The sequence below is a fragment of the Xiphophorus hellerii genome, chromosome 21 (assembly GCF_003331165.1).
Source record: "Xiphophorus hellerii strain 12219 chromosome 21, Xiphophorus_hellerii-4.1, whole genome shotgun sequence".
NCBI lineage: Eukaryota > Metazoa > Chordata > Actinopteri > Cyprinodontiformes > Poeciliidae > Xiphophorus > Xiphophorus hellerii.
Genome location: NC_045692.1, coordinates 18,277,326 through 18,383,629, shown reverse-complemented (window position 1 = coordinate 18,383,629; position 106,304 = coordinate 18,277,326). Strand labels below are relative to the sequence as shown.

The 106,304-nt window shown below is 38.9% G+C and overlaps 4 protein-coding genes across 16 annotated transcripts; all 4 read left to right on the top strand.

The window, feature by feature from the left end:
• Nucleotides 1–7,060: 7,060 nt before the first annotated feature.
• On the top strand, nucleotides 7,061–40,342 carry dnajc13 (DnaJ heat shock protein family (Hsp40) member C13). Of its 7 annotated transcripts, XM_032551331.1 has the most exons (57): nucleotides 7,061–7,152; nucleotides 10,174–10,254; nucleotides 17,875–17,950; nucleotides 18,672–18,821; nucleotides 19,051–19,092; nucleotides 19,520–19,720; nucleotides 19,829–20,035; nucleotides 20,675–20,770; nucleotides 20,934–21,025; nucleotides 21,172–21,341; nucleotides 22,205–22,284; nucleotides 22,358–22,527; nucleotides 23,267–23,366; nucleotides 23,992–24,099; nucleotides 24,202–24,357; nucleotides 24,452–24,508; nucleotides 24,597–24,718; nucleotides 24,861–24,936; nucleotides 25,064–25,159; nucleotides 25,716–25,856; nucleotides 26,664–26,681; nucleotides 27,877–27,959; nucleotides 28,145–28,298; nucleotides 28,388–28,491; nucleotides 28,583–28,742; nucleotides 28,825–28,887; nucleotides 28,971–29,072; nucleotides 29,386–29,490; nucleotides 29,632–29,834; nucleotides 29,931–30,015; nucleotides 30,103–30,257; nucleotides 30,876–30,921; nucleotides 31,009–31,163; nucleotides 31,271–31,472; nucleotides 31,552–31,667; nucleotides 32,168–32,246; nucleotides 32,322–32,457; nucleotides 32,552–32,736; nucleotides 32,836–32,910; nucleotides 33,116–33,235; nucleotides 34,078–34,473; nucleotides 34,564–34,677; nucleotides 34,761–34,877; nucleotides 34,946–35,123; nucleotides 35,208–35,299; nucleotides 35,541–35,640; nucleotides 35,728–35,802; nucleotides 35,894–36,006; nucleotides 36,099–36,268; nucleotides 36,355–36,397; nucleotides 36,484–36,657; nucleotides 36,738–36,917; nucleotides 37,509–37,649; nucleotides 37,720–37,863; nucleotides 37,945–38,044; nucleotides 38,283–38,387; nucleotides 39,338–39,487. In XM_032551331.1, the coding sequence occupies exons 2-56, from the start codon at nucleotides 10,187–10,189 to the stop codon at nucleotides 38,336–38,338; spliced, it is 6,747 nt and encodes a 2,248-aa protein (XP_032407222.1). In that variant the 5' UTR covers nucleotides 7,061–7,152; nucleotides 10,174–10,186; the 3' UTR covers nucleotides 38,339–38,387; nucleotides 39,338–39,487. The 7 variants fall into 7 exon arrangements, with proteins under 7 accessions (XP_032407222.1, XP_032407220.1, XP_032407217.1 ...); XM_032551329.1 differs by lacking the exon at nucleotides 38,283–38,387 and having other exon boundaries at nucleotides 26,667–26,681; nucleotides 39,338–40,342; XM_032551326.1 differs by lacking the exon at nucleotides 38,283–38,387 and having other exon boundaries at nucleotides 39,338–39,435.
• Nucleotides 40,343–41,597: 1,255 nt separating this feature from the next.
• Nucleotides 41,598–53,905, top strand: topbp1 (DNA topoisomerase II binding protein 1). 5 transcript variants are annotated; one of them, XM_032551759.1, is made up of 28 exons: nucleotides 41,598–41,657; nucleotides 42,014–42,185; nucleotides 42,289–42,423; nucleotides 42,724–42,867; nucleotides 42,995–43,176; nucleotides 43,650–43,843; nucleotides 43,975–44,151; nucleotides 44,721–44,887; nucleotides 44,972–45,135; nucleotides 45,732–45,982; nucleotides 46,057–46,373; nucleotides 46,456–46,628; nucleotides 47,182–47,393; nucleotides 47,611–47,927; nucleotides 48,004–48,189; nucleotides 48,317–48,432; nucleotides 49,040–49,163; nucleotides 50,002–50,160; nucleotides 50,263–50,359; nucleotides 50,434–50,626; nucleotides 51,146–51,375; nucleotides 51,485–51,627; nucleotides 51,703–51,799; nucleotides 52,068–52,231; nucleotides 52,449–52,577; nucleotides 52,700–52,789; nucleotides 53,389–53,550; nucleotides 53,662–53,905. In XM_032551759.1, exons 2-28 carry the CDS (start codon nucleotides 42,099–42,101, stop codon nucleotides 53,788–53,790), a joined length of 4,539 nt encoding a protein of 1,512 aa, XP_032407650.1. In that variant the 5' UTR covers nucleotides 41,598–41,657; nucleotides 42,014–42,098; the 3' UTR covers nucleotides 53,791–53,905. The 5 variants fall into 5 exon arrangements, with proteins under 5 accessions (XP_032407650.1, XP_032407651.1, XP_032407647.1 ...); XM_032551760.1 differs by having other exon boundaries at nucleotides 41,608–41,799; nucleotides 48,326–48,432; XM_032551756.1 differs by having other exon boundaries at nucleotides 41,608–41,799.
• Nucleotides 53,906–56,595: 2,690 nt separating this feature from the next.
• On the top strand, nucleotides 56,596–97,285 carry tmem108 (transmembrane protein 108). The gene is made up of 5 exons (XM_032551571.1): nucleotides 56,596–57,197; nucleotides 80,512–80,595; nucleotides 91,541–92,602; nucleotides 92,733–92,884; nucleotides 94,958–97,285. Exons 2-5 carry the CDS (start codon nucleotides 80,556–80,558, stop codon nucleotides 95,072–95,074), a joined length of 1,371 nt encoding a protein of 456 aa, XP_032407462.1. The 5' UTR covers nucleotides 56,596–57,197; nucleotides 80,512–80,555; the 3' UTR covers nucleotides 95,075–97,285.
• Nucleotides 97,286–99,342: 2,057 nt separating this feature from the next.
• On the top strand, nucleotides 99,343–105,630 carry cdv3 (carnitine deficiency-associated gene expressed in ventricle 3). Of its 3 annotated transcripts, none has more exons than XM_032551357.1 (5): nucleotides 99,343–99,783; nucleotides 101,373–101,446; nucleotides 102,444–102,580; nucleotides 102,721–102,883; nucleotides 103,803–105,630. In XM_032551357.1, exons 1-5 carry the CDS (start codon nucleotides 99,598–99,600, stop codon nucleotides 103,927–103,929), a joined length of 687 nt encoding a protein of 228 aa, XP_032407248.1. In that variant the 5' UTR covers nucleotides 99,343–99,597; the 3' UTR covers nucleotides 103,930–105,630. The 3 variants fall into 3 exon arrangements, with proteins under 3 accessions (XP_032407248.1, XP_032407247.1, XP_032407246.1); XM_032551356.1 differs by having other exon boundaries at nucleotides 101,370–101,446; XM_032551355.1 differs by having other exon boundaries at nucleotides 101,352–101,446.
• The last annotated feature ends 674 nt before the right edge of the window (nucleotides 105,631–106,304 follow it).

The window sequence follows — 106,304 nt, the reverse complement described above, 5'->3', positions numbered from 1 at the left end:
CTCCAAATAGACTCAGCAAATTGAACATTACATTAAGGTCGAGTACAACACAGGAAATCTCACTTTAATATACGTGTGTTCCTGTGTCTCGTATATTTTTTGTTTCAAAAACGTTTGCTATTCATTCAGTGACGTTGCTTGCAGTGGGTACAGTAGCCAGAAATTTTACTCAAGAGTTGCGATACCTCATAAGTAAATGTAAAGTGTGGTGAAGTAGAACTACTCATAGAAGTACATTTTTCCTAAACGTTACTCAAGTAAATGTAACTGGGTAAATGTAACAATTACAATCCGCCTGTGGTTTTAACATCTCATAATCTTTTAAAAGAGGCCCATATAAAAATTCTGGTTTACCCCTTTAAAAACGCTGCGTTTTGACAGAATCGCAAAAAAAACTAGAAAATTTCGGAAGAAATTTAGCCGGGGCCTGCCAAGGCGCGCCCGTCGGGCATGGGCCCGGCGTCGTCACGCTACAAATCGGCGTCGACGCTAAAGAACGCCGCAACGTAATCAGTGGCACGCGGAGAATCGCAAGAACGTTAAGTAAGGCGGACGTGCACCATTCAGTATTATAAAGTAAGTATATCAGCTAAAATCAGCAGAAACGCTAATGTTAGCGTCATTGCTTTCATCAGTATGTGGGAAATCACTAGGATATTTTCTGTAATTGATTTACTCCATTCAGTATACTAAACATTGCTAAAAAGTAAAATAAATAGCTAATAGCTTATTGAAGCTAAAATGCTAACGCTAATGAACCTTGCATTGAACTGTTTAGTAACAGTTCAATGCTCATAAACTGCAGGAAGGCAGTTCATTAGCATTTACCTAATGATTGTCACAAATATAAATTTTCAATAACGCACACACACAACATATCACAGTTTAAAAATATATATTGACCTTATGTTAAAGATTTCTACAAACTTTTTACAGGTAAAGTTTACAATGAACCAAAATTACAACATTTAAAGAATACCATAAATTTAAGAATCTAATGTCTCTGCAATAAAAAGAAATTGCTATCTTTTTTATTTTTAAACAACACCTCATATTGTTAAATAACTGATTTTATGTATTCAAGTTTTAAATATTACATTTGAGTTTGCATGGATGTAAAATTACTGCTCAGTTTAAAAATTACAGTATTTTTAAACTGAGCAGTTTAAAAATATGCTCAGTATTTTTAAACTGCTCAGCTAAACTTCGCTCTTTAGCTTGTTAGCTTGTCGATGTTTCAGTTTTATTCGCTGGGAAAATTATTCTTTGTCTGCTTTGAAGATAAGCAGACAAATAATAAAAAACAAGTTTTGATATTAACTCTCAACTTCATTCACAAAACTTTTTCGTTATTTATTACACAACGAACATGCATTTCACATAAGAACAAAACAATGAGGTGACGTTGCCTGTCCTTGAACACAACGCTGATCCCTCTTCACCCTGTCACCAACTCACACACATCCTCATTGTGTTGTGTTCTGTAAATAAACAAAACACAAGCAAAATCAATAAACTATATGCATATTCCAGTATACTGAGTTTTGGTTTTACATTCATTCTATTTAAATGTAGTTTGTTCGTGCTTACCAATGTTTTCTGGCCGGATGTCAGGCACCGTTTTCCCCTGGTCAGTTCGTCGATGTCTGGTTTGAGTTCTATTCTGTGGCAATCCGCAAAACGGCGTGTAGGTTTTCGTCAGTAATGCGCGATCTGTGCTTGGTCTTGTTTAAAGTCATTATTGAAAACATCTGTTCGCACAGATAGGTGCTTCCAAACGTGGACAAAACACGAGCTGCATGGAGTCGAAGCTGTGGCATCAAATCAGGGGGCAGGAGACGGTAAAAGTCCTCGATTGAAACATCACGGGACTTCGCTCTTTAGCTTGTTAGCTTGTCGATGTTTCAGTTTTATTCGCTGGGAAAATTAATAATCAGCTTGAGGTGACTCTGCTGCACTCTAGTGGCGAGAAGCCGTAATGTTGGTTGGTAAGAATCGGAAGGCATTATGGGATATGTAGTTTGTAGTCAATTCGTGCTCAAAACCTATTTTAAGTCAATCAATGGGGCTGTAAAACGGTGGTAGGGGGGAGAGGGCCACATAAAATGACGTAGCGGGCCACATGTGGCCCGCGGGCCTTGAGTTTGACACATGTGCAATAGAGGATCTATCTGCTGCTCATGCAAAACAGTCTATTTTAATCCCATGTGTAATAGTCATTGGGTTAAATCAGTTATATAATGCTGAAAATGCAAGTAGTTGATGTAAAAATATTCAAGGCTTTTATTTTGAAATTTTCAGTATGCTTCATTTCAAAGGGCCAAACTAATACCATGTGTAACAGTGCTTTGGATGAAAAAGTCAAATAAAGCCAAAAAGAGCAATTACATGATGTAAAAATATTCAAGGCTTTTATTTTGAAATTTTTGTTAAGCTTCATTTCAAAGGGCCAAACTAATACCATGTGTAACAGTGCTTTGGATGAAAAAGTCAAATAAAGCCAAAAACAGCAATTACCTGATGTAAAAATATTCAAGGCTTTTATTTTGAAATTTTCATCAAGCTTAATTTTAAATTGCCACACTAATCCCATGTGTAACAATTGCTGGGTTAAATCAGTTATATACAGCTCAAAAGAGCAATTTTCTGATGTAAAAATATTCAAGGCTTTTATTGTGAAATTTTTGTTAAGCTTCATTTTAAAGTTCAAAACTAATCCCATGTGTAACAGTTACTGAGTTAAATCAGTTATATACAGCCCATAGCAGCAATTAGTTCTAAAGGCCAGTTAAGTCCTGATCTGTTTCAACTGAGGGTTTCACTATAGATAGAACTACAATGATGCGTATTTGTAGTCCAAATCAGCAGCCAATAGCCTCTTGAGATCCGTTGCTATGTTAAATAAGTTTCACACCAAGGTGTGAAATGTCAGTGAGACAGCCTGAGAGCCTCAGAAAATCTTGTCGCATGACTTTGCTCTGAAGCACCGTGACAGAAAACCGTACGGTCTAGATAAATTTCGAAAACATTTTACCGGAGCAGACAGGCGTATCAATGTCAGGACCGATTTTGATACTAATCGTGCGATATTTGTGGGCGTGATGGCGATTTCAAAAATGATTTGGGTTGAAAAAGTTGTCTTCATCTCTCACTCTAATCAGCGAGAGAAGCACTGTAATTTTCGGAAAAATGAGAAACTTTGGGTCGCTTAGAGGCAAATTGTGGACAAACCGTAACTGGTATCGACGAGCCGTCTTCACTTTCGAAGAGATCACAGACGTATCTACAAAATGAAATTTGAATGGCATTTCTAGGTGAATTTGTGACGACACAGAAAATCCTCAAAAATAGGGTATTTCCAGGATTTTTCCCATTGACTTATAATGGGGTTTTTTTCGTAGTTTTTTGCGAATTATGTCGCCACGTTAACCCCAAATCCCACCAAAAATAATAGCTCCAATGGCGTGAATTTTCTGCACGTTTTGATACCTCATTTGTAGGTGTGCACCCAGCGGTATGAGCCGCATTAACGGTGACGGAAGAAAAATAAAGAATTATAATAATAAAGAGACGCTTGTTGGGTGTAGAGTAATAGGTTCCTGCCATTGCTTTGCATGGCAGGCCCCAACTAGAAAATTTCGGAAGAAATTTAGCCGGGGCCTGCCAAGGCGCGCCCGTCGGGCATGGGCCCGGCGTCGTCACGCCACAAATCGGCGTCGACGCTAAAGAACGCCGCGACGTAATCAGTGGCACGCGGAGAATCGCAAGAACGTTAAGCGAGGCGGACGTGCACCGTTCAGTATTATAAAGTAAGTATATCAGCTAAAATCAGCAGAAACGCTAATGTTAGCGTCATTGCTTTCATCAGTATGTGGGAAATCACTAGGATATTTTCTGTAATTGATTTACTCCATTCAGTATACTAAACATTGCTAAAAAGTAAAATAAATAGCTAATAGCTTATTGAAGCTAAAATGCTAACGCTAATGAACCTTGCATTGAACTGTTTAGTAACAGTTCAATGCTCATAAACTGCAGGAAGGCAGTTCATTAGCATTTACCTAATGATTGTCACAAATATAAATTTTCAATAACGCACACACACACAACATATTACAGTTTAAAAATATATATTGACCTTATGTTAAAGATTTCTACAAACGTTTTACAGGTAAAGTTTACAATGAACCAAAATTACAACATTTAAAGAATACCATAAATTTAAGAATCTAATGTCTCTGCAATAAAAAGAAATTGCTATCTTTTTTATTTTTAAACAACACCTCATATTGTTAAATAACTGATTTTATGTATTCAAGTTTTAAATATTACATTTGAGTTTGCATGGATGTAAAATTACTGCTCAGTTTAAAAATTACAGTATTTTTAAACTGAGCAGTTTAAAAATATGCTCAGTATTTTTAAACTGCTCAGCTAAACTTTGCTGTTTAGCTCGTTAGCTTGTCGATGTTTCAGTTTTATTCGCTGGGAAAATTATTCTTTGTCTGCTTTGAAGATAAGCAGACAAATAATAAAAAACAAGTTTTGATATTAACTCTCAACTTCATTCACAAAACTTTTTCGTTATTTATTACGCAACGAACATGCATTTCACATAAGAACAAAACAATGAGGTGACGTTGCCTGTCCTTGAACACAACGCTGATCCCTCTTCACCCTGTCACCAACTCACACACATCCTCATTGTGTTGTGTTCTGTAAATAAACAAAACACAAGCAAAATCAATAATCTATATGCATATTCCAGTATACTGAGTTTTGGTTTTACATTCATTCTATTTAAATGTAGTTTGTTTGTGCTTACCAATGTTTTCTGGCCGGATGTCAGGCACCGTTTTCCCCTGGTCAGTTTGTCGATGTCTGGTTTTAGTTCTATTCTGTGGCAATCCGCAAAACGGCGTGTAGGTTTTCGTCAGTAATGCGCGATCTGTGCTTGGTCTTGTTTAAAGTCATTATTGAAAACATCTGTTCGCACAGATAGGTGCTTCCAAACGTGGACAAAACACGAGCTGCGTGGAGTCGAAGCTGTGGCATCAAATCAGGGGGCAGTAGACGGTAAAAGTAAAAGTCCTCGATTGAAACATCACGGAACTTCGCTCTTTAGCTTCTTAGCTTGTCGATGTTTCAGTTTTATTCGCTGGGAAAATTAATAATCAGCTTGAGGTGACTCTGCTGCACTCTAGTGGCGAGAAGCCGTAATGTTGGTTGGTAAGAATCGGAAGGCATTATGGGATATGTAGTTTGTAGTCAATTCGTGCTCAAAACCTATTTTAAGTCAATCAATGGGGCTGTAAAACGGTGGTAGGGGGGAGAGGGCCACATAAAATGACGTAGCGGGCCACATGTGGCCCGCGGGCCTTGAGTTTGACACATGTGCAATAGAGGATCTATCTGCTGCTCATGCAAAACAGTCTATTTTAATCCCATGTGTAATAGTCATTGGGTTAAATCAGTTATATAATGCTGAAAATGCAAGTAGTTGATGTAAAAATATTCAAGGCTTTTATTTTGAAATTTTCAGTATGCTTCATTTCAAAGGGCCAAACTAATACCATGTGTAACAGTGCTTTGGATGAAAAAGTCAAATAAAGCCAAAAAGAGCAATTACATGATGTAAAAATATTCAAGGCTTTTATTTTGAAATTTTTGTTAAGCTTCATTTCAAAGGGCCAAACTAATACCATGTGTAACAGTGCTTTGGATGAAAAAGTCAAATAAAGCCAAAAACAGCAATTACCTGATGTAAAAATATTCAAGGCTTTTATTTTGAAATTTTCATCAAGCTTAATTTTAAATTGCCACACTAATCCCATGTGTAACAATTGCTGGGTTAAATCAGTTATATACAGCTCAAAAGAGCAATTTTCTGATGTAAAAATATTCAAGGCTTTTATTGTGAAATTTTTGTTAAGCTTCATTTTAAAGTTCAAAACTAATCCCATGTGTAACAGTTACTGAGTTAAATCAGTTATATACAGCCCATAGCAGCAATTAGTTCTAAAGGCCAGTTAAGTCCTGATCTGTTTCAACTGAGGGTTTCACTATAGATAGAACTACAATGATGCGTATTTGTAGTCCAAATCAGCAGCCAATAGCCTCTTGAGATCCGTTGCTATGTTAAATAAGTTTCACACCAAGGTGTGAAATGTCAGTGAGACAGCCTGAGAGCCTCAGAAAATCTTGTCGCATGACTTTGCTCTGAAGCACCGTGACAGAAAACCGTACGGTCTAGATAAATTTCGAAAACATTTTACCGGAGCAGACAGGCGTATCAATGTCAGGACCGATTTTGATACTAATCGTGCGATATTTGTGGCCGTGATGGCGATTTCAAAAATGATTTGGGTTGAAAAAGTTGTCTTGATCTCTCACTCTAATCAGCGAGAGAAGCCCTCTAACTTTAGGAAAAATGAGAAACTTTGGGTCGCTTAGAGGCAAATTGTGGACAAACCGTAACTGGTATCGACGAGCCGTCTTCACTTTCGAAGAGATCACAGACGTATCTACAAAATGAAATTTGAATGGCATTTCTAGGTGAATTTGTGACGACACAGAAAATCCTCAAAAATAGGGTATTTCCAGGATTTTTCCCATTGACTTATAATGGGTTTTTTTTCGCAGTTTTTTGCGAATTATGTCGCCACGTTAAGCCCAAATCCCACCAAAAATAATAGCTCCAATGGCGTGAATTTTCTGCACGTTTTGATACCTCATTTGTAGGTGTGCACCCAGCGGTATGAGCCGCATTAACGGTTACGGAAGAAAAATAAAGAATAAAGAGACACCTTGTTGGGTGTAGAGTAATAGGTTCCTGCCATTGCTTTGCATGGCAGGCCCCAATTAAAGAGACGCTTCTCTCCGACAATAGTAATAGGTTCCTGCCATTGCTTTGCATGGCAGGCCCCAAAAAAAAACTGCTTTAAGATCGGCTTTGGTAGTGTCCCTCCATTCAAACGTCAAATGAAAACCAAATGAAAACTGTTCTAAGATCAGCTTAACGCTTCCGCACTCACCAATCAGCTGACAGCCGCATGACAGGGCAGGCCCCGCGCCTGCGCAGTTTATTGCCTTTTGGTCTCAGGAATATGGCAGCGTCCTGAGTCTTGTTGGGGGGAAACACAGCGGAACTGAGTAGGTACCTGCCTTCAGCGTCAGTGGGAAAACTGAGGAGCACTGGCCGCGGTCAGAGGAGGGAGGGGGGCTGAGGGACGGCTACATTTAACACGTATTAGTGATTTGACAGGTAAATGCTATCGTTAGCACGTGCCACTACTGTCTTCGTGTTTTCTTGATTGAGCTCCAGTGCTAGGATCTAATTGATGCGCTAGTTAGCCGCTAACCTGTAGCTAGCCCAATCTTAGCCTACCGCTGCCTCCACCTATTTCAATGCAACAAACGCTCATTTAAATGTATTTATAGTGTGGCTATTGTCCCGGTTAGATGAAGCACTAGCGTCAACATACCAAAAGAGAGTTGCTGTGTTTGTTTTTGATCGTCGAGGCCTGCTGCAATGAAGTAGCTTCCTGGGAGACAGGTAACGTTAATTCTGTCTGTCATGGATTTACTGCAGCTCACGCACACACTGGGGCTTAAACAAGTGACATTATCTTGCAAACGCTCTTATGGCAATTATATTTTGGCTTTGTTGTTAAAAGATTCAACATGTACATTATTTATCGCTCAGAATATTCATTGAGCCCCCCAAAAATAAAGTGAGGGCAAGTTCCTGGCCTTTATGTTCCTGTGTTGGAAGAGTAATTGCTTCATGTAATTTGCAAATACAGGGGGGTGTTGCAACGCTTGGTCAAATGAAAATACTAGAAAGGCTTCACACACTGATATTTCTGTAATGTTTTACTTGGTTGTTGTCATTCTAAATGTCTAAATCAACTCTTCATAACCCAGGTGTCATGAGTTTAACAGTAGTAGCTGGACATAAAAGCAGCAGATAGAACTGAACTGATGTCATGGCACATGACATTTTGAACCTTGAACCTCACACTGATGCTAAAGTAGTTTTCCAGTGATGATCTCTGAAATAAAATCCTTTCCAAACAGCTCTGAAAACTGAAACTGTAACCTGAACATCTCTTTGATTTGAAAGAATTGTTTTAAAAGAAATTGTAAAAGTTTTCAGACAAACTAAATCCGTAGCTTGTGTTGATTGTTCTGAATGGTCCTGCGTTGTATTGGGTCACGTACAGTGACGGCATCTGTCCCATCTTTTTATTATCAGTTATTGTTTATTTGTAGAGTTAATTATACCCCAGAGTTGTGGCTATAATTTGTGAGATAAATACAAACAAGCTTAATTTTGATACAAAGCTAGTAGTCACCAACGCATAAAAAGCAGAGTTGTTCAAGCACTTTGTTTTTAAACTTCATATTGAATTGTGCTGTGGGGAAAAACATGGGACAACAGTGAAGTAGGAATTAACAGCCAGTGGATTCTTATGCTTTGGTCATTTTACCTCTGATATGGGAATAGGATCACACTCAACTTTACAGTATTCCATATAACTGTGAACATTAGTCTTACCACAGATTATCAATGGGATTTAGGGAATTTCCTAATTAATACCCTTAATGATCAGACTAATTATCAATCCCACACCTTGGGATTGTCCCAGAGGAAGTGATCCAAGTGGCTGGAGCAAGGGAAGACTAAGACTCTCTGCTTTGGCTGCTGTCCTCGCGACATGAATTGGATATCTACCATTAGGTGTAATTGGCCATATTAGATTATCTTAGTCAGAAATCTCAGACCTTTTAAATTGGGATTCCCACCTGAGGAAACTATGGGGTTTTTTCTAACTTTAAACTTGGAAATTGAGTGTATAAATGAATTGAAACCTTTAACAAATTCCAGTTTCTTTTTTTATGACATAATACACTGAACCAATAAGTCAAGTTCATGTCTATTACTGTCTTGTAAAATGTTTGTTGAAATACTACAACAGAAATTTATCTACTTAGTTGGCACATGTTATAAACGGTGAAAAATAAATGCTGTTCAGCATTTGGAGTCTAAACTCATTTGCAATCTTCTTGTCACAGTAAAAGTATTAGATATGCTTTGTTTTGAGCTATGATCCACACAAAATTTGCTCCTCTGTTCTCTAGTTATTGTATGTTTTTAAAAAATATATATTTTTTTTAACAACAGCCTGAGAGTAATCTAGAAGAAGTGGGAAGGGCAATCACATGACCCAGTCCTGATAACTGTACACAGTAACAGTAAATTTATGGCAGCCAACTACCTCTATGTAGAGCAAACCTCCCAGTAGTGCATGTAGGCAGTTCATAGATGTGCATTTGAATAAAACTTTGTGTAATTTCCATAACAAAGGGGATACCTGAATGATTTTCTTTTCTCTTTTTTTTTTTTTTTTTTTTTTGCCAATTCTTATCCAAGAAATGACACTTCTAAAACTCACCTCACAGCACTCTAGGAATCCCTCACCATTCAGTCAATAATGCGGCTTCATTTCCACACTGGAATGAAGAGGAAGGAAAACTGTAGTTGGATTTTTCCAGGATCCTGACTGAGTGCTGACACAGGTTTCCCTTGTCACAGTTCAGCTAACAGAAGCAAGTGACTGTACTCAGAATAAGAAGGGCAGCTATTTCCTCCTCTTGCTCAACTATATTATGGTTTCTTTGAAAGGTTAATCTTTCAGATGTTCCCATTCAGTTTCCTAGTTTGAAAGCTTAACAAAATCATGTAGCTTCTGAATTATTTCCAAATACTTGTACTTTATTCTTTCATTGAACACACAGACAAACATATTTTTATCTTGAACTAATCAGCAAATATCACTGACTGGATTGACATGTATTCCTCTGGTTCACTGTTATAATTTTTCAGGTAATAGACAGATCCAATGGCTTCTAACTGTGGAATCAGACAGCAATCGTGGATGGCTCTCTCTCTGTTATTTAATAGCTGTTTACAGTTTTTCATCTCTGACTTGAGATTCTCCCTCTGAGCTAAAAAATGTTGAATGATGCTGTGTTGGAGTGTGTCTTGTAAATAAATAGTAATGACTTGCAAAGGCCCCCCTGGACCAAATTCTGTGGCGTAATAAACAATTTAATCCCCGCTTGCATAAAAGGGTCGTACTAAAAACATTTTTTCTGCCTATGTTTTAGGTCTCGGGAAAAGATGAATATCCTGAAAGACAACAAAGACCTGGCCTGTTTCTACACCACTAAACACTCTTGGAGAGGAAAGTAAGACACACATTTTTGTGTTCTTTTTAAACATAACCAGTTTGTATTATAAACTAACCAAAATCTCAGCTCTGATTAATGTGGTTAGGGAGAAAATCCTGACTCAGTGCTTCTATTGTGTCATCTTTGTTGAGGATAATGGGTCCTCAGACCTCAGTCTGCAGGCATATGATTGATCTGTTTTGCTTCACTTTCGGGTGAAACCGATAGTGCACTGAGGAAAAATATAGTCTTTTGCAAGATATTGGTATGTTGATATGCAGTTGTTTTCTGCAAGGTAAATTATATACATCCCCTTTTCTGAAACAACAAATTGTAGTTACACTGATTTAATCTTTGGATAGCAACACTTTTCTGCTGGAAAGGCTACACAGGTGATGGAACTGCATGTGATGCCTTGCAGAAGTGTTCCTACTCTTAAATATTTTTAGTTTTTTTTTTCAGCTTAAAACCACAAACATGAGCAGCTTGCTTTATTGGTTTAGGTGACAGATCTTCTGGGCTGGGTCTCTTCACACATCTGAAGTCTTGGCTTACTCTTATTGACCAGATATTTTAGTACTTCATCCATTTTCAGACAGCAGATTGAATCTCTGTGAGATGTTCTTTAGATTTTTAAAAAATCCTAATACACAACATTAAAGTTTGTGGTTATAATGTACTGTATTGCTCTGCATGGGTTACTGTGCACTTTTAGGCCAATGTATAATAGTGTCCGATCTTTTAGAAAGTCTGGTTTATTTGGGGAGGTGCTGTTGAATCTGATACTGTCTATAAAAGCGAACTTGGGTCTCAGTTCCGTTGAAGTGAACTGTTGCAGTGAAGAGACTGCTCCAAAAGTAGGAAGTAAAGCCCACGGTATTCTGCTTAAATGGAACCAAAACAAAAACATGAGTCTGGTGCTAGCAGGAGAAATGGCTTGTAATCTTTTACCAAAGACAAAAGAGAAATTCTACAACCTCTGAAACCTCATTCATCCATTTTTGTTTACATTTTGTGAAGAAAGAAGTTGCGATCATATCATCTTCAGAGGTTTTTGTGTCCTTAACTAGTTATTAGTGCACCACAGGTGAGAGGGGGACACATTTTTTGAAGGATTGGTTTGTTTGACACAATGCAGTGGGAAACGAACCGCAGCAGCTGAAAGTGTAAGAAATGTTGCAGTTTTGGTCCCCAATCCAACAGAGTTTATCAGGTGTGAAAACACACTATATGCTATGGTGTATGAATTCTAGAAATGGATAAAATGTTTAAGAACGGTCTTTTAGAGATGGTGGATAATGCAGGCCCTCTGTGATGATATAATGCATGCTGCAGTTCAAGTCGTGTGCTGGTCATATCACATTACCAATACATGCTTTCTAAATGTTTTTGTCCTGTTAAGGCCTCTCATTGACTTGAGTAATTTAAGCAGGGCTGCAGGGCATCACTCACTCAGCTTCCTAATGCTTCCTTGTGAGTTCGGTAGAAGCCAGTGTTGATGCAGCGAAACAGTGTTTATCTAAGGCTCTTGTTTATCTAAATTGGTCTATGTGTACTGACTTGTCATCAGTATAACATATCTAACAGAGTTTTGGTGAAATGCTCTTACTAAGTGAAATCAGATGACATTGCTTTTTCTGAAGAAAGACAAAAGTTGAAAGATGTACAATTTAAGTGGGCAAGTCAGAAAGCTGAAAGAAATGAAACCTGACTTGGTGTGTGTGTAATGCAGATATTTGGGATTAGCAAAGCTATGTAGTTGTATTCACTGACATAAAAGTGTGACTGCTGGCAGATCAAGCACAGCTGGGGTGGAGCAGGCTTTTATGAATAGGGTCAAGCACAATACATTGGATCCATATGACTTTCATTAGCTCAATAGAAGAAGAAATAGTTTGGATGTTTTCTTTTCATCTGACTTCATAATGATGTTTGCTTTCTTAAGACAGTCCTGTATGGGTTATGTAATATGAAAGTGGTTTTCTGTGATTTTTTTTTTTTAGTTAAAAATATGAATTTACTTCTGCTTTCTTTTTATTTTGCTCAGGTTGAAGTTTAATACTGTTTTCTGCTCCAAGTTTAAAAAAAAAAATGTTTTAAAGACATGAGGCTGACTAATAAAGAGTATTTTGTTGCTTTGATGGTTTTAATTAGTTTTTTTTGTTTCAAAAGTTGTTTTGGGGATATAAATTGGTAAACATTGCTGCATGTCTGAAAGACCTAATTATGACCTCTTTGTGCTCGTGATCATAGATTACTAAAAGTCTTGTGACTGTCTTGGAAGTTACTGGATCTTTATGTTTGTATCCTCTGAATGGAAGGATTTTCCTTTCTGTAAAAATGAATTCTCCATGGACTCTTGGTCACATTTAAGAGTCTATCAAACATCTATCCATTCATCTTTTTGTGCAACCATCCTTTGTTCCACTCATCCATCTTTGCATTTATCCATTCCTCTATTCCTCTATCTTTCAACCCATAAATCCACCTGTATTGGCCCACTAGTGTCTACTCAGTGCGCCTGCAGCTTGATTCAGCCTTACTGTTATAAGAATTTTCCACCAGTGACAGTTCTGTGCTACCAACCACCATTTTATACCCTCCTCTCCTGGGGTTCAAAGCATGCAGAGTCGACCTTTAAAAAACACCACCTAAGAAGACTGTCACTGATTAGTTAGGGGGCGGTGTCACTGGTTGCACCACAAGTGATTCCATTATAAAACTAACAGTAACTGAGTCGGACAATAAGTCATAAACTGAATGTTCAACAACGCTTTCATGTCCTCCCATTTGTCTCTGTCCATTCATTCATTCATTGTCAGTTTGTCTTCCTTCCTGTTTCCCTCCCTCTGGGTCTTGCAAATTTCCCCATTTAAAGGCTCATAGTGATTCAAGCATCTGCCATAAAATCCAAGTTAATGTTCAGTCTTTTTATACCTTAAACAATATCTAGTAACCACTGAAAATTATGGGAATATTATTTTGAAAAATTATTCAATTTTGACCTGAAATATGCTTAGAAGCCTGGCTTACAGTAATCTTTTATATATATGTATATATATCATCATAACTTCTCCTTTTTGTGCATGCATATGTAAACCACAGCCTGTATTCACTCGTCTCTGAATGCTGTCGTAACTTTAGTGTTACTGGAAAAACTACTTTATTATGTTGGTGTGTTGACTGATTGTTGCTTCATGGGCTGTTTGTCCTGTGGATAAAATGACGTTTTGATTGTATATTCATATGTGGAGTGGTTACTGGGCTCTTTTTCAGTTATCGTTTGATTCTCTCTTTGTGAACATTGTTTGTTCAGTATAAAATGGAGTTGTACTTATCTGTGCTTCTCAGTCTGTGTTATTTGTGCAAAATAGGTGATAATTTGCTTATAGATGGGAGGCAGTAGTGAGGAGTCCTCTACAGGAAGTTGCCTAATATGATTTATTATGAAACTTTGGAAGGAAAGAAAAGCTTTAAAACATGCGGTTTTGTCACACCATATTAAGAATAATGCACTCTAAACAAAGCTTGTTGTATGATGTACTTAAATGAAGTATATAGGAAAACTATACTAGGACACTCATCACAGGAGCTCTTTGTGCTTTGGTATCTCTTAATTGAGGGATGGAAAATTGGGTTCTAAATCGATTGATCTCTCTATTCCCTGTAGCGGGAGCAGAGGTAGTAATATGGCCGAAAAGAAGATTCGACTCCATGCAAATCCTATTCTTATCATCTTACAGTTTTCAGTCTATGTAATCAAATTACAGCATGGTGCTGATGAATGGGATATCGTTATTTTTATGCAGATACAGTGCAATAAGGCTTGTAAAAGGGCTCATGATATTTCAGGTTCCTCCAGGTTGATTTACGCGTCTTACAGGGAATGTAAATCCCCTGCATTTACGTGTCTTACAGGGAATGCAAATCTGAGATTTATTTGTGAAATCAAACACCAGTGTCTCTTTTGCCTGACTGGTTGCAGAATCACTGAGTTAACTGAATAAATCCTAAGCTGTGGTGAGATGTCATAAGCAGTTTTCTGAGTATTTTAGTGCTATTATTGCTGCTATATCACATTTTTAAAAAATCCAACAAATTTTGGGCACAGTGTGGACATGAACTCAGCTTCTCAAAGGAATTAGTCGAGGATATTTAGATTTTGTCACTGTGCTAAAATAGAAAGTCAGCCCACAGTCTATGAATAATTAACTAACTTTGTGCTGATACTCGGCTCGAACCAGTCTGAACCAAGGTCAAGACAGAAGAGGAGATGCGTGGCCCCAAAATATCTAAACCAGAAGCGCCCCAATGAGTGCAGGTGCATTTTTTAAAAGCAGATTGATTGGATGTTAATTAGTTTTCTGCTTGGTTTTTTTTCTTCTTTTTTTTCCCCATAAGCAGTTTTGCGAAGCCACTTGCTTTATGATATCTACAAATTTGATGCTGTGGTGTTTAAACCCTGAAATGGAAATATGCCAAAGTGCATGCACTCACATTACCTAAACTTACCCATGTCAAACAGAGATGTCTGGTTAGCCAAAATGGCAGATTTGTAATAAACATGGGATTTCTGGCTTGCTTACAATATTCTCATGAAATGATTACCTACACTATGAATACCTTGTTGCATGGTGCGTAGACATGCATTTATAACAAACTTGCATTAATATAATCTTTTTGCTTTTATTTAAAGCAGAAAAAACATCAATTGCTGCAATTAGCATAATGTTATGTATGTCTCAGATTTTTTTTGTTACTGTCATTTTGATATAGTTAAATAGCAGTATAGAATAAACACCTGCTAAATGTTGTAGTTTTCAAGTGCCTGTAGTGCAGAATACCTTTTTTTTCATGTAACGATGCAAACTAATTGCTTAGCTCCTTTCATTTTCACAGAATGCCTGTCGTTCTTTTTTTCACTACTGTAAATATTTCCAAATCAAGGTGAACGTAGTTGGAGAAACCTCCTAGGCCTGGAGGCCACACAGTCATTTGCTATAGATTCCTCTTACTTTGATCCTCCTGTCACTTTAATTCACCAAACAGATGAATCACTTAGCCTCTTATCTTTATCATCATTTCAGTGTTGATGGTACTTTGGAGTAATTTTACAGGGCGTATGATACCAATCCTAATGCTCTACTTTAGCCTCGCCTCAGGTCACTGCCTGTCCTGTCTGTTTGTATTTGTCAAGTACTTCAGCCTCAGCTGCAAATGCATTATGTAGAAGTAGCCTCTCAATTATACCCCCCACCCCCAACCTGCTCCCTGGTAGTTGGACAGCTGCAGAAACAGTCTCTGCACCACACCTCCTGTTGTCTTGCCATATGAGGATGTGCAGAAAGGAAAGATGTCAAGTCAGCATGTTCTGCGAACAGTAGCAATATAAGGAAAACAGCATGAATGTTGGACTGACTGTCATGTTTCTTATATTTGAACTTTAAAATCTCTATTTTACACTATGAAAGATATCAAATAATTATTAATCTTCTTCAAATTCATCAACAGAATGCGATGAATTACTCGAGCATGCCAAGTGAAACTATTGCCAAACCGCAACGAGACACACTTCGATTTGGCTGTTGGTTCGCGCACATTCCCACAAGTATTCACTGTTTGGCACACACACATATCTTTCACACTTCCTTCCTACTGTGCGAGAAAGACCAACTATTATAACGGTTAATGAACTAGTGTTTGTTGCCTTTGTGTCAGTGACTCAATTCATAGGATCCAAAGTCGCCAACATCAAACTGTTACCTTTCTCAGTCATTAAAAGAATGGAGAAAACAGCAAATCTCAATAGTGATTAAAGCTTATGCTGCCTTTACTGCAGTCTGTGACTAGTGATGTATTGATGGAAGCAGTTGGTGAGATGTTAGTCATCTTATCTGTATCATATTTCATATTGACTCATAAACATGCCTGGAAATGAACAAAGCAATGATGGATTTGATAGCGGAGTGCTGTTTGACATTTTTCTGTCTTTCCAAGAGCTATACCTTCAAATGTCATTACTTTGGGCTAATGAGTCACTAGAACTGTTGGTTTTTTTTTTAAAGGGAAATATTAACACATTATTAAATTTGTAAAACTACGAGCCAGGTTCTCAAATCTTAATTTGTCTCCGATTAATACAAAATTATTTATAAAGACTAAAGTATAATATAAATACATCCCACTAATGCACTCCCTGGCCAAAAGAGAAGTTGCATCCAGGACTTGACTAAGCAAATAGGTATAATGCTCCCATTGGATAATTACTGTATAGGCCATTACCTTTCAACTGACAAGTTATTTAACCCTAGCTGATGCAATGTGTAGCTTCTCATTTCTTAAACAACCATGTTGAAAGACACATCCTGCGGTCGTGGAAAATATGCAAGTCTGTTTCAGAAGTGTTGAATCATTGGCACTAAGCAGAGAAAACTTCTATAGAGATTGCAGAAACTTCTGAGTTTGGGTTGAGAACTGTCCAACGTATTATTAAAAAGTGGAAGGAAAGTGGTGAACCATCGTCTGAGAGGAAGAAATGTGGTTGGAAAAAATCTGGAATGATCGTGATTGGTGATCAGTTAAACATTAGATGACACCAAAGTGAAGAAAAACAACAGTAGAACTCAGGGCTATGTTTAATAGGGACAGTAAGAGCATTTCCATGTGTAAAATGTGAAGGGAAGTCGATAGAATTGGATTGAACAGCTGTGAGGCCATAAGAAAACCACTAATCAGTGAGACTAACCAGAGAAAAAGGCTTTAGTTTGCAAGGGAGCATAAAGATTGGACTCTGGACGACTGGGAGGTCATGTGCTCTGAGTCCAAATTTACCCTCTTCCAAAGTATTGGGTGCATCAGGATAAGAAAAGAGGCAGATGAAGTGATGCACCCGTCATATACCTAGTGTCTATTGTACAAACCTGTTCTTGTACAATAGAACAGGCTTGTTCTGAGACAAAGACTGGACTCCTGAATCAGGAGCCCAGTCTTTGTCTCATCTGACCATTGAACATTCATCTAAAAGGGATTGTCTACCAGCTGCAAATTTCAGTCCATTTGAAGGTTTTTGTGGTAGAGTAGGAATTTCTCTCCTGATCAGCACATTCTCAGTTCATGGTGATGTAATACTAGCTTCAGAGTGCACACTGATAGCTGTTTTCCTGTTCATTTGATCCTTGATTGTTCATAAATGTCCTAACTAATCTCCTTTCATCGAAGGCTGTCAATTGGGGTCCGATGGTTAAAGCTTTAGATCATAAATATTCTTCAAAACTGGTTTTGTAACGGGTAAAGCAAGCTAAGATAAAGTGTCAATGATGGCCTTATCAAATCCCAACCTCAGTTTTGTAGTGTATCCTATATTTGAATGAATGTTGCAAATTCTGCCACAAAAATGGGCAAAACGTCAGAAGCTTATTGATTCTTGCAAAGCGTGTTGCTTCTTAAGGGGCATTTTGCCAAGAAATTAAGGGAGTATTAATATATTTTACCTTGTTTTAATGTCTAAAGTACAGAAAATGTACAAAGTATATAAAAATAAATGTTTTTAGGTATTCAAAGTCATCATAAATCATTACAGAACAAAAAACTGGGTCACAGGAACTGTACATTCTGACTTGTCTCCTCTTTATGTTGCAGATACAAGCGAGTCTTTTCAGTGGGTACGCATGGCATTACCACTTATAACCCGACCACGCTAGAAGTAACAAATCAGGTCAGTACCTACAAATCAGGCTTTACAGAAACCCACTGGTCTTGCAGGAACCCCAGTCAGTCTGCTGTTGCTGACTGAGATTTTGTGATGCACTTCAAATAGATTTTTAACTATTAAAAATCGACTTGAAGTGCATTACTTCAAGCTGTGGTCTGCCTTCACATATCGTAAGGTTTTAGTATGCTGCAGCCTGCAGGCAAAGATATGTTTCAGGTCAGGATATGAACTATATTTCATAATCAATAACCATTAAGAAACTCCTCATTGAAACCTCTCATTCTAACAGAAGATTGCATCACTTTAATTTTCATCAAATACTCTAGAGAGTGCTGTAAAACAGGATTTTAAGTGACAAAATGATAAATGAATCCTGAGTATTGGTGAGAAATTGTAATTTTTTTTCTGTTTATATATTTGTATTAGAGGTGCACTGAGAATGTGAAGAGAATGAGATGGTGAACAACTGGTCTGAAACCCAGAAATCAAATGCTTTTCAAATCAATAAACTAACATTACCAAAGCTATCAGTTTCTGATAACTAAAAGTGTGGCTGTTGTTACTGAGTAAATAAGGCTTGCGTTGTTGTTTTGAGGATATCATTTGCTGGTTCGATTAAAATGGAGATGAGAAATCAGCCACAAAATTCTAACAAGGGCGCTCCTACTTTGTATTTTGTTATAAATCAGTTAAGTGTTGATTTAATTGCTTTATCTGTTGCCAGTGGCCTTATGGAGACATTTGTGGCATCGGTCCAGTCGGAAAAGGCCAAGGGACAGAGTTCAGCCTCACATTCCGCAAAGGCAGCGGCAAAAAGTCAGAAACACTCAAGTTCTCAACGGAGCACCGGACAGAGCTACTCACAGAAGCACTGGTCAGGAAAAATACTCATGCAAAATATTTTGTCTAATGTTTTTGTCTGTGCCGAATTCAGTCAGGTTTTCCAAATATTTTTATGAATGACCAAATGATTCTCTAGTTTTGAAACACAAACGTGAATCAGCAGATGAGGTGGTTTCAAATTGTAGATTAGTGAGTTTAGCATTGGAAAACGCCAACAAAAATTAATTTTGTTTTTGTGTCTTTCTATTTTTGATTTGCAGAGATTCAGAACTGAGTTTTCAGAAGGGAAGATCACTGGTAGGGTAAGTACTGATATCTAATAAAGAAACTAAAAATATCGGCAAATGAAACTCACTACACTCTTGGTTTAGTGAGTTTTGCTAAGTAAATAAACACACCCACTTTCAATGAAGGTTTTAAAAAATCTCAAATGATCTGGTCCTTAGAAGATCTTAACATTGTGAAGATGAGATGAAAAATGTGCATAAATGCATGTTGATAGCAACATTTAGTTTGCTGAAATTTCTTGACAATCCCAGGAACTGAGAGAAAATGTATACTTCTGGAAAAACGGGTTCACATAACCAGTTGAATCAGAACTAATGGTCAGAAATATAATTTGTTGTTCTTTTATCTTAGGTTTTCTAAGAGATAAAGTCTTGACCTGAATGTTTGCCATATTAATGACTATTGTTGTTTTATAACATACGTGTGATTAACATTTCACAGCGTTACAACTGCTACAAGCATCATTGGAGCGACATGCGGAAGCCGGTTAATTTAGAGGTGACCCCTGGTGGCATCGACCAAATCGACCCTCACACTAACCGAGTGGTGTGTAGCTACGACTACAGAAACATAGAGGGCTTTGTCGAGATTTCTGATTACCAGGGAGGATTTTGCATCCTTTACGGTGGCTTCAGCAGACTGGTATGCATCATTAAAAAGTACATAGAAAAGTTTAATTATGTGCTCAGCTGTCTGTTTTTATCTTCATGTACTGCAAATTCAGGATTCTCAGTCACTTGTTTCTTTTAGCATCTGTTTGCCTCTGAGCATCGAGATGAAATCATCCGGAGCGCCATCGAACATGCTGGAAACTACATCGGCATCATGCTACGCCTGAGGAAGGAGGCTCTGACCTTTGAGGGTTTCGTGACAGACAGGTTGGGAAAGTACAGCTCAGACGAGAGCATCACTTCTCTGGCTGAGTTCGTGGTGCAGAAGATCACAACACGGCACTCGGTAGGAACTATAAAAAATATTTAATAAATTAAAGATGCATCTGACTTATTCTATTTAAAAATGCACAATAAATTGATTTACTGGATAGTTTGGATGATTTTTTTGTCAGCTTCATTGCTATAATATAGATAACTGTTTTAGCCATTATCTAATGCAGAAACCAAAGGACAAGTTATCATATTCTTACTTGTATGATGAAACCATCTCCACTGTGGAAATGTAGGTTTTAGTCTGATCTTGTGTTACCTTGTACCCATTTGCTTTTAATGGTCGAACACTTTGTTGTTAATTTACCAATATGTACAGAGAGAGCTTTCAAAATGATATTGACAAATTGAAAACGTCTCCAAACAGCAAAAGTTTCTGTTGGCACAAGAAAATAAATTCTCTGCAGAGATTTATAATTGATCTTTCCAGACAAATTTGTTTTACTTCATTTCTGTTCATTTCACCACTTCTACTTGGTGTAAAAGTTTATACACCAAATTTAAGTTTTTAGATCATAATGTCACTTCCATCTTTGTTTAATTGGGTCCGTTTGTCTTAGCAGGATGAAATATTTAATTCAGTGTCAGCTGCTTGCTTCAGCAGCTAATGTTTATTGGTATTATAATCTTGGTGTGTTGTTCTGCTTTCCAGGAGCCGGTTAAGCGAATCCTTGCCCTCACAGAAACATGTCTAGTGGAGCGCGATCCTGCTTCCTATAACATAGTCACACTCAAACCCTTTGGAGAGGTGAGACGTAACACAAACATCATAAAGTCCTAAAAATGTTACTGCTCAGTTTTACTCTGACAAATCTAAATGTCGAATAATATTTGTTTCATTGCGATTAACTGCAAGTAAACATCTAGAATTGTGAAGTTTTTCCTCCAACTCTGTGTTGCTGTACCCTCAGGTGTTTGCACTCATCTGTGATGTAGATAACCCTCAGGTGTTTACAGTGGAATTCATCCGAGGCCAGATTAGGAAGTACTCCTCCACTGAAAGGTCTGCAAACACAAATCTCTTTCTATGTTTGCTTTAGCTTTACAACCCTGAGTGTTTTTAACTTTGCACAAATGTGACTGTGCTTCACAGCCTTTAATTTGCTTTGCACCCAATAACACAGACTTGTTTTTCAATTGTGTGTCCAGGGACTCCCTTCTAGCCAGCCTCCTGGATGGAGTCAGAGCATCGGGCAACAGGGACGTGTGTGTCAAGATGGCCCCCACGCAGAGAGGGCAGAGATGGGGTTTGCTCAGCATGCCGGTGGAGGAGGAGGTGGAGAGTTTACATCTCAGATTCCTGGCAGCGCCGCCTCCTGGTGAGTTAAAGCTCTTCTTCTGAGTGGGGTTTCATTTCAGACAGAAACACTGAGCTTTCTATGTCTATATTTCCATCCAATTGTCATGTGTATTTTGAGCAAAATTTTAAAATGTCTCGAAAATGCAATTAGAAGTGTTTTTATCTACTGGTCTGGAGCGAATCAACCAGACTACGGAAAGCATAATTGTTCATCACCCAGGTGTTATTTATGAGTTCATCACCTGTCTTCACCCAGGTGATGAACAATCATCGGGGTGATGTTTCCGGTGGTCCATGTTTCAAACTATCATGGGCCACATGTCACAGAAAACTGGAAAGAGTCCTCCCCCGCTGTTCTGGAAGTTTGGACTGGGAGAGTTCACTACATCAGAACTTTTTTTGACAAATGTGTTTCCATCTCGGCTTTGGGGCATAAACTCTTTTTGAATAAGCCAAAAACCACCTCAAATGACCCAAAACATTTTTTTTGAAATTGAGAAAATTATTTAAAATTGTGCTGTTCCCATTAACCTTTTCTACTGCGATACTCCAAAATGCACATAAATATTTTTATAGAAATATGACTATAATGAGTAGAGAGACAGATTTATGTTCATAAAGAAGATAATAAAGAATGATGCTGTTATATTTAGACTTCTAAATCTTTCAGGAGCAGATGTCAGAGTTTAAAAGCATTTATTTCTTTCTTTGAGGTTTTCAATAAGTTAGTTGTATGTTAAAAAAAAAAAGATTACTGTAAAAACATGTGTTGGTAATATTGGTATACATTCCGAAAGTCTTGAAAATGTAATTCTGCAAAAGTTTTAATTTTTTCAGAAAGTCTATCTCTTTTTATATTTAAACCTTTTCTGCTTTTCTCAGGCGGAACCTTTGCAGATGCAGTGTTCAGATTCAATGCCAATATATCATACAGTGGAGTTCTCCATGCAGTTACCCAAGATGTGAGTTTGATCAGTTTTTGTTTCTCTGTCCAGCTTGGACTCGGACTGAAACCTTTGTCTTTTTTCGGTCCAGGGTCTTTTTTCTGAGAACAAGGAGAAGCTCATCAACAATGCCATCCTGGCCCTGCTAGCCCAGGAAGTGGAGCTGCCGACTCTGAACTCGGAGCTGGAAAGCCATTTCCAGGCCATCCGACGCTTGGTAGCCTCCAAGGCCGGCTTCCAGGCCTTCACCCAGCTGCCTAAGTAAGACGGCAGCACTTTGTTCTTCATTTATTAAAATCTTGCCATGCTGAGCTGCTGGTGGTAACAGGCATGCTCTGTTATTCCAAGGTCTGGTCAAGGGTCTGGACTCACAGATGCAACGTAAATATGAATCCATGCATCTCAGTCTGCCCTTTTTGTCTGTATTTTATGTCTTTCCCCTCTTTTTCCACTGTCATCCATCACTTTTTATTGAAGCCTTTAGACAAGCAAGTCAGAAATTAGATCCTTTTCAGCCTGACAGTCTGTCTTAATACATCTTGGCCTCCTGTCTTCAGCATTTTATCATTTTTGTTTTTACGCTTCCATATCACTTTTCATTATTTGCTGTTACCCATTCTGTTTTCTGCTCCTTTTTATTTATTTTGGCATTCTTCTTGGGTCACTGAGATGTATGAGAGGAACTGTAATTGACCATTTTTCCTTGTAGCTTGTGAGGCTGAGGAGCCAGAATAGGCTTCCCTGAGAGATTCATTGCTGTTGTAGCTTGCTGTTTCCTCTCAGACTCATAAAAATACTCAAACATTTCAGAAATGTTGATTTTATTTAAGCAAAAGAAACAACAAGTCACTTAAGAAGCAATGAATTATTCGTGTATCCAGCCCCAGACCGGCATTTATATTAATTTGTTGGTTATTCTCATTAACAGTGATGAATTTATTGGAGCAAGGTCATTCTTTTGTGTTTTATTTAAGTTTCTATATGTGTTTGTATGTTGCAGGTTCAGGGAAAAGTTGGGAGTAAAAACGGTCAAAGCTTTAAAAAGGAACAACAATGGTGTGACTCATGCTGCTATTGACATGCTCTGTGCTCTTATGTGTGTAAGTGTATTTTAAATATTATTTCTACTGTCTTGTATTTACAGGATCCTCCATGATTACTGAAATCTGTAAAGATGTGCAAGAAATAGGCTAATTCAGTACCTTTATACAAATTATTTAAAAATGGAAAAAATATCCTAATTTTTAATTTCAGCGCTTTTCCAGAGTTTGGAAAAAACTTCCACTTTAACTATTTAACTGACACACCTAAAGGTTCCTTGAAATTGCGTATGAGCATTTATTATTTACATTTTGTTGATAACTTGATCAGTGTCTTTTCTTGGAAAATAAGTAGATCCTTCCAAACCATAGTTCTTTCGGAGACTTGTCCTACCTTTACAAACGTGAGCATGTTATCTCCGCCCTTTGGGAGTTACAGCCAGTCAGCGCTGAGGAAAATAAATGTCACTTCTGGGCTGGCTGCTTTCCAAACACCAACCAATAGCATGTCAAGTAGTGCTGCACCTTGGTGTTTGAGTTTCCTAAGCTGCATTCCCACAGAAAAAGCCACAGAAACTGAATTAGGCAGGGATCCACTATATTGCAATGAAAGATGGATAGAAGTAATTGTGGAGGGGATTGCATCATAGTTTACCATGGTTGAGATTATTCTGTCTTTTTGTAGCCCATGCACGATGACTATGACCTGAGACAAGAACAGCTAAATAAGGCCTCTCTTCTGTCCTCCAAGAAGTTTCTGGAAAACCTTCTTGAAAAATTTATCACCAATGTGGTAACTATCCTTCCAGTTGTCAGGAGCTTTGCTGAAGCTTAAACTTAAATGCAGTTTGGTGTTCAGTTATGTTTTTTTCCCTCTTTCAATTGTTTTTGACAGGACCATGGAACTGGAGCTTTGGTCATCAGCTCCTTATTGGACTTCTTAACGTTTGCGCTTTGCGCCCCCTACAGTGAAACCACTGAAGGGCAGCAGTTTGACATGCTGCTTGAGATGGTTGCCTCTGACGGGCGAACACTATTCAAACTATTCCAGGCAAGAAGGCTAAGGCTGCAAATAATTCACATTCTTTGTTGCAATAAATGTTTTGCAATTTAAGTGACTTAAATCAAACTAATCCTATCTCCAGCATCCTTCCATGGCAATCGTAAAAGGAGCTGGTCTTGTGATGAAAGCTATAATTGAGGCAAGTGTTTTGTTAAATGAACTTATTCTCTAAATCCTTGGTCATTTTTATCAGGTATTGATCTGTGTTTCTAAATGTTTATATTTAGGAAGGAGACAAGGAAATTGCCACCAAGATGCAAGAGCTGGCTCTGAGTGAAGGGGCCTTACCAAGACACCTGCACACGTCTTTATTCACAGTCAGCACAGACCAGCGAATGCTCACCAACAGGTCAGCCTTCAATAAATGCACACATTATGTGCTTCTTTAGAGTAAAATAATTATTTTGAACTAACTTAGATTTTTTTTGTTATTACTTGTGAGAAGCATGTAACTTAACATAAATGCCATACGTCTAATCTGTCTGTTTCAGGCAGCTGAGTCGTCACCTGGTGGGACTGTGGACAGCGGAGAACCCTGTGGCTATGAACCTCCTCAAGAGAATCCTGGTACACTTCTGAACTCTTACATTGACGCTGAATGTGAAGAATGTCCTCCAATGTTTATCTGGCCTGCCTGTCATTTGTTTTGGTATTCTTGTACACTAAAGTTACTAATTTGCTTTTATGTCTGCAGCCAACCGGCCTGCTGGCTTACTTGGACAGTCCTGACCCAGTTCCAGAGAAAGACGTGGACAGAATGCACATCCGGGACAACTTAAAAATCGCTTCGGTATGCGTTTTTTTTTTTCTTCCCAACTTTTCTTTTTTTTCCCAATGTTTGGGACATGTAGGTGATGACTGTCATATTCATTCCTATATCTGAGGTTAAGAAATGTTTTTAAAAAGCCGTATTGTCCTCACTACTTCTTTTCTCATCAATCATTATGATGCTAAAGCATTTTCCGAATGTTATGCACTATGTCCTTGAGCAAGAAGTCCTGGCCAGCTAGTTTTACAAGTTTTCTAGTGCAAGCACAGGTACTGCAAAGATGGCCAATCACACCTTGTTTGGTCCTAGTGCTTGACCAGTATGAATTTAATGTAGTGTAATGTTGTCATTAAATGGTAAGAACCATTTAAGGAGTTCCTTCTGAAACAATCCAGGGGACATGTCCCACCTGACCCCCCCAAATCCTGTCGGTTGTATAAAACTTATGCACACTAAGGAGTTTAGTAATTCAGTTATGTCACAAATTTTAGGTTTTCTGTCCCCAACATATTTTCATTGTAATTGCAGTAGACTATAAAATAAATTCCTGTTACTCTTCTGCTCTTCCTTCCTGTAGGATCAGTTAAATCGCAACAAGGTGCCTGAGTGGCAGAGAATTGCAGGTAAAGCAGCCAAAGAGGTGGAGAAGTTTGCCAAGGAGAAAGCTGACCTGGTGCTGATGCATTGGAGGGATAAAATGGGCATTGCCCAGAAGGAGGTGAACATGTATTCTTTTAGTAGAGCTCTTGTAGCTTTTGCCTTGAGACAGATTATTACTTCTGTTGCTGGCTGCTAAGATGTTGCTCCTGCTGCTGATGTGGACCGCTGCTGCAGATCGCAGAGCCAAACTCATTCCTGCTGTTATTTTGCATGAAAGCAGTGTCTGCTGTGGTGCTGGATTTTACAGGGTATCTTAGTAAATATTTAATTTTTTATCTAAAGCATGTGGTCTCTTTTAGAGAGGCATTGCTGGGAAGTTTTATGAGGTTAACTTTAAATGCAATCTAAGTGTTTATAAAAACTGCTTTGCTATTTGGCCTTAATACTTGTTTGGCAGGAAATAAGTGGGTGTGTGTTGTCATTGAAACTGGTTCATAAAACCTTGGTTCACTTTTGCTTGTTCGTTTATGTCTCGGTTGCTTAAATCCATTCCTCTTTCAGGTTTTCTGTTACAATCTGACATCTTTTGCATCTTTACTTTTCAGTGCTCGAAATCATCAGTTAACACTTAGTATTTGAAATGCTTGCTCTCTTCACTGTTCCTCAACCACATGCATCCATTTCTTAACTTTTAACCTGTTGATTTGTTTTGCTGTGATTAAAAACACAGAAATCTACTCACCCTTTGAATATTAAAGATTTAGCTACTGCTTTGCATGTCAGGCTCTTTAATATTCACAAAGTAATGACCTATGACCCTTGTTGTGATTGATCTGTTTGATCTGAGGAACAATAACCTCTCTGTGTCTCTATCCCCAACCCTCCCCTCTGTCACATCTGGTTTCTGTGCTGTCAAACAATGCAGCAGGACAGAAACAACTTGGTAAGTAGGGCTAACCAATGGGTTTCACGTGTTCCTTTTCATTTTATTTTCTCACAGTTCATAAATAACCATTTTCCAGTTTTCATCTCACATTCTGAGGCCTTTTCTTTCCTGTTACCAGTTACTATCCTAACAAAATGAAAAACAAACAAAAAACAGTTGAACATACAGTCGAGTAAATAATAAATCATATTCTACTTATATTACATGCAGCTTCCAGAGATTAACACTCAGTGAATTAAGTATTTGTAGCTTCTAGTAACTTACTGAAGGTTTGGGTCAAAAATAAAAAAAACTTGTCTAAAACAGGAGAACAACTTACCTAGTAGAATTTCCCATCCAGCACTGTTTTGCTACACTTGCGGCATCATTTTTTATTTGTTTTCCTGTGTGCTACTATATGGAAAAGCAGATTCTGTGGTGGGTGATTTGTGTGTTTAAGTAATATCTCAGCCACCTGAACAACTCATTGTAGCACTGCTACAGTAGACATGATGGGTGCATCACTTCATTTACCTCTCTTCTTACCCTGAAGTGCCCATCACTCTGGAAGAGGGTAACTCTGGACTTACCTGACCACATGAGCTTCTTCCTTTGCTCCAAAGTCCAATCAAATTAATGCGTTTTTCTCTGGTTAGTGGTTTTCTTATGGCCACACTGCTGTATTTAACAAGTTAACATTAGGTAATTAGTTGGGCTGTCAGGTCACTAAGACTGACGCTATTTTTAGTCTTCACACCTTGATTGTACAGATTTTGTTTTACATCTAAGTTATATCTAAGAAATATAACATATAAGTTATATTTACAAATAACTTAGATGTTTATGTCATCAGTGAGGAAAAAGTGTAGCAATCTTTCAGTCAGCTGACCAGCAATGCACAGCAACAGTTGGGAAAGTGGGTAGCACCCTTTAAGTCTCAGCTTTGTGGCACTTAAAGCACCCTTTAAGTGCAGATCAGGTTAACTAGATGAATAATTTATTTACAGGGTCAAAATAAAAGTTGGGCAAAATGAGGTGAATTGATGAAGTGGCAAATTGACCCTTGAAGTGTTTTAATTTCCATCATCTTTTCTAAAAGTCTACTCATGTTGTTTCCGTTTCATCTTCAGTTTTACTGAAATCTTGGAGATCTGATGCTATGATACTAAGCAACTAAAACGAGCATTAAAAGGTTTGTTTTTTTTGTTTTCAGAATCCAAACCAAAAGCCTGTCATCCTGAGGAAGAGAAGACAGAGAATTAAGATTGAATCAAACTGGGAACTGTTTTATTACAGGTAGCTCATTTTAATCACAAATAAAATTTAATATGTGACGCATAACTTACTTTTGTCATATTTCCACAGCAAACTTTTGTAGCTGAAGTGCTGTTTGTTTTATTTTAAACATCCCTAAACTGTTTGGTTGAAATTATGCATTAGTAGCGTTCCAGTTTGCAAGAATAAAACCATTGTTATTAAAGATTCCAGCTGGACCATGCGCGCTCCAACCTCATCTGGAACCTTAAAACGAGGGAGGAGCTGCGTGACGCTCTGGAGGGAGAGATGCGTGCTTTCAGTGTGGACCGTGAGCTCGGCAACGTCACCGTCATCTCCTGGAATCACCAGGAGTTTGAGGTTTGGACACACTTCCACCCTGGATGTGTTTTTTCTTCTTGTTCAGAAATCTGTGGGATCACAGAAAATTTGCATGTAAATCTGTGCAGGTGAAATACGAGTGCCTTTCTGATGAGATAAAAATAGGAGATTATTACCTGCGTCTGCTGCTGGAAGAAGATGAAAATGAAGAATCGAGTGCCATCAAGAGATCGTAAGATTCCAGTTACCCCATTTGTCCACAGTGATTGTTGAACACCAGCTCCTTAAAGTATGATTCACGTCATGCCTCTTTTTATTTGCAGATATGAGTTTTTTAATGAGCTCTACCATCGCTTTTTACTCACACCCAAAGTCATGATGAAGTGCTTGTGCCTACAGGCGCTTGCAATTGTGTACGGCAAGTGCTTTGAGGAGATTGGTCCTTTCACTGACACAAAATACATTGTTGGCATGCTGGACCGGGTATGTGCTGGCTAACAGTGCAGGTGATATTTTTTTTGTGTACTATCCACAAGTAAATTCTGAAATCTTGTTATTTTCATAGTGTACAGACAAACTAGAGAGGGACAGGTTGATCCTCTTCCTCAACAAGCTCATTCTACATAAGGTAACCTGGAAAAAGGGAACAAATTTGCACAAGTGTGTTATCTTACTCACATTTTTATGATTCCTTTTTATTTTTTTGTGCAGAAAAATGTGAAGGATGTGATGGATTCAAACGGAGTTCGTATCATGGTGGACTTGCTTACTTTAGCCCACCTGCACACCAGTAGAGCTACCGTTCCACTTCAGGTAAAAACTGTAAAGTTGTGTGGTCCTGCACTGAGTTTGGTTAGAAATCATTTAAGACCATAATAAATAATTCCAGTAGTTTTTTTTAATTTTTACTAAAATAACACAATAAAACTCAATTTAAAAACTGAAATAATAAGAATGCAAGAAAATAAACATTTTAACACACTTTTAGGTTTCACACCAGGTTTTGAAATCACTATGGTTTATAACCTTGACCAGTAGCCACTGGGTGCCAAAACCCCAATTTTGGAACCTATAATTTAAAAATTGTCTCTTTAGTCTTAAACATGATTCTTGTGTTTTTCCACAGAGCAACGTTCTGGAGGCATCACCAGACATGAAGAGGGAGGGTGAGAAAGAGTGGTACTTTGGGAATGCAGATAAAGAAAGAAGAGGACCTTTTAGTTTTGAGGAGGTGAGCAGTAGTCACATTGGCTTTTGGATCATCTTTTTTTTTCTTTTTATGCAGTTACTTTATTTTTTTACTACTTGTATATATGTTTTCTTCCTTGTTCAGATTCTAGTTCTGATGCAGTCTTTTCTTTCTTCTTTCCAGATGCAGGAGTTTTGGAACACGGGTGTCCTGACAGCAAAGACGCGCTGCTGGGCTCAAGGGATGGACGGTTGGCGCCCCCTACAGGCCATCCCTCAGCTGAAGTGGTGCCTCTTGGCCACAGGCCAGCCAGTGATGAACGAGTCCGACTTGGCTACAATGATCCTCAACATGCTCATCACCATGTGCTCGTATTACCCAAGCAGGTGATTGTTGCTTCTTTTCTGTTTTTTTTCCTCCAGTTTCAAGAAAAAGCTCATGAAGACTAATAATCTGGGCAACTGCTTTTATTTCTTGTGCAGGGACCAGGATAACGCCATCATCCGACCTTTACCTAAAATCAAGAGGATGATTAGCGACAATGCCTGTCTCCCACATATTGTCCAGGTATGTCTACAGTTTGGGTGATACAGGTGTATTATACCTGGGCAGAAATTTATTTGTTGGTTTTTCTTGTTTTCCTGTTCCTCTCAGTTGCTGCTGACATTTGACCCCATTCTGGTGGAAAAAGTTGCCAACCTGTTGTACTTGGTGATGCAGGACAACCCAAATCTACAGCGCCTCTATTTAACAGGGGTTTTCTTCTTCATCATGATGTACACTGGCTCCAACGTGCTTCCTGTTGCAAGGTAATAACGCATCACAAGGATTATTATTAGGGGCATGCATCATCTTGGAATATTGCTCTTTTCAGCCTGCATGCCTACTTGTAGATGAAACTCGGGGTTGAGTTTTAATCTTGCTAAAAACATATTAAACATTTGGACTTGGGCTTAGTTTTAGAACAGGTGTGAAATATGACTTAAGTTGTTTTCCAGATCTGCAAAAGTATGGAAGAAGGAAATGGAGTCTGGGAAAACATTTCCATTTTCTATAAATTACGTCATTTCATCCATCTGGGCTTTCCATTATATCACAGAAATATCCCAAGTGTCAGAAAATCACACCATTCGGCTATTTTTTCTTTGTGTCTTTCTTTCTTTTTGTTTTTCCTTGTCTGCCTTTGTGTCTTTCTCTTTCTTTTCTTTCCTTCCTCCTTCCCTCTATTTTTGACTCATAATGGTTGAAACATCATGGATTTTAAAGGGTAAAAAATCAGTTTTCACCCTTTGAACGTTGGCTAAAAAGCAATAAGAATATTAGATATTAGTCTGGAATAGCCTGTAATTTTCTCACCTAGGTGCTTAGAAATCCTGGTGTGTAGGATGCATGAAATAAAATCTGTGAAATTCCTCTTTTCTTTTTAGGTTCCTGAAGTACACTCATTTAAAACAAGCCTTCAAATCAGAGGAGGTGATTATCATGACACTGACATTGTAATTCAAGATTCTGTGACAGAAATGAGATTAAAATGTTATTTCATTTATGTTGCTTGTGCAGTCCAAAGGTCAGGACATCGTACAGCGCAGCGTTCTGGGACCAGCTTTACCAGAAGCCATGGTGTGTTACCTGGAGAACTACGAAGCTGAGCGCTTCTCTGAGATATTCCTTGGCGAATTTGACACACCTGAGGCCATTTGGAGCAGTGAGATGAGGTGAGAAGTGACCTCTGCTTTGTAAAACGAGTTTATTTGTAACGTTATTGTCGCAGCAATGAATGCTTCTGTTATTTGATCTATGCCTGCTTCTTATTTCGTTTCAGGCGAATGATGATTGAGAAGATTGCTGCCCATATTGCTGATTTTAGCCCCAGGCTGCAGAGCAACACTCGAGCTCTCTACCAGTACTGCCCCATCCCTGTGATCAGCTTCCCTCAGCTAGACAACGAACTCTTCTGCAACATTTACTACCTCAGGCATCTGTGCGACACCATCCGCTTCCCCAACTGGCCTATAAGAGACGCTGTGAGTTTTCTTTACCTTTTGTGGTCTAAGACTCTTATTATTTAAGTATTATAATCAATTTCTGTCATTACTAATGAAGGTGAAGCTGCTGAAAGACACTCTTGAAGCCTGGAAGCGGGAGGTGGAGAAGAAGCCGCCCTCAATGTCTGTGGACGACGCGTACGATGTTCTCAACCTCCCCAAAGGACAGGGCCAGTGAGTGGAAGAAATTTACTGCTGTAGTTTTCAAAGTACACTGCAAACAAGTTAAACTGACTCAAATATTTTCATTCAGCCCCTTTTCATCAATATTACCTTTTTGGTGCGACTGCATCTACAAGAGATTTGGGTGGTGTCAGCTTAAACACACCTAGAGATTGGATTTTTGCCCATTTTTCTTTGCAAAATAGTTAAGACTCAATCAGATTGGATAGAGAGCTTCTGTGCACTTTCATTTTCAATCCGTGCCACATATTTTGAACGAAATTTAGGTCTGGATTTTGAGTTTATCATTTTAACACATCAACAAGTTTTGATCTATCACATAACAATCAACCTTTGAGGCCCTTAGAGAACATCTGGATTTATTTTTAGGTGTTGACTGATGGCTAATGGTTTGACTGGATTTTATTTAGTCACGTTTTTTACCTTTTTATTTGAAAGAAATGTAGAAAACTATGTAGACAATTACTTAATGTTGCCCTTTGTGTTTTCAGGCATGAGGAGAGTAAAATCAGGAAGGCTTACTTCAGACTGGCGCAGAAGTATCATCCTGACAAAAACCCAGAAGGAAGGGTGTGTAAAATTATTATTTTCATGATGAATGTTTGCTTAGGCTTAGAATCCTTATTGTATTTACTCATCTTCCAGGACATGTTCGAGAAAGTTAACAAAGCGTACGAGTTCCTTTGCACAAAGTCTGCCCGGATCGTAGACGGTCCTGACCCAGAAAACATCATCCTGATCCTCAAAACTCAGAGCATCCTTTTCAATCGACATCAGAAAGGTTTCAGCATGGATTTAAGCATCAGCTCTACCCATGTAAAAGCAGCTAGCGCTGTTATATTCTACTAATACTGACACTTTGACTACTTCTCCAGAACTGGAGCCGTACAAGTACGCTGGTTATCCTATGCTCATCAAAACGATCAAAATGGAGACAGACGATGCGCAGCTTTTCTCCAAAACGTCGCCTCTGCTCCCGGCCGCCGCTGAGCTGGCCTTCCACACGGTGAACTGCTCGGCTCTTAACGCCGAGGAGCTGCGGCGGGAGAACGGGATTGAGGTATCAGTATTTTAACCAATTCTGAATGTCGCCATGTTCATATGAAATGTCCACCTCTACCCTGTTGGTTAATGAGGGGAAAAAAATGTGCTTGCGCAGATTTTACTGGAAGCACTTTCTCGGTGTGTTGCTGTGCTGACTGCATCCAGTAAGCCTGATGACATGGCTGTTCAGGTAACACATGTATAGGTTGATGACTGTAAACATCTTTTCTATAATTTCATACAGGTGTTTTTGTATATATAATTTAAAAATGCAATAAAAAGATTTGAGAATTCTAAAAATGTCAGTCTTTAGAAGAGTAAAGATTTACCCTGAAAGCCATGTTCTTTGTTTGCTGTAATTTCTAAAACCCGGTTTCTCTGACGACTCCTTGAAGGTGTGCGGGCACATCTGTAGGTGCTACAGTGTGGCAGCCCAGTTTGAGGAATGCAGGGAAAAGATAATCGAACTGCCAAACATCATCCGGGACCTCTGTCACATTTTGTTTTACGGAAAGGTGAGCATCCTTCATGGTTCACTTGTGTCCTACTGCATATTAAAGCGGGAAAAAGTATTTTCCTAAAGGAGAAATGATCTTGAAAACATGATTTTTTGGGGTATTTAATTTAACTTTTTGGCATAATTGAGGAAATAAAATGTGTTGCAGTTTTACAGTATCTAAATCACCAGAATATTATTTTGATGAATAATTATTTGGCTGCATAGCTTAGCTTACATATGTATAAGATATAACACAAAATATATCTTTTTGTATGAGAAGACATTTGAAAAGAAAGGCAGGCACAGCATTTTACTGCACCATTCATTGCCATAGTTAAGGGTTTGTCTCTTATTTGGTGATGAACAAATATGTTCAAGGAACTCCAGTAGGACATTTTCTGTTCAGTAAATGTATCACCTTTCAACCTTTATTTCTGCTTTATGGTTAATGTCTTGTGTCATTTAGATGTTGACTCTTTAGTAGGAAAACCAGAATGTGTAGCTCAGACTGTAAAGAAACTGTATCAGCTGGTTACAAATCTGCTTTATTCTGTCGTCTTTTTCTTTCACATCTGTTAAAGCTCCATTTTGCTTGAAATCAGTGCTTTTTTTTTTTTTTGTCTTTGACTCCAAAACTTTAGCAGCAAGTTACTCTGTCGCAATTTTAGCTTTTTCTTCTGTCCCATTTTTACGACTTACTTGTTAAACAGTTTATATGTTGCAGTTAAGAGATGCTGAAAGATATTGTACTGATTTGTGACTATAAAGTGCTCCATAAGTCATCATATCTGACGGATATGGTCAGTCACGAGGTTTTGCTGTTCAGTGATTTATTTTCTCCTCCTCGTCTCCTTTCAGGGTCTCCCAAAGACAGCGGCCCTGGCAGTGCAATGCATCAGCTCCTTCGCCATAGACTTCTTCCTGCAGACCCATCTGTACCACGCTGGCGTGCTTTGGCATCTTCTAATCTACCTGTTCAACTACGACTACACGCTGGAGGAGAGCGGCGTCCAGGCCAACCAGGACACCAATCAGCAGGAGGTGGCTAACAGCTTGGCCAAGCTCAGCCTAGTGGCCCTCAGCCGACTGGGGGGCTACATTCAGACACCCACCCCCCCAGACGCCAACAATCCTGTTACAGAGACCAACGGCGTAGATGGCACCCCACCGGAAAACCCCACCATCCGCAAGAGCTTAGCCGCAATGCTCACACCGTTCATCTCCAGGAAGCTGGGAACAGGGTCTCCAGCTGAGGTCAGTTAAAAAGATCAAATATGATTTTTTTTTTTTTTTAAACAGTGATAAACTCCTTAAAAACTAAAGTGTGACTTATTGGGGGTTTAGGTTCTGAAGCTGCTGAATAGTAACTCTGAGAATCCCTACCTGATCTGGAACAACGGGACCCGAGCCGAGCTGCTGGAGTTCCTGGAGGGTCAGCAGGAAGGAAACATCAAGAGAGTAAGAATAAAGACTCATCAATCGTCGCGTAGCGAGTTGTCAAGCGCAGTTATTCATGAAACAGCTTTGTGGTTTTATCACAGGGAGAAAACGATAAAAGCTTTGGTGCAGATTTCATGTTCAACGATCACAACAAAGAGCTCATAGTGGGGGAGATTTTCGTCCGGGTTTACAACGAGCAGCCTACTTTCCCCCTAGAGGTGAGCACTACAACCTACAATCTTATTTCCTAAATAAAACTGACCTTATAATGCTGCTCTGTGTTTAGTACCCCAAAGCATTTGCTGCCTGTCTGCTGGACTACGTGGGCTCTCAGGCTCAGTATCTCCACACGTTGCTGGCCATGAGTCAGAGTAACAAAGTTGAGTCCCAGCAGCATGCTGAGAGGCTCTGCTTCGCTGAGATGGCCTTAGAGGCTCTCCGCAACGTCATTAAGAACAACCCAGGTGAGATGTTACTCCAGTGAATCCAGATGTTTGTTGCTTTTTCTCCTCTGTTCTTACCTCCTCTGTCCTTCCGAATAATTTCAGGTTCTGAGTCGGAGTGTATCGGCCATTTCAAGCTGCTCTTCTCTTTGTTGCGGGTTCATGGAGCCGGTAGAGTGCAACAGCTCGTTTTGGAGGTAATGATGGATAATTATCCTTTGTCTGCATAATTAATATGCTTTAGTATTAAATCATTAAATAACCTTTAAAAAATGTTGTCTTATTTTAATCGAGTAGTATTATGTTCTATAACAAATGTTATACGTGCAAATCTATATAATATTAAATTTAATCTCGATTGCCTTGTAAAATACAAGTTGATATTTAACAAATTTGATTTTATTGAATATTGACATTAATTTGAATATTTTTTCTCAGGTTGTGAATACAGTGACATCAAACCAGGAATGCGTGAGCAACATTGCCGAGTCCCTGGTGTTGTCCAACCTGTTGCTGCTGCTGCATTCACTTCCCTCCAGTAAGAAAACACAAACATATTTAACTTACTGCCCCTGTTATTATTTTTCATAATGGATTTGTTGACTGACGTTGCTGGTTACTTTAGGCAGACAGATGGTGCTGGAAACTCTCCATGCTCTAACTTCAAACACAAAGATAGTCAAAGAGGCCATGGCCAAAGGTCAGTAAGTCCACTAGGTTTCTTAGAAACTGTCCATGTCTTTCTAAATGTCGTATTAATTAGTATTTTTGTTGATCTGTGTCTCCCACAGGTGCTCTGATTTATTTGCTGGACCTGTTCTGCAACTGCACACACCCACAGGTCCGCACCCAGACTGCAGAGCTTTTCTCCAAGATGACCTCAGACAAGCTAGTCGGACCAAAGGTCAGAATGAACAGATATTAATAAAGCCTCTGAAAAGACTCCCCTATATTCGTATCTTTAACTCAACCTTTGATACATTTTTCCTCCTTTAGGTGCGTCTGACGCTGATGCGTTTCCTTCCCGGTGTCTTTATGGACGCCATGCGAGACAACGCCGAGGCAGCGGTTCAGATATTCGAGGGAACGCATGAAAACCCTGAGCTCATCTGGAATGACACCTCGAGAGAGAAAGTGTCCACCACAGTGCGAGAGATGATGCTTGAGTATGTGTCTCAGTTGAGTTTATGGTCATCACCTTTTAAACAGATGAGTGAGTTGGAAATTTAATAGTAAATCCTTTATTTTTAAGGCACTTCAAACAGCAAAAGGATAATCCTGACGTGAACTGGAAAGTAAGTTTGAGCTGCTGATAAATAAGCCGATTTTTTTTTTTTTTCTGTTCTCTGCATTTGAATGGATTTGTTTCATGTGTTCTCAGTTGCCAGATGACTTCACTGTGGCTTACGGAGCTGGACAGGGCGAGGTCGAAGTTGGCGGAGTCTTCTTGCGCATCTTCATCGCTCAGCCCGGATGGGTATTGCGGAAACCTCGAGACTTCCTTGTGTCGCTGCTGGAAACGCTGAGCGAGCTGTTAGAGAAGAACAACCCCAATGTGAGCACCAAAATGTTGAACTAGACATAAATAAGCCTAGAGTTTATGATCATCTGCCTGACATAAACTGCTTCCTGCAGGGTGAGAGCCTGGAGACGGTTACCACAGCAGCCGTTTGCCTTTTCAGCACCCAGAGCCATCTGGCCGACCAGGTTCCCCCTCTGGGTCACCTGCCTCGCATCCTGGCAGCGCTCAACCACAAAAACAATGCTGTGCCGAAGAGCTCCATCCGCCTCATCCACGTCCTGTCAGACAATGAGGTCAGACGCTCACATGCATCATTCATGTAGCATTCAATTGTGTTGTGTCATTTAGCCACAGAAGAACCTTAACAATAATAGGGTAGGCAGAAAGTCGACCATAACTTTGAAAAAATATTTTTATTTTCCAGATATTATCCCTGTCCTTAATATCTATTAGAACCATCTGGTGTCCATTTATCTGGTTGTCTGATCCACTGATCAATCCTTCCATTTCTCCACCCATGATCCAACCATTTGTCTATTCATATAGCAGTCTGTCCATCCTTGAACCATCAATCTGTTCGTCCATCCATTGGTCCGTTCATCTGTCCATTCTACTGTCCTCTGAGCTAAATTGGGATTTTTGACTCTTCTTTTTTTGAGCTTAATTTAAACATGACATACCGGATAGAATCGTTTTCATTCTCATCTTTTTTGTCTAAAGACCAGATGTCCAACTTGAAATATCTGTCCACGGTTTTCAGGGATGGAACGGATTATTCTGATCATTTCAGTCTGACAAAATATTTAATCTTGACGTGTAAAATGTACAGGAACCATGTAATAACCCTACTTTCCAACTCTCTGATCTGGCCACACAATGTGCAGCTGTGCGTTCGCTCCATGGCGTCTTTGGAGACGATTGGCCCTCTGATGGCTGGGATGAAATCTCGAGCAGACATGGCCGGGCTGGCGTGTGAAGCTCTCAACCGAATGTTTCAGAAAGAACAGACAGAACTGGTGGCTCAGGTAAGCTGTGGCTGTTTGTTGAACTTTCCCTGTTATTGTTCAAAATAACATCCTTATTACTGATCTACAGGCTTTAAGGGTGGAGCTGGTTCCATACCTTCTAAAGTTACTGGAAGGCATTGGCCTGGAGACGCTAGAAAACCCTTCAGCTACTAAAGCACAGATAGTCAAGGCACTCAAGTCTATGACTCGCAGTCTGCAGTATGGAGAGCAGGTACTATATTTAATAACTAAGGAAATGGGATGACAATAATTGTTTTACAAATAAAAACTCTTTCTAATTGCTATTTCAAAGGTGAATGAAATTCTTGCGAAGTCTTCAGTGTGGAGTGCCTTCAAAGACCAGAAGCATGATCTTTTCATCTCAGAGTCTCAGACTGCAGGCTACCTGACGGGTAAAGTCTTGTTGTTTTTTCAGGCTGCTAACAATAATAATATCAGCAAAACTTTGCCAATTACTAATAATGCTGGCCCTCCTTGCTTCTCTCTGAGCTGTTGATGAAACATAATGATTTGCTTTATCCTAAAAATCACTTGGCTGATTCCTCCAAGCAATCCTTTTTCTATCCAATCCCTGTAACTTCCCGGCTCTACGCTTCCCTTCCCTCTTTGTCCTCTACGTTTCCTCCTCAGGGGTTTCCACTCCTTCTCTCCTGGCCGCCAGCAGCCCTCTGCGGGGTGGGCTCTAGACTCCAGAGCTGGGCCCCCACAGCCCTCCTCTTTCTTGCTTTGATGCAGGTAGACTCTTGCCTGGCTCCTACTATCACATAATTATCCTCCCCTTCTTTCCTCCATCCTTGTTCCATCATGCCACTTTCCATTCCAAAGTCTTCATCTCAGTTGTGATATATATCACAACTTTCATAGTGATATATACGTATATCACTATACGTATATATCTTGTCATCTTGTCTGTTTTCTTGTCACCATAATAAAAATTAAAGTGAATTTGAAGCTATTGTTTTTTTTCTTGGTTGTTAAAGAATTTTGGACGTAAACATTCATGTTAAAGCTTAATTTTTAAGTTGAAATAGTAGTTTTTTGATTCTAATTGTATTTCTTTTGGCTGTATTACCAGCCTGGCATAAAATAAGCCTTTAATCTCCTAGCAAAACATGGATTTTTAATTGTAAAACATATAATAAATTAGCGTCCCAGAGTTCTTTCAACTTGCCGATTTTGGCCTGGTATATTTGTTCCAGGGTGAGGAGGAATTGTAAGTTAAGAGAGAAATTACAACCCACTTTTATTGGGATTTATTTCTCCTAAAAGACTTACACAATGCAGGACACACTTTTAAAATGAGAGTAAAATTATACAAGGTTTCCGAAGCCTTGTAACAAGTGTGGTACGCTGCTATATTGAACCCCATTTATTCTAATATCCAGTGCAACCAAATAACACTGGATTTGTTATTAGTCTATCACATAAAATCCCAATAGAATACACCATTTGTAGTTGGAACTAAATGTAAGGCGTGTAAATACTTTTGCATGTCAATGACTCCTAAAAAGTGTAGCATTTGGAGAAAACTGCTTTGGTTTCTTAACTTTTACATCTTCTTGGATCCAACTTGAGGAAAGTACATTGATGAACTCTGTGGACATTCACTCTTTAATCATTATAGCTTCACCTCTTCTAAGTCCCATCTTGTCTGCAGCCTAACCCATTGTCCCTGTGCCCTGCAGGTCCAGGAGTTGCAGGTTACCTCACGGCAGGAACTGGCTCGACAGTATTGTCCAGCGTCCCACCCCCTGTAGACAACGACAGCGGAGATCAAGGCTGAACGACTGACATAGTCATGCTAAGGCTGCCAGACTGCCCTCTGCAGCTCGGAGAGGGGACCGTTCGGCTCCCCAAACATCAGAAAGGACGGGAGAGGGAAGACCGAGGAAGACAGTCACCAAATTCTCTGCGACTCGTCCTGCAGTGTCACTCTCCTTCCCCCGGCTTTCAGATGACACTGAAGTCTTCAAGATTTACTTTCTTTTAACAAATGACCATATTTGGATTTTCTTTTCCTGTGCTACTTATTCTTCTGACAGAAAAAGGGTTACTTTTTTGTATGAATATATTTTTTACTCTTTTTTTTTTTTTCGTTAGAAAGCTGCAGAAAGACCAAGTCTTATTATTAGAGGAATTTCTCTCCTCTTCTTTCAGTCTTTTCTTGTTTATCATATCCCAAAATCTTCTCCTCATCCCAGAAAATGTGGCTGTGTTTGTGCTCTTTTTACATAAACTTCACAATATTATGACTTGGAATAGAAATGACATTGGATATTTAAAAAAGAAAAAAGTGTGCAATCTCCCCAGGAAAAAAAGCTCCCAAAACTGAAGTGGACCTTTCTGATTTTGCTTGTCCAGCTCTGATAGCCAGCCTTTAATTCCTCTGATCTTCATCCTTCTTCCCTGCCTACCATGTTTTAAGCAAATCTCTCCCCAGAACGCAAAAAGCATTTTACTATTTAAGTAAAGACAGAAACTTAAAAGTAACCACAGGAAATGAGCTTCTGCAGACATGACGAATGACTTTGACTCTGATTTTGAATCTTATGTGAAAGACTAGTGCAATTTGTGAGATGTTCAATGTAATATTACGTATATAAACTTTCTATATTGAATGTACATTTAAAAATGAAATCAGTCACAACTTGTACATAAAATTTTAAGAATAAAAGGGAACCTTAAGTGTTGTTCTTTTGTATTTAGATTTGTGATGAACAGCTTGAATTATAGTAAGCCAAGTTTATTTATCTAGCACATTTCAGCAACAAGACAATTCAAAATGCTTAACTTTATGAAAACATCAGATAAAAAAGAACTACATTCCCATGGAAAAGTTGTAATCCAGACTTTAAAAAATTATGTTCCAGTTGTTAATCGAAGGCAGCCCTAAACAAATATGTTTTAGCATTGATTTAAAGGAACTCAGTGTTTCAGCAGTTTTGTGGAAGTTTGTTTCAGATTTGAGGAACATAGAAACTGAGTGCTCCTTCTCCATGTTTGGTTCTGGTTCTTGGGGTGGGGTGGGGTGGGGGGAAGAATGGACCAGCACAAGAAGGCTTGAGTGGTTTGAAAAGTTGGTACAATGACAACAGATCTGTAATGTATTTTGATGCTAAGCTGCTTAATGATTTGTACACTAACGGTATTTTAAAGTCTATTCTCTGAGCTACAGTGAGTCAGTGTAAGGATTTTAGATGTGATGTGACACAAGCAACAATGTTCTGGATCAACTACAGCTATAACTGAAGCTGCTGCTTACTCTAGATCAGGGGTGGGCACTCCTGGTCCTCGAGGGCCGGTGTCCTGCAACTCTTAGATGTCTCCCTGGTCCAACACACCTGAATCCAACAGCTGAATCTCCTCCTAAGTGCAGTCAAGTTCTCCAGAGTCCTGTTAACGACCTCATTATTTGACTCAGGTGTGTTGAAGTAGAGATGCATCTAAAAGTTGCAGGACACCGGCCCTCGAGGACCAGGAGTGCCCACCCCTGCTCTAGATTGTTCCTCTTTAGGTCCAAAGATAACTTCCAAGTTTATATTCAGCTGAAGAATAGAAAGCTGACACAATAACTATTTCTCTCACTTTAAAAACTGTTAAAAGATCAATTTGAATACTTAATTCCTGAATATTCATAAGCACAAATAAGCGTGCAGCAGTTCAGCTAAATTGATATGCATTCAATTAGCACAATGTTCTTATGATGGATGTTTGCAATGGTTATCTTAAAGAAAAGCATTCAGATAACTATCTAAAAAACAAGGGTTTTAGACTTAAGCAAATGTGAGGAAGACCGCGGGTTAAAATATGACGAGAGACAAATTTACTTTTTGTTAACCAGAGTTCAAAACTAAGGGAAGAAGAAGAGCTGCTTATCCGTGATATGTCCAGTTTGAAAGACTGGATCTGCCGGTGCAGCTGTTTGATTCCACTCGGACTGATTAGCTTGTTACACCGGAAGTTGCGCCAACGGCGCGAAGAGTGTCAACAATAACTTCAGTTTGAGTTAGTAGAATTGCTATGAAAAAGACAACATTTAATTTATGTCTATTTATGCATTTTGCGAATAGTGTTAGTTATGTTGTATGAATGTTAAACAATCTTGACGCATTCAAAGTTGTAAAAATAACCGGTTCAAGTTTCAAAGGTTAGTGGTAGATGTTGAGAGTGAATGTTTAGTACGTTCGTAGTGAAAAGCTAAATTCTGTCATGAATACAGAATATATCTTTAAATTTTCAGCCAATCGGAGTCTTTTTACAAGAAGTAAGTAATTCGGGTCTTCTTAAGTTTACTAATTTGAATAAATGTAGGCTGTGCTTTATGGTAACCCTAAAAGGTCTGTGTTTTTATTTTTAATAAGGATAAAGGTTCACTTGAAGTTTCGTCAATAAGACACATTCGTAACTCATGTCAAGTCTCCTCAGTCCTCATACATCGAGTTCAGCATGTCTAAAGCAGGGAAGCAAGACTTTATTGTGAAGTTTGTGGAAAGTGAAGGATCCAAACCGGATTATGCAGTCAAAGCATATGAGGTAAATATCACTTCTGGCTTAAGCTTTGCTTCTGTTTGTAATTCACGGGATTTTTGAGCCCTGTTTCTGTTTGCAGTTCTAACTCTGAGTCCTATTTATACAGGCCATTCTGGAGCTGCAGTCTGAAAAGTATTTAAAAACCATCCAGGAAGAAGATGTTTTACAGATGGACCGGAAGGACAAGTCTCTGTTTGTTTTCATCAAATTCACCACTCCAGCTTTCCTGCACTGCAAAAAGGTCTGAACCCATTCTGTATGCATTTTGCAAACCTGTTATGAAATCTAATTGTTTTTATTTACAACAGTAAAGAAATTTTATATTACTACAATTATGATCTTGTGTGTAACATGCCTTAATTATTATTTAAATTAAATGCATATAATTAAATTCAAGTAAAAACTAAACACCTGCTAATTTTAATAGTTAGGCTGTAGCAATCGGATCTCTGGTTTTCTTTTGGGAATGTTTTTTATTTTAAAAGTTATAACTGATCCATCTCTAAGCTTTTTTAAATTTATGCCACATTTGCTTCCACAGCTTGGGTGCAGAATAGTGAGTCCACTGGTGGTGCTGGACTGCCTGCAGCAACAGCGCTGTGTCCCTAAAGCAGAAAAACCAGTGTATAACATGGCGATGGCTGACGTCACTATTTCCTGCACCAGTCTAGATAAAGCAACCCGGGTTGGTTCTGATGATTTACTTTTAAAAAAATATATATTCCTTTTAAAAAACGCAGAATTTTGGAACAAAATATTGATCAGTTTTACATATAAATGTGCTTATGTGTGTATCCTGTCTCCCTCTGCAGGGAGAGGTGATGGATCTGGTGCAGCTCATGGGCGGACGGGTCTATCTTGATCTGAACGTATCTGTCTCACACCTGATTGCTGGGGAGGTGGGAAGCAAAAAATACCTGGTGGCTGCCAACTTGGGAAAACCCATACTGCTGCCTACATGGGTCAAAGCATGCTGGGAAAAATCACAAGACAGGTAAGTACCTTAGTGAAACTGGTTGATTCATTAAAGGACGGCTTCTGTTAATTAGCATGAAAATGTTAGATTTAATTATTGAACAATAAATACAGTTTCACTCAGCTTTAAATTTTAAGCACTTTTTTTTCTAACTGAAATCTTTTGCAGCAAATTATTTTAGTTGATGCAACACAGTCTGTTAAAGAAAGATTGGCAGGAAAATGCTTGATTTTGTGTCTGGTGAACAATTCTTGTTTTAATTTGACCAAATGTTGTGGCTCTTTTTCAAAGACTCAATAATGATAATTTCACTGTGAACTAGATTTTTTTATTTAAGATATCTTGGTATATCAAAGTGTTGGTGATGCCCTGGCCTCTAATGAGGGCATTAGACCCCAGAGAAACCTCAAGTCATGACTTAGTGCTCAGCATCAATGCGCTTAAATTACAAGGTGGAGTTTTTAAAATTTCTTTTGCACTTTCCTCACCAGTCTCTTCAGGTACACAGACCTGCCAGTTGAGGACTACCTGTGCCCCGTGCTGCTTGGCTGTATCGTTTGTGTGACGGGCCTCTCCAGCACAGAGCGCAAAGAGGTGCAGCGGCTCTGTGAGCAGCACGGGGCCAAATACACCGGCCAGCTCAAAATGAACGAGTGCACACATCTCATTGTTAGTGAACCGACAGGTAAAGTCTCCACAATTTTAATTTGTCCAACAAAAACATCTTTAAGAAAAATATTTTAGTCCAGTAATGTTCTTAAATATGATTTTTTTTTTCATTGGTGTTACTGCTGAGAGTTTACTTTTTGTTTGCAGGTCAGAAGTACGAATGCGCCAGGAAGTGGAACGTGTATTGTGTGTCTTTGCACTGGCTGTTCGACAGCATAGAGAAAGGTTACTCTCAGGATGAAAGCAGGTACATGGTGCAGCGCAAATCTTCAACAACCACACAGCCCAACACCTCAACTCCTACAGGCACCAGCAAGAGAGAAGGTACCCTGCCAATTTCTTCTGTTTTTGTTGATGCATTCATGAATAAACACAAATCCACAGTGGCGTATTAGAGCTGTTGTTAATAAAATTAGAAACAAAATGGCCACTGAGGTGTAAATTTCCACCAAAACTCAGATTTTTTAGATTAATTTCACATATTTACAAGAAAAAAACATTCCATTGTCAAAGTTTTAAATTTGCAATTAAATAAAGAATTTTCCACAATTAAAGGAAAACTATCACCATATTTAAGATATTCTCTGACATTGTAAAGTCAGAAATTTGTAAGAAAAGGAAAAAAAAAAATAATTGTTTACTGAGATTATTAAGGCAGATGTTTGCAACAGAAACTGACAGAAGTTCTCTAAGACTAAGGTGGAAAATTTATGAATTTCTGCTCATCTGGATACCTTCCAAAGCATAAATGGTAGATCTGGGCAAATTTTCTGCTGACAGATTGGTGCATCTTTATTCAAAGGTTTAGCCATCAATTTGCTGCAATGAGCTATAAATCATGACTTCCCCCTGCTGAGGTTTGTTCTTAAGGTTGTTGTGCATTTTTTCTGTAGATGGCCCATCTCTGTTGGGCCTGAGCAACATTTCTGTCAACACTAGTGCAGCGATAAACGACACCGCTCTCACCAACGTCACCATGAGTCGCATGGAGACGCCAGACCCCATAGACCGTTTAGACCTGACTGTGTGCCCAGCAGATGATGTGTTGGATGGTTGTAAGGTAGAACATAGTCCACATTATCACAAAGCAAAGCCATTGCTTTCATTTTTAGACGATTTTTAAAAGTTGTTTATTGTTGTACAGTTATATTTAAGTGGTTTCCCAGAGAAGAACCTGGAGAAGCTGCGGCGGCTCGTAAGCGCTGCTGGAGGCCTGCGCTTCAACCAGCCCAGAGAGGATCTCACTCATGTCATTGTGAGAGAAGTGGACCAGGAGCTCCAGAAATTTCTGTCCACAGCAACTCACAGGTTTGACATACAATTTTCTGATAATAATTCTGTATTTGTCTGATGATAATTCTGTATTTTGGTTGTAAATGTGGTTGGTTTTAGTCTTTTAAATGATCAAACTATTCAAATTAGAGGAAAATAAGTGTTTATATCGCCCAATAAATTTTAAGCTACTTTCTAAAGCCAGGAAAACAGTGTCTCAGTCCAGAAAAGATGCACAGCTAATCACCAAAGCCTTGTGAAAAAAAATTATTATAACACCTAGAGTTAATGTTAACGACACCAGACAGTAGCACCATCAAAGAAAAATGCATAACTAAACATGGAAGCTGAACTAGAGGTACTTTTTATGACAACAAAAACCAAGCCAAAAAGAGTGGAGTAGGTTGCAGAAAACAATAGAAAGAAATGCAACTTCAACTTAGAATCACTGTACCTGCAGGACTTTCAAAGGCAAAGAGAGTAGAGGACAACTAAGCTTGGAAGCTCTTGGCCTTCAGTATTTTCTGTGTAGCTTTGTAGAGTTTGTGGATGGATATTGGTTGAGAAAACTGTTAAAGGGCACTTCACCAATTAAATCAAATTAAATAATCTGTTCCTGTGTTTCTTCTCAGGCCCCATGTGGTAACAGCACAGTGGCTGCTGGATTGTTTCTCCAAAGGCATGTTGGTCCCAGAGGACAGATACCTTCACCCGGACTGTCTCCCTCCAGCTTCAGACGCTGTAGCTGTCTCCTTCTCTGCACGTCTTGCGGCGAGACATCGCTCGTCTTCCGGCCCGCCTGTTGCCAACCCAAACACTCCCAAGGAACCAATAACAGACGAGGATCTTCTTTCACAGTACATGGACGACGACCCCACAGTGGGTAAGAATCTGATTAATTAATACTCAGATTAAATAATTCAGAGTGAAATAATTTTTTTGTTTCTTATCTGTAAGTTGATCTGGCACCAGAGAATACCAGCATGAAGTCCTTTAGCGCAGCTGCAGAACCTCAGCCTGAGTCCTGGACGCCCCTCCACACTGGGGGATCAGAGCAAGAGCCACTGCCACAGGGTAGTCTGTTTTCTGGGAAATCCTTCCTGCTTGTTGGTTTCGGTGTCGAGGCTGAGGCTCAGCTCTCGGCGCTGCTGAAAGAGCAAGGAGGCAGGCTGCTGTCTGGCCGCAGCCGAGTGGTGGCGGACTTTGCTGTGGTCCCTCAGCTGGGCTGCACAGTGGAGGCCACCGTGGACGAGGTGGTCACTGACACATGGCTGGTGCGAACTCAGTTTGTGTTTTGCTTTATTTTTCTGATTTATCCTGCAAAGCTACATTCATGTTCTGATTTGTTTATTGCAGGTTATGTGTGTGGAGAACGAGCGCGTTCTGCCGCTGTCCTCTAACCCTCTGTTTACCCCCATTCCTGTGAGGGAGGGGTACTTACCTCTCAAAGACTGCGTTCTGTCTGTCAGCCAGTTTACTGGAGCAGAGAGGGAGTCTCTGGTGGAGCTGGCCAAGCATCTCGGAGCCAAGTATGTGGCACATATTTTCACTTATAACAAACATTTTCCCCATGTTATAGGTGAAAAAAATCTGCTGGAGGAACTATCTCTGTTCTTATGAATATGTTAAGAAATTATTCACTGAAACAAGCTCCTATTTCTTGTAAAAAGAAAAGAAAAAAATTATTTATAAGTTAGATTTGTCTTATTTTAAGTGAATTAAGGTATTTGCACTAAAAACCAGACAAAAAAATATGTTTTAAGATTTTCTTTTTGCAGCATACTCTTCTCCTGACTAATACATTTGTCCAATCAGATGTTCTTGATGTTTATTACGCCATATTAAATGTAAAAAAAGTTTTACAACGAAGTAATATTTTTGCCACAACCCTAGCATTTTAACAGGGGTGCGCATATGTATTTGACAGACTCCATAATAACTTACAGTCTATAAAATACCCGTTTTGCAAGCTGTTTTTGTGTTTCGGTCAGGATAATTTTAATTCCCTCTATAACTTGTGTTGTTCCTTTTGTTGTGAACTTCTTACTCAAACCTTTTGCTTTTCTCCCCTTACTCCTACAGTGTCCAGGATTACTTTGTGCGCCTGGCCAACCAGAAGAAAGGCATGCTGGCCAGCACTCACCTGGTGTTACAGACCCCTGATGGAACAAAGTATCAGGCAGCTAAGAAGTGGGGGCTTCCTGCCGTTACCATGCACTGGATACTTGAGTCTGCGCGGACAGGGAGGAGGGTGACAGAGGAGAAATATCTGGTGGATCTGCCCTCCTCTCCAGGTGACCTTCATATTATCTGTATATCTACTTTGTGTTGCTTTAATCCCGTTGAACCTTAAGGTTCCTACTGCCAAAAATCGACTGGATGCACATACTTCCATTTGAGACCCAAATGGAAGTATAAAAATGAGTAAGATGTGAATTTCATATTTAGGTCCTCTTTTAGTAAATGAAAAATTTTATGTCAAATTAATTGTCACAATTTGAAATTCCACAGAGAAAGAAGACGAGAGCTTCGTCAGCGGATCCCAGAAAGCAGCTCCGCTCCAACCCGCTCGTTGTTCCCCAGAAATCCCGTTGCTGGGTCCGCAGGGCGGGAAAGCGGTCACGCCGCTTGATTGCGGTCGCTTTCAGAGCAAAATGTTTCGATCTGTGTTGGACAAGATGAAGCCCAGAGAAAACCCGAGCACACTGACACCAAACCAAGATGGCGGCAGAGGGAAACCACTCCAGAAAGAGCCGTCCCTGCAACTGGACACTCCCTCTCGATTTCTGGTCAGGGACCAGCTCTTCAGGCCGTCCTTTAACTTCAAGGTCAGCACCAAAAAACAGACATTTAGTTTTATCCTCCAAGGGGGGCACGTGACGGATAATCTGTTCACTTTTTAAGGATGCACTCAAAGATTTGGAGACTCCTAGCGGAAGACCTAAACCCGGGGAAAGGGTGGAAACTCCACTTACCGACGTTATCAACAGGAACCTGAAGATTGCTCTGGCAAACAGCTCAGTGAATAATGCCACAGAAATGCAGGAAGTCTCTGCCAGCCCCCAGCTGGCAAAGACAATTGACAAGGAGGTCAGATAAATGGCCATTTTTAGTTTACATATTGTTATGCTGTGCATGACTCTACTGAACCGACAAAGTGAATATAATGAAGTACTCAGAATATGTATATTGTTTTAAGTGTTTTTGTTTTCTCAAGATCCCACAGAAAGACTCAGGACCCCTGACTGGTGTTGTGATCTGCGTGGGGAAGAAACTGAGCAAAATGCAAAGTGAACTGAATGCTATTGCTGCTTCGCTTGGAGCTGACTTCAGGTACTTAGCAGTTATTGCAAATTTGCTATAAAAATGTCTTCACGGAAAAAAAACTTCATATTTTTGAATTTCTGAATCACTTTTACACAGAAATATAAAATTTTATCTCCCCTATTTCAGAGTTTTGCAGATCAAGCCTTTTAATTCAACTAAGAGGTTGATTGAAACTTCAGTTAAAAATGATCAGTTTTGTGCTCTCCATATTTAGTGGCTCTTAAGAATAAGTAAAAAGGCTTATAATAAATTTCTTTCTTTTTTAACTTAATTTTATTGGAAATACAAACTTAAATCTCAGCACATTGATTCAGCGCATGAAAAAATCTCTAATCTTTACAAAATAAATGTAACTGAAATGGGTTTTTTTTTTTTAATTATTATTGCTAATTTACCTTTTACAGGTTAGTCAGTCTATGGATTTCTCATTAATAACCAGCGACTTCCTGTTTGCCTGGGTTATAAATATAATTTCTTTAAGCTTTTCCTCCTAGACCGAAGACAGGAAGAAACGCAGAGAGCAGTCAAAAACATTAACGGGCAACCTGGATTTAAAAAGAAATTAGTTTTAAAATTTTACCAGATATGCTCATTCTCTTTATCTTGTTTTCAGGTGGGCCTGTGATAACACAGTGACGCACTACATCTACCAGGGTCGTGTCGGAGACAACTCCCGCGAATACAAGGCAGTGAAGGAGAAGGGCCTGCAGGTGGTCTCCCAGTACTGGCTGCATGCTGTAAGCTCACATCAGTAAAAATACTATTTAACCTCAAACTGTGACCATTTTTCACCAAATTAAAATATAAATCCAGCTACATATGGCTGCCTTCCTCTGTCATTCTAGAACTGTTTTTATTTAATGCAACATTTAAAGGCACAACATGTGGGGAAAAAAACTAATGATGAAACATTATTATTTATGCAAGTTTATGTTTAAAAAAAGGATACAGCTACATTCAAGATGTATTTATTAAAAAAAAATCTAAAATTATAAATTAATATGAATTAAATATTTAAAAGTGACACTTAAAATTGAAAGTTGTCAGGGCTGTTTGTGGTCTTTTGAATAATTTTTGTCTGCCCCCCTTCCCACAGATTTGATAATGGCACAAATTTGCCCCCTCTAGCTAACGTAATAAAATAATTTTGCTTAAACTGTTGCTTTTGAAATAAATCCTGACATCTGATTGGTTAAGCTCCAAACCGATTATAGTTGAATTAGATCGATTAAAATGACCAGAGCATTGTAAATTCATAATGTGCTGAATTGTGAGACTATGAAAAACTTTATTAAATGGAAAAATTATTAAATGGGTATTTTATTATTGATTGCAGGTTGAATAATTTTTATTCTTCCTAAATTTATTTTATTCTTATTTCTAATTGTTTTACTGACACACAGTAATCACTTTATTTATTTATTCATAGTTTATTTAATTATGTTCCTCTACAGTTTTCTTCCCATGTTATATTTTTACCATATCTTACGTAAAGGAAGTAATCTGTTAGAAAAACAGTTTTTAAGTGCTTGCTTTGTCTCTTCATGACTGTTTTATGCGTTTCTTGTTGTGCAGTGTGCTGAGGAGCAGAGGCACGTCTCAGAGTCTCTGTATCCTTTCACTTATAATCCAAAGATGAGTCTGAACCTCAGCCAGGTTCCCAGCAGCTCCCAGAGATCTCCGCCTTTAACACGGACACAACGCAAAGACGCGACTGAATCAAAACACAACAAGGTTGGTCTGAATATGTGAAGAAATCTTCATCTAAACATCCATGTTAGTGTTTTTGTGTCTATCTCACTAATAATGTGATTCAAATATATATTTATTTTTCAGTCTGCAGTTGTTGCTGCAGAGAAAAGCGCAGGTGTGCATCCTGTAAGTAATAGATGTGTTGATCAAGACGAGGTGAACGATACCACAGAGAAAAGAGGTGAGGAGTTGTTGAGGAGCTGATTCCACTAACGACTTGAGAACTTGGTGATTGAAGTGTGTTCAATATTGTAGATACTCTGGAAATGAGAGAGAACCTGCAAAGACAGCTTCAGGAGATCATGTCGGCCACCAAAATGACAACAGGCAGGCGGGCTTCTGTCAGACTTGCCAGGATGGGATCAGGCTGCACCGACTCGGGTCCAAACACTCCTGAAGGCAGCCGGGCTGGACGCAGTGGGAGCAGACGTACTCTGGAAGCTCTGAGGTACAAAAAATGGTCATATGATCGTGATAGTGATGCAGCACGGGATTGTGGGAGTGTTTAACTGAAGCAAAAAAGCAATGTAGCTTCTAGCTAGCTAAGCTAGGTTTGTGGCATCACCTTACTTGCTTTGGTTACCTAGCAACTCACTCACGCTTTGGTTACCTAGCAACAGCCTATGAATAACTTGTGCAGCAGCAGTTTAAGGTTTCACCACTGTGCCTCATAACTGCTTAAAAATAAAAAGTGAAAGAAGGAAATGAGAACAAAATCTTTAGAGAAAACTGGATAAAACAAGAAAGGTCCCGTCACCAGTTTGGCAGTGTTTCAGATATTTTAAACAAGAAAGGAATCGATAATTATCAATATCAACTGATATGAAACCCTTATATTCTTCATTACTAGTCGCAGTAAAGTAGGAATAGAACAGGGCCCAGAATAGAGCCTTGGGGAACCCCAAATAGAACCATCAAAAATATATGATGAGAAACCTTTAATTGTTTCTCACTGATGCGTTTCCAGGGTCTCCAGAGAAGCGGTAACGGACATTAACACTGAGCCGTCTCAGAGTGAGCAGATAGTTTGGGACGATCCTACAGCCAGGGAGGAGAGAGCGAAGCTGGCTGATAACTTCCAGTGGCCTGGGAGTCCATCACAACACTCGGAGCCCATGGCGGCAGCCCCGCCTCCCACAGCAGAAAATGGACCGCACTTCAAGGACTCAATGACGGACTCTGAGCTGGTAGAGATGGGTAAGAGGATCCGTATAATAACATGGAAGTGTTGAGAATCAAAGGTAAAATGAAGGTGCAATTTAATGCCTACGTTTACTTTAAAAGTTATCCTTCAATTTCCTCACAGCTGCTTGTGACGTTATAAACCAGCAAATGGGTCAGAAGGTCGTGGCGCCTTCATCAGAGGATCCAGAAGAGGACATCCTCACTCCTCAAGCTCCCAGCATCGCCTTCCCTCTCGCCAAACCTCTAGTAGCACCAGAGCCACAGGTAAGTGCTTCTTGGAACCTCCCTGGTTATTTCCAGCACGCCGCTGCAGCTGTAAATTTCTTTCGTTTCTGTCAGGAAGAGAAAGAGGAAGAAAATCAGCCGCCCAGATTTCAGCTGTCGTCGCTCAGCCCTCAGGAGCGAATCGATTACAGTCATCTGATAGAGGAACTCGGTGAGTCGCTCAGCTTTTCTGGGGATCAAATGTCAAAATACGTCCATATTTTATATATACAGTATATTAAAAAAAACATCAACGGTCTGAAGTGATGAGAACCAATCCATAATCAGTCAGAAGTCTCACACTGAAAAACAAATAGCTGAACGTAATTTAATTGCATATAACAAATTAATCTTTTTCTTTTAAGTTGGAGCTCCATTCTCTTTTTTTAAATATCTACCAGGTGTAGTTTACTGAGGCCATCTGTCTCTTTGTCCTGTAGGGGGCGTCATCCTGGACAAGCAATCTTTTGACCCCAGCTGCTCCCACATCATTGTAGGGAGTCCACTGCGAAACGAGAAGTATCTGGCCGCCATGGCAGCCGGCAAGTGGATCCTGCATCGCTCGTACCTGGAGGCGTGTCGCTCCGTGGGACACTTCATTCAGGTGGGAACCTGAAGACAACTCCATGTGTTTCATCATTCCAGAGGCAGAATAATGTAGCTTCAATCTGCAAATATAATATTAACATCTGGATTCAGCTGGATTTGTTATAACATCAGCTGGTTGAGATGCTAGCTCTTCATCTCTACAATCATTTCTTCATTCGAATACGTTGATTATTTGGGATTTTTCTCTCCTTTCGTCTCTTCCTGTGATGCAGGAGGATGATTATGAATGGGGCAGCTGCTCCATCTTGGAGGCTCTGCCCTCCATCACCTCTCAGCAGAAGAGACTGGCCTTGGCCGCAATGCGCTGGAGAAAAGCTTTGCAGGGAAGCTCTGAACATGACGTACGTACCAGATCCATTTCAAGGCTAATTATCACTGTCACTCACATAGGTTTTTAAAAGATAAGTGTCTAAAACTGTTTTAAGTTGTCTTAACTTGACTAAGGATGTTTCCCATTTTCCAGGGAGCTTTCAGTGGCTGGACCGTGATGCTGAACATCGACCAGAGCAGAGAGCCGGGTTTCAGGCGGTTATTGCAGTCTGGTGGAGCGAAGGTTTCTCCCTGCTTTTATTTTACAAGCCACACGTTACAGGAGCTGCCAAAACCTACATTTATGCACCACAATTTGTCTCCAGGCACTTTAGAAGACAAGCAGATCCAATTTATTATATACAGTAATCTTATTCCAGATTCAAAGTCTACTATGTGGTGTGGATTCTAGTTCAATAACAGCTATAAAAACAATGCAGGTTTTCATGCTAATTGGTTTTCGACCTTAGAAAATCCAGCTGCTTCTTAGGTTTTCAGCAATCCCTCATACTGATCAACCTCTGTAGAAATATCTTCCATACATTTATGGAGAAAATGTTTCATAAAGCTCAGAATGAGTCCAAATGGAAAGTTGCTAATATGAGCCTTGACATAAATAGTATTTAGTCATGAAACATGTGTAGGAAGCCTGGAAAAATATACAAGCAAGAATGAAAAAATAAACTGACAACTAATGCATTACCAAGTTAGAAAATACAGCATCGTCAAAAAGAACAGTTTAATTTCTTTCTTTTTTTTTTTTTTTACATATAAATGTAAAATTTCTTGAAATGTGTTTGAGTTATCACCATCAGGTCGTGTTTTTTCATGTTTTCCCTTCAGGTGCTGCCCAGCCCCTCCCCGTCACTCTACAGAGAGGCCTCACATCTGTTCGCAGACTTCGGTCGTCTCAAACCCGGAGACTTCAGAGTGGACGTAGCTGAGGCCACAGCACAAGGAGTAACATGCTTGAAACCGGAGTACATTGCAGATTACCTCATGCAGGTGACTGACTGTAAACGTGCTTTATTTGCTTATAAAATGAATTTTAAATGTCTTAAATCTGTTGGATCTCTAGGTGTTTTTGTTGATATTTCTTCTATTTTCTGATCTCAGGAGCCGACGCCGCCCGTCGAGTTGTACTGTCTGACTGCAGCTCCGCCTGAGGAAGATCCATGCACACCGTCCCGTAAGCGTAAAGCAGCAGCCGACCCCTCCAAGCTGAAAAAGAGCCGTCTGAACTGAAACCTTTGCACAAAAACATTCCTGCAACATTTTCATTTGAGTGAAAATAACTGTAAATAAGATTTTTTTTTTTTTTATGATTTATGAAAATGGAATAAAATAAATATAGCATCTGTATTGTCATTCCTGCTGCCTCTGTTCCAACCACTGCAGTTGCTGCTGCTCACGCTGAGTCGGCAGTGATGGATGACTGAAATATGGTGTGCAGAAAATGTTGAGTCATGGTTTGTAATTGGGTGGAGTAAAACACTGCGGCCTGTAGAGGGCAGTGCAGGGATTGCGTTGAATCAGAAAGGCAAGGGTGTAAACTATGAGTTAAATCCAATTTTAAGACTTGTGATTTAATACTTCTGCTTTATAGCTGCAGAGTGGTCAGAATTAAAAGTTAATTTAATGTTGAACTTTTTTTATTTATATTAAGACATAAATATAAGATGATGTTTAGTTATTTTTAATATTTGTAACTCTTAAAACTCAACTGGTTTCCATGATGAAATCATACTTATGTTGTCCATGTATTTCCCGGGAGTAAACACAGTTTTATTTCTCCTGCTGATGTATATCCATGGTTCAACTATGTGCTGCTTCATGCCAGATTGCCAGCTGAGGTTTGTCGCTCCTGTTCCCTGCCATATGGACAGATAAGTGGTTTAACCTCCTAATGGATGAACCGGCTGCCCTGCAGACGCAGGGTTGATCTGTTAGAGGAGAATGGTGATTACAAGACAAAGAGCTGCAATAACTCAGACGTCAGAGCTCAGTCAGGGTTTTAAATCTGGCGAGGATTCCCTGAGAGGCATTTACAGATTTCTGCTTCCAGCTCATGTTCTGCCCAGTCTTTGTATCTGAGATACAGCATCCTATATTTAGTCAAATTTGTCTTTGAGGTTCACTGTTGGACCATTTTCTGTTGATCAGATTGTCTTTGTGTCTGACCAGTTGTAGTAAAATGCCTATAGATCCCATTTGGGAATGGTTGTTCACCTGTTTCATGCCCATATTTACACCTGTACTCCATATGGGTTTTATATGGGAAGATAAATATGGCTAAACTAAACTAAGATTATCTAAAGCGCAACATATTGTTCCTCTATAGTGCAATTCTAAATGAAAAGTGAAAAACCTTTGGATTCTACTTTTTTTGTTGTTACCAAACCAATTGAAAACCTAACCAAGGCCTGTATCATACTAACTCGGTCTGAGTCTAGTTTGTAAAATCTATCTGGGCCCCATTCAGGAAACTTATTTTCTGTCAAGCCACTTGTTTGAGTTTTTTTCTTAATTGTAAAGTGTTACATAGTGGCCCTCTTGTAATAGTCTGTATAGGTTTGATTCAGGACAAAACCGGTTAATGAGAGTTATACGCAATGTAAATTATTTTCATTTCCATTTGAGACCCAACTAACACCTAGAGAGGGAAACCAACTGTTTTTGCACATACAAGTTGTATTTACTAAATCCCAGCATGTCAAAAAGTCCGTTATGAGCCCAGGAACACCAAGTCAGAACAAAATCCATATGGTTCCCAAGTACACATGATTGCTAGGATCTTTTATTGCGTCTAAGATGTGCAATTTGAACTGATTCCATTTAAGATCTGCATGGGGGCCCAACTGGTGTTGTTGATGGTAAAGGTGGGACTCATATGGGACCCAGATTTTGTACATTGATATCTACTGTACATAAGCACCAATCCAGTCTGAGAAAAGTCCATATGGGGCCCATGTACAGTAAGTGACTTGACTGTTTTGTTTCAATAAAATTTAAAGTCACAGCAGTTGTGTTCTGTTTTTATTACCTGGTCATTTTTGTAAAGTGGGACCTATATGGGCTCTCAGACTATTGCATAAACTGGTTTTCTTATTTCCCAATTGAGAAACAACTCAGGACTTACATGAGGAGCCCAGTTGGTTTTGCAAATATCCATTGTAACATAATAGTTGGTCCCTTAAAAGAAGCCTATTTAGTACCCATACAGCCTGATTATAATCCTGTTTGATGCTTTACACACCCAATGCAGGTAAAATATGGGACCCATGAGGGTCATGAATGGATTGCATCATATCATGCCAATTTCAGATAAGATTTATGTAGGGAGTCTAAATTTGTAAATTTGACTTGTATTTAGTCAATCCAGGTGGGTCCCATAAATGGGGCCCATTGGCAGCCACCCACATATAATATTGATTTAGTCTGGACGACCAAAGGACTAGTCACCATGAAGTCTGAGAAAATCTGTTTGAGACTCATTTAGTTCAAATTTAACCTGACCAAAATCTATTTGTGACCCGTTTAACCTTGGAAAAAATCCATATGGCCCAATTTGACACCCATCTCGTCCGTGAAGTGTCATTATGGGGTTCTTTTAGTGCCAATTTACTCATACCAAAATTCATTTTAAGAACAAGACTGGGGAAAATCCTATTTGCACACCTTAGCTGATCTGTTTTGTGCTGACATAACACTGGTTTGTCATTAGCGTTTAGGGATATTTAATCAGAATAAATCATAGGTAGGAATTAAATCGCTTAAAAATGAAAAACATGTCAATGTCTTCTGAAAATAAATCTTAAAAGCAGCAAGCGTCCAAAGAAAACATGGAGAGCTTTAAATCAAGAACCATTAAAAAACAATGACGTGTTAAGGGCAACATATGAAGAAATTGAGACTAACTGATTCAGCACTTTAATACTAAATGAAAAGTATGTTTTATTGGCCCACTCTGCTTGGTAGGGAAGGCTGTGTTATCTAATTATCAACAGGTGCCCCATAGAGGTGCTTTTATGCCACCCTCTGCTGGCTGGCAGGAGTCCAGGAGTTGAGTCTTCCTGACTCTTCATCATTGCATCACTTCATCCTCTTGTGAGAGACAACTACCTTAAAACCTTAAAGCCTTTGGGCTAGCGGGTGAGTTTTTACCACGATCCTCCGATCAGGGAGGAAACTGCAGCAGTCCTCATTAAAATTCTCTGCCCGTCCTCACTCCCCGAGAAATCCTCCTGGCGGTGGATGGGTGGCACCGGCGTCCTGCGCACCGAGCCACCGCGGACCACTGCTTCATCACCGGTGGCGGCTGTGGAGAGGAGGGAGGACTGCTGCTTCACGTCCGGGTCTATTTATGGCGTCAGCACGGAGAGAGGAAAGGTGGGCTCACATGTTCGGGAGTCCGGCGAGGGGAGGCGCCCTGCGCATCTAGAGTCCGGCGCGTTACAAACACCAGCCGGCCGGGATACCCGCACGGAGACTCGGTCCGCGGCTCTGCTGGCTTCTTCTTTTCTGCGTTTATTAACGACGGGGACGGGCAACATGTGCGCCTGGGTGGTGTGAAGTTCGGCAGCGCGGCTTGTCGGATGCGTTTTTCTCGGATACGCCAAGTACCCGACGTTTCAGAGCACCTTGTGTCATAGGTAAGAACCTCCACTTTATCCCACTTCCTCAGTCTGTTCTCTGCACCTTATTGACTCATTGCTTCTTTAATATTCAAAGCATCTCACATGGGTATTCCAAGCAATCGTGATCTCCTGTAAAGGTGTATAGGATTTTGAACATGAAGTCATTGTGAATACTGCAGGAAAGCCAATGTAATCATTTAGCTGATTGTACTGGATGATCTGGAAATTGGTGGAATAAAGTAGAGAACAGTCCAGGATAAGATGCTGAGATGTTGTTGGCGAGGTATTTGAAGATTCCTGGAGATTTCCAGTAATATTGCACAGGAGGTGAATAGGTCTTGTGTTTTCATCATTCGTCATATCTGGTTTGTAACTCTCGTTCTGCATCAAGAATTATTGGGAATACCATGCATTGAGTGATGGTTTGTGAAGATGCAATGATTGGTTTACTTTTCCTCCACTGATAAACTTTCTTAAGTCGTACAACTTGCACACATCTGCCTCAAAGATCTTCCAAATTCTTAATTGCTTTAATGGCCTGGAAAGAACAAGGCAAACAAAGGAGACAACTCTCCTAAAAATGTTCAACTATAATACCAGCCCTCCCATTTCAGTGCAGAACCCTAAGCTTTGTACTTCTTGGAATAGTTGGCTCACAAAGAGCCCAGGTTTAAAGTGTCCACTTACTGCTCCTGCCAGCCAGTCCTTCCCATTGTGTCAGGAATGTTTGGTCGCATGCTGTCCATATAAATCCCCCAAAATCCTTTGTTCTGTTTGGAGGGGGACAATTCTCCAGAGCCATGTGGGCCATGAGTGGGGGGATGGAGCAAGAGGGGACATCTGTAGCTGACAGCTCCCTCGGAGCAAGCTGACATGCTGGGACAACATGAATGGGGTATTAGGGAACACATGAGCAAAGCACTTAAGGCTAATGAGGACATTTATGCTGTGTGTACAATGCTTAGTGACCGGTTGGGTTTATCCCGAGGGACCTATAAGCTATTAATGATGCCCCATTTTTGATCGAATGAAGGCAAAGGGAAAAATGGAGATGACTTGTGTGAACTTGTTTATCCTCAGTTGTTGCTGCTTTCTTCAGACATTTAGATCTTTTAATTGAGACAGGAAGAACCATAAAATGTCCTCAATTTCACCAGTATGGGAAACACCTGAACAACACATTCATTATGATAATTATCAACTTGAATGGTTTCAAGGCAATCCAAATCAGACAACAGATTATAAACATTTTCACAAGTGTTTCCATGTTCTTTGAAGTTGGAAGTTTTAAGCTGAAAACTTTATTGGAGGGCATCTTGAAGTACAATTTCTGACCAACCCAAAATCCAACATGGCTGCCACTCATAAAATAAAGAGAAAGGATGTAAAAACATATCTTACTGGTTATCTTGGAAGATGAGCAACAAATGTTTTTTAAAGAAAATGTGACATTAAATTTATGGATTAGACCCATATCAGGTGCCAAATAGGACATATACAGTTGGTGCATGAATATGGAGAACCATTTTATGTTGTTAGTTTATATCAAGTTGGGTAAAGCATGTCTTTAAACATTTTCTTTATTGGGCATGTCTTTACCCAACTTGAAAGGAACCCCTGACTGTTATTACTGTCAAAGCCAAATTAATTTTTAAATGTTGCAGTATCTGCCATGAGCTTTTACTTTGAAAACCCACAACTCATCTGTAATTTACACTGCATTAACCTTTAATTCAAAATATAACCACCCAACTTGTCTAAATTGTCAGTTACTGCCAACTGAAAATTTATGTGTGCAGGCAAAGACATTAGTTTTAAGCAGTTAAACTTTGGAAAATTGACTTTAGATATAAACAGTATTGTCAGAAGCTTTACATGTAGATCCACCCAAAAAAAACAAAAAAAAAAACAGCCTGGTGATGTCCAAAGATCAATGAACCACCATTATTTTATTCAAATATGACCTTTTTATAAATTTGAATTATAAAAAGCTTTCTTGCCTGAAAAATCCAAAGAAAGACTCCTAAAAAAGCCTGGAGAACTGTTTATGCTTTGTAAATATCCAAGAATATCTCATTAACTTTGTGGAACCTTTAGTTGATTTAATTTTGAGTTAACAAAAATGCAACAAATCCAGTCTTAGTAAATGAGAATCACTGAGTTCACTGAGTTTATCAAAAATGATAATTTCAGTCACTTCGACACCGCCCCATTCAGCCTGACATACAGTACAGACCAAAAGTTTGGACACACCTTTTAATTCAATGAGTTTCCTTTATTTTCATGACTATTGACATTGTAGATTCACACTGAAGGCATCAAAACTATGAATAACACATGTGGAAATATGCACTAAACAAAAAAGTGTAAAACAACTGAAAAAACCCCTTATATTCTAGTTTCTTCAAAGTAGCAACCTTTAGCTGTGATTACTACTTTGCACACACTCTGCATTTTCTTGATGAGCTTCAAGAGGTAGTCACCTGAAATGGTTTTCACTTCGTAGGTGTGCCCTGTCAGGTTAATAAGTGGGATTTCTTGCCTTATGTCATGAAAATAAAGAAAACCCATTGAATTAGAAAGGTGTGTCCAAACTTTTGGTCTGTACTGTATGCTGTCAGCTTTGGGAGGAATTTTTCACAGGACAGCCGCTGAACAATCTCAGCAGCTGCTCTCTTATCACCAGTGTCAGGAAAAGGTCTGCATTAACAATGGAAAAACACCCGGAAAATATTGGCTGTCCCATCCAGCAGCAGCGGGCCTTTGTGAGGCGAGCTTATCGGAGGAATTCGCAGGAAAAGGGAAACTCTGGCTTGTGACTCCTGTGGCTAAATGTCCAAGCTGATGAGAAAAGGGCCGACCGGGGACTTAGAAAGCAGGAATTATAATTTTAAGTCGGCGTCCCTCATGACTAGTGCAAAGTGGTACACAGTGAGGTGGAATGTGGCCCCCCATGGGGCCTCAGTGGTATACAGCCTGTGTTCAGGTTGGACTTTGTGTTTTCCTTCACCAAGCAGAAAACGGTCTGAACCAGAATTATTTTCTAAATGCCACGCTTTATTACCTGCTTTGGAAATTACTTCTATTTAAAGGGAGTCATAGATTATAACTACAGGGGGGATTCCAAGTTGAATAGCAGGGAAAAGCTACTTAACTCAACAATGGTAAAAAAAAAAAAAAAAAAAAATCAGCTTTTGATTTTGTTGAGCAGAACCCCTAGACCTTTTCTCCCTCAAGGTGTTGGTTATCTTAGTCGTTATTCTGTAGGCAGCAGTTTCATAATCGCGATGAAACACAGACCATGTGATCTCTGGGGTGAACAAAAGGCCTGATAAACACCAGCAAACACACCTGCCCACGCAGAGCAGTGGCAACAGGAAGAAAAGTGGGAGTTGGAACTGACCGTTATGGTGACTGGAGCAGGCGATGGGCACAGGGAGATAAGACGTGCGGGAAACCATCGGAGCATGAGCTGTTTACAAGCGGGGGGGATTCCTGACATTCCTCAGCTGCAGCCATGCCACTCCGATCTGCACCTCCACCCACTGATGGTCACCTTCTGGGACCAAAGGGATCCAGAAAACGACTGGCGGAGAGTTGGTTTAAATATGTTGCATAACGAGAGATGTTTTCCAGTGTTGCTATGGAGACTGTCAGGAAGCTGAGCAATCAGACAGCTGGTTGAGGAGCATCTTCTTCACGTGTTTGTAGCTTTAACCTGGAATAAATCTGGAACATCAACGACTCTTCCGTGTGTTTGTAAAGATTTGGTGCTTGAACAAATAGAACAAAATGTTCTATATTCACTCAAAATACAAAGAACTAAGGTGGACATTTATGATTCTTAGAAAGTTTTACCTTTTGTTCCAAAGACATTTTTATTCTCAAAAACTTATGGAAACATCTTCTTATTGTGTTAAGACCTAATAGTGTGTGCATGGTTTTAACATAGTGAAATCTAAATTGCTCTTTATTGTAAAATGCAAGAGCATAATTGATTATGATCAAAAATCATTGCACATGCATGGATGAAGCATTTATTGTGAAAATGATACATGAATTAAAACAAGGACTTAGCCTGGAAAGTTACATTTGCAACACGAGAAACGGAGCTTATTTATGTCCTAACATATAATGATGAACATAAATAAAATAAAAATAACCAATTCAAAAGAGAATGGTATTAAAGTCCTTCTTATGACCTACCAATAATTATTACCTAAGTTGTGTAATGTTTAAAAAACCAGCATCCTCTTTGTTTATTGGCATCTTCAAGTAAAAATAAAAGAATCCAACCTTTTAATTTGAGCACATTTAATCAGTGACTGGAATAATAGATTTACTGTCTTCTGTTTTAAACTGACTTTCTTCTTGACTGGGTTAATAATAAAACAGCACAAAAAGGGTTTCTTTCTGTAAGCCACTCTATGAAATGGGAAAAAACAACAAAGATGTCATTTAAGTAAGGCAAAAACTACAAGATAAAAAGTAAAAGCATTGTCTGTCCTACCATCACAAACATAAATGCAGAGTTTGCTAAACACTACTGGAACTATAACTTGAACGATATGCTGTGGAGAGATGAAAATTAAGACCTCCAGTATGAAACAAAAAAGGAAACCGCATTAGCGGATCTATGGTGCTGTGAGACTTTTTTTTTCTGCAAAGTGTTTAGATTCTTGTTAGCATCTGAGAAATACCAGCAGGCTTTAAAGAGAGAGTCCAGTGGTCTGAAAATGGGTAACCACTGGGTCTTTCAACAGATTAATGGCCCAAAACGTGACCAATTAAGGAGGATATAAGAGACAGGAAAAGAATCTCTAAAGATTATTGTTGGAAAACTTCAGCAAATGCAATCAAATTTCAATGTACATTTCCCTCATGGGTGCCAAGAAATTTGTTGGCTCATTTTCAGAACTTTCTCCTTTGCTTTGCAATATTTTTAAACATTTCATCACATTCTGTGGAAAAGCATTTAAATACAATAAAAAAATGCAACATTTAGTTGTTATTTTGAATCTGACATGTTATGTTTTATCAGCCCAGAGCCGCCTGACTTTTCTGAAGCTTATGAGATGTGAGGTTGTTCAGTGAAATATCTTGACAGATCGGGGATGGATTACTCTGACATTTTGCACAGACGTTCATGTTCCCATTTTAAGGTGAACTGACCTTCTTACGCAGCAGACACTTAGACTTCTCATTTAAAGGCACAGGAGGAAATCGTCCTAAACCACTGAGCTTTGTATACGTGAGCGCAGTGACGGATCCCTGAAGAGCCCAGTTTTTCTTCAGCTGCTGCACTTTAAAAATACTTACAGTTCTGCAAAGATTGAATCAAATCTCTTATAGGAGGAAGCCAGGAGTCTTTGGTCTTTATCGCTCCAGTCTGTGAATTAGCATCTTGCATCAGTTTCCTTCCTACTCCATTCTGTTTGAAGAGAATTTGTTTGTGTCTTTAAGATCAGAGAAGCCTTTAATCTGGCTTTCCTATCAGAGAGAGAAATATTCCAAAGAGACGCAGGAGGAAAATCAAAGTGGGTGTTATCGGGTGTGTTGTATAAAAAATTAACTGCAAGAAATATTTTGGTTTTGGATCCAGTAGCGTATTTCTTTACCATTTTGTGTAAATGACCGGGTCCAATGGGATTATGGTGGTAGGAAAGGTAGAGAGGGTGTTGCTGACTCAGGGAATGACAAAACAAGCAGGTGTATGCACAGTGATGGGGGGGAACACCTGTGAGGATTATTCAGAGCCTTGGACGGATGTCATGCTGTGACCCCGACTAACCAGGAAGCAAATCATCACCCATTTCCTTGGAAAACAGCAGCTGTGGAAATAAGAAGCTGGCGTTTTTGAGGAAACACGTTCCTCAAAAATGAATGCCTGCTGGAGTAAAGACTCCCCAGAAAGATCCTTTCGGTTTTTACTCGTCTCTCATTTAGGTGCTAACTGTTTGTTTCTGGATTAATATAGAAATTGAAAGTGAACTAAAGAAAAAAACACCAAATGTTTTACAGACAGAGATTTACAGGGTTCATTTTAATTAGATCTAATTCCTGTTTCATTGTTTAAGTTTCCATCCATCCAACTATCCATTTGTTCATCTATCAATTAATTTGACTTCTTCATCAATCTATCCGTCCATCTGTCCATCCATCCATGCATCCAATCATCCATCCATCCATCCAACCAACCAAACATCCATTTGTTCATCCATCAATTAATTTGACTCCTACATCCATCCATCCATCTGTCCAACCATCTGTGCATCCAACCATCCATTTGTCCATCCATCAGTTGATTTGACTCCTTTATCCATCCATCCATCCATCCATGAATGTATTATATAGAAATGTATAGGAATTTGGCACATAGTCAGTATCAAACAAAACTTATCTAATTGGGGCCCCAAATCTAAGTAGCATCATCTGTTGAGGAATTCGGAGTCTCACCCCTTCCGCCATGATGGATCTCGTTATTGAGTTCTCATCTCACTGTCAGCAGCTAATTGTTGCTGTGAACTGATGAGACAAGAGGCAGCAGCTTCCCTATCTGATCTTAGAAGCTTGGTCATCTTCATTTTACCACTCCTGTTTACAAATTGCTGTATTTCCTTTCCACACATGCAAGACCACCTTATGATACTGTGAGTCTCACTAAATCTAACTTACATTGAGCAAGAAACAGCATGTGGAGCTTTTGAGAGTTTATACCCACCACTTTCAGTCTGTGTTATGCCCCATGTCACACAGCTTATTTCATGGCTGCTGGAGAGTATGATTGATGAGACCGCCACAGCTGATGGGCTTTCAGGTAAAGTGTTGGTGAAATCACGTCAGGTAGGACGTGATTTACTGGAGAGGCGTCTGGTCCATTCAGCAAACTGCATCCTAAATACCAAAATGGCGCTGAGTGTTGAGAGAAGAAATGGAAACTTTGCAGAGTAGTGAAAGCTTTACTTCTTCCACTTTTTTGAAGCATTATAGGCTTCAAACATACAAAAACATTTATTAAACTAAATATTGTGGCTTGGGATTTGGTTAGGACGCTTCCTTGGTGAGGAGTCTCATCAAAGAGACCCAGAGTAAAAACAAATGGATATAGCTAAAGAGACAATTAAAATATTTAGCATAAATACTACTGACATAAAAAAGAAATGCTCAAAAAAATTCCCCAATGTGGCCGATTTAAAACAATTCTGGAAGGAAAAGTGTGTTAAAATTTCTCCACAGTGAAAAATTCATTGTCTGTCATCACAAAAAAAGTTGTCCAACCAGTATTTAGCTTTCAACCCAATAACTTTTTCACACGAGGTCTGGTTGGTTTGGATTTACCCCTCGATAAATTAAGTTATTTCTTGAAATCTGCATTTCATATTTACTGAGATTAATATGAAATGGAAAAATTTAAGCGGAAGACAGAAGTATCCTGCCAGGAGAGCAAACACTTTTTCCACGATGTGGTATATATGCTGTCGTTTTAAGCTGAACTGTCATGGCTTCCTTTGCATGAGTAGCTTTGTCACTCATGATTTGCCAAAAGAAACCTCCAGTTTCAGCTGAACCGTTCCTCTGTATGACAGCTGCTGCTAGAACCAGAACAGAGACTGTATTTCTGATCTCTTCTTTGCCTAATGTGTCTTGGCATTTGACATTTTTCCACAATTAAGGCGTCAAGCACCTCTGGGAGAATCCCTCGAATGTGAAACTATCAGCATAATTCACCTCCTGATTAAAGAGCATTAATTATTCCCTTCTCCTCCTCTGATTTGCATCACAGTCTAGCAGATTTGCGCCTCGGGGGCTAATCCGAGACAGACGCACTCCTGAATTTATTTAGACGCACAAAAACTGTAATGACATGGTGAGATTTTGGCTCTTTTGTGTGTTGTAAATGTGTTTGTGGTGTCAGGGATGGTGATTTGGCAACCACGTCACCATGGAGACAGTGCCACTATCGTGTAGGATGGATTTTTCTTTTCTAAGCGCACAATTGGCTTAAAAAAGGAGCAACGGCAGAGCAATGTAATCTGATTGGACAAACTAAAGGCTCTAGAAACAAACTCCTGCTCTCTAATGTTTTATAATATGATGCTACATATTATGACTGCGTTGATCCACAATTCAGTTAGCTGACATGGCAAAGTCTACATTTCCCTTATGGAAGAGTGGAAGAGACACAGCAAACGTGTGGAAAAATTTGCTCTCATAAAAGACCAATGAGGACAAAATGTAACTTTTTGGGTTTTGTGCAAAATGTTACCTTGAACAACTCATCCTCACCTTTAAACATAGTGGTGGCAGCATCATACTGTGGGGTTTGAGAAGAACATTATTTGAGCCAGGGTTGCACAATATATCATAAATATAATTTTCTAACCATACGGTCAGACAGAGCGTTAAAGAGGAGCAGCAAATGCTAATAAGGTGGATTAGCAGAGCTTGCTAACAAGTGATGTTGTCATCCAGGGAATATAATCCCTGCTGCCAACATATTTAGCTGTTAGCATGTCATGATATTCGTGAAACTGTCATATAGCAACAGTCTTCAGTCAGAGGTTCATTGCGAGACTGACTGCTACCAGAAATCTTTAGTGAACACAGCATCACCATCCACTTTGAAGATACTTGGATGGTATGAGTTACAACAACATTTAATTTCTCTTTGGGATAAATACAGTGTGTTTTTAATTAAATTGAAATTTATAAACTGATTTTGCAGATTATCACAAATTCTTCAGCTTCCAGCACAAGAATTATATTCATGTCAGAACGGCTCAGTCAAAGTCCAAACCTGAATCTAAGTGCCAATTTGTGGCAAGACTTCACAAGTACCTCTCAGTCAAATCAGACTGAGCTTGAGCTGTTTTTGTTAGTAATTTGGTTAAAGGCTTGTTTCAATCAGATCTGCTCATTGAAAATCAATTCTTACATTTTCACTGCATGGCTGCATGCACAGCTTTCTCTTTTTTGTGGTACAGTCCTCTGCCATCAGCTCTCTGTGCTCTCCTGTGGGGAACCCGCTCCATTCTTGACTCTTTTGCCAGTAATTTGCTCCTCATCCCGCCGTGTTGTTCACTGTTGGTGATGGAGGTACAGACACCTGCTAATTCTCTCTCAGCTAGGCCTCCTCTCCATCTCTCAGCCAAGCAGCTGACATTTAACAGGGAGAGCTGTTAACAGGCTGCAGGAATGTCACTGACATTCACTTTGTATGATGTGGGATAGGTCAGCCCCTGTTTCACTGTCGCTGTGCCCAGGACTCAGTTCAGCATGATGGTGATACACTGTCAGCCTGGCACTCCCATGTCCTGTAATGAAATGAAGCAATCACAATATTCTGAAGCTGTTTGTCCACACACTATGCTTCCTTCAACAGGTTAGGATTGGCCTATTGGCTCTACAAAACATGTTCATGACATTTTTTGCACAAATCATTCTTGGACAATGAGATTTTAGTTTGGTCAGTTCCGGTTATTTTGAACTCTTTTTTCAGAATGAGCTGCTTGTCTCTTTAAATCCAAAGAAGCTACTGCTGGCCACGCCTCCAACTCACAAATATACGACCGTACATCTTTGAGAAGCAGAAGTGGAGCCTCCTGCACAACCAGTAAGAATGCAACAAGTGGTTTCTGGTTGGTAAGTCGACAACAAAACACTTGTCTTTTCCAGCAGCCAATAAAACCAGCTCAACAAAGGTGCTGTAGCTCAGCTTGGGTTGCTAGGTGACGTCTGGGTTTCGCTGCGGTTGCTAGGTAATTTGAGGCATTACAATTGGGGGCGGAGGGGTTTGATAACAACAAGAAACATTAACTGAAAAAGAAAAATCATCTGACATCTGTTTTTAGAAGCAGTATAAACACAACTGGAAGTACAAAAATGGGAATTAAACTGACTGTTGACTCTGTATGACGTGTCGTCATCTGATTCTATCCATGCTGACTATGACTTGTTCTTCTACACATCTTTAGAGATGAAGCGAAGCCCCTCATCCTCTGGTAATTAAACTTCTGTCGCTGGGGCGTTTTTTTCCTCCTGGTAAACTGTCAACACACAGGCGCCCCTTTCTCTGAAGCCGACGCCAATAATTAGTTCGCTGAGTGGTTTGCAGTGATTGCTTCATTATTTCTCCACCAGGCATGTACACGAGATGTTTGATGGATGCTAGAGAGTAATCTGGGCAAAAGCAGCTTACAGGGTATATGTACATTGTTCCTCAACACCTATAAGAACAATTCACTGAGGAGCTTACACAATGAGCTCTGTTGTTGCATGTGGGCTTCTGGGCTCTCAGAGTTGTGAAAGGCGGAGTTATCAGCAGAGTGCAGATTCCTCTGAATCGCTTTGCTTCATTTTTCACAGCCGTTTAGCTGGATGCCGAGTGCAGGGCAGCAATTAGACACCCATTTTTGTTTGAAAATTATTATTTTTGTTCTCTAAGATCTGCGAACCTAAGTCTGGGTTCGGTTGAACAGAACTCTGGTGTGGTCCAAATGAATACGTGGTGCCAAGCAGACTGGAGACCGCTCCAAAAGCAGGAAGCAGACTATGTTGCAGGGCACTCTGGGTAAATACAACAAAAACAAACATGAGTATAATGCTAGAAGGAGAAATGACTGCCAACAACAAAAGAGAAATCCTATAACTGCTAAAACCTGATGCTACTTCATTTTGTTTACATTTTTGTAAGGACATTGCATTTATGTCTAGATTTTCATGTCATTTATTTCAGTAGTTCTTGGTGCAGCGCAGGGTATTGCAGATTATAAAATGTTCAGATTCTGCCACTTTTTTTGCTGTCTGCTGCCTGATGGTAATCCAAATAACATGTCACAAACTCAACCCCTCAGTCACTTCTTATTCTGACTGAGTTCCCACAGGACAAGGCCTCAGTTGGCTCTCCCTTTTAAAATGTCAGCCCCGTCAGGTCGCCATGCTGTCATATCTTCTGTCATCAGCTGAACATCAGTCCCACGGCCGCTGAGAGGCTCCAGTCATTACAGCTGTGCCCGCCACTGGTCCCCTGTCCATCAACCTTTACACGTCTAGCTCCAAACCAAACATCATCTCTTTATCCACTGAAGGACACAGAGGTCACTCGTCTGGATCAGAGACTAAAGGCTCCGTCGTTTTAAAAACAAACCTCCTTTACAGAGTCCCAAGCACAAACCTAGGCATGCTGCAAAACATACAGTGTGTTCTTCTTGTAATTGGCTGATTAGGCTCTCTGTCCGTTTGGGGAGCTGAGTAACTGAGCTACTCATCCACTAGTAAATCCTCCAGTCTCAGGCACACAGTCCTTGTTGTGTTTTTGTCTGCCCTTGTCTGTTATCCTGATTAAAATGGAGAAGACCTAACTCGATGTGTCTGTCAGCATACACAAGCCAGACACTCTCAGTACTAGCAGCTCTTGGCATTAATCCGTCTCACTAAAGGTGGGGGGATGGAATGGTTGGAGGATGAGAACAATGCAACATCTTTCCCTCGATCCTTCTTGCTCTTTTGGCTCAGGCCACGTGGTGATCGCCTGGCCAGATTTTCACGGGTCTTGGACGTTCAGTACGGATGTTTCCCTTCTCGTCCACTCATCCCTGCTGCACCCCTCAAGGAAATGAGGTACAATGCTACCCCCTCATGCCTCTGACAAACATCCTTCCACTGCCCTTTGTTCCTGCCATTGTCACCAGGCAAGAGGTTACGTCTAGAGGTTATGTATGTAGAGCGAGAAGCGTCATGGAGTTTCTGAAACGTGTGTGTTGTTATTTCTATAGTTTGCAAATGAATGGTTGTGGCAGGAAGAGACACTGTGGAAACAATACGTGTTTCTAAATATGTGGCATGGTGCAGACTTTCTTTCTCTTCCGTGGACATTCCTGAATGTGACAAGAGGCCTTGTTTCCTGCCTTATGCCAGGCAAACAAGGGTATCTGCGTGTTTCAAAGATTACAAATAGTACGTGTGCAGGAAAATATTACTTGCGCTCCCTCTTGTGAAATATTTGCCCATTTAGATCTTCGAATACCGATCTCTAATGTTGATCTGGAGCCACAGACTCTACAGTAAGATCTTATTGTCATTATGTTATTTCAGAATCAAATGTAAAAGTTAGTTTGTAGCTTCAGGATTTTTTCCTAACTGACAATCCTGTAGACTTGGTTCAATTAAATAGTGAAATTAAAACATTTCTTACGTTTTAAGCTGGTGCGGTTTGCTTTCACACTGAATGCAACCTCTGTTGCAAACCTGCACATTGAAATTATTTTTTTTTGTATTCTTCAAAAACTATCATCATCATAGATACTTTGTAGGTGTCCTAGTTTACTTTAGCCTAAGTTTTTATAGTTCAGGCTGATTGGTAGGAATGTCCGGATTCCTTAAATGTTGAACTGGTAGCGCTGGTCTGTAAAAACTGGATTTCTTTCAGGAGCAGAAGGTGCATCGGAAAATATAGTTAAAAATGTTCAATCACCTGTTAATTAACTACCAAGAACCAGTGCAAAGTGAAATGAGTTAAGGTTTGTTTAAAGGAATCAAATGGATGGATGGATGGATTGGATGTGTGATTTTATTTATTGTTTTTGTTGTTTTGTTTGTTTATTTTTGATATTTTGAATGTCTTCCAGTTCCAGTGTTAAATGTTCATAAGAATTTAAATTTTATTCTTTGAGAATCTGTTCTTGTATTGTTATGCAATTGCCATTATATTACTTGAAAATGGTCTCAAAACAACAATTTTATCATTTATCACAGTAACTTGTGGAAAAGGTATTGCCTAGTTGGTGTATTCGCATACAGTAACAACATTTGGGGTCATGTTTGTTGTGCAGAGGAAGACATTTTTAGAAATGAAAACACTTTAGAAAGATCGGAAAAACAAAACGTGGAAGTTGATGTGCACATAACAGATTGCAGAAAAATGACCTGTAAGGATAGGGCATCAAATTCCTAAATCCAGCTCTCCAAACTAGTAATTAATCTCCCTCCACCCTGCTTGCTGAGGTATATACTGTATATGGCTCCACCTTTATAGCTTGATTTAAAGGAAATGGGAATGTTTGAGCTGTTTTTCCTTGTATGATTAAAGGATTTGCATCAACCAAAACCTGAAAGATGGGCATTTCGAGCCCAAATCATCATCATTTTCAGTACTACATTTTTTATCTTGTCCTCTCAGAGCATATAAAGTTACTTTTGTGTTCTTGTATGATATTTAATGGAATGATATGAAGCTTTCTGAAAGAGGAGTGCTTCAATACCGATTCCTCATTTTATGTACCTTTAATGTCAGTGAAACTCCTCCAGACTAGAGGACATGACATGGACTCGGTTCTGTCCATGTCACCGTTTTTCCCTGGTGGGCAGCACTTTGACAAACGACCCCCTTTCAGCAGCGAGCTGCAGAGCACTAATACCGTTTCAGCCAAAAGTTAACATCAAAGCCTCATTGCTCACAGTGACTTAGTGAGTTTTTTTAGCGATTTCTACCTGCTCAGTTCTGGAGGGTTACTGGGATTTCTGCTGGGCAGCCGGAGGATTGATATCAGCTGACAGCGCCCTCTGTGTTGCAGAGTTATTGCTGCGTCATGTTGTTTTATCTTTTTGTCTCAATTTAAAACCCCAGGAGAAGACTCTGTTTTTATTAAATATCTGGAGTTGACAATAACTTGAACAGGAAACATGTTGAACTGCAATTTGATTGAAGCATGTGCTGTTGGGAGGATGCCAATCAGCTTGAAAACAAAATAAAATTTGGGAAATTTGCTAATGAATTATTGTATATTTTCTTTTTGTTTACTTGATAGACATTGCTGCTTTTACAAATAACAACAGCACTACTTATGTTTTCTATTTTCTTTAACTCTGTGCCAGAATTACAGCGATTCAAAACGAGCAAAACATGCAATGTTAGAATGAGCGATTTCTAAGAGCAGTGCTTTTCTGGCTCAGCTTGCATTAATTCACATTAATGTTTCATGCAAATGTTATTCCAAGATTCAACAAATTTAGTATGCAGCCTCTGGTGGAAAAGCAGTAAAAAGAAACTGCTTTGACTCATGTTGAGCATTTTGATTTGGCATTTATCTCCTGCTGAGTCACTCTCTTTCTGCTCGCTTGTATTCTCAAACCAAGTCCCAGAAAAAGCGCCGTGTCCTCCAGCAGGTCTGACAGTAACATGTGATAGGTGTTCAACCTGCTGCAGATGGGCTGTCAGATGGAGGACGACCATTTCACTGCTTAAAGAGGAAATCTCGTGTTGGCCTAACCTCCCACCTTCCTGTAAACGGTGGAAGATTTGCTCTGCCAATCAAAAGTTTTTCTAAACTCTGACTTTGAGATTTGCTCGCCTGAAATATCAAAATGCTGTGTGAGCTGCGGGAAGGATGTGGAGCAGGGAGGCTGGCACCTCTGACAAAAATCAATTATTGGTGTCCAAATAGCTTTCTATGGGAATTAAAAGAGCGTACGATTTACTTCAAGGAACACTGGATTTTTGGCAGTTGGCTTGAAAGTCAGGCTACTGATGTTTGAGTAAAGGATAGTGGACTGGCTGCCTAATTTTACATTTGTATCATATTTTGACTTTTTAGACCAGCTTTATCCTTAATTTCACTTTGTTTGTTTGTATGCTCACAGGGGAAGGATAACGTAATCCTAGAAGTGCAGGAGGGAAATCTTCAGGCAGATTAACCCAGAATTTTAACCTAACAAGATAAAATCTGAAAATTTACAAAACTGAGAGCCAAGATGGCAAAAGAATATGAATTACGCAGGAGGGCAAAAGGTGGAGAACAACAGGTGAATATAGCAAGGAATTATTGAAAAAGGAGAACATTTGTATTCAGCAGAATCATAACAATGAACAGGTGAGTCTTGGGCTACGTAGGCAAATGTGACCCAAATCCCTTTTTTTTCCATATTAATAACTTTTATGTCATTGATGTGAGACATGCATCATAATTCTGAACCAGAGGTCATGGTAAAAAATGGCCGACACTTCCTTCGTCTTATGACAACACTGTCAGCTGCGATTACTCAACAACTTTAAAATCAATCCATAGATGGTGGCGTCATTATTGCGTCCGCTGCTGTGTGACGTTAATGTTCTTTCTCTGCACATGCACGTCGCTTTCAGGTTGCAAACTGTTCAAAGTCTGAATGCAATCACGCTTAATTAGTAGTATGAATGATTCCACAAAAAAAGCATCTGAAGACCTGCTGTGTGAACATTGCCTAAATAACTGAAAGAGCCGCATGAGCATGAAGTGTCTGGAGCTAAAAGTCTAAATTTTTTTTATTTTGAGAAAAGCGTGTCTCAACTTTAAAGGCGAGAAGAGAAAAGGATGAAGGTTTGCAGTTTGGTGCTTTTTCTTTCCTCAACATCTTCGAAAAAAGGACCATCATCTTCAAGCTGCCAAAGATTCATCCTGGAAAAACAGAAATTAATCAGCAAACCGTCTCAGGAATATGTTTTAGTTCTCAGTTAAAATCTAAAGTAGTGTGAGTAGCCAGTAAACATGTAATCTTTGAAGAATTAGGTAGTTAGTGATATAACTCAGATTATCTACTTCTTTCCTAGTCGATCAGTCTCACTTCAGATGATTTTCCAGATTTTCTTTTTACATAAAACAACAAAGGAGTTGTTTTAGATATAAAACAGCTACAGATTTTTTTTTGTAACTACCCAGTTCACATATTCTCACTTTTGACAGAAAGAAAGATGATTTTTAACATTTTGAGTGGGACCATGCAGCAACTTCCTCCTAATGTTTCATGCATTCAGTCAGAGTTGTGAAATCACCTTTCACCTCCAAGCCTTTTTTCATTTGCTTCTGCAGGGAGGCTATTTTTAGATCCTGTTACCAGTTCTGACAAGTCTCAGAAGACATGACACATCGTGGTCTCATGTAGTTCTTGATCATCAGCGAGCCGCCTGCTCAGTCTGAGGGTCACATCAGGATGAAAGGGAAGAGGAGATGGAGGGAGCGAAGGATATAGAAGGATGGAGGGATATTTACGAGTCAGACAGCAGTGAAGGCGAGCTGCATCCCAATATCTGTTCCTTCATCCCTATAACTCTCAGGAGAAAAGGAGTGAAGCTTGTGCAGGGATTTGCAGGTGTATCAACAGTCTTCGGGTACGTGAGATTCTGTGCAAATAGTGGAGTATCTTCCACTGAGGAGGGGGTGAAAAGATCCTGAAGTAAAAAAAAAATCAAAAATGAACAAAAATTTTATTTTTAAAGCAAGTTTTTGGAAATGTTGCAAGAAAAGAGACAAAACTTTAGACCAGGGGTTACGAGACAACAAATGGGATAACAAAAGATGACAGGAAATGTTAATATCCAGCAGGAATATACCTTAAAAACATAAAAACCTTATTAAAATTTTGTAAATCTAACATTTTTAAAACAAGAAAGAAAATTTTACAAAAAAATTTCTGGTTAAAATTTAGGCAATTAAACTCGTCAAAGTTTATTGAAAAGGCAAAGACATTTTTTGAACACTGACTTACAAAACATGAAAGTAAAATATGTGCAAAAGTTTGGCTGAACAGAAATCTGGTCCAAATCAAACGCAACATTTTGAAAAGGACCCAAACAAACCAAAATCAAAACTTTTTGAAAACTTTTAAAATTATAAGATTATTACAGTTTTCATCATTTATATTAATTAAGTTGAGGCTGCAGAAATACATGTTTTAATAATAAGCGTCTGTCTGTCTATTTTGCATTAAATTAGCTATTTTCTGTCACTTATTTAACTTTTATAAAGAAGCTGTTAAATCCAGTTAGACTTCTGGGTGAAGATCCTCTGTGTCGAGTCGCAGAGTCAAACCAAGCAGCGATTTGAGACCAGAAACAGCAGCGTCTCTTGTGTGCTGCTGTCTGTCAGCTCTGACTTTTAACACTGATCACAGCTCCGCTCTCTCCATCACTCCCAGCGCTTGATCTCTGCTCTGCGGTCGGTCTCCTCTTTTTGGTGACATAACAAGTCTGTCACAGGTTATTCCCACCGGCCATGTTTCCTGTCAGCACCCCAGATCCTGCCTTCAGAGTGCGTTATGCAGCAAACCCGAGTCTTTACTACTCCCACAACTCCACCAAACGTATAAATATAAATATATATACTCACAGAACATTTAAAGAACTGCATACAATTAAAATAAGCAAAAATATCCAGGCGAACATTTGAAATTTAAGGAAGAAAGCCCAACCTCCTGAAGAATTGATTTGGGATCTGTCTTCGTATTTAGAGGATAATTACTTGCACTAAAGCAAAAGTTTAGCATGCTAACAACTTTACAGGAGACTTGCAACTCTAAACATGAGCCACCCAACCTGCACAACTGTCACAAATCCCACATCTGATAGCTCTGCTGATATTCTGGGTGTTTATTAAATGATAATCCCATAAGCATGAATTTAAATTGAACTTTTAAAGAGACTCATTTCCACTGACTATTCTGAGTTGATAGTAGAAATATTCCAGTTATATCAGGGGTGTCAAACTCATTTTCATCTTAGGCCATACCAAAAATCTGAATGTATTGATAAAGCTCATTAAACTGTTAAAATAACAATAAATAGTTGTTTCAGCATTCACCAAGTGTTTCTTTAAATTAAAATGATATTGAATATCTTTTCACATTGGTCAGTCCATCCAGGATTTTCTGGTTGTTTTTTTGCATTTAAAATCACTGATTTCGTGGTGCTAATTTACTAACTTGTAAGGAGTTTTTACAATATTTGCACTAATGTATGATGTTAAATGTGACTTTTTATTAATCGCTGTGTCGGTCACAGACTATAACTTGACAGCGAGTAAGGCTGAGGCAGCAGTCACTTAAACTCAATGTTTTTGTCCAATTTTGAGAAAAGATTGCAGTAAAAATCAGAAGAAAATGTGGAGATTTGTTGATTTTGTGTGAATTTTGCATATTTGTGAAAAACTGGAGGGACTTATTGATGTGATTTGGAGTCTAGAAGGCCACATAAAAAAACAGATTTGGCCCCTGGGCCTTGAGTTTGACACAGATCCAGTGGACTTATACCAGCTATGACTTTCACAGGAAGTTAACAATGGCAAAGTTTCTACTTATTAATGTCTGTGGAGCAACTCTTGGCTGGTTACCATTTATCTTTTTTGCCGGTTCCTTGCATATTTATACACCTACAGACGTGCCTGAGTTCCTCTGATGAATTGCTTCGGTCACTGGTTTGTATCTGCGTGTGCAGCTGAGTAATAAAGAGGCCGGTGCTGTTGCTCCACTCCCACTCAGCCTCCCCTGAGCTCCGGTGCTCAGTGCTCTCTGAGTGGGATTTTCTTTGCTGAACGTGTTTCAGGCTCATTCATCCTTTGAGAGCTGCAGCAACACGGTTTCTGTGAAGTAAGGTTGTTAAGAGAGGATTACGCCAATATGTAATGTTTTCAGACCCATCTCAACGAGGCGTCAAAGCAAAACGAAGACTAACTAAAAAGCAACCCACACATATGCTGATATTTTACTCCCTTGTCTTGTTTATAGCTACAGACAAATGCATCATCTTTAGCGCTACACTATGCTGGTTTTCAGTGCTGATGTGTTAGATTTATTCTCCTGGGAACAAATCTAAGACGGCTCGTTCAGTGAGCACAGATATTGATCAGTATGATGCAGGAATCTGGAACAACTGTGGCTACATAAGTGCAGAAATTTCAGTTGGAGATATTTTTTCTTATGAGTCATTTGACAATAAGAAATCTGCTGATATAACATTTTGAAGAAACTTCCACTCCTAAATTTGCAATGGAAAAGATGTATTTGTTCTAGGCATAATATCAGAACAAATAGAAACTAATTTAGCTTTTACAGCCTGATATAAGATAATCAAACAAAACAAAAATAAGCAGTGCCACATTTTTACATTTTTACTCAAAATAACTTGTAGAATAGGTTAATGCTGCTACTAACAATAATCTTAGATATGAATTAATTGATTATTTTGATGATTACTGATTAATTGGATAGCAAAATGACATGTTCTGCACATTTTTATTTTAACCATTTAAGCTTGTTTCATACAATATTAGAAATGCATTTAAAAAATACAAATAGGTAATTTAATTCCTTTTGCAAATAAGAAAATAAAAATTTATTTGCCTGATATACAATAAAGTCTTTCTCTTTTTGTGTATGCTTGATCATTTCTAGCAAAGGATGCATATGCAGCTAAAAAAAATAATTTCAACATCAACATGTGAAAAGCTCAGCCTGCTTTATTCATTTGATTAACTGAATAATAATTGGATAGTAAAAGTCGTCTAATAGGAGATATTTTGGGGGGTTTTACCGAATTTGAACCAGGTTTGAACTTAAATACAAAATGTATACACATTTTGCACATTTTTGGTTTAATTTCTTCTCTGAATATGTTGTTCTCTCAGCAATTGTCCTTTTTTGAGTCTGTATACTCTAGTTAAAGGAGCATACAGACTCTTAAAATGAGGACTTGACTGCTAAAATTTATTTTGTGATGAGTAAAAGCAAAGTGAAAGTGCTTATAAAAAGTTTTTTCATGTTGCTATTTTTAGCTTTGTGGCTGGAACAGGTAGGTTTACCAGCAGAGAAATAACAAACCGGTACCTTAATGTTCTTTTAATGCTCCCTGTGCTGCCATCGGGCCTGATGGGAGGTGAGTGTGCTGACTGATAACCTGAACAGTCGCCGCCAACCTCCATGAAACGACACCAGCAACTTTCTCTGCCACTTCCAGGCTGACTCAGAGATTCAGCACAGCTTTCCTTCTCATGGGAAAAATAGCTGCTATTGTTTGCTCTCATTTGGGTCTGTTGTTTCCTCTGCTTTATAGTTGGAAGCATTTATCAGGTAGCTGAATTATTTAGTCATTAAAGCCCTGCAGGTCAGACAAAGAACTGCTGCCATTACTTCAACTTTCTACCGACTTTTATCAAGGCTTGTTCATGTGCAGAAATCTGTAAAAAATCTCTCATAATTTGTCAACATGTGATTTTGGAAGTTGACAATCAACATGGCATTAAAAGCTCCCCAGATATGAAGTCTGACTTCTGAGTCACAGCAACCATCTGCTGCACATTGAGGAGTCATCTTCCTCCGCTCAGACAACAAACAGAACAAAAAAAAAAAAAACCTGCATTAGGCATCGTCTTATCAGGGATTGTTTGCTGATTTCCATCGGGGGGCAAAACGGCATCAAAGGAAACGTGAACGACCTCTGAGATGCAGAGAAAGGGCAGGGTCGTGTAAAATTGGAGATGGAGCTGAATGATCAGACCAAACCAGGGCTGCGGTTAATTCAGCTCGGTTGAAACCGGAGTTTTATCTGCATAAAATTACAGATACAAAGCTTTGCAAAACACTTTTCAATACTTTGTAACAATCCAACACAAACCTCAGTGTGTTTTACTAGGGGTGTTATGAGTTAGACCAACAAAAACAAAAGAAAAGTTAAAAAAATGTCTTAGATGTTAAATTTACATGTTTTATACATTCATATTCAGCTTGTTTTAGTCACTACTTTATGATGTATTTACATCTAATACCTGGTGGTATGTCTCTAAAAAAGTGGCTTCCTTTTTAAAAATAGCTCAAGTTCAGTCAGATTGGATGGAAAACATCTGTGAGCATCAATTTTTTTAACATTGTAGCTCTTGCTGTATGTTTAGGGTTACTGTCCTCGTATAAAGTGAACATTTTCATCATGCCGCTTTTCTACAAAAGGCTAGGAGTGAGACGTGGTAGTTATGCCAGAACTGGAGGGATTTGGTTTTGAACACTGAGTTAAGGATTTGTTGTTGAGGGTCCAGTTATCAGTTTACTGTGCTTCACACCACCATCTCTGATTCCCATACTCCCCTTTCTCTCCTGTTGTGGAGAAACTCTCAGGCTGCAGCCGCTAAGCGCTAGCAACCAACCTGCTCCCTCCCCTCCCCATGTACAGAATGGAGGGAAGTCCAAAATTAAAGCATTGTTGTCCCTGCGAGCGTTGGTCACAGAGCAATCGAGTGACGGCCTTATTTCATTCTGCCATCTCGGCTGACCTTGCCACTGCCCTCTGGTCCCCTGCCGCCGCCACCCTGCCTCCAGACACGCCATTCAGAGCCGCTACGAGGACCAAGACCTGTCTCTGAGTAGCAAAAAACAAGCAGACTGTGAGTGGATTTTCCTATTTAGTTTGGGTTCAGTGAGGATTTCTAAGTATCCCCCCTTCATCCCCCCTCTCGTCTGTCTGAACCCTTTGAATGAATGTGAATTTACAGTGATGTACCATTACGGTTGCCATGGTGAAGGCTGCCGCCTGTGAGCACGTCAGTTGCCATGCGTGTTTTATTTTTTTCCCCTCTCCAGTTGAAGAATCGGCAGCATGTGGAAAGTGTTGAAGAGATTTTTGCTTTATTTTCTGTTTGCGCTGCTTATTTTTCTCTGCAGATACACAATGTTTTGCTTTCCTTTTATTCGTTGCAAGAAGTCTTAGCAATCAATGTTTTTTTTGCATTTTTAAATCTCTTTGTAATTTGTAATTTCACCTGAAAGAACATTGGGTCAAAATTTCAACAGTGCATAGATGTGTGATTGTCATTAATTTGATCATATTATTTAGAAACAACTTTCTTTATAGCCAGAGATGATGAAAGACAACTGTTTCTGCTTTGCTTTAAATATCTACTCTTTCTGTAGATATCAATTGTATCAATTAAGTAAATTGTTGTTTTTTGATTATTTAATTTTTGGAAAATCAGATTTTTTTTTCCATCAATGCATTCCTTAGGTTTCCATACATGAGAGTGAAGTAAAAACTCTTCGGGTGGGAAGCCATCTTGTTTCATTCAAGTGAACTCTACGATGGAATATCATTTTATTTTTAATTACAAGAATAATGTCATAATATTATGAGAATGAATGATTTTATCAAAAGTCCAACACAAAAAATAAAAAAAATAAATGTGGATTGTTGAGTATTTATACTTTGGTATAAGTTTTACAGATGATACTTACTAGAAACAATTAAGCAAACAACTGCCTATTTTGAAGACAAAAAACACATGGACTGAAGTATTTAAACATATTTTGATAACTTTATTGAACCTTTCCTCATTAAAACAACTTATTTCTTGTAATTTTAAGACAAGTGGACTTTTACACATTAGTATGGCTCTGCAGCTTATCTTATTTTCGTATGACACGTCAGTTCAGAGCTGAAGTGTGATTGCTCATCAGAAGACTGAGAAAGCTTTTCCCTGTTCTGCTGTGAAATCAAGTCTATCGCTGCCCTCCGTTCTCCGTGTTTACCTCCCCAAAGCCTCTCCAGCATGTCTGTGATTTTCAATCTCCAGCATGTCTGTTTGCTTATCAATCAGACTACATCTCTTTGGAAAATTTTATAACTTTTAACTTACAAATGTACTCCAAAAGATGATACTTGTTAATTATAGGAAGGAGTGAAGATATGAATGTAAGAAGATGGTTTGGGACTTAACCAGCTTGTGTCTAATTCTCTATTTTTGTATTTCTATGACGCTGAAGAGCCAAAGAGCAAAATTGTGCTCATATGTCATCTCAAGATGTGTATGGCCAACATCGGTTTCTTCTTTATAATCTTTATGTCCAGAGTTTGTAATCTTTATTTCTCATCTGCAACAGGGGAATTACGCAGAAGAAAACACACAGCCCTGTTTTTCTAATCGCATTAAGATTTAGCCCTTTGCAGTATTGCAGTTATGCTTGTTTACACCCTGTTGCATCTCAGCCGAGCTTTCTGTTAGCAGCTCAGGATTTTGTATCCTGTACTGATTTCATCATCATACTTGAACTGCGAGAAACACCAAATCTGAAAATGTAATTATCTGACTAAATGCTTAATCACAAAATCAAAAAACGGATTGTAAACAATTTTTTTTGTTATCTTTTTTAGCTTCCTGCAACAGCTAACTGTGCTACATTGCTAACCCCCAGAGTTTAGGTTAACAGTGACTAGCCATTAGTCAATAAATGAATTTCTACATTTGTTTTCATTAAACTGAAGAATTAAACGTCTAAACATCCCACAGTGCATGGCCCACTGTTTGTTCCAGTGTGAAAGCAGACATGAAGCACGTGAGTGGTTTTAAATTTAGTAGAGGGTCTGATTTAAGAAAAAAGAAACACCACTTGATGAAAATTAATGATTTAGTTAGTAAACTCTAAGAGGGCAGTCTTTATGTGTAAAAATCTTCCCATAAATACAAAATAATCAGACTTTAATTATGACTTGGATGTGATTTTCATACTTTAGCGGCAGGTTTCATCTTTCCTCTTGTTCTTTTTGCAGAGAACCATGAGCACTGTGGAGGAGGAGCCGGATCACATGATACCATGAAGACAAGTCTGCAGGTCCTGCGCTGCCAGCTGCTGAGTGAGTAGAGGATAGGAGGTGCATGAGGCTGAATGAAGCAGAATGAGGCTGAATGAGGCAGAATGAGGCTGAATGAAGCAGAATGAGGCTGAATGAAGCAGAATGAGGCTGAATGAAGCAGAATGAGGCTGAATGAAGCAGAATGAGGCTGAATGAAGCAGAATGAGGCTCTAAGAGGCGTACTGAGCCTCAGAATCTTGCTGACTAAGGCTGAATGAAGCTGAATGAGGCAGAATAAAGCTGAATGAGGCAGAATGAGGCTGGCTTCTGGGCAGAGTGAAAGTAAACATTTCACATAAAGAATTATAATTTGTACTTTTATGCGTTTTCTATGTGTCAGAAAACTAGTTCCATTCATTTTCCTGGTTTAAGGATGCTCTATCTAAATATATTGTTGGAAAGCTAAGTGGAAGGACAACATGTGATTGAAAATGTTGTTGCTTATTAACTGAAATAAGTGTTTAAAATATATCACTTTGTGTAATAATATTAAACGTCTTGAATTTAAGTCAAGTCAAGTTTATTTGTATGTTACATTTCAGCAACAAGGCATTTCAAATTGCTTTACATTAAAATTACACGTAGTTTAAAAAACATAGTTCGTTTTTGATTGATGAAAATACCTCCAGAACCCTGCAGTTTGCAGACATGACATGATGTGCTTTCTGCCTCTTCTCGTTGCTGCTTGTCAGGTTTGTGTTTTTTGAAATGTACAAGCTCAGGGAGGAGATGCGCTGAGCCGTGGCAGGATCCCAGCATGGAATGTCACATGAATATGGAGCACTGAGGTCCGCCTGAGAGCCACCAGCGCTCCAGGACGGTGTGCTAAAATGGCTGATGATATCTGATATTTACCCCCTGAACAGAACCTCGGGGCAGAGGAGCCACAGGCAGTTTCTGACAAATCTGCCTCAATCCCTCGGAGGAGACAAACCCGGACCGCTGAGAGTGCCTTAAGAGTTGGGAGGAAAGGAGGAAAATGTCTGGGTTAAATCTGTCCAAACTTAATATCACAATCATATTTTGGAGATTTTTATTGCCCCTTCAACTAAATCCTTTCTTTGAAATTATAATCCCAGCTTTCTTTTATGTTTTCTGTTGGAAGGCCAGCTGAGCCCCAGGTTTCCTCAGGCTCGCTTTCATTAGGTTTTTCTTTTTTGGTTAGATGGACCTGAAGGGCCCACCTGAGACCCATGTCTCTAAGCACAGGTGGAAAGATTTCTCTGAGTGGAAAAGAAATCTATAGAAGAAGAAAGACAGGAGATGCTGCAGATACAGCAACTAAAAGATTATTTACTTTGTAATCTGTCATTTCTCTCCTCCTACATCATATTATAATAACTTTCTTATTATCTTTAATTAGAGATTCACATACCAATTGGTGATTTTTTTCTATACATTCAGCTAAAGAAATTATGGCATCTTTTAAAATAGATTATTTGCAAAGTTTCATGCTTAATGGCATGTTTTAGAGTCTGTATACTCCAGTGGATCTAATCGATTACTGAATTAGTTGATGATTATTTCAGTAATCAATTGATTGCAATTAATTGTTTCAGCATTTATCAAATATAAAAAAAAAATATTTTTTACATGACCATTTTAACCCACAATTAAAAAGTTTGGACACAGTTGATGTAAACACAACAGTGATTCTCTAAGTTTTTAATGCCTTAGATGTTCAGTGACAGTTTAACTGAAGTATTAAATATGTTTGTCTTAAAACAAAAGTATGAAAGCAGCCAAAGTCTGAAGGAAATCTTTCAAAGAATTATTGATCCAGACTTTTTGAAGTTCTTGCAATATGGAAGTGAAGTGCATAGAAAGAAGGGTCAGTCAGTGAAAAGAGGTCTAATATTCTAGTTTTAGCTCATTAGGGTTCTTTAAAGTGAACATGCTTGTTTGTAAGTCAGAACCATAAGTGTGCACCTTTTCAGACTCTGTTTTTTCCAGATTCCAGAGAACTTCCTGTTTAATGTCTCTCCTTCCTGTCACATCCCATTGCTGCTGTGACAGCAGCTAAATCGCTCCCCAAGTAAACAGCACAGGGACTCTTTGTTGCTCTTGTTTCTGCATTCTCTCACTGTCTGATTCTTAGATAAACAAGTTCAAAGCTGCTGTAACCTGACAAACAATTTCTGAGCCGTTCAAACAGGAAGCCATTACCCTGCACCGAGAGCTTTGCCTCTTATCTCTGAGCTCACATCTGTAGAGTCCCCCTCCTCCTCTCCGCCTCCACCCTCCGCCCTCATACTCCACCCACCCAGGCCTCCTCCAGCACGCCCCAGACGTCCACAGGATGCGCCCTATCTGTCTGTGTTCGCCCCTGGGACACTGATCTACCCAGGATGGTAGACATCCACACCCATAAGCAAACCAGAGGAATTTGTCTGTTTGTGCCTTTGCTGGGATCCATCAAGCTGAACTCTAGAAGCGTCGACGTTTATCTCCGTGAACGTCACTGAAACAAATCTGGAGATTATTATCTTCTATGCAATCAAGGCTCTAAAAGGAAAAGCACTTAAACAAAAAGAGTTTAAGTGCTAGTAATTCTTAATGCCACCTTTTATATCTATTATGCTTCCTTGAACAGGTTAGGATAGCTCTATGTGGTATACGCTACATTTTTCCACAAGATCAGTTTAGTCTGCTCACTTCTGCCTATAAACATTTATATGTATGAAAAGTTGTATGTTTTTTGTTTGTAAATGTTTTCTTTTCCACAGTAAAACTGAAACTGATGGTTGAAGTGCAGAAACCTCTCACATCTGAATACATCTAGGGAATTTCCGTAGTTTATTAAAAAACATTTGTGGCAGTTTGGATTAAGTTGAAGGCGGTAGAAATGGGAATATAATCCTTTTACGTGCAACTAATGTCTGTGATTAATGGGAACAACTTGAGAGTGCATCAGTAGTTCATTTCCAAGCTGACAGTTATTGAGCATCTTGTCATATTTTGGTATGTGGCTAATAACTGTTGATGAATTTTTAAAGGTCATTAATTGGGAAATTAATCAAGTTTTGATCCCTTGTGGATTTATTCTGTGAGAGCAGAGTTCTTAAAAATAAAGCATTAAAGATGAAGTTAAAGATCTAAAGCCAGATTATTTTAGTGATTCATGAATTAATCAAATATGAGTTATAATAGGATTGCATGATATTGCAGTTGTTTGCACTTTATGATTGTCTGATAGTTTGACAATCATAATCATAGTTTCTACATCAGTTATTCCTTCTGTCAGGAATAACATGTTGCTATTTACTTGCTCTTTATGCCATCATTGTTATTCAATTATGTCCTTTAAGGTGAAGTTGAGCATTAGTGATTCATCTCCAGGTATGAAATAATTTTTTCATCATTAGGTGTTCGACATTGTCTTGGTCTCATTAGGAAACTAGTGGGAGACGCTTGAAGGTGATTGCAGGAACTAACAAGTGATGAACAATGATATACGCAGAGAAAACTGCTATTTGTATGTTTATAACTAGACATAATGTTACAAATTACAGATCATAGAGGTGGAGTATCCATTGAAGCCAGCCAAAGTCACAATTGCTGTCCAGGTGCAATAATTTAAACTTAGTAGCAGTTGACCAGCAGCTCTTCAGTCGCCCTCCTGATAAAAGGTTTTGTCTGCCTGAAGTTGATGGATCTGATCTGTTTCTGTGTCACCCTGACTGCTTCCTCTAAGCCTTGAATTAGAGGCTCCCACTGCTTTCAGCAAAGCTCCATATTTAAGGTCTACTTTGATTTCAGTCTGTCAGCCTTTTTACCTCAAAAACGTGTTTTGAATTCAAGCTTTGTAAAGGAATAATATGCAGAAGGGAGTGTGCCGGTGTGGTGCGATATTGGCTCATTGGTATTCAAATCTGTGCTGTATATCGATATTTCTCTCCTTTTTTCCCTGGAGGTGTTGGAGGGGAGGGGTACACCACAGAGGGTTTTTTATTACTGTGGAGAGGATATGATCAGCATTAATGAACCTAAATGTGGCTTAGTGGTGGTGAGGGCATCTTTCAATGCTGTCTTTAATTTTGGTGCCTTTGGTGTCTAAAAGAAGATGTTATACATGGTTGCACACAGACTGGATGTAAAATATATATTTTTTAATAAATATAATGTTCATAATGACTTCATTAGGAGCTCAGACATGGCTGATTATGTATTTCAAATCTTGCCAACTTTGCTTCTAGATTATGATGTTATGGTATTGTACTTTTGATTAGAAGATGCAGAAGTAGTACGAATAATAATTCTGACTGTAATCTAGAATTTATTTCAATGGTCTTAATCCACTTCTAATCAGAAGCACAAACAAGAAAATCTGAAGACGTGAAGTTAAATTATCTGAGTAAAAAAAATCTGAATTCAGATTTTTTTATTTTTTTTTATTTTGTGAAAGTTTTTAAGGGAAAGTTAAAGATCCACTTATTCACTCTGTCTGTTTTAAATATTTTTCTTGTTTTCTTGGTGTTTTATATTGTTTTAATTTGTATCAAATTATATTTTTGGTTTTATCTCCTTTTACGTGTTCAACACTTTATTCAAAACTAATATATACATACTATTACTATTATTATTACTTTGGTCACAGATTAAACTCTGAATTGATTTTTGGATTTATTCATTTTTTAATCTTCCTTGGAAAGAAGAGAAAAGCTAATAGGAAAAAGTATTATTTTTATTATTATATTTTTGTGTTTTCATAAGGAGAGGGGTTTGCAAACTTTACATTTCAGTCATTTTCCCCCCTTATTTCAACAAAACCAAACTAATTTGAAGGCACAATTGTTACCAGACGTTTTTGAAAAAAGATAACTGTAATATTTAAAGAACATCTGTTTAGGATTTACAGTAATCATAAAACATTTAGAAAAAGAGGAAGGATATCATTTCTTCTAAAAAATGATTGATATCAGGGAACTGACTGTGCTTTGCAAAAGTCTAGTCAGAATATTCTAATGAACCCTGTACTGTATAGTCGATAACTTCATGGCTTAAAATTGTAAAGCCAACTTTTATCCTTATTGCTGTATTCGAATTGTTTACTAGTTCATGGCTGCCTAAATAATTGACTTAAGTGTGGATGGATGGAAGGTTTTATCAGAACTGATGCTCAGAATGAGTTTGTTGGATATTAAACTACTTGAAGACTTTCCACTCTGAAAGGTGGAACTCCTGTTTATAAAAACTAATTAAACACCACCAGATCGGGATTTTGTATTTTTATTTCTGCACCCACAAAGCAATGAATATTTACTCGTCACCTTGGCCACTTTGGCAGTGGATCTGTATTTTGTTTCCTCCACATACAGTGAAGTTATTTCCTGTCATGCGGCTGAGCAGGGATGACAGAGCAGTAGCAGTTCAGGATCAGAGATAAACTGTCACCATTACGATGATGGATGAGTTTCCAGTGTCTATTTTTGGCTCCTTGTAGAGCATCCAGTTGGAGTGAGCTACTGCCAGCTGTTCTCTGATGATGCTGTGAAATCAGATCCAATACTCGCTTCACAAACAGACTCTTGGTACACGCAGTGGAGCGTGAGGTTGGTGCAGAAATGGTAGTTTCCATATATCAGGTTAAGCACTTCAGTATTTAGGACGAACTGGCTGAATTTATCAAAAACTAAGAATTTAGCGAGCAGGAGTAAATGTGATGGTTACCGTTCCACCGATGTGAGGTCAGATGCAGTGACCGCCACTTTGGACACACGACATTGAGTCTAATGTTGAGCGATTGATGGGACAAAGCCTTTCCTTGGATCAGTGGGCAGGATCCTGCTTTACACCATGATTTATTGATGTCCTAGAAAGCATCAATGGAGGACTTCAGCAAACGACGCCGGCCTCCCATGCATTCAAAATAGCTTAATTCAGCAGGTTTGTTGCATAAATTGCCTTGCACGCCTTTTTTTCTATGTAGTTGTATAATGCAAAACAAGTTAAAGCTATTATTTAGCTAGATGAGGGTAAGATCTCAGAATAAATATGCATTGGCATTGTTTTCTCTTTGCTTAGCAGATGCTATTTTCAGATGATCAGCTGGATAGTGGCGATGGCATAGAAACTGATTAGCCAGTGAACCCAAAAAAAGATGTCTAGTAAAGACGAAGAGTTACCTTCAGCTTAGTGTTCCCATTAAAATCTACTGGTTTGGCCTTGTAGTTTTGTGGGTCGTGTGAGGAAACTGAAAATGTTGATCAATAGATGCTTTTTGGTGACAAGGATAAATGAAATAAAGCGTTCCTCCTACATTCTCCTCTCACTCAAATCCTATTTTCTATGTCAAATCAAGCTTTTATTAAGTTATTCACATAGTTCGCTTTGTTCCTCTATGCTGCCTCCTCTTTACACATTTTCCCACCCTGTCTGACCCTCATGTCTCATTGTATTGTTAGTGCTTCGGCGCAATAATAGATGTTCATAAAGCGTATGCTTCTTGGGTCTTTTCAATCATCTCTCTCTTGTTAATTCGTATCTGTGTGGGCCATGCCTGGTTTTCTGTTTCCATTCATCTGGCTTTTTACCTTACAAACACCTGCTGGAAGAAGTTTATACTAACATTTACATATGCAACAAAAAGCTGCTATATATATTATTATATCCCTGTATAAAAGGTAAGAAGGAAGTTTAAGAAACATTTGCTGCTGATTTGACTGATTGAGATTACCCCAAGGGTGTTATGTAATGTTTAATCTGTTTATAAACGTTGGTATAATAAACTCGTTAAGTATTTTTCTTGCATTTGTTTATGCTTGTGGAGAATTTTACAATAATAAGTCACTGAAAAACACTAAGTCAGAGTTGAAGTACATCTTAGACGACATTTATTGGACAGAGTTATTCTCACTTCAATCAGTTATCAAGTTTTGGCCAACTTAAAAAAATCTCTTTTTCCCATCTAATATCTCAGAGATCATCTTTAAAGGGGAACTGTTATGCAAAACTCACATCCTGCAGATTTTTATACTTTCATTTTGATCTCAACTATTTATAAAAGTTCTTAAAAAAACACCCAGATGTTATTTGCCAATATGTTAATGGTTTTCCTTGTTTGAAAAAGGAGCCGATTCAGAAACTCCAGAGTGTTAACGTCACATTTGATGGGCGCTGTGCCGTTACCTAGCAACCCCAATGATGCCAAGCTTGTTACCTAACAACCTCAATGGAGTTCCACCCATCATCTAGTAACACAAGGGAATTCCAGCATGTTTGGTTAGCTGGTTTTAGCACTGCATGCGCTGTGCAATGACTGCTGGAAAATACCCTTGTGAAATCACTTGCTGCATCATTATTGATTGTGCAGGAAGATCTATTTCTGCTTTTCAAAGATGTACGATTGTATAATTGCACATATGTTTTCAGCCATTTTCACATGCAAGTGTAAATGTTGAGTTGGGAGGCGTGGCCAGTGTTTTGTTGTGTTTATAGGTATTTTATGTTACAGATTAGCACAAAGTATTGTATATTTGTGAAGCAGAAGATAAAACATGCATTGTTAAATTTATTTGTGTGATATATAGCAGCCTCTGTTACTCTTATAGCCATAAAAATAATACACTTGTTTTCAGCTGTACAGAGCATAAATACACATAGTTAATAGTTAAGTGTCTTCTAAAAGGAATCTGTTGACGAGTACTTTATTTAGGGTTGTTTGAGGAAAGTGACCAGAAAAATATAATAAAAATATATTAAAATATAATATTTTCAAAATTCATGTGCAAGGAAATGTTTAAAAAATATATATATAAATTCAAGTCTTATTTGTGTCATATAAAATCTGATTAAAGTGCTTTTTTGTGGTTTTAAAGTGAGGAAATATGGAAAATTTCAAGGGCTATGGATACTTTTGGACAATAATTTGGCATACCTTACATCTTAAGTAGCGTAAAACTCGTAATCATCTGTGTTTGTCCAGAGCAGCAATGATTTCCGCCATTATCATTATGTTAAAGAAGAACAAACAGTCATAAATCAGCAACAACTTAGTATTCTGCACCTGGAGACACAGATCTGTCACAAACCAATTTAACTTGGTTAATGGGAAACTGTTCTGATCCTTTATTCTGCATGTCTGTGTGATTGATTGTAGAGGAGGATGATTATCGATTCAGAAGCAGAGTTTGAATCCTCATTGAGTTTCTCCTGTCTGGTTCAGATGTTCTTACATTTCGCTCTGCTGATTTGGCTAGTTTTGGTTGTATACTCTTCTGATTCTAAGACATTTAAATCAGAATGTTCTTGTCTCATTTTCTCTCTCCTCCCTATTTCTTTTTGAAGATATAAACTTGGTTTCCTTGGTTGCAGATAGAGGACCATAAATGACAGTCTGAAGACTCTGAGTTTTCTACAACCCCATGTATTTCCTTTTATTTCCCAGTGACTCTGATTCAAAAACCCAAGGCTTTTTATTCCCTGCCAGAGGAAACTCTCTGATGTTTGGGTCTTGGATTGTGTTTGGACAAAATAATATAATTAGAAGCTGTAATAGGTACTGTACAACCATTGTTTCCAAAACTGCACTAGCATTAAATAGGAGTGAAATATGGGTCTTTCATGTACCAAGAAAAGAAAATGGGTATTGTTTCTATGCCCTGTTTTGGTAACATTTCATAAATTTATGTTTTACAATCTGAAAATATTAAATCCATTCAAATCTTATCTGAATATTAAAATTGTTCCTGTTATATTACAAAAAAGGATAAAGGTGGAAGTGATTGACGTTTTTCCTGCTGTCAACAAATCCCATTAAAACGTGGAAATCTGACATCTGATGAATCCTGATGAAGTTTATTCCTCTGTGGCTTAGGGCTCAGTTGTTGTCTGAAGAATAGATAATAAATAATAGAAAAGAATCAGTCAGCCACAGTGTTGTTCCTGAATGACATACGTCTGCATTACCAGTGATAGCACAAACTGTCAAAACATGTCACTGCATCCCACATCATGCTGCCATAAAATAAATACCTCCAGATAAATTCAGCATTTAGTATTCAGCAGTTCAACACTCTGAGTACTCTGTGTCCCTGTTTTAAAAATGTGCACACTCAGAGCCACAGACTCATCCAAGAGACATAAAGGTCCTGATTTAATTGTGGTTGTTAGGCAGCTTTTGTGGGACAAATTAGCTTACTTGTAAATTCATGGATGCAAGTGCTAAAAAAATTTTGTGTGATAAGCAGTTATGATCACTTTACCTATCAGAAGTCATTATGTCTTGGTTGATTGGTGTAACTTCTATCAGCATCTGGGGCGCGACATGGCTCAGTGGTAGAGCAGATGCACCACACAGGCTACCGTACTCGACGCAGTGGTCCCCGGTTTGATTCCCAACCTCGTACCATTGGATTCATGTCTTCCCTTTCTCTTTCAGTCCATCTACTGTTGAATAAAGGCCACTAGTGCCACAAAAACTTTAAAGGGGACGTATTATGCAAAATGTGTTCAACTCTAGTGCTTCTAAAAAAGGCCCAAACTCTTGAAAGAAACCACCCAACCGGTTTTTGGCAATAACTTAATGCTTTTTTGGTGTCTGGAAAATGAGCCGTTTCAAAAACCTTCCACTTGTTGAGTCAGATTTGACCTAGGGGTTACCTAGCAACCCCAGCTGAGCTCAGCCACCTTACCTAGTAGCCCAAGAGGAGTTCCAGCTCATTTGGTCAGCTGGTTTCACCACTATATGCACTGTACAATGGCTGCTAGAAAAGACAAGTGTTTTGTTTTTGACTTGCCATTCAGAAACCACTTGCTCCATTCTTGTTTGTTGTGCAAGATGCTCTACTTATGCTTTTCAAAGATTTATGGTTGTACAATTGAACATCTGTTTGTAGTCACTTTCATGTGCGAGTGTAAATGTTGAGTTGGTGGAGGCAACATCATTTTATTTGGATTTAAACTGACAAGACGTCCCAAGCTTGTTTTGAAGGAGGCTCAGAAAAGGCAGAACTAAGCAGACTAAAATCTCATTATCTAAGAGTGATTTTGTGCAAAAAAAAATGTAATAAACATATTTTGTATCGCCCATAGACCTGTCCTAATATGTTAAAGGTAGCATCATTGGTCATCTTTAAAAACAAAAAACATCTATCAGCATCAAACAAATATGCACATGCATAACACAGTCCTAGCTGCTCCAAATGGTAAATGGACTAAGCTTACAAACATTCACACATTCATACTCCAATATGCAGACGGGCAGGTAACAAAGAATTAAGTGCCTGGTTGAGGAAGCTGGAATTGAACCACAACTTTTAGCAATCCATGTTGGGCAATGTCCATAAATGGTCAGAGGAGAAGAGAAATTAATAAGCCCTCCACAATCCTCGCTCCTATGGATTTTATGTTGTCTGGATAACAAGGGAGAACCAATAATCCCTATAGACAGCTGCTAATAGCTTGTCACTTCACAGGACTGATACAGAGGAGGCAAATCTGTCAGATGGTTTTAGCATGTTAAGCCTGTCGTTTTTGACACAAAGCTCTTTAGATTTTTTCACAGAATGAAGCCAGATAATTGCTTTTTACTTTACTGCCACAGCTGATAGCTCTGTGGGGATTTCAGAGTCTTTCCTCTGCAATGTTTGGAGATGAAGACATCCTCTGTTACCTCATGCATGCAAGGATTCACGCAATGATATCAGTCTACTGAATAATGTAGTTAATAAAGCTATTTAATTAAAGTAGGTGAGTGACACAGCAGTTGAGTTGATTAAATCCTGAGAAGCATAATGAATTCAAGACGAGGCTTCCTGCCTGATCTGAACACCTGAGGGGGTCAGTTTTAGCTGCAGCTTGCAATAATAAGGTTGATAGAAATAATGAATGCTTAAATCTGTGAGGCATGATGAAATATGTATTCATGGGAGAGGATTTAGTTTTGAATGAACCTGTTCTTGTTGATTACATGCTAATAATTAGAATTCCCTTGGTGTTTCTGCAGGTGTTCTGGCATTTCTAGCGCTGACCATTGGAGTGACTTTGTCAGCACCAGAGCTGTACCTCAGCCACACATCCCAGGACTCTGTCTCCATGGCAACCACCCAGAGCAGCTCCTTATCTCACACCAAACCTCCCTCTCCGGACTGGCATCAGGAAGGCTCCACCAGTGGGGAATGGTCACCAAGAGGCGCATCATCTTCAAAGATCATCCTTCCTACTGCTGGCCTCCCTCCTTCCATCATGCTTGACACAAACACTGTCACACCAAGCACTGTGAGCACTGATAGCCATGTGACTCGGCGCTTGTGGCCTAGTTCTGAAACTGTAAACAATGGCAGCAGCATTATGTCCAAGTTTGAATCAGTTAGAGAGGATACAGACAAGAGAAAGAAGCCTCAGGATCTTACCGATTCCAGGCAGTTGTGGCCCTCCACTGACCCTCTTTCATCAGCTGATGTTGATCCTCCACGGGGCCTGAAACTCAGGGAGCAGGTTATTGGATCTCCAGAGTTGCTTGTGCCCCACACCATCGTTCTGCGAGAGGTTCCTGGAGTGGATGAGGCGCCCACTGCTCAGTTGTTGATAAAGTCAACAGAAGGACCCCCAACACCAGTCCCCAGCCCTTCAGAAAATTTTACTTCTCCTGCGCCCATTACAGTCAAATCCACCGAACCGAGCATGAAATCACATAAACCAACAGACATCTCTGTCAACTCTTCAGGCACCATCGAGGAGCCCCGGGTAGTTCTGGGTAATGGGACAGACAGCCCACCTATGGAACACCAGCAGGGGCACGTAACTGGCCTTGCAGGCCTGTTCTCCAACAGCAGCTCGGCCCGGGTCGAGGAGGCATCCACTCTGGGGAACAGCTCGAAGGCCCCCTCCACAGACAGCGGGAACTTCCTCAACAGACAGGTACCGGCCACAACCAGCGAGCCTGCGGCAGCTGGTAACAGCTTGGGCTCCACCGTCAACCCCCAACTGTCGCCAACGACCATCTGCCTAAACATGATGGACATCGTGTGGATCGTGTTGGCGATCAGTGTGCCTGTTTCCTCCATTTGTAAGTAACATCATCTGTAATGCAAACATAAGAAATCTCAAAAAACCTATTGAAAAATCAAGACAAGTGTCATGATAGCTTCTATTTGAATGTTTTCTGAACTAACCCTCGCTATGTTGTCCTACCGTAGCTGTGCTGTTGACAGTGTGCTGCATGAGGAGGAAGAAGAAGTCAACGAATCAAGAGAACAACCTCAGTTACTGGAACAACGCCATCACTATGGACTACTTCAGCAGACACGCTGTAGAGCTGCCCAGAGAGATCCATACTCTGGAGAGCGAGGTACAAACCACTAAAACTCTACGGCTCTATCACTGCACAGCAGCGCTACACGCTCAGAAGTGCCAGGACATTTACTTGCTTCACAGCAGGTCAGCAGAATGCTATTAATGAGCATGGAAACAACAAGAGCATCCAGGTCCAATCTCCCCTGTCAGCAAGCCTCCAGGTGCCTGCTGAAGCAAACTTAACGCTTGAATTGTGTTTACGCAATTTACAGTTTTCACTTTTTTAGGAACAAGGAGAGAATTTCTCCTTAGTGTCTCTTTTTAAGGAGACTGAATATTTTCATGGATTAGCTTCAAGCATTGTTTTAATTGCATTACAACATACTGATAAATCTATTATGATTAGCTTCAAAATCCTGGACAGTATTGAACAGAATCAAAGAATGTTTGTCTCTAAGGGCCAACTACAGATGTATGATTTGCCACTTAATTTTTTCTGCTATTTTGATTAAAGTTAGTTCTAAAACATGATCAGTTTGCAGCAGCTGTTTGCTCCTCCACAGAGCACCATTTAATGACATCAGGTCAAAAAATAAACAGCTTTGTTAAAATCAACGTTCTCCAAAAAGTTAATGCTCCTTATAAATAAGCTCCGCTGAATGTGTTTGTCCACAACACTGGAAAAAGTGTAAGTAAATATTTGCAGATCCAGGAGAAAAAAATCAAGCTCCAAATATCATATAAGCAGTGGTAGTTTCTTAAGTTTACATAAAACATTAGGCTTAGTATCAAATTTAGTTTTAAAATCTCTTTTGTTTTCTTACCTAAGCACACAAAAATTTTACACACTATAATTATTTATTTTGTAAAATATGTAGAAACACATTTGTTTTTATTATTTGTTCTGGGAAATTTCTGAGAAATTTAGTTTTCTTTTTAGCAGCATTTGGATTTGCCACCATGTTGGTTAGCATTATGTTACGCTAACACTGTTTCACCATCTGAAAATGGGATAAGCCAAACTTTTAGCATTATTGAAATTCATTGTATTTGAACAGTTTGCACAGTTTTTTATTATTATTACATTTATTTCAAAAATTCATTTTTAAAATAAATTAAAAGACCATTTAGCTACACAAAGTCCAATTTAAGTACCCCATTAGCTTTTAAAAACAACTTTAAAAAGAGACAAACTTTTCATTACAAGTATGAATTAAACAGGAGAGTCTCTCCATATTTTACCATAATATGATGGTTAATTCTTCTTTAAACTGAAGAATTAAAACCATAAATCTCTCAGGTTGTTAATTCCCACCTGAAGATTGAAGCTTCTTGGTGCATTGCAGCTCCATCTACTGGAAAAGGAAATGCATAACTTCTGTTTGGATTCCAAATCTGCAAATTCACCTCTTCTGTCGTTGTTTGCTTTGTTTGCAAGTTTCTGTTGATCATCTTTGCAGTCATGGCTTCATTCTGTGTCTCCTTTCTTGTGTTTCTCTGCTGTTGCTTCATTTGCATTGCCCTGCTGCCTGTGGGGCTGTCAGGACAGAGAAGATGAGGTCGGATCATGTATGGCATGCCCTTGGTGACAGCCAGGTGTTATTAATCCCCCCTCCTCTTGCTTTACGTGTTTCTGTAGAGCAGATTTCTCTAACTGTAGCTTCCCTCGGAGTGCTGTAGGTAAATGAAAAGGCGGGGCTCCGATCATAAATCTAGACGGGGGGACGCTGTGTGATTAGATTGGGCCTCACTGATGAAACGGCCTCATTCCTGCTGGAAAACAAATCATTTTGTTTTTTCCACACTTCCTTCCTCCTCCAGCTCCACTTCATTACCGCTGACTCACCACCATCAGCCCACCCCCCGCTCTTCCCTCTGCCTTCACCTCTGCAGTTAACGTTTTCTTCTGAGTCATCTGTCCCTATTGTTTCTCAGCCTTTCATATCCACCCCACTCTTCCTTTTGTTTTTACAGATACTCTACCCTGCTCTCTTTATGCTTCACTGTGTCCTAGCGCCTCATTTGGTACTAGATATGGTGCTAGATTTGGTTTAGGTTTGGTTTAGCTCGATCATGGAAATCAAAATTTTTTTGGCATGCACTAAAGGTTTTCTGTTTGAATTTTCAGGAGCATGACACTTGCCTGCCCCCTAATGGAGACTACAGTGGCAGCAGCGTGGTCCTGGTTAACCCTTTCTGCCAGGAGACCCTCTTCATCAACAGAGACAAAGCCTCTGCCATATAGCGACGGTTCCTGCTCCTCCTGCTGCGGCCGTCTATTTTATACACGGGATAAAATATTCAGAGACTTTTAACAACACAAAGAGCAACCCGAACGAAAAGTGACACTAAAACAGATGCTATTTACAACGAGGATGCACCTGCATATTTTTCTGATGTACATTTTCTACAAGAAGGCTTAATTGTGATAAAGGTTTCTATTGTCTTTATATAATACAGAGTATATGTGAGTTTTGTCGCATTACAGTGGCTTAATAGTAATTGCACTGTGGATGTTTGCCACATGAAATCTGCTTTAGAAGAAAAAAGTGTGCTATGAAACCTTTAAAGCTGTTATTTGTATTTTTTTTCCTTTGAAAATTAATTCCAAAATACAAAAGCCTGCTGAACTTGAACATAGCAACTACTTATTTAAGGAGGAAAACAGAGATGAAAAATCAGGGCCTGTGTTTATCAACTCTTCAGAAAATACAGATCCAATCAGAAGTTCACATTATTCATCATCAGCAAAAATGTTTTATTAGTTGAGGCTTTTAATTATTTATTTTAGTCGTTTGTTTTCCAGGCTGAAATGATTATACAAAATATAACTGCAATTATTTTTAAAAAGAAGTATTGGGTGGCTAAGTTTAAATTTATTGTGAATTTTCTCAAATTGCAAACATATTTTCACTTCCACAACTACTTGTCTAAATGTCCCATAGCAAGTTTAACCCATACTGTATGATTTTTATAGCGATTAATAAGGTTCTGCCATAATTCTAAATTTATATTTGATTAAATTGGTGGAGTTAATTTAAACTTCTCTGTGTTTACAAGACGATAATCCCAAACACGTCTTAAAGAATAGATCTAATGTGGATAATTCAAGCTCCTGGAACAGCACTGACCTCAAACCAAATAAAAACTTGAACCCAAACTTAAAAATTGTCATATAATTAACCAATTTAAATGAATGCTACAAATTCTATCAAGAATCTTGTCAGAATTATCCCAAGATTAAGTTTAGGTTGTTTACTGGAAGTAAAAAGTAAAAAGGCCTCATCCTTAGAGGCAACTTTTAAATTTAATTGATGCTTCAACTAATTCCACACAGGAAATGCCTTTGGGAAAAGTATGCTCATAAAAACTGCTTTGTTTGAATAAAATGAATATAATATATAATACACGTCATTTATATGATAAATATAATGTCCTTCATCTTGACATTTTCAATAAAAATGTTTCAACAATTAGTACATTTAACATTTTAATGTTATGAAAATGTTTATGTATTTATAGATGAACCTGATAAAGCAGTTTGGTAAACGCAGGCCCAGATTCTACTGACTGATTTGACCAGAATATTTAAGAGTATTTGGATTTTAGAGAATTCGATTTATCTAAAATGACTTTTCCTCTGACGCATCACCAGCTTTTCCGAGGAGGGACAATGTAAATGTCTTAATTTCTCATGTTGGCTCTTTATACATGTGGTGAGAGTGTGGGTGTGATAGAGAGAACTTAACAGCTTGTATACTGAATGAGCACATCAGCGTGAGCAGATGAATTGTACCCTGTTTATCAAATATCCTGGTTACTGAAGGTTCACCATGACTTTGGGTCTTTGTTTGCTGAGTTTGGTCCGTTTGTCTCTACGTTTGCCTCTGAATGTGGGTCTGTCTCTCGTCTATGTTGTGGAGAGAGCTTTTCAACACTGTAGGAAACAAAATAGCTCATCCTCTCTGCTGTAACAGTCTCCATTAATGTGTTTGTTGAAGTGTTGAATGATTATGAATCACATAAAAATACACTGACATACAGCAAACAGTGTGCGCTGAATATTTCCTGTAAGAACTGGTCCAATTGAATAGTTTGTGGTCCCGCTGTCATCTGTTTCACTTTTGCATTGCTGCAGTTTAAATCAATAATCAATGCTGGGTGCTGTCTCTGTCGTTGCTAAAGATTTTATTTTGTATTTTCGCTTTGCAAGGCATCAGTTCTGAAATCACCAGGTCGATAGGTGGTGCTGAATGACACAGCTATACATGGAAATATCTCCTGCATCAGATGCTCACAGCTGGGCTTGTTGTTTTGCACGCTCAAAATGTGAATATTTTAACAAAACGTTCAGTGGCACGGTGGAACAGTGTTTAAACATAATGTTATTTTTTGTACTGTAGTATACACTGTACTTTTTACTGCTGAGCAATAAAACAGAAGAAAAACACCTGAATGACTGAATTTGCCTCATTTATTATCTTTGGAGTGTTTTTAATTACCAGATATTGTGGTTTACAAAAGCATTGAGCTTTTTGTTCAATCATATAGTTCTAATTGACTGTAGGGGATAAGAAATGTGAAAAGCTAAGCATCATGTTGCTTCCATTTAATGCAATTTGTTGTGTTGTTTTGTAAAATAACATCCTTCTCCCAACAAATGTAAGAGTTTGTGGTTGTAACATTTCAAAATGTGAAAAAAATATAGGGAAAAGATTAAATCTGTTATATTTTTTATATATTTCTAAATGAACTATACTGCCAGTCCAAAAACATCACACACTAACTTTAATTAATGTAATTAAAGCTTGTGTATTTAATTTGTTAAATCTAGGTGGTGACCTTTTGGACAGGGATAGATAGATAGATAGATAGATAGATAGATAGATAGATAGATGGCATTTATTGTCATTGAACAGAATTCAACGAAATTTCCATTGCAATCTGGTCCAAGTAGTCATGCCGACTGCAGCACATTTATTGATGGAGTGAGCTGGAATTTTCCTTTTGTGAACCACAGCTGCGTCTGTGTAAAACCCACCCATGACTCCTGTAGTGTGATGTCAGACAAAGCTTCAGCTGAGGAGAGAGGCAACTTTGACATGTGTGTTACTTTCAGATTTGTGGGAATACCTCGCGCCTGCAATCAGAAAGCAGCTGTAACTTTTAGAACCACATTTAATCCTAATAGTACTAAATGCAGTAAAAGGAGATTGGTTCTCTGTCTAAAAATAGATCACATTTGCATTATTCTGACTTCTTTCTGTAAGGAAGAAGTCATTACTCCAAAAGCAACGTAAAATACCATATTCCAGATTGCAAAAGCATCTAGGAACGAAGGATATGATTGTTAGTGATACGTCATGTGGTCTAATGGAACTTGGTGTTTTGCCATAATGACCATTGTTACTTTTGGAAGAAAAGGGGATGCTTGAATACCTGAAATCACCAACAAAATTGGGAGGAATGGGGGTGGCAGATGAGAAAATATATGAAAATGTTCAAGCAACACCTCAAAATATCAATCAGGAGGTTAAAGCTTGAGGGTAAATTGGTCTTTCAACTGGACAAAACCCTAACACACACACAGCTACATTGGTTACGAAGGGGCATAAGGACAACAATGTCAATGTTCTGAAGTGGCAATCACAAAATCCTGATCTCAGTTCCATTAAGACTTTGCAACTAGAGTTGAAATGGTGTGTGTGAGCTTGCATATATCAAGGAAATATGCAGAGAAGAAATGATGAAAGAAAATCTAAAAATAATAGATGACATTTGCATTATTCTGGCATGTAGCAAACAGAAATAACAATGGTGTTTTTATGTTACGGGCTGCACAGTGGCACAGTTGGTAGCACTGTTGCCTTGCAGCAAGAAGGTCCTGGGTTCGATTCCCGGCCTGGGGTTTGCATGTTCTCCCTGTGCATGCGTGGGTTCTCTCCGGGTACTCCGGCTTCCTCCCACAGTCCAAAAACATGACTGTTAGGTTAATTGGTCTATCTAAATTCTCCCTAGGGGTGAGTGTGTGTGTGTGTTTGTCCTGTATGTCTTTGTGTTGCCCTGCGACAGACTGGTGACCTGTCCAGGGTGTAGGCTACCCCGCCTCTCGCCCGGAACGTAGCTGGAGATAGGCACCAGCAACCCTCCCGACCCCATTAGGGACAAACGGTGAACAGAAAATGGATGGATGGATGGGGTTTTGTGTTACATTGTGTGAGAAATGTAAATGTACAGATAGATATTCACTGTGTATGGGGTGGGGTATTTTCTCTCTTTAGTAAACGCATACAAAACTGTTATTATTATTATTATTGTTGTTGTTGTTGTTGTTGTTGTTGTTGTTATTGTTATTGTTGTTGATATTATTAACAATAATAGCAATAATAATTATTAATAACAATAATCATATAGAGAACAACAATAATAATAATATTAATAATATTTTTATTATTATTTATTTATTTATAGTCTTTTCTCTAACAAGCATGACACACATCCGGGTCATAGTGGAAGTCTTTCCGGGAGACGGCACAGGTTTGTCAGATATCCCGTGCATGGCATGGTTGACAGGATAGTCGGCGATTGGGGCGGGATAACTTCTTATACATTAGTCTATCCACTTGTTACAAAAGTTAAACATAAAAATCAGAACTAACTCGATCTCTTCCAGTCGTCTCGCCAGCTGTCCTCACTCTGCGGTCGCGTCTTTTCTCTCTCGTCATTGCTCGGGTTAGCTAACTAACGTTAACGTTGCTCTGTGCGAAAATGGCGGATGTACAGTCAGAGAAGAGTCTGGATGATTTCTTTGCTAAGCGGGATAAAAAGAAGAAGAAAGAGAAGGGCAAGGGGAAGGAGACCACGACCGGGCCCGCGACGGCCGCGGTGAAAAAGATGAAGAAGGAGAAGGAGAAATCTGCGAAAAACGAAAACCAGGACGCTCAAGTAGAGAAGGTAACCGACGCTGCTGATGCTGTTCGGGGGAACTTTTTGTCTCGTACCGGTGTCGTGTCAGATTTGGTTACCAGAACGGAATCCGTGTTTCTGGAAGTGTTGATAAACGAGATTTTACTTTGTACTATGTCATATTTGAGTGTCACGAGTGTACATTTTACATGATTAGAATAAATCTCTGTTAGTGGCTAACATATGCTTGCCAATGGCGCACATTGTGACAGGATACCAAAGCAGACATGACACCCATGTAATCCCTACCTCTAATACTTTTTGATGCAATAACTGAGCTGTCTAAACACAGATGCATCATCATAAATTATTATATCACTGTAAAGTTAATTAGTTTGTTTGGTACATATAGAATAAACTCATGCCACCTAGCATATAGCAAATGAAAACCTCAAATATAGTTAATCAGAAAATTTGGACATTACAAAAAATTAAGAAATAAAATAAAAGGGATTGTAGCAGACTATGGCTTACACAGTCATGTTGCCAAATGTTATTGCTTAAGAAGATGGTTGTTTTATAGAGTGCTCCACCCAAGAATATTGATAGAAAATTGAGTGGAAGGAGAAAGTGGGTTTCTGTCAGAAAATGTTCAATTCAGGAATTTGGATTAGTTTCTCAAGCTATGACTGTGGTTGGTGTCTGTTCTCCAAGAGTCAACAAACACACAGACAAAGCCAAGACATGTTCTGCAACTGTTGCAGTTAGGTAGCCACACCTGAATATGGAGGAGGTTTAGGACAAAAACAAATAAAAATCACAGAATTCGTATCAGGAAAAATTCAGTTATGAAGCAAAGGTCTGAAAATAATTTGCTTTTTCAGTGTCCCTAATCCTCTTTTGTGCCTTAGCTAGAGGCATTAAAAATGACTCACTTGGGTTAGGAGCAAAAGAGCTGAACTTTTCTTCTGAGGTTCATTGTCTCTAGAGAATCTAAACAAAACGAAGGCCTCTGTTAAAGCAGCTTGGGTGTTGTTAATGACTCAGCTGTGCTGCAGACCCATTACCTCCATGCCACTCAGCATTGATCCAGTAATTCATACAAACAGAGCTTCGACTAAGTATCGATTGAACACAGTGTACTGTGATTCGACATGCTTACCATATCGGCTGTATTAAAAATCCTTTTATTTCTGTGGTGAGTAATGTTCTGGGGAAAATGATTATTGCTCTATATCAGCTGTAGTCCGTAATAATCAATATTAACTGAAATAAATGCTAAGAGTATAGTGCACAAAGTCTAATAAATCCCTACAAGATAAAAGTTAGACCTGTAGAATTGTGTACTGAAATTTTTTTAGGAAAATAGGCTGCATGTTGCTTGATATAGGAAGTAATTTTGGATCTGATTGGTAAAAGAAATTACAAGATTATTCCTACATTATGGGTTTTTTGTTACTACGTTATATCATGGGAGTTTATAGTTTTGCTGCCTGTAATGATTGGGGAGAAGATCTGATTTATTTATCAATTAAACTGTCTCAATTCTTTATCTGGTTGGTTGAGCATTATTTTATATTCATATCTCTGTGATGTAATTGTAATTTTGTATTGAGTGCTGTTTTACTGCAAAGGAGGACGAGGAATGGAAAGAGTTTGAGCAGAAAGAAGTGGACTACACCGGGCTTCGGCTCCAGGCTTTACAGATCAGGTGAGAACAAAACAAAGTGTTTTCAGCTGACGTTAGTTTAGGATGAATCCTTTTTTCCTTAGAACGTTATTCAGGTAGTTGTTAAAAATGTTTATTGAGAAATAGGACATTTCTAGTGAATAAATTCACAGGACTTGATGAAGACCTGGGTCACTTTTTAATGTGCTTGCTGTCTTTTCATGCCTTCCTATTTCCATTTAGTACCTGAGACAAACAGCTTTGTTCACTTGGACTTAAATCCTCAGCATTGTATATTTTGATGTAAATACAGGTAAAAATCGCTCAAATCTCACATTATTTAACTGAATATGTCATTCATTTTTGTTTGGATTTCATTTGAGACCGGACAATATCTATGAAAGGTCAGATTATGACCTGATCAAGCTAATATAAGCTACTAAACATGTGCAAAAACATTGTCTATGAAACATCTAAAATTGCAAAGTATGAAATGGAAAAAGAGTGGAATGACCCACTGAATATGCCCACATGTTATCAGTTAGACATGTGTTATTATTTTTTTTATTCTGTATAAAGTAGAAAAAGCAAACACTCTTTCCCTTAAAAACAAACACAGTTTAAAACAGACTTCTTCAGGACACCAGTGACATAGAATATGTGTTTATTACTAAACTTCCCACATTAACTGCATTTAATGATATTGGCAAATCAATTGATGCTCTAATGGAACCAACAGAGAAGAAAATAGGAAAAAAAACAGCAATTGTTGTTACAATAAATCAAAATTCCTATCACAATGGTAAATTTTTCACTGTAACAATAAACTATGAACATAAACGTTTCCAACAAAGCCTAAATACATCTGTTTAATTTGATAATTGCACCCAGCCATCAAGTGAGCGACCTGGTGATGGTAGTCTGAATAACAGCCTTCTAGTTTATTGCTTCGTCACCAAATACTCTGGAGCAGGTTGCTTTTTATAGCCCACTATTTAATAACCTGTTAAACAACTGCTGAACCTGTGATTGTTTGCAGTGATGAAAAAGAGGAAGAGGAGTATGAGAAGGAGGAGATAGGAGAAGATGGAGAGATCATTCTGGTCAGCGGAGACAAAGTGTCCGGTCCCTGGAACAAATCTGGCGCTGCTCCACCTCCTTCTGCTTCACCTGTGGGTGAGTAAGCTGCTCTGTGTGTAACCAGCAATAAAAGTACATTGTCTTCATTTAGGATTTGTCTAATCTAAGATTTTGACTTTGTTGTTGAATCATACTAAAAGATAATTGTTTTTTTTTTTCCCCCCCTATTGGTGCAGAGGAAGAAGAGGCGCCTGAAGCAAAGCCTGCAGGAGTCTATCGTCCTCCAGGTGCCCGACTGACCCCTAGCAGAAGAGTCCAGAACCAGGGTCCGCCTGAGATCTTCAGCGACACACAGTTCCCCTCGCTGCTGTCCACCGCTAAGCACGTCGAGACTCGCAAGTAAGCAGAGAAATAAGGCTGGAACAATTAATCAGATTAATCGTGATTATTGAAATATTCTCTTCTAGTTTAGTAATCAATTAATCGTTAACTGTAGACTAAGAAAAGGCCATTTGCTGAAAAAAAAAAAATCTTTTACCCAAAACTCGTCAAGTAGGAGTTTTAGCTTTACCTGGATCAAATCCACTGAAGGAAAACTACATTGCTTCATTTTAGGCAATAAATGTTTATGCTCTTATTTATTAGTATTTGTTTTTCTTATTTAAAAAAGGAATGTGTTTGCCTCATTTAATGTATTTCTAATATTACATTTAAAAAAGCTTTGGAAAAAATCTACAAAAATGATTTTTTTTTAAATCTACTGAATGTGCCCTTTTTTAATCAATTAATCATGAAAATAATTAATAGAATAATCAATTGCTAAAATAATCATTAGTTGGCATTTATTGTATTGTTCATCATTTATTGTGATAAGATTCTTACGAGACGACTGCTGTTTTATGTTCTCACATGTTAAAAAAAAATTATATTTCCACATCGCTATGATAAGTTTTACTATTTTCTCCACAGGTTGTATCATGATAACATCACCAAATTTGAAAATATGGTTAAGCGAATTTACTGTGTGCATTTCAGCGATAAAAATCACACTGTTTTATGCGTCTGGTGTCTTAAGAAAGTGCATTACAAATACGTATGTTTTTAAACGCAGTATTGCTATTATTGCTGTGTCATGCAGTCGCAGCCACACAGTCACCTAAAGACATAATAAATAGTTCTTATTGCCACTGTTTTTATCACAGAATATAGCGCTAAAACGCTTAAGTCCATACCCCTTACCCCTAGTTGCAGCCCTAATCAAGACGTTGAGGTCAGATTGACGGTTTCACCGACTTTTATTTGCCGTTTTCTATTTCAGAGACAGAGAAATGGAGAAGACCTTCGAGGTTGTGAAACACAAAAACCGTGGCAGAGAAGAGACCGGCAGCACCTCCGTGGAGCACTTGCAGCTCGACAACCAGTACGCCATCCTGGGGGACAAGTAGAGCTGCGTTCCCAATCCCCTGCCCCCTCTCTCCCCCAGCACAGTTCCCCCTCGACGGAAGCTGAACTCCAGCTGTGCTGGCTGCAGTCCTAAAAGATCTCCTTTTGCCACCACCCTTTACACCACTCACTCACACGGTCATACACAACACCCCCTGCAGACACACTCCCTTTAAATAATTCACTCAACACGGTTTGGTTGGCAAAACTAGAGGATTGCATCAGAAGGGGCTGACGGAAAAGGGGAATAAGGAAACCCGAACATGCGACGCTGCAGCAACAACAAACAGAGAAGTAGTTGCCCTTTGTGGATTGTTTTCAGAGCAGCAGTTGTGTGGCAGAACTTCTCTGAACTTCAACTTGCTTTGACAAAGCCACAGAGGATCAAAGATGACTTTAGGCACGATGATCTTACAAACTTCTGTGAAAATATCTATTTTTTTGCAAGATCTTTACAACCCGGCCACACGTGGTTATATTGAGGTGTGTTTATGTGTTGCGTTGGGGCTTCGAGAGGCGGGGAGGGATGCTACCGCAGCGGCACAGCTGGTGGCGACGACATGGACCGAGCTTTTTCTGTGTTGCTGTGGTGGTTAAAATAGGCGGAGCTAACACCGAGCTCCTCCCACTTTCCTTCCACATACAAGCCGGCCTTCAGGCTCTTTGATTTAGAAACTTTAAGCTTTTTTTTTTTTCCCAGTTCATTCGTTGATGATGACACTGCAGAGATCTACAAACACGAAGCGATAAGTTACATTTCTCATTTAGAGTTTCTATATAAAGTGGCCTTATTGATGGAGAGCGACTGTCATCTGAAGGGTTGTCTGATAGGCCGGTTTCTGCCTCTGGATCGAACCACTTTCATCAACTAAGGGGGGGATCAAAGCAGGAATGTAGTGCTGTTGTAGTTTGCCTGATGATGAAGATGATGATAACAACTACTAACTCTTTCATATCCAATGTTTGAACATACTGCTCCTTAATTTTTTTTTTCTTCCACCATCTGAGAAAGAATAATTAAAGCTTGTTTCTAATCCTGCATCGTTCGGTTTTGATAACAAACGCTTCGCTTTGGTTTGACACCAGGAAGTCACAGCCTTAATATTGGGTTTTAATTAAGGCTTTTCATAGGTCATCTGGGGTTTAGTCCTTTTTGAAATCATGACGTTTGTGAATAATTTGACATCTGGAAGCATTCGGTGATTACCATTTGTGTCTCCCCCCTAAAGTGAGTAATATTCTGTCACAAAAAAGCAGCAACACCAGTTAAAATGCACAATTATTCTTTGGAGGATTAATAATATTTTGGATTTATGTACTTCCCCCATGAAAGTGAATACCTTTGGATGAAACTAGATCATATCCATGTTGAGAAGCTGGTAATTTTATTTTATTTTTCTTTGATCTGTTTACAGAAAAGTTATTGTTAATCTATGAACCCAGAGGCTTGTATGAACCCTTCTGTTCCTCTCACAAAAACATCATTAACTCCCATGTGGTCTCATTTAATCAGAGTAGGTGTTCCTGTCTTTCCCTCTTGTGTTTGAGCAGATGATTAATGAATAAAAGTTCCAGCTCTTTGGAGAAATAAGAAAAAAATATCACATGATCTTATACCAAGCATATTAACAAATTAAAAAATAAAGTTTTCTCTAAAAGCTGACTTTTATAATTTGTTTAAATACCTTCTTTCAGCCATTTGATATGCCTCTGTGCTTGGTTTCTTTTATCTGCTTTTGCTGGTCATTTCTTTTTAGCTAATTCTTGCAGTGAGATTCTTGATTACTCAACAAAAACACCAATCAGGCACAACATTATGACTAGGGAAGAAACAATCGTGATTGTTTATTTAAATTGCCATATTATTTAGTAATTGGTTTATATTAACTAGAGTTTACAGAATTTGCTGAAAGAGCAGAGCAGTAATGAAGACAAAAGTGAGCAAAAATACACACATTTTGTATTTAAGATCCAAAAAATATATATTTTAAATTATTTACAGATAATTCAAAAATAATTATCTGTAATTTTTTTTTAAATGTTCAGATAATTGAAAAAATATATATCTGTAAATATGTTTTGTCTATAACTCAAGTTTATTCGTATAGCACGTTTCAGCAACAAGATAGTTCAAAGTGCTTTACGTCATAAAAATAAGTGGAATAGTTTGAACTTCACCTGGTTTAATTTCTGTAAAACAAAAATAATAAATCTCTTAAGCCTGTGATAATCCAAAAAATAATTGACACATTATCTCTACATTTTGTTAAGTCAAGCAGAAAGAGCTGAACTTTTTAAAAAAGTACTTTTTAAAAGTATTTTTTAGCTGCAGATCCATCCTTTGCTACACTAAAAGAATGCAATGTTATTGTGTTTT

Bases quoted from the DNA above. Each gene is read 5' to 3' on its own strand.
- dnajc13 (XM_032551325.1), top strand. From the start codon at position 10,187: ATGAATATCCTGAAAGACAACAAAGACCTGGCCTGTTTCTACACCACT. The intron at 30,258-30,875 runs GTAATAACGCAT...TTTTCTTTTTAG, and splicing joins AACGTGCTTCCTGTTGCAAG to GTTCCTGAAGTACACTCATT. The intron at 33,236-34,077 runs GTGAGCATCCTT...GTCTCCTTTCAG, and splicing joins ACATTTTGTTTTACGGAAAG to GGTCTCCCAAAGACAGCGGC.
- cdv3 (XM_032551355.1), top strand. From the start codon at position 99,598: ATGGCGGATGTACAGTCAGAGAAGAGTCTGGATGATTTCTTTGCTAAG. The intron at 99,784-101,351 runs GTAACCGACGCT...TTTTGTATTGAG, and splicing joins AGGACGCTCAAGTAGAGAAG to TGCTGTTTTACTGCAAAGGA. The intron at 102,884-103,802 runs GTAAGCAGAGAA...TTTCTATTTCAG, and splicing joins AAGCACGTCGAGACTCGCAA to AGACAGAGAAATGGAGAAGA.
- tmem108 (XM_032551571.1), top strand. From the start codon at position 80,556: ATGAAGACAAGTCTGCAGGTCCTGCGCTGCCAGCTGCTGA. The intron at 80,596-91,540 runs GTGAGTAGAGGA...GTGTTTCTGCAG, and splicing joins CCTGCGCTGCCAGCTGCTGA to GTGTTCTGGCATTTCTAGCG. The intron at 92,603-92,732 runs GTAAGTAACATC...GTCCTACCGTAG, and splicing joins TGTGCCTGTTTCCTCCATTT to CTGTGCTGTTGACAGTGTGC.
- topbp1 (XM_032551759.1), top strand. From the start codon at position 42,099: ATGTCTAAAGCAGGGAAGCAAGACTTTATTGTGAAGTTTGTGGAAAGT. The intron at 51,628-51,702 runs GTAAGTGCTTCT...CGTTTCTGTCAG, and splicing joins TAGTAGCACCAGAGCCACAG to GAAGAGAAAGAGGAAGAAAA. The intron at 52,578-52,699 runs GTACGTACCAGA...CCCATTTTCCAG, and splicing joins AGGGAAGCTCTGAACATGAC to GGAGCTTTCAGTGGCTGGAC.